Source organism: Sylvia atricapilla, chromosome 7, assembly GCF_009819655.1.
Source record: "Sylvia atricapilla isolate bSylAtr1 chromosome 7, bSylAtr1.pri, whole genome shotgun sequence".
In the NCBI taxonomy this organism is placed as follows: Eukaryota; Metazoa; Chordata; class Aves; order Passeriformes; family Sylviidae; genus Sylvia; species Sylvia atricapilla.
This window is the reverse complement of record NC_089146.1, coordinates 20281018-20396192: the sequence shown is the minus strand read 5'-3', so window position 1 is coordinate 20396192 and position 115175 is coordinate 20281018. Positions and strand designations below refer to the sequence as shown.

Here is a 115175-nt window from a genome sequence, read left to right as displayed (position 1 = left end):
TTTGGGAGTTTGCTGTAGGACACTTTGTACAATTGTTTACCCCTCTGGTTGTGCTACAGGATCAAGCTCTGAAGGTTGCCAACACAGTTAAACCACAGGAGACAATTGCAAAAAAAGCTAAACAGATCACACTTTCAAAAAAGATAGGCAAAAATGAATTTGTATCTAAAAAAGGAAACAGAAAGAACCATAAATTTTCATTAAATGCCAAAATATACTAGGAGGCCAAAATAAGTTAGAGCAACAACCGCCAAAAAAGAATCTTTATTAGTACCTTTAGTATTTATGAGTAGAAATTCTGCAAGAGAATCCTGAAGATCCACAGAAAGTTAAGGCTGGGTGGGAAGAACAATCACAATAAAACCAGAACAGACAAAGTAAAGAGGGAGATTTTTTTTTGTTTACTAGGCAGTATCTTGGGAAATTTTCCATGGCAAAACACTTTCCACAAAGAGGACTAGACAGAGAATATGCCTTAAATTGAGTTATCAATAGAGTGACTGGAAAATATAAGCCATAATGATTTGGGATGATGAGATGTATTAATCTTGGAATCATAAATTAATTTGTGGCTGGGGAAGTTTTTGCTTAATGTCAGTGGTACTTGTGGTATTGGAAATGGCACATGTGACATGAATATGGCTGCCTGAGAGAACTCCAAGAAAGATCCAGGAAACTATGTACAAACATGCCTGACGGTCCCCATTGGGCAAGGTATATAAACTGTAATAAATAATAGGATGAGATGGCATTGAACCTTGTTAGCAGAGCTTTGTGGAGAAGCCTACACTGTTGCAATTTCGGCTTTGCCAGTGTTACTGCTTGAGAACTAGATTTCTAAATGCCAATGAAACCATTGGCATCTTTCACAAGCCTTAAACATATAAGAGCAAACAAGGCATTAAAAAACTCAAAGAAGAGTCATTACTATAGGCTCTTTGTGTACTCCAAGAATGTCTGAATCATCTGAAACCATATAAGATTAAAGATATAAGACTAGACACAAAGCAGGCCTAGAAAAATAAGTCATGTGATGCAAATTGACATATAAAGAAGACTACAATTCCTTTTATCTCTAAATGAAGGAATAAAACAGGAAAAAATGAGCACTTTTTGTAAGGAATGATTGTTAAAAACACATGACACTTTAATGTCAGATTCTTTAGTCCTTTGTAGAAAGGTCAGTAGCCTTTTACTTTTTAATAGTATTTTGGGGGCAAATGTATTAAAAATAACTAATGTTTTCAACAGCAAACTAACTTAGATGTGAAATACATAACAGTCCCCCAGGAAGAGATTATGGGCCATTAAAAAAAATATTTTGTTGAGAAATACGCTTTGGTGATGCACGTGAACAATGAGTGGGAACTGTCCAGCTATACTGTGCCCCCTGCAAGGATGATCAGGAGTACAAGGGAGTGCAACCTCCTAATATGACAGCTGTAGCAGTCATATTGCTAGCTTAGCTGATGAGCTTAATAAATACCAAGCACCTGGTCTCCTGCAAGGGTGTATAGAGCTTTACAGAAATCGCTCAAAAGAATTATGGTTTGAGGAAAATGTTTTTTATATCTTAAAACTTCTAATCTGGCCTTTGTAAGAACCTAAAGTATTTTATGAAGTTAGTGGACAAAAGCTAAATAACTGACCTGGAAGTTATCAGTATAGCTTTTCCTCTCCTGTGAGTTGAAGGTACTATAATATGTTTTGGAGAAACAGAATCTTTAAGTATATCATTGATAAGTCTTGTGTAGGCAGTGTGGTAACCTTTTGTTGATGGTTCTCATTGTGGATCTTGGGACTTCAGTCTTAGGTGATAACATTTTCTGCCTCCTGTCCTGTAGCCCTGGTTCGTGCCTGACATGTTTTGATTTCTGAAATTCCTTTCCCAGGGAACTTTCTGTAAACAAAAAACATGTTTTGTAATGGCAAGAATGTTTACATATTTTCCCCTAGGAGTGGCTTCTCTTGATGTCCCTCTATTTTGACCAATGTGATTGAAGAGGTTTGTCTTCTTGTCACCAATCGAATTGGTCTGTGTAAAAAGTATAAAAAGGGAAATGCTTCCCAGAAATAAAGGAGTTACCTTTTCAGCCTTCTGAAGTTGGAGTCTCTGTGTTGTGGTGTACAATTGCAACACTTTCCTGCACTGTTATGTTCAAAGGAAGCTTATGGAAGGAAAACAAAATCTTAAACTGCAACTGGCTATGGCTTACTAGTTGGTTGTGACAAATAATATACTGTTTATTTAATTTAAGTCTCACTTGAAACCAACTGGGAGAAATTGAAGCTTTACATATGATTTTTTTCTTACAGCAAATTTGATATGTAAACTCGTTGTTTGTCTCTCTAACTCATAAACTCATGAGATCTGATGCTGGGAAAATCAAAACTGAAATTCTCCTAGTTCAAAACAGCCACAATAAAACCTAGAGAGCAGGCACTGCTGTTGGAGAGCTATACTAAGAACTCATGACTCTGAATTGGGACCTGCCTTGCTGTGTTACACTCAGTAACTCCTCAGATAAAGTGTGAGTCCAAAAAGAACTGGTTATTTGCTTTCCCGGAAGTTTCTTTCATCTTTCTAGAAGATTGGAAGGTTTTTTCCTTGTGTATTTTTGAATCACAGCAGATCTACTATCGTTTCTTTACTATAAATGAGAAAGTAATTCAGAAAATAAATGGTTTCTTATTATTCCAAGTACTTGAAGATGAGTGCTGTGTCAGCATGTGGGTTAGGAGCTAACCGTGCTTGGTTGTAACTAAGGATCTAGGATTAAAGGGGATACTGCATTTTTATGGCTGGACAACTTTTGGAGGGGAAAAGAGAAGTTGAACAGAGGAATCAAATGTATCTATTTCTTTGATTGTTTACTGGGTATGAGCTGGAATTTGAGGAGGAAGTTACAAAAATCGGGGTTTGCTTGAAGTATTGCTGTAACAGATTTTAGATGAAAGGCTCTTAAGAGAAGTAGGAGAAATAGTGGCAAAAAAGTAAGGCACAAGTGACTGATAACAGCTATCAGCTCAGCTGAAGGCATTCAGGGTTCAGAGAACAACAGGTAAGGCCACAGAGGCATGTTTGGCAGGCCTGTATTTACATTATATTTAGACATGGTTTTGTGAAGTATTCTTAGTTTCTTTGCCTTAGGCATGGTACTGATTTATGCTGAGAGTAATGGCAGTTACCTATTCCTTAGCTTAATTGATTCAGTTCTGTTTCTGAGCTGTGGCAGAAGATGCTAATACTGCATGTGCTGCTATTCTGCTGGGTGTTACTGATTCACTGTAACCTGCATGTGCAATCCTAGAGTTTTTACTATAGTATTTTTCTAGTGCCTTAACAGATCCTATACAAAAGTAAACCAAATTTCTTTGATTGCTGCTTATGTACTTTACTTTCAAAGGATTAAAATAGGTGCTGAAGTATTAATTTCTGTTACTAGTGCTTATTGTTTCAGCTGTGCTTTTTGTTCTTTCATCCTTGAATGTCTTCAGAATAAATCCTAGGCAATGGCATGATTCCCTACCTTTTTAGTGAATATATCTTCTGTGTTTTCTGAAGTGGATGACGAACTGATTACCTGTAGTAACATAAAAATGCAGTCCTTAATATGGTAATCTCCTGGTTTATTTGAAAAACTGATTCGAATCACTCAACATTTTTCTTCTAGTTTAGAACACAATATACTGTTGACTATGAACAGACCCCTTTCCTCATCTTTTGACATGCAAATCCCTTGTATCCGTAATACACAATATGGATTCTTTCCTGAAGTTCTTTGCGTTGCTTTTAACTCCTCTTTGCAGAATGGAGCGGTTCTTGCTCAGATATATCCTCACACAGTTCGTTGCTAAGCCATACCGGGAGGACCTCACCCAGCCAGGGTTAAGGAGCGGAGCTGTTTTGCCGGGCCTTGGGACGCCGCGTTCCGCCGCTGCCGATCGCAGGAGCGGCAGCAGGGGGCGCTCCGGCCCCGCGGCTCGGGGCCAGGAGAGGCCGCCCGCGCTCTGCCGCGCTGGAGGCTGCAGAGAAATGCTCAGGACAGCCCCTGAATCCACCGGGGGCGTGTTGCCGTGCTCGAAAAGATTTATCAAGGAAGTGGAAAATAAAGTTAAAAAAAAATCAAGTGATGGAGTGTCGTATTATAAAAACATGACAAAACTTATGTAGAGTAATTAAGCTGATTGTGTCAGAGATTAGTCAAACTCCTGTCTTTTGCTGAGTTGTTCAGGACCATCTTTGTAAATTGTCATTCCTTACAGTTGGCTGTCCAGTTATGAGTCTTGACCGCTTTCAAATGCATGGTTCTCTCTGTTTCTTTACAGAGTGCTGAGATTAGATACTGCAAATCTGATCAAGGAAGTTCGTGTTCGAATGATCCTATGTAAGTATTTAACTTATTTGTTGTGTAAAATGTTACAAGCAGTAGACTGATTATAGTTTATTTATTATGTACCAAGAGGCGGAATATTTTTGCCATCCTTTTGGAAACAATGAAATCCCCATAAGTTTTCACTTGTTTGTTATTTTAAAATATAATTTATAGAAACAATATTAATGATGAAATCTTGGGCAAAGAGCAGTCAGTGGTGAAACTCCTAAATGCTCTATGGTATTGTATGAATATAGCAGAAGAGCTAACCAGTTCCATACACCTGTAGGATGTAATGGATTAGTTTGTTATGCTTCATGTGTGGTTTTGTTACTTGTAGGTGTGACACACCTGTTTGTATGTATCCTGTGTTTGGTTCTGTAGTAATGCAGGTTTGGAATCCATCAGTAAGTGAAAGACTGACTTCTTTTGAGAAGGAGTAGAAGAGCAGGGAGTTTTTGTTCTCCCAAAAGGACTGGTCAGGGGAAGGAAGAGGGAGAAAACTAGAAAGGACTGTGGGAAGGGATAATTTTTAAATGGTTGAGCAAAAAAAGTAGGAGGCAAACAGACTTATCAAATATTATTTTGCTAATGACTTCCCTGCCATTTAGAATATCTTTTGACTGCATTTGCAACCTCTTCTATTTTTCTTTCAAAAGCATTTTCTGATTTGCTAATCCTAATGTTTTATCTTAGTTAGGTGATTAAGTGCTTCCCAATCACTATTCACTTCGTAATCATATCTGATTGCTAATTTTAATCCTAAATGAAAACATTACATAGTGAAATGCAGCCAAAAAGTATCTGGCAAGAGTTGTTGATTTTATTTTAGAGGTTGAAGAACTACATGCAAATATTGTTTCCATTGAAGTTCAGTAAAACAGTAGATCTCCTTTTAAGTACCTACTTGATATAAACCAAGAGATTTGGTAAACATACAGAGAGCAATGTTTGGTCCAACGTACTCCTACTGTTATGTAGGGGCTCCATATAACATACAGAGATTTTTCCATTAGCAGGAGGATGTGGATGTACCTTACAAGTCTCTCTTCTTTGTCAAAGCATGTATGACAGATGGTTACAGTGACACCTTAGTTCTGTCTCCTGCTTTAAAATAGACTTGCTGTCAATTAATTCAGACTAGGAGTGAATTTAATTTGGTTATCTATTTTTAATTAGTTACTTAATACATGTTATTAGGTTTTCCAATTTGTTTGTTTGTTAACATTTGGCTGAATAAATCATGACCCATAACTGAGCTTCTATTCATTAATATGGTGGGATGAATTAGATCAAATAAAGAAGTTGTATTCAACACTCTATTTAATTAACATAATGGAACAGTAGTAAAAGCATATAGCAGTATTTTCCAAAACACTGACAAGAGTTAGGAATGAAAAGTATTGTATTTTCAGAAAGGTGTTTCTGATTTCAGCATATTCTTCTCTTATGATGTTGCACATGCAGTTCACTGTCCGTGCATGAGTTCCCTACTGCTAAAATGCAAGCAATGATATTTTCCATTTTATGGAACTACTGTAAAGAAAAGTCCATTAATATTTTATCTCAGATATTAATGTGGTACATGCTATAGAAAATGCTTCAAGTAAACAACAACCAAATACCTCGCCTTCCTCCCCCCCCCCTCAATCTACTACCTTTATTTGAAATTGGGGGGAAAAAAAACCCACCAAAAATAAGCATTTTCAGTAAGAAGTTAAAGGATAATATCCCTTTGAGCAATGAGCTGATTTTTTTCCACTTTTGATCAATTTGGAGAATGACTTATGTGGGAAGAAATCTGAGAGAAGTTAGAAGTTGCTAATGTGGAGCCTGCATGAAGTTGCTAAAAAGGAAAGCTATGTAGGAAGAGCCTATAATTTTCATTCCTATCTTTGGACTTGGATTAATGCCCAGAATAGTGACAAATAGAAATAGAGCGTCACTGGGGAAAGACAGAATAATCTCCATTGGCAATAACAACTAACTAAAGGAATGGATAACTACGATTACAACAATGAAGTATTTACTAATAAAAACAATCTTTTTCTATTTTTGGTAAAGATAACTGACAAGGGAGACTTTTGTAGCATTTTCAATGGGACAAAGTAATGGAAAGGTTGATAACTGCTTGTATGCGCATCTGTGTGAATATCTGCATGTTATGTATACACATACCTATGGTCAACAGACAAATTCAGCTGGAGGTATTACAAAATATCCTCCACCTCTCAAGGCCAAAATTATACTTCTTCTAGGAGAGTTACTGAAGAGGCACTGTTTTGAAGAGCTTGGCATAGCAGGTGCATATACACCTGAGAATACCATTTTCATAGAAGTAGGAGGGAATATAACGTGGTAGTAGTATTTATTTTATTTGTCCTCTCTGAATTTTAATCATCTTTGTTAAAAAAAAAGATACAGACAGACATACTCTAGTTTAAGTGTTAAGTACTTTCTCTCATATCTTAGTCCCATTTTGCTATTAATGGTATCCATTCAGAACCCTGACTTTACCCTGTGCTCCTCAAGAAACTCTACCTCACCTGCTGCCCTATTTCTGCTTTCCTTCAGAAGACCTAGGCCTACAGAAAACCACCATGTGCTGTCATAGTTGATAATGTCCTTTGAAAGACTTTTCTGGCTGTCTTTGAAGCCTGAAGGAACAACATCCTATGGTTCTCATATCCCTAATTCAAAACTCAAGTAATTCTGTTTCTTTGTTTTGCAGGTAAAGTGTTTATGACTGTAAGATGCAGTGGCTCTGACTTTGTTTAGGAAAGGTTTAAGAACGTGAGGCTCTTGTCATAAGAGCAACAAAAACAGGGACAAATAGAGCAAAATTGTAGTATTTTGTAACAAATAACTCTATGTATGATTTTTAAAGCTTTGTTGGGCTTGGTTTTGGTTTTGGTTTTTTTGTTGTTGTTGTGTGGGGTTTTTTTTGCTGTTGTTTTTGTGGTTTTTTTTTGGTTTTTTTTTTTGGGTTTTTTTTTTTTTTTTTACGTGGTTGCATATATGGAAATGGAAAGCAGACCATATCAGCTACGTTTGTGTATGGAACACAATGTTACTTTACCACTGCATGAATAAAAGTTCCCCTTGTGTAAGGAGGTAATAGTTGTGTTAAGTTTGTGAGTTTGGCGCTCCTTGAGGTGCTTTTGAAGCATAGCTGACCTAAAAAGAATGTAGAATCGCAAGAAATCCACTGCCAATTCTGGCCAAAAAGTATCCAGAAACAAGACATGGGATTTGAACAGTGGACATATTTTCCTTATCAAATGGATAATTTACTTACAAGAGATGTCAGCTTTTAATCATGTGCCACTGTAGAATTCTCTAACCTTATGAATTTCCTTATTTACAAACATTGTTACTGTCTTAGGAAAGGAATAAATTATGTATGAGAGAGGGTCTGTTCAGGTTGGGTCTATATTGAAAGACCAGCTGACCACTGAATTCCCTCCAAGTTCAGTATAACAAAAGGAAGTCCTCCAAAACATAATCCTTTATTATAGAAAAGTATGTTAATGCAAACATGTATGTAAAGTTAGGTATGTTGTTTTTTGAAGTTCTTGCATATCCTTCACATTCTTTGCTAGTATGTATAAAATCTGATTATGATTATTGAAACAATTACATTTTCTTTAAAGAATGTCACAGTCTTATCTCTTCTATTTCGAGGATTCCTTACAGTGCATATGGAGTAAAATGAAGGAATATATAGTAAATAATTCAAGTAAAAATAGTAAACATAAAAATTTTAAATAAGCATCTATATTTGCAGGAGTAATTATCACTATGCACTCAAATATTTTTTACAATTTAATATATCTGCCTTGCTTCTACATATAAGGAGGCAGAATTATTTAAGGCAAACCCATATATATATTTATATATGTGTACTTATATATATTTTTATAATAGAACCAAGGGTTATTAGGTACTAGCTAGTAGAGAAGTCTACTGTTGGGCTGAAAGACTGCAGTCACTCAAACTAGTGACATTGCTGGGGAGGTGAAGACAAGCTGTGCATATTAACTGGTATGAAATACCCAGTTGAAACCTGTTGTTGACACCCGTTCTTTAACAACAACAAGAGTCTGTTTGCAAGCAGAAATAGGAACATGTGATGATATGGCTGAGCAAAATACAGTTCTTCACATTATGTGCAGTTGCTAAGGATATAAACCTATCAGTGATATCTCATTTTAGGAGTTCAAAGAATGAATAATAGCTCTGTGACTAACTATTAATGATATGGATTGAAAAAGAAGAACTGTTGGGTAACAGAAGGTAGAATCATTTTACTATATGCAGCGATGAACATTACCTTGCACAAACAGTACAGCCTTGAAGTAGGGTGGGTGGAGGTGCAGCTGGGTGGGAGGCAGAAAAGGATTGAGAGAATATGATTTATGGGTGAGAAATTTTTACATTAGAAATTTAACACTAGAGATGCTGCAGACTGAGCTGTGAATTTCCAGATGCTCCCTGCTTTCAGTTTTGGATTAATGACAGTTATTTCCACAGCAACCGTTAGTGACATTGCAGAAAGGACTGCAGCTAGAGTTTTTCCATTGTTAGGCATTGTTGTGAATTATAGGAATGTTATTGCTTTTTAAGATGATCCCCTATCAATCTCTTTCCTCTTTTCCTCAACACATGTTTTTTACTAACATAATATATGCAAATAAGCATTACAATTGGATAATCAAAAATAAGCTAAAACAACTTTGCCCAGGGTTTCTAAATGTTGATTTTGCAGCATAGCAGTAGAGATATAGCACAATACTCAACTGTTCTAAAAAATATTTTAAGATTCCTGATGCTGCCTTATAAGTACAACTGATTATAAAATCGGAAACATCTGCAGGATTGAGATGGTGACAGTAGGTTACTGTTGTAGTTAGAATCATAGAATCCTTAAGGCTGGAAAAGACACCCAAGATTATTCAGTCCAACCTTTCACCAATCACCACCATGTCAACAGCTCACTAGATTTGGTCCAGAAGTGCACCAATGCGGTCTCAGTCATTATAGGTGGGATAAGCATAGGTCTGATAAAGCCAAGAAATATACGTTATGAAGGAATTGAATATATCAATTCCTCTTACAGCCAAGAGATGGAATTGCATGAGAAGTCATAGTAGGATCTTTATACCTAAAATAAGTGTTTTGTTATTATTCTGTGAATAATTATTGTTGAACCATAATGTGATAGTAACAGCTTGTCTTACTACTTTCTCTTCAGTCTTTGTATTATTTGCAAAATGAATATTTAGTAGTCCTGATCTACCATGCCACTTCAGAAAAGAACACTTGTAGATGTGTTAATAATTTTTTTCTTGCAGTATTCTCCACCAGCAAAAAATTAGATCCGAGGAGTTCTCTCCCATGCTGGTAACTGCTATGTCCCTCCTTTCCCATAGTGCATCTCTGTATAGAAGAGAGTGCACCCTGTTGAAGAGAGTAGCAGTGAGCTATTGCATTACCACACCAGCACGCGAGAGTGCAGTGTAGGGGCTGCACAGCCAAGGATGTCGCAGCCAAGAGCACAAACAGAACTGATATAGTAAGTCTAATCTTGGGTGCAGGAGCCTCAAAAGTTTCTTTACAAATAAAAAGAAAGACTTACAACTATCTCAGTAGATATTATAAATTAGCAATATTTTTTTTGGTGTTATTTTTTATCTGTCTTGAATTTGCATTTTGTGTATGTGTGTATAATTTATTGAAAAAAAACAGTTAATGTTTTCTTCTCATATTGTAGGCTACTTCAGTCACAATTTCCATATTTATTTGGCAGCTGTGTGTTTTAATAAATTTCACTGCATTACACTTTTAGTTGATGTTTAATAATATGAGCAAATACTTATTTTGCTGAAGATTAACATAGACTACAAAGCAAATATCTAGTATGTTTTAAAAGCATTTCCTTGTGGGCTTCCTTTTAAATAGCTGTTTCTGAAAATTTTTATTTTCTTTAAACTAACAGCAGCTTTTTTATGTGCAGCATTTTGAGGTGTTGACATTTAGTTTAGTCCTGCAGCACACAGGTTGCAGTACCTACACAGGCATAAATACTCTGAGTGAGCACAGAATGACACCCAGCCAGTGTAAAATGCCTGCTACAGTACTTGTCAAATCACTTATAAATAGCAACGGTTCAATTTATACAGTATGAATTCAGTTATTGAGTAGCCTTGGCTCCAGAAATATAGCTCACCTTCTACCCTGCTAATTGCATACATTGGATTTAACAAAATAAAGTTCTCTATGGCTTGAGCTAGATGGAGATGGACCTTTTGAACAGTACATCCTTGACAGCAGAACTCTGCTTAGTACTGTAAAAGTTGACCTGGTCCTTCTGTGCGCTGCCTGAAAGCACTTAAGGTATGGGGTATTCAAAAACCCCACATTTTCACAGGATATTTCTTGGGTTGTTACTTAATTTCTCCCTTTACATCACCAATCTGAATGGGTCAGGAAGTGGGTTTTTTTCTTTCTTTTATTTTTTTTAATTGCACTTACCTTTAGTTCTATTTGGTCTAAAAGTCAATAAATGGAGTTAAAACTCCAGTGACACAGACCTTGATAGTATTGGAGCACCTAAACTTACATGCAGAAAATCCTGATGCCAGAAATATGACATCACTAACTTCAACAATTTCTCTGGATAATGCCCTTAAAAATACATATGTAATTGTATGTGTCCTAAATTAATTAAAAAGTGGGATTATGACTCTTTGGTCTCATAGCAAGGGTCCATAGCCTATAGAGTCAGAATTTGGGCATGTTCCTTACATGCTTAATTAGCAGTTCAAAACAGAAAAGGTGGTTCATGACAGAATTTTATTTGCTTTCAGAAGGAGTCTTAATATTCTTGTTGCAATACTAGTATCAGAAAGAAAATTCAGCATAACCTCCTTATGTAATACATGGTCAGTAATTGTAAAACCAATTGTAGTGTCTTAGATTTATATTTCAGATGTTTGCTTTGAAGCACTTATACTCTGCTTGCAGATTTCTATGTGTTTGTGGAGACCTAGTTCTGTCAAAAGGGAAATGGTGATAAAATATGCATAGTATTGTTAATAGAACAAAGATAACCCGGTACAAAAACCTCTTTGGAAATTTGTGCCCCAGATTGAGGACACCCTAACTTAAACCTTTCTTTAGAGAGTTCTTATTTTAAATCTGTGTGCTCTAAGTAAGATAAGATTTTATAGTAGATGAAATTTTTTGTATAAAACTTGATTTTTATTGTTATATATATTAAAAATGCTTCTATTCCTTTTGTTAGGCTTTTTCTGCTCAGTTATAAGCATGTATAAAGTGTCAGTTTTCTGCTATAGTAGATAGAAATTTTCTGCACTTATAGTCTACTGCCAGTGGTGCAGCTACTGGCAGTAGATAATGTTTTAAGCATTTGCATCAGTGAGCACATTTTACAGGCACTTTGAGCTATCCTACCATGCATTTGAAGGAAACATTGTGTCTCTTGACCACAAATTGAATTTACTTGCAGGTCTCCATTTTATAAAATATAAAAAGATTTCTGCCAAGTATAGTTTCATGTTTTAAAGTCTCTCTTCCTAAGATAAACTGAAAGGCATTTTTAATGAGGAAAACCCTTGCTTTTCTATAAAAAAGGGAGGTTCAGTGTGGGATATGGATTGACCCATGGAATTATTTTTAAGTTTTTAAAACTACATAAAATTCAAACACAGAAGTTGGTAGGAATTAAAAATTATTTTACAAGATAAATTTGTCTGTTCCCCTCTTAGCCCATTTTTGAAATGATATTATTCAAATCGTCTCTCTTCTACTGTCCCATTAGGTGCTGTGTCATGCATTGTAAAGTTCTGGCAGATCCAGTGCTGAGTGCCATTTTTCACCTTCTCCCATTAAAACTGACATGAAACAAATATATTGAGAAAGGAGTTTAATGATGTGGGAAAGTTAGTTTTGTTTTAGTTTTGGAGGCTATCATTACTTGTTTCTTTTTTCACATGGTCTCTTTTAGCTGTGTGGAAGTATCACTTACCAGGTCTAAGAAACTGCAAAAATGGGAGTGGTAGCCTAGAGGAGAGGGAGTGGGCACACTGGAATTTTTCCAGTTTCTGGAGTATATTAAAATAGGCATATTAAAGGCATAGTATGTTAAAAAAGGCTGTTTTGTGTAGGATGTTGCAGAATGTTTTGGGTTTAAACATTGTAAGACAAACCTCCATGCAAAATGCTATAAGTTTTTTGCCCATGATGATTTAATCTCTGGAAAAAAAGCCCAATGTATTGTCACAAATTAGTGAGATTTCAGTGAACAATGAATAAACAAATAGCTTTCCATGTTCTCATGTGCCCCACAATGCCTGGTCTAATGGTGCGAGAAGTATGTGGGTCCACTGCTTTTTCTGCTTCTTAGAGCACTAGTGGTCTTTTTAAACTCTGCCAATTCTGTATCTAGGTCTGTCCTCTCTCTTTGCGTCCTGTAGGGGTTTTGAAGTTCCATTCCTAGCAAGATTTATTTGTGTAATCCTATTAAGATTTTTGTGTTTTTACAGGTCAGTAATGTCAAGCTTAACTTGCTTAAAGTTAATGGATCTGGAATGCAGCACAAAGATTTTAATACATCCATATTTTATAGGTAGAGAAACTTTTAGGCCAGACTCTTATACTCCTGAAGCTATTGAAGTCACTGGTTTGCTGTAAAAAAGGTGCATTTCCTTTTGCAAGTTCCAAATTTAAAATTCTTTAGCTTATAGAATTAAAATTGCTTTTCATTTAAGTTAAAAAACAAGCATGATCTAATTTTTTTTATTAATCAAGATCTGTTCATGAGTGTTTTTGCAGTACCTTCTGAAATCTTTGCAAAACCTTTTGTGCTCCTTGATAAATAACATCTGTATGTGAAATTCTTATGCATCACGACTTGTGGTACTTTTTTGTCAAACTGAATTTTGCAATGTATATTTTAAATTTTAACACGAGGGTTTGACTTTTACACTCTAAAAATGAAACTACTTGTAAAGTGGACTCAATCTGTAGTAGAGAGTGGTTGTTAACCTGCTTGAGTTCCTGGCTCTAATGTAAAGAGAATAGGGAGAAAACAAAGGGATTGTGTCAGCAATCTGTCAGCTAACCCAGTTATCAGAGATGGAAATGTCAGCAGCTTATCTGCCAGGAGAGATGAATCACTTGTGTCCCTGTCTGGGGCAAATCAGGATGGAGTGAGCTGATTTGCCTGACCATGTGCCCAGAGGTGCTGTCCTGGAAGGGAAACCAGCTGTTGGCTAATAGCTGCCAGGTTAACCTGTAGTCTTTTTTCAGATTACCACAAGCAAATTGTCTAAGAGAGGGACAGGATGGTAGAATGATAAAATCCAAACATAAGTTACACTAAGGCAAGGTGTATATGATTTCAAGAAATATCTTTTAATATGTAAAGCTGTTCTTCTGGTGAAAAAAATACTGGAGTCAGGCAATTTGAACTCCAAAGCATGTAATCTCATGTGCATGATAATACCATTGAATTCAAAGAGATGTTTCTATCTATGGTTTTTTTTTAAAATGTCTAATTCTTGCTATTTTATGTTTCTTGAAGGGATTCTGATTGTTATTTTTTTCTTCTAGGGTTCTAGTAGTAATTCTGATAATTCCTCCTTGGAGAACAAAATAAGTTGTGTAAATCACAGAGTGATTTTACAGGGCTATAGCACATATGCAGATATTCTGAGATTGGGCATTAGACTTCGCATCTATTACAAGATTATGACATTGAAGGGAATAGTATGCAAGCCATATTATCTCACTGCAATTTAAGAATGTAAAAGGACTATCTTCTACATGTAATAGGTAGATGATAATTACATTACTTCATTATTCAGTTGGATTGTTTTTATGTGAAGCACAGTATTCATTTATCATTATTTAAGGTCTAATTTTTTTTTTTCATTTTTTCTTTGAGTTTTTCAACTTCTCTTTTCTTCCTGAGTGAGTGTGCCAGAATGTGATGCAGGACCATGCCCCAGGCTATGATAAATAGGTCTGTGTTACTGTTGGCCAAAACCAGCCACACAGAGAGCATGGAAATGCTCTGTTTTATCAAAACCATCTCATTTCCATTTACCTTTGTATATCTGTATCTTATATATTACTAATTTTTGCTTTCTGTGTCTCAGAATGTCATATAAGCCTATTAGAAGGCATTTGATGTCAACACATTTACTTGGATCAGATAAACCTGTATTCAGAAAAAAATTATGTTTGGTGAGACTTAGTTCTCCTTAAGCTGTTTCAGTTAGCCAATCAGTTATTTTAGCATCTCCAATTCTAAACTGCAGTCCTTATTTTCTATTCTATGATTTTGTCTAGTATCAGTGTCAAAGTAAAAGCATGTATTTATATGTCTGGCATCTTTCATGCTTGAAAATAGTTTTTATTAATAAGAGTGAAAGGTCTGAGTAGGTGCTAATTGAAACAATAAAGAAATCACAACAGTATGAAGACAAATTAAGATAAATATAAGGAGTAGAAAGTACATAAATATATAGTAAGGAAATAATATTTCTGTGCTAATGGTAACCTATTCTTCTACATTCCTTTAATTCACTAAGATCAGATATTTATGTAATCAGATAATGCATTTGTATTTTTGAATAATATTTGCATTTTAAATATATGTTCACAATAAATGGCAGTACATACTTTTAAAATTTTAAAAGCCAGTTAGTGTCTTGTGGCTACTCTATTTCCCATCTTTCATCTTTATCAGTTATTCCTTTTATGAATACTATAGTCTGTGGAAGCAGAAATCTTGTGTTTATAGTATTGAGCGCTTGTCTGTAGAATGCCACATTTTGTCATGAAAATAATTTATATGCCTTGCATAGGACAACTAGACTTTCCATAGGGAAAGTCTAGAACACTTCCTTATGTAGATGTTACATATATTTGTGGAACACCTACATTTGGGCTCTGAACACAGATGGAAGTAAAGAAAATAAGTAACAGTCTCAGCCAAAAGTCTGAAGTCCTGCAGAGGAGCTGGTACCAGCTGATACAGTCCTGCTTATTTCAGCATCTTTAACTAGAAAGCCATCCTTTGGAGCAGTGACAGGGATGGAGATAGATTTACTCAGTATAGGTTTTTTAGTATAACATATATAAAGTTCTTGCACCTTTGTCTTCCAGAACATTTTTCAGGACATGAAGAAGTATAAATTACTTGGGTTCGTTAGCTTCCTTTTAAAATGGATGCTATTATGCCCTTCGGTTCTTTTGGCAGTTTTTCATGTGCTTTCATGTGTTTGGTTTACAAGCTCTTTGAAACAGAAATTATTTTCATCTGTATCACCTTTCTGCTTGTAATAATCATCTTGTTCAATAACTAACAGCAAATCCATCCTAGTTAAATAGTAGAAGATGCAAATACAATGAAAAAGAAATTGTTATCAGAGGAAAAGAGTAATGAGTTTGTCTCTGTAAAACCTGATGTTTGAAAGTCACCTTTTATGTGGAGTGTTTGTCTGTTGCAAGATGGGTGTCTGGATTTTTAATGAATTCCATAGAGTAATACACAGGTTGCTTAGTTCATCGACTCTCAGCTTATCTCTTACTTGTAGAATGTCTTGTGAAATTACACTTTCTGTACATGGTTTATAATTTGAAAGGAATTGCCCAACCTAATCCTCCTGAATTGTTTACCCCTACTGTTCTTGTATATTTTTGTGTATGTTTTAGTATCTGTCTGTGGTTTGTTTTATTCTAAAAAATGAATACTAATTATCTGCTGTTATTTTGAGTTCTGATGTGGCTTTGTATTAAATATTAGTTAATGTGTAACTGGGTTTTTTTTGCCAGAAATTCAAGGAAAATAAAGAGTTTGTTCTTTCACACTTGTTTAAATTTTAATTGCCTTTTCAAGTAACAAACAAGCTTCAAGCTAAGACTTGCAGATGTTGAAAACTAGGTCATCTTGTTTATGCACAAACTCTGCTTGCTGTACTGCAGAGTTATGGTCTATAAAAACACATTAGAAGGATTTTACTAGGATTAGGCAAGTCAATAAAAATTTAAGAGTATCCTTATTGCAAGTTGCCATGAAATAATAATTTTTTATTAGTTATTGACCTACTGTAATTCTGGTTTTTGCTTAATTGGATTTACTTTATTCATCCAGAATATGATAGTTAATTTTTAAGGAGTTTTTTGGGTTTGGTGTTTTTGTTTTGGTTTTTTTTTTCACTTAAAACGTAAGCCATGGACTTAGTAACACTAAGTATTTAACCAGAATTGATCCCATGATTTCCATAATTTGAAATCATTTGTAGGGTACCTTTACACAGGTCACCATAAAGAGAACAGGGTCGTGCAAGACCACATAATCATATGTGGCCAATACACATCCACCTTTTTAGCCATGAAATTAATTTAGAATGTAGTGATTTAAAGATCCTTCTGCCACTTCATGTTACTCAGACCATATGCTATCAGCCATTCAGTTTGCTAAAGTGGTGCATAAACAGGCCAACAGTTTTTCTCTTTGCTGCAAAATCTTGTATTTGACCATTATTCAGAAGCTGAGGATAAGTGGCAAATTGGTAACATCACAACTACACATGAAAAAGATCTTTAATGTCACAGCAGCAGTTTGTACACAGTTTATAACGATTTTTAGATTTAAGCTGTCACTTATTGAGGGAGAGTAAAAAATTTCAGGATCACATATGGTAAACTAGAATAAACACAAAGGCATGGTGAGATTTTTGAAAATTTTGTTCTTCCTTACCTATTCTGCCTGGTCACAGCCAGCATCATTAGTGAATTGCCTCTAGTGAGTTAAAGTGCAGCCTGGTTTCCTAAAGAAGACCTACATGCAGTTAGGTTTTGTTTTCTTTCTGGGAATCTCTTACCATTTCATGGCAGTAATATTCAAGGTATTAAGAAAAATTATTGCATTTCAGAGCTTTTTATGTCATCTTGGTAAATAGCTGAAGATTAGAGCTTCATTTACCCCTACTAATATCCAGTCTTATTCAGAATAAATAACAAAAAGCTATATGAGAACTGAGAGAAAATTGTTAATATTTTATTATTCTTTACTCTTCTGTATTATTTATCTCAGATTCTGTAAATGAGCAGAGTGATCATGCTACTATCCATATTCATACAAATTCAAGACCCTCAGTGTTTGTATCCAAGGCTTACCTTCCTTTTGTAATTTTTGTATTTCATATTTGTCATCTTTTTATTACTCAGAAATACAGTAAGAATAGTTACCCTGGAATCTTACTGCAGTGCTTGGTAGGTTGAGTATATTGTCCACATAACAGGCTCTCTCTGTTTGCCTGCTTCCTCCTGGTCTGCTTGATATCTTCCTGTCTGCTTCTGCTTTACAGACATGAATGTATGTAAATAGATGATCTTATACTATTTGTGTTTAATTTTATTCCTTCACTTTTTGGTAGTGTGTGGGTGTACTCAAAAACAGTAGAAATTTAAACTCAGTGGGGTGATAGAAGAGGAATGGAGAAAGCTGACTGTTATTTAGAGCATTGCTCAGTTAGAAAATATTACTATTTGAGATAAAATTTGCAAAAAATAACAAGGCTAGGTTGATAGAGTCCTATTTTTTACAAGATGACCGTGTTTTTAACAAAACCTTTTCTTTATGACAAATAGCTATCTCCTTTAAAGCTAAATAACTGAAAAGGATCCTCTTTTCATCTGAAATTTGTTGTGTTTCAATGTGAATAACACTGTAGTTAGTAAATAATTACCAGTTTTGATGTCACTGCTTTCCCTTTTCTTTGTGCACTGGATTCTTGGACTTCACTACATGGTCTGCTATGAATCCTGAATCTTTCTCTCCTTTCTTTCCCCTACTTCATTGTGAGGGAAGAAATATCATTTCCTAGTTACTTTATTCATCACTCCTTTGCAGATCAAGACATAATATAAATAACATTATTTAAGAGCACATTTAATAGCAACCATATAACTGTCCAAGGATTAAAGCAGAATTTAACCCTTGCTAGCATTTTGATAACTAACCCATGATTGGTATTGTTCATTTATGTGCACATCTCAGTTGCATCACGTCAGTAGTTATACAATGCAGTCTGTACCAATGACATAAAGTGATTGTATAGGATCTCTTAATCTCATCTATTTCGGAATTATTAAAACAACTATACAGATATTGTTGATGATACTGGCTCCTATGTCTTGTCAGATGCTAGATTGGAATTGCAGGTGCAGGTGATATGTTTTCTTGAAACAATTAGTACAGCTTGAAAATTAGCATTTGATCACAGAAGCACCTTTTATGGATCTAAAGGAGAACAACAAACTTTGAAATTGAGTGCCATTGGGAATAATTAGTCTTGGATCATATGAGAAAGGAAAAAGGTGATATCTATGGAGAGCAGCACAGAGAGAGGATATAAACAGGGAATAGAGGTGCCAAGATTATAATTTACTTGGGGAGAGTAATAGGTAAGTGGTAGCCTGTGGAACAAGAACATGTTTCAGTCAGCATCAGTGGAAAAACCAGAAATAACTTAGCTTGATCTTCAAATTCTGTTTCTGGAATTTGAATTTGCTAGGGAAGGGAAATAAACCAAACCACACAATTTAGTGAATGATTTACTTAAATTTGCCCAATTTACAATCCAAGCAAATATAATTTGTGTGAGCAGCACTGAAGCAACACTATTATTTTACTGCAATTTAAAGGCATTTTCTTCAGAGAAGACTTACAGTTGTTAAAGGTCCTCTGAAACTACTTTTTGTGTATTGTATATTAATGTATTGCAAAGAAAATACAAGACTGTTGAATAAGCTGGGATTTTTTGTTTGCTGAGAGGTTTTGTTTCAGATTTTTTTCCTTTTTACTCTTCTGGGAGGGAGATCTTGATGGTATTTGTCTTCTTATAACAGTTGACTTGCTTTAGAGACTGTTTAGATAAGTAGGTTCTGTGCCACTGATCACAACCCTTTGAGACCTGCCATTCAGCCAGTTTTTAATCCACCTCACCATCCACTCGTCCAGCCTGCACTTTCTGAGCTTGCCTCGGGGCAGGGTGGGGGAACAGTGTCAAGAGCCTTGCTGAAGTCCGTGTAGGCAACATCCACTCCTCTCTCCTTGTCTTTCCAGTCAGTTGTCATTGTATTATGCAATCAAGTTAGTGAAGCATGATTTTTTTTTTGTTTGTTGTCACCTTTGTGTAACACTGCTGAATTTCTGTGAAATTTCCTGAACTACATTTTGTGTATGTATATATAATACACGCCCTTAATGAGAAAGGGCAAAGGTATAGATACCTGTAGAAATTAATTTCATTTGATATTGTCATTGTGGAAACCTTTATATAATATAATTGTATTCAAATATCACACCAGTTAGGAGATTGAAACTGGTAGAGAATTATAGTAAGAATTTTAATTCAAAATCATATGTAGAACTTGAATTTGTAAGCATTACTTAATTTTAAACTGAACTGAACAAAAAAACTGACAGTAATGCCCCTGAAAGATTAGTAGATCAAAATCCATCTTAATTTTGTGGGAGGCTTCCATTTTTGATGATACATTTCACTGAGAGTAATCAATACCCCATAATGTAACTGAGACAACACCCATAAAGGAGCAGAAACAATTCAGGTGGATTTTATAAATAAATATAATATATAGATACAAATGGAGATTTTTCTTAGCTAATTCTGTGTCATATTTGAATTTGTATATCTGCTTTAGTACTTCATAGAAGTGGAAGAAGGCATTCTCATTTTGACCTGGTAGGTATAATAATATTTTTGCATGGGGGAGGCAAAATTTTGACTCACCAGGCTACCAAGCTAATATTTTATGAAAATATTTAATGTCAACCTTAAACCAAGAATATTACTGTATTTACTACCAATTACCCCCCCCCCCTCCACATCCCCTTCTTCACATCAGCTACACTGGAGGTAAAAGGTGACCCAAAAAGAGGTCTTCTGTTGATTTTGTTCTCCATGTGGAATAGCTTTGAACCTAGGCAGATTCATTCAAGGACTCAACATAGCAATATATCTGCAATACTTTCATGTCTATCTACTGCTAAGATTATCTTTGTCTGGGTAAACAACCAAAATCTCTGTACACTTTTTTCTTAGTCTGAAAATACATCCCAGGTGTACATTAGAAAAAACAATTTTTCTCTTGAAAAGCATTTTGGAGGGACATAATAAGCTATTGAGATGTACTGTTGAGACATATTGCTATTTTTTTTCTCATTTTCTTAAGTGGATATGGGTATTTGACTTTAGCTAGCCCATAAAGATTCCAGGTTTCCTTTCCAAGAATTAAGCTAAATCCTCAATCCTGCTGAAGAAAAACGTGAGTCTTTACCACAATACTTTCACAGGTGACATGCATCATGGCTCTAACAATGATGGCTTAAAATGCTATTTGCCCCTCCTTTGAGTCCATTTAATTTTTTTTATTAAGACACCCTAAATACTTTTTGCTAAGACATAACCAGAGTTTTGATTTCCGGCTGTTAAAAAAGCAAATGTTTTAGACACGTGATGTCTCCATACTAGTGTATTACTTATATCAAGTAAGACTATTCCTATGAAACCGTCTTAGAGTCTTATAGCTTTGCAAATATTCATTATTATCAGAGTTAAGGAAAAGTGCCTTGATGGATTACACTGAAATAAATTTTCTGTATATAAAATAGAATCAATGTTTTACTGTTAATTTTATAAAGAGTTTCCACAATTTATTACTAGAGAGAGATTTTATTAGAGTAAGAACAAATAAAGGACATGAAGTGTGATAGAAATTTGGGAGTTTCTACCTGGCACCAACGTTTCATGACACTGTTGAAGTTAATCACCAATTAAACTAATGTAATTTGATTATATTGTTGTGTATTAATGTAACAATACTCCACACAGAATAGAAAGAGGTGTTTGCATTTCAAAGCCGTATTTAAGTGTATTTAAAAATTTCTTTTCTTCGATGATCATCATTTGTTGGCAAGATTTATGTATCTATGGGGAAACACTTTTGATGTTTGTACCATTGCAGATGCCATTTGACTGGCACTTTACCTTTAGATTGGCACTTGCTGTATGCCATGTATAATTTAACTGGCAGCCAAAGCAGTAATGAAGTTGTTACTCAGCACCCCATGACTGATCTTTCTTCCTGTGTTTGAAAAAGAGTATTTTTTTTAATCACACTAATTTATTATGCAGTTAACTCATAATTTATGCCTATATTGTTATTTGTTTCAAAATGACCAAGTTTCCAGCCTATAGTGTCTGTCCAACTAGAATTACTACTTTGATATCTTGGGTAATATTCACCTGTGGTTACTTCTTTAGGAATTACGACACTCATTGTGTATGTCTTATTTACCAGGTGGTATGTTGTATTTGTGTCTCACATTTTTCATTCAGAAACTTTTAGGTAGTTTATATACAAATACAAGATGCTAATTTGTCTGTAATATATTGTATGGTTGATAATAAAAAAAAGTGTATTGTGATATATACCCACAAGATGGCAGATTAACTTTAGCACATGTGACCTTTAGCATTTGTTGAATATTGGGTGTGGACATGGAGATTTTATGTTTATTGATGCCAGAAAGTCTCTGTCTGCCTTTCAAAAATTGGTGTATATTGGAAGGAGAGTGACTATAGGCAGATGCATAAGCGCCTCACTTTTGGGCAGTTGTCAGGATCAGTCAAAATTGCATCAATTAGTACCTGAGAGCACTGAAGCACTCCTAACTTCTCCTGACTTTAACAAAACTATGCCTTTTATGCTAACCACTTGAAAGATAAAATGTTTGCTGTTTACAAATGGTGTAGTAATTGATGGAAGGACATCTGATGTAATCTATGACACCTATGACAAAGTGTCTCAGTGGAGGAGGGAAAAGCTGAGGATATCATCCACCTAGGCATTACTGAAGCCTTTGACACTGTTTCCCACGGCATTCTCCTGGAGAAACTGATTGCTCCTGATTCAGATGGGCATACTCTTCTCTAGGTAAAAAAACTGGCTGGGTGACTTGGTCCAGAGAGTGGTGGGGAATGGAGTTAAATCCAGTTGTCTGTGGTGTTTCCCAGGGGTCAGTACTGGGGCCAATACTGTTTTTGATGATCTGGATAAAGGACTGCATCCTCAGTCAGCTTGCAGATGACTCCAAGTTGGATGGGAGTGTTGATCTACTTGAGAGCAGGAAGGATCTGCAGAGGAATCTGAGAAGGCTGGATTGATGGGCCAAGGTCAATTGCAATAATTTCAGCAAGGCAAAGAGCCAGGTATTGCATTTGGGGCAGAACAACCCCAGGTAATGCCACAGGCTTGGGACAGAGTGACTGAAAAGAAATCTTTTCAGTCAGAAAAGGCAGAAAAGGACCTGGGGTATATTGATTGACAGCAGATGAACATGAGCCAGCTGTGCCTAGGTGGCTGAGAAGGCCAATGGCATCCTGGCCTCTATCAGTGGTAGTGTGGCCAGCAGGAGCAGGGCACTAACTGACACACTACAAGGTGAGGCCACACCTTGAATCCTGTGTTCAGTTTTGGGCCTCTCTCTCTCCCAGAAAGACATTGAAATGCTGGAGCATGTGCAGAGAAGGGCCAGCCCACATGAGTAGATCCATAGGAGATCCAGGTGTCTAGTAGCTCTTGCCCATATAGGAAAATAAAGGTCCAGCCCAATTCAACAGTGCAGCCTTAGAAAACTTATATACCATTTCTGATGGTAAATCTGAACCACGAAACGGAGAATTCTACTAGCTTTTTAGTCCTCACCCTCCAATTCACCCATTTCAGGGAACTTGATGAACACTGAAAATCCTTAACAGTCTGCATTTCTTTCCTGGGGAAACCCAGTGTGCTGGGAAGATAAGAGCAAGGAGATACTCCCACTGTGTCTTGCCTCAGGCAAGCTCAGCCTGAGGTATGGGCATACAGCCACATCTGAGAGCTGTGAGGTGCTGCCTAATGTATGTGTAACCTGAGGTATAGGTTAGATACCTGGGATAAGGAGGAAATAACTCTGCTCCCATTCCATTTAGGCTGTCTCCTTTCTTTGCTGGGATGCATTTCACCTGCTTGTTTCATTATTTATGTTTACTGCTTCCCTTCACAGATTGATGTTGTGCTAGTAATTTAGCCAGTTTCTCTGTGATTTTTGGTTGGCTGATGTTTGGAGTCAGTACCCAAACCGGCAAAGTGCTGCAAGCTGGACGTTGTTAAGAGAAGGCAAGCAGTATATAATAGTCTGCGTGTGTTTTCACTGGAATAAAAGGAATGTGTTAACAGTTGCGGCATATTTTAAATTCTGTTTCTCTAATGTCGGCATTTTCAGCTTGTGGTCATAAAGCACCCTTTTTTTATGATTTTATGAGTAGAATTTCATTTTAAAGAGTGTAAAGCATGTTAATTCATGTAGATTTTCAAGCCACTTTGTTTTATTGATTCATTTTCATTAGCCATTATTAATAAATCTGGAACTTTCTTCAGATTTATGTTTTAAAAGTGTTGTAATTTTCTTTGGTTTCTGTTTGAATCAGGCTATTCGGAAATCTGCTGTATGCATTCAGCAGCAGCAAAACAAAGCTTTGCATTCTGGCTCATTGCCTCCATTGCAGGGGCAGACAGGTGGTGATGTCTTGTCACCATGACTACATACAGCCCTTAGGGAGGGCTCTTGTAAGATGATAGTAATTCCTGAATGGGGGAAGGGCATGAAGATATTTTCCAAGCTGTGGGTTCTTTTGTATGGGTTACACATGATTATATGCCTACTCTGTCTACCCTATTATGTGCGTGTGTGCTCCCTTAAATGCAGGAATGGGAAAGAATCGATCACTGCAGACAGTGTGATAGAGGCTGCTTGCATTTGCCATTTAAAATCTTTACATGAATTGGAAAGGCAAGAGGACAATCGCAGTTGGACAGCCTGAGCTTTTGCATTATATTGACCAAAGGTCTTCCCTGAGTCAGGCACCTCAGAAGGAAAGGTACACCTCTATGCTGAGGTTAAAACATATTAATACAGCAGTGGTTTAGGGCACTGGTCTGAATAAGAAGGGAGTACTCTGTGGCTATGACCACTTCTAGCAGCAGAAAGTAGACACACGTGGTGGGAAATGGTAATGAGAGTAAATGGTAAAAGACCTTCATGTCAGTCTTCCCTCAGTGTGTCTCAGCAATTTAGGTAAGAAATACGAAGTTGGGCTTTGCTTAAGACACACAGACTTTTGCTTGTGAAAGAGGTCTTATAGCATTTTCAGTGATGAAATATGGTTTGACCTTTTCAATGTCATAGCAGAAAAATGTGATTACATCTTCTTTGGCTTCAGATTAAAGTGGGTCATAAAAGTGCCACCTAGTGAATAGCCAGTATTTTCCTTCCACATGCTTTGTGTGGCCTGACCTGGAGTGGCCTCATTTAAACTTCTGCAATCTGCCAAGACCACAGCTGGAGTTGGAGTTGCTGCAGGATACTTGTCCTTTCAATTCCACTCCTCCTTTGCAGCTTGCAGCAGCATAAGTAAACACCTCTGCTACAGGAGGAAGTGAAGTGCTTGAGTAAAGAGTGGGAAACTTGAAAGATCCATAAGAGAGTTATAACCTCAGAAAAGGTGAAAGACTGTCAGACTTGACGGGTACAGGAAAATGTAAATGAAAGATGGGAATTTTTGTGGTTTACATGAGTGAAGTTTTATATTAAGGGCTATACAACTGTCACTCTGTATGTCTAGTCATAATACCTGGTGAAGATGGGTTGTGGAAAAGAGTTTGTTATCTGTGATATTAATATTATTCAGTGCTGGAGTTTTCAGCCTAAAGTTCAGCCAGGAATGTTGTATGCAGCCAACAGGAAGATGTCCCTCTTTCAAATTAATGTAGGCTGACATAAAGGAGGAGAGTTTAGAGCTCTGGGAGAGTAAAGATGGAAAGAAATCCTTGCTTTTTAATGAGGAATTGATTAGAGTGATTTGGCTAAATGGAAGAAAGGACTCCAGCTACTGCATTCTTGAAGAGTCTAAGTACCCATGTTAAATAAGAGTTACTATCTGGATCTCTGTTTCCCAAGGGAGGCAGCTCTGTGTATGTTTTCAGTGCTGTGGAGCAGTGTGGGAGCAGTGGTGAGCTGCAGGGAACAATTGGTCTCCTTTGTACTCCATCTTCAGATGGAGCATTTCCTTCACTCTGCTGTTTGTTCCTAATGATTCAGGAACAGAAAAAAGCAGTGACCTAGAAAACATAGGAATATCATTTTACTGTAGAATATTTACAATCTCTAGCTTCAGCTAGACAAATTCTGCAGAATGTGGATTGGAAACAGCCAAGCTAGTAAACAGTTTTGTCAGTTACATATTTTAATCTGAAGCAAAATAAAGAGTTTGTATATTCTTGTATGTATTAACAGTCTGAAGAATAGAAATAGAATTGTTAGAACAAGAATTACAGGCTCACAAAATCACTTTGATTTTGCCATCAAATTGCTCTGCCTGTTTCATTAACAGCATAAATCAACCAAATTTAAAAAAACAAAATTACATGCTATGGACAGGTATTCTGGGCTTAACTAAACAGTGGGGGCCTTTGTATCTTAGTTACCTACTAAGTTTTATGACTCATTTTTCATGACAATCAGTAAGACATACCAGGTCTCAATCTCAGAATCGTGGTGAACTCATCAAAGTATGAAAATAGGCCAATCATGCTGGATCTGGGAACTGAGAGTTCCCCTATAGGAGTGCCCAGTCGAGGCCAAGTACCTGTCACAGCTATTTGCACTCAGTATATATTTCCATGTATATGGGCAGCAAGCAGGATGTAGCTTTATGTCCCCATGTGGAACTCCTGAAATTCTGCTGTGTGTGAGGAACCCAGAAGGCATGGTAGAGGATGCAGGTAATTTAAATTCTACTGCTGGATGCACTGGGTAATTTATTCTCATTCTTTGGTAAAAAAAGAAAAAAAATATTATGCTAAGTGGAGCAGTTATAGATTTTATGGTTAAAATATATAATTGAAAATACACATGTAAATTAAATTATAGGTTAAAATGCTGCATTATGAAGTGAAGGTAAGAGTAAAATAAAAACTATTGCTTGTCCTAATTTCTGAGCAAACTCTGCAACACATGAATTAAGAATGTGCCTGGTGCAGATGGGAGATGTTAGTAACATCCTTTCTACACAGCACACATTCATGGAAGTAGCATATGCTCTGCCACTTTTGTCTCATCACTTTCAGAGTTTGAGAAGAATATGCTGTTCCCTTGACTTGCAGTAGCAAAATCCCATCCAAAGAATAAATGATACCTATGATATGTGTCCTACATGTTAGGACCTGACTTTATCAATTAAAACTACTATCCCTTTGGCCTTCTGTATATTTATTGTGTTTATGTATTTTCTTTAGGGTTTCTTAAATGAGAGAGAGAGAATTTATACAACTTTCACATTGCATGCTTTCACATGCTTCTTAGATCTTTCTCTGCATATTTGCATGAAGAGGTAAGATGAGGCCTTTGATACTCTGCAGAGATAAAATCTGTTATTTTTTTCTGGGGCAGTCAATTTCCTTCCTTAGATTGGAGCTGGGATCTCTGAAGTGTATACCAGGACTGAGCTTCCAACAGTCATAAAATTATACCCATCACTGTCATCCCCCTGTAAAAGCAACAAGAGGAAAAATTGAAGAAGTGTAAATTTTTGTGGCTGTTCATTTCAATCAGGTCCAGATCTCTGGGAAAGAGATTCATAACACAACTTACGGTATTTGTGTGACATAATTAAAAACCCTGTGCATGTTATCTTTGAATATAGCTGCTTTTATATGATATGTTGTTAAACTGCTTCTTTTGGTTTGCTGGATGTGATATCGCTACATTAGGCTGAGGGGAAAAAATTGCATGACCTGCTTCGATTTAGGATGACCAATTTCACTCATTAACACTGTATTTTGCTTGTATTTCGCTGTAAGCATGTAGCTAGGGCTATGCCATCTAAAAGCAAACCAAACACTTCTATATCAGGAAAATGGTGAGGCAGAGTGTTTGTGATCCATGTACAGACTATTATGGTTTTAGAATAAAGAGAAAATATCCCTGTGATACTGAAATTCCTGTTATAGAAAAAAACCGTAATGCTGTGTAAGCACTGGTGTGTGTTTCCTATAAAAACAATGAATACTTTTAGGGGTGATAGTGTTTTTCCTGTTACCCCTTAATGTAGGTTATGAGAAAAAAAAAAAAAACAGTGGCTTTTATTATACAGGAAATGTACTTGAAATGTGGAATGCTTGGGAACCAATGCCTGCTTTACTGCTATAAATTGTTCATGATATGTCTTTTCATATATGCATCAAACATCGCACTTGCTGCAGAGATGCATGTGATTTGTCTTCTCTCCTGAGAAATGGTAATTGGCTTCAATTTACTTAGGCTACTGCAGTACAATTTATTCTCTTAGCTTAGCCAAGCCTCATGTTGCAGTATGTTTTCTTCTATGAGGGTGAGGTATTTAATTTGTAAAGTGGTGCAGAGCATGTGTTACATTACAAAGATGAAGCACATCTCTGCTCTTTGGTGTTTAGTGGAAACAGATCACAGCACTTCACCGTCCCCCTTTACCTTATCACGTCTTATTATTAAATTGTATATTAATTAATCATGATATTTTAGAAAACATCCATTGTAACAAGTCAGTAATTGGAACACATGACTAATGAACTCTGCTTTCTATTTTCTGTCTACTTATAATTATTTCTGTGGTTTTGAGCTTTACTCTCATAGTGTTATTTGTCTTTTCCAAGGCTTTTTTTTTTTCCTAGATAGCCAAGTATTCTTCAAAATGGCAAAAATTAGAAAATAATACAAACTTACTTTAAGTGTAAGTTTTGTTGTTAGTCCACTAACCTTTCCTGCTCAGATTTCTTTATGGTTTTTTTTTTTTTCCCCGTTTTATCTATTTAGATGCAGAACTGAAGAGATTAATATAAAAATCATAACAAATGGCACTTCAACAGAGTTAAGCTCTGATATGTAAAAATCTTCAAACAATTGTGACATTTAAAGTAGCAATAATAATAATGTATCATGTCAGTCATATACTAGTGATGAACCCTCTGGGCAAGGACTTTCCTGATTTTTTAATTCATGATTATTCTTCCAAAGGATTTAAATTTTTTTCTTCAATAAAGTACAGGACAAATTTTATAATGGACTAAGAAGTGCTGAGTACTCCTCATTCCCTTTAATGCGTTAATGAATTTCACAGTAAATACATTTGACTCCTCAAGATCCTAACTTCCTGTAATGGCAGTCCTGCTTGTATTTATTGTGGCTGGTCTGCTTCTTGGAGGAAATGGTTGGGGTTTTTTTCCACCACACATTGGTCTTTCCTCTTTTGTTAAAATTACTTCAGTGCTGAATTAGCTCCAGTTAATTCTGCAAGCTCGTTACTCTTTTATGACTGTGCACATGGTAGTACTGCTGCATTAGCTCATGTGAGGCACTGGGACTTCTGAGAACACTTGCTTGGGAACAGAATTAAGCTGTGCTGCCCTATGAATTAATTTGTAATGTACTGAACAGGAATATGTCTCCTTTCTGGGTATCCATGTGGAAATTTTTTCATCTGAAAACTCATTAAGGAAAAGTACCAAGTAATGAACTTATACTAGGAGAGTGACTTAGCTCTACTGTCAGCAATACTAATGCTCTCTTTTTGGCAATATGTGGTAGATAAGAAGTTTAATACAGAGTGGAAGGCATTTTGTCTATGGCTGGACATGTTGAAAATTCACCTGTACATGAATCAGTATAGTCACACAGTGAGGATTTTAGGAGCTAATAAAATAAGGAATCCTCATTTGCTGACTGGAAAAAAGGAGGACAAACAGTAGGGAAGGACAATATGATAGCAATATAAAACTATGCTTGACTAGAATAGTCGTCACTACTGTCTTGCTTAGTAGCATGTGGAGAGTTCTTTCAAGTGATATTTCCATTCAAATGCATTGGAAGGATAGAAGTGGAGTAATGTGAGGTTTAAATTATACAAATTCAACTGATTTATGTATGAAAAGGAATAGGTAGGAGGGAAGAAGTTGTTTACAGAAGCAGCAAAGGGTAATATACATGCCCACAAAATGAGACTATTTACAGGCTAGATTGAACCAAGACCCTCAGCCATTTCTGCTAGTCCATGCCAAAAGCGTTGTCGGTGTTTCTGCATGTACAGTGCTTGGTAGTGAAGATGAATGCGATAAACTTACTTTTACAGAGTACTGTAAGAGACTCTAGGTTCCTGACAATGAATAATGAACCTTCATTCCTCATCAGAATGCCATTCCTCACTTGTTATCCTGTTCACAGAGCAGAAGTCCTGCAGATTTTAGGTGCTGGTTTGAACAGGTAATATGAAAAGATAAGAGTAAAATGAAATTGTTGGATTCAAGTCAGGAACCAAAAAAATAGAAGAGCTCCAAAAGTCTCTGGAAGTAAATTGAATCATTTATAAGGTTAGATGAGTTAGTCAGAGGAGCAGTGGAATAAATAATGTATGTAACTTTGACTTCAAGGATGTACATATTGACATTAACACAAGTTAGAGGATTCTCTCATTTTGGCCTGCAGGCCAGGTGCTTGTAAGTATGTCCAGACAGCTAGGGAAGGCCATGTCCAGGATGTATGGGTATGAGCAGGCTAAACAATTCTGCATGTCCTTAGTAAGGCGTTTTTCTGGTGTAGGGAAAGCCATTCATATAAGCCCACAGCTTGATAGGCCTACCATGTGATGAGTGAGCAACTAGCTCACACACTGGGTGCAAAGCGTTATAATGAATGGGATGACATAAGGTTGGTAATTTGTCGCTAGTGGGGTTCCACAGGGCTCCATCTTAGGCCCTGTTCTCTTCAGTATCTTCATGAAGGACTTGGATACAGGAGTGGAAGGGATATTAAGCAAGTTCACAGATAATACAAAACTGGGAAGATCTCTTGACTCCCTTGAAGGCAGGAAGGCTCTACAGAGAGACCTCAACAAATCAGAGGGCCAGGCAATCACCAAAAAAACAAAAAAGTGTTCAGCAAGGGAAAGTGTCAGGTTCTGCACCTGAGATTGGGCAACTCTGGATGTAAGGACAGGCTGGGGAATGAGGTGCTGGAGAGCGAGGGCCCTGGGGGTTCTGCTCACTGGTGAGTTGAATGTGAGTCAGCAGTGCCCTGGCAGCCAGGAGGGTCAGCCCTGTCCCGGGGGCATCAGGCACAGCACGGCCAGACCGGCAAGGGAGGGATTGTCCCGCCCTGCTCTGGGGCAGCCTCACCCTGAATATTACGTGTAGTTTTGGTCACTGCAATATAAGAAAGATCTGAAGCTATTGGAAAGTGTCAAAGGGGGGAAATGAAGATGGTGAAGGGCCTTGAGGAGAAGCCATATGAGAGGTGGCTGAGGGCACTTGGTTGAGTCTGGAGGAGACTGAGGGGAGACCTCATTGCAGTTAGAACTAACTGTGAGGGGAAGAGGAGGGACAGCACTGATCTCTTCTGTGTGGTGACCAGTGACAGGACCCAAGGGAACAGCCTGAAGTTGTGTCAGGGGAGGTTTAAGTTGAATATTAGAAAAAGGCTCTTCACTAAGAGGGTGGCTGTGCACTGGAATAGGCTCACCAGGGAAATGGTCACAGCAGCAAACCTGATAGAGTTCAAGAAGATTTGGACAAGGCTCTTGGGCAGGAGTTGGACTCAATGATCCTTGTGGGTTCCTTTCAACTCAGTATCTTCTGTGAACCAGTGAAGTATGGCTTACTTATTGGGTGCTGGTCCAACTCAGACAGCTGCAGCAACTGCTGATGCTTAGTATATTAGAGATTTTGATAGACTTTGACAGTCTTACAATGTTCCATCAGTTATTTCATGGCTATATGAGCAATTTAATATTTAGCCAAAATATGGTTAATATGGCATAATAGCCACAGAATAAGTAACACCGAAAACATACCAGTGAGAAAACTCTGGGAATATTTTACTTACTGTAAATTTTGAAATAAAACAATATACTTTAAATTCAATAATATGATAATGGGCTGTTTCAATGTCCTATATTTTTCTGCCCTTGAACAGCTTAATGACATCCATATTGAGTCCAACTGTGTTACCATTTAACAGCCAGATATTTTGGTTATGAGCACTACTTTTCACAGCTGAGCATCAGTGTTATCACTTAACTTGTGAGATCAGATGAGATTGTATTTATTAATTTTGAGAATTACTGGAATAAAAAGAATCACTATGGAACCAAAACCAACTTTTATCCGTTTGCAATGAGCCCCTTGGATAAATGTTAAACGAGACCAAACAAAAAAACTACATTGGAAAGTCTGTTTGCATTTTTAAGACTCATAAAACATGGGCAGCTTTGGTAGCAGTACTGAGCAGTGCCTCTATGGCTGAGAAGGGCTTTTGAGGGTTGAGAGGATATTTTGGGGGTAGAATTGTGTAGGTGTCCTGCTTTATTCCCAGATAATATGCTCATAACAAAGAAGTAGAAATAAACGGAGTTTAATCAAAGTGCTCAGATTTTTCTTTTTAGACTTATTTTACATAGATGTTAAAATGTGAAGAATAAGGTGTTTAGCTTTAGGGAAAAAGAAAGCAATTCTTTTTTGCACCAAAGTCAGTTTTTATCTTGCTTTAACCAACAAAAGGTCAGAGACAAAGCAAAATAAATGGAATTTTTTTTAAAAAAAGAAATCTTTATTTTTTGGCTCATATGTAATATTGTTTGCGTTGTTTATGATAATAACAATTTCCTGCATGCATTTCACCAACACATTACAAGTCAAAAGCATTTGTAAAAGAAAGATTCTACATTTAATGTTAGCTTGTGTATGAAACACAAAATGTCCTGATGTCCTCAATTATACAAATGTGCCATTATTTTCTTGGGAAATATTTTATTTGTACAAGGCTAGTGCACTGTGATTCCAAAAAGAATAAGAGTAGACTATGTAAACAGACACTGCAAGATAGCAAGGATTTAATCAACTATGAGACTACCTTGGAACTTCTGATGCAGATAGTGCTAGAAATTCGCACATTCCCCTAATGCTTTCCTTGCTATGTCCTGTAACTATTTGGAAACAAGCTGGGTTCCAGATTTACACAACTTACTTCACATTGGAATATATGCAAATATATTAAAACAAGATAGTCTACAAATACGCACTTTTTTTTTTTTTTTTCTCATAGTGTGATGATGCCGGTTTGGAATTACTGTGGTTAGAAAATAAGTCAAGTGAATGAGGAAAGAAATATAAGAAACAGTGATCTAAACTTGAAGACACTTTTCTTATATACGGATCTGTTGCCAAATGGTATTTCTTTACATTATTTATATATGCCAACCACATTGTCAACAGGTTTAACAGTTTGCAATATGGCCTGTACAGTCTGATTCTACACCATATAGCAGCCACTTCAAATTTAAAATACAAAACTAAAAAAGCTCATAAATAGCTGCAAACTATTGCTTAATGATTTGAAAGAATGAGGTTTGGTTGGACAACTTGATTCACTTCATCACTGACACATGGCTTCCTATAGTGGAGACTGTGGGCAGTGGAAGGAGCAAGGTACAGCAGCAGAAGCATTGACATGCATCAGTGATACTCTCCTAACTATCTATGACACAGAATACAACATGTCCTGTTGAGCTCTTGCAAATTAACCATACTGTGGTACATATCTGATGCAATTCAATGTGGCAAAGCCATTTAATTCTATGCCCAAATATGCACAACAGTATACTGTTAATATTTACATGGAAAAGGGTACTTTATGGATTCACTGGATGTTGGAGATAATAAGAGAAGACAGTAATCAAAGAATAGCCCAAGAAAAAAAAAAATAAAAGAGCTGTTCAAAACAAAAGAACTCCCAGATATATTTTGGTGAAGCTATTTTTCCAGTGCAGAAACTGCACAATATTTTTTGAGCTGTAAATATTTTAACATAAACAAGAACTTGTTCATGTTTAATCATTCACATAAAAATAAGTCATTGCAGATTCCTGTAAATTAGAGGAGACTCTCCAGGCACATTAATCTGGATGCACATAATCTGGATGCAGCCATACAAGTAGTTAGAATACTTCAAATTTAAGAGCAACCGTGAAACATGGAAGTTCTTAAAATCTTCAGCTTTGTGCAACGTCATATTTTTATTTATGCATGATTGATAATTGCAGCATGTCTATTCAAATCACTCCTATCTATACATTATAGAGAATCTGAGAGTAGAACTCCTGGTCCTCATACCTCTTTCCCCAACATAAAACCTATTACAAAAATAGTCACATATAATAGTAAACAACCTGTGAATTAAAAAATGATAAGTACACTAATACAGTTTTTGTAAAAATATGACAAATGTGGCAGTTGCATTACAAACAGTGAAGAGAATTACTGTTCTACATGTTGTGGAAATAATGTATCCTTTTTGCACTCATTTCATGCTCCATCTTCTCTATGGAGCCACCTTTTCCCTCATTCTTAGTGGTGTCAGCTGTAGTGAAAACAGTAACCTCTTGTCAAGTTTTTTACCCTAATTAAGAGTCACAGTCTGATGATGGAGGTTCACTGTTTTGTTATAGGCACTGACCTTAAGTATATATATAATGTATATATATGCACACACGCGCGCGCACACACACACACATATATATGTGTAAAAACTGTCAGTTTGGCATCAATCTCCTGCAGGAGTCCAGTGATGATTCATTCTCAAAGACTGTAAACAAGTTGTCCCATTAACAAAATTCTTGGATCATTATTTTTTATTTTCCCTGATGTCTTTACCTTTGTAGTTCTTTTCTGCTTTATCTTTTTCATATTTTTCTTTGTCTGGCTTTGTTACACTGTCATAAGAGGGTGGGGAAGTTGTAGAAGAACTCTCATCCGTTTTTTCTGGAGTGGAGTTCCCTTTTAGTTTATCAATAATTATCTCTTTTATAATGTGTCCATCTCCTTCTTTGTTTTTATTTCTATTATATATACTAGACACCTGTTTAACTTTTAGCCTTAAAAGGTGACGTCTGTAAGCACGCTGAATGATGACAGCAGACACCTCCTCCTGCTTTCGTTTCAGTGTGGTTGTAATTGGTTCATAGGAGACTTTAGAGGGATTGGCTGCCATAAAACGATCTTCCATCTGTATTCTGAGGGCGTCCATCTCCCCACTTTCCCCCAATACACGCTTTGTGAAAGCAAACAAGATGTCAAGGCAGTGAATTCTGTCACCGCTCACCATGGGCAGATCCATTGCAATAAGCTGGACTTTGTTTGGTTTTGCTATGAGAAGAGGTGGATCTAATGAGGCTGCAAAATCTGATAATTTACTATATTCTATGAATTGTGTTGCATCGGGATCAAACTTCTCCCAGACTTCATAGAACATCTCAAAGTCATCCTCGCTCAAAGGTTCAGCGCTTTCTTCAGTAGCAACACTGAAGTTCTCCAAAATCACAGCAATGTACATGTTCACCACCACCAGAAAGGATATGATAATGTAACTGACAAAGAAGAAAATCCCAACAGAAGGGTTGCCACAGTCACCTTTCACAGAGCTCCCCGGATGATCTTTATGGGGGTCACAGTCTGGCTCCCCACTGTTGAGAATTGGGGCGAGCAAACCGTCCCAGCCAGCAGACGTGGTGATCTGAAACAGGCAGATCATGCTGTTGCCAAAGGTTTCAAAGTTGAACATGTCATCGATCCCAACTTCCCTCTTGACATAGGCAAAGTTGGACATGCCAAATATGGCATAGATGAACATGACCAGGAAGAGCAGCAGCCCAATGTTGAACAAAGCAGGAAGAGACATCATCAAAGCAAAAAGCAGAGTGCGGATTCCCTTGGCGCCTTTAATGAGGCGCAGGATTCGACCAATTCTGGCAAGCCGGATGACTCTGAATAGTGTGGGAGATACGAAGTACTTCTCAATCATCTCAGCTAAGAACATACCTAGAAAAAAAAGTGAATAATTAAAATAAGATTTTAAATTGATTACCTTTAGAAATATTTATTTATGGTTGTCTCCAAAATAATTAGTGTAGGGATTCACTAGCAACATTTATAGCAAAATTTATACAAGTTGTTACATGCTATTGAAATCTGTTAATAAGGTGAAAGCATCTTTCCTTATGTTGAAGTGCTATCCTAGAGAAGGTAAATAAGTAAAATAGAGACTGCCTGCGGCAAGCAGGTAGTTCCTGTCTGAGCTCAGTAGTTCTTAAAATGGTTGGGAAGGGCATGTTTATGTTTTAGATACAGTTAATTCTTGAAACTGAGCCTATAACCACTCTCTTTTATGAATATTGTCTTAATTTCTCCAAGTTAGAGATTTCGTTAACAGATCTACATTTTATCAGCACAGTCTTTCTCAGATGGGTCACTCATTTGCACCTTGGAGAGTCATTGGCTTTTAACTGAAAACCTTAGTTAGCAAAAGTAAAAAAAATCTGACCCATTTCACATAATTTTCAGTTTTAATATTGAAAGGAAATCTGTGGTTAGTTTGCATATACCACTAAACATTCCTCTTTATATTTGTATGCATTAATCTAATGTGCCAAGCAGTTCCATTACATATTTTTATGTGGAAAATGACAGTGAATCTAATGGGAGAGATAACAATCTTATATGCAACATTGCATATATTGTATGCTAGATAGTATGAATGTCTGAATCAACATGTAAGTCATCTAGGAAAAAGGAAATTCTACAATCAGTATCAATATACTTGAAACGAATCTGTCCTATTTCTTCCATTAGTTTTTCATGAAAGGGAATTGTTCTTACCTACTATGGAGAGAATCACAACCACAAAATCAAAAATATTCCAGCCTATAGTGAAGTAGTAATGGCGCAGTGAAATCAATTTCAGGACAAATTCTCCAGTGAAAAGGACAATGAACACCAGGTTAATCCGGGATAAAATTGTTTCCATTTCTTTGCTCTGATCATCTGTTTCTACCATCATTGTGACCATGTTAAGGCAGATGAGTATCATGATGCTGATGTCAAATACTTGTTTGGTTACAAAATCAAAGATCATGCCTTGGAATTTGTTCTGCAAACACAAAGATGGAATACATTTTATGCAATGAAAATAATTGTCTTTTAAATATCAAAGGAGAAAACAACTCCCTTCAAGATTTAGGAGTGCAGAGCAAGACTCATTCACAATACAGGCATTAATGTAAGCCTAATTCATGCTGGTTTATATCTTATCCTGTTAGAGTGAATCAAGAAGTTTACCAGTGATGGTGGAAGTGATGGAAGAGACAAGAGAAACAGTGCAATAATAAGAGCAATAACAATGACAATATTATTTGGGTAAAATATGTGGTGTAAATTGATAGCAAGAGTACCAGTTGAATGGAAACTAATTTTCTTATCTTTATTCCCAGATGGTTTTAGAATGCCTCTTTCTTCCTTAAACTAATTGTGCTTGGTGAGATCATTGGGCTGCTGAAGCATGTCTCAAACACACCATGACTGTAATATCCTAGTTTTTCTTTAGTACTTAGCTCAATGTTTTTTTGCCATATGTCTCTCCTTAGAAAGTCTATTTTTAATCACTTGGTGCATAAGGTGCAACAAGTATTTCATTTTTTCAAACAGTGTAGGAGTTCAGTAAATAACAGGAGTAGTGTCTTATCTTAGAGACAAATTTATCCTAGTCTATGCTTTACTCCCTAGGACATTCTTTTATTCTCTAAGATTTGTCTCTCATCTGTCCTTCCCCTTAGGTTACCAGTGCCCCTTTGTGTCTTCAGCAGCAAGGGCCAGTGCATCCTCATTTCCTACAAATTCTTTGTGAGGAGAAAAAACAGAAAATTAAGTTTATCCCTGGTAACAAGAACCAATAAATGATCCAATCAATGGTAGTTTTCCAGGACTTAAGCAGGGAATTTTGAAATTTATCATATTAACATTATTAAATCATTTTGTTCATACTTCGTTGTGGATGTTTTTAAACAGAACGTGAATGATCTAATCTGATGGAATCAGAACCAGACAATGTCTATCTTCACAAAAAAAAAAAAAAAAAAAAAAAAAAAGGAAAAATATTTTATTTCCAGACCCTTATATTGTGGACAAGATCATATTCACAAATGCGTATTTAATACTAGGGGTGTAAAAATCAAATCACTCATACCACTGGCCTTGGTATAGGTTTCTGTGGCTTTTTGGATCCCAGTTTTTTCATTGCATTGTAATATTTCTTCTGTTCTTCTGTCATAAATATATCCTGACCTCCAAAGTAAAGAAATAATATAAAAACCAATTAGTATCATGTCCACACATAAAACATTTAACTACAGTATGTCTCTCTATAATATAATATTAAAATTATATTTAATTTATATAAAGACAGAAGGGGCTTTTTCAGGTGTTTATAGTGTGGATGCTCGTATACATTCCTAACGCAAAGAAAAAACACATTACTGGTGCCTTATCAGCTTGACAGTTGAGTTTTTAAAATGTCTTCATGCTCACTTTTGCTGAAATGGCTAAAAGCACTCTTGCTGTACAGATGCTGTTCAATAACTTGCTGATTAGGATATGTTTAGTGAATAGGAGCATGACTACTGCCTTACACATCCTATCATCTGTATGGAGTTTTAGGACTACAGCTAGACAGGTCTAAAGGAGGCATAACTTTGAGGCACAAGTTGTGTTAGGAGAGTGCATTAGTGTCTAATCCGTAGTTTTTAGCAGCAAAAAAACCCCCCACTTTTCATGTAAAATTAAGAAAAATAATTCATGTCATGCCATAGCAAATTAAAACATCACTGGAACCTTGACGAACTCCAATGAGCCTTTTTTTGCAGATGCAAATGCTGCCAGTCAGATGTGCAACTGACTGACTGACTTCCAGAATCAGGAAATTGTGCTTATTGATGAATCTGCACTAAGTCAGATGGAAGCACAATGTCAATGTCACTATCTGCTAAATTGGCTACCACAGCCTGAAGCATCACAAAATTGATAGTAATTCCAGACATGTTTATGACTCTTAGGAATCTAAAGAATATTTGCACAAGGAAAGATTTCTGTAGTTCACAGTTTTCTTTTACCAGAGATTCTGTCTGGTATTGCTGGTTTTTAATTGGCGATTGGAAAAAATCAAATAATATGAAGCAGCTTTTTCACAGCACACAAAAATTTAGAATTACCCTGGTGTTTAAAAACTAAAAACTGTGAGGCTTCAAAATATTTTAAATGTTATTATTTCTATTTTTATATTTTAAAGTTCTTTAAAACTAAGTACAGTACAATTATTTTAAACATACTTGTATGTCAAAATTGTACAGAAAGAAACCACTGCTCCCTGGTGGGTTTTTTTGCTTTACTACTGATAAGAAATTATAGATTGTATTTGTGTCAGATGAATTAATCTCAATTCCCATAAAAGTGTTAGGGAAAAAAGCCCTTAGGTACCCATTTTTACTTTTATCTATAAGCCTATTCATTTGAGGTCTATTTGACTTACTCTTAACTTACTGTTAAATCAGTTTGCAGATCTTTTATTCACTCTATGAACACAATGTCATATTGTGTCTTCATTAAGTGTCAAGATTTTCTAAGAATAATTGTAATTAATGTACCTTAATTTATCTTAATACTTTAGAGTCAATTGAAGAAGAAATTATTTCATGCCAGATAATATTGCATCTAATCAAATCAATAATTCACATTCACTTTTTATTTTAAGTGAATGTGAATTATTTTATTTTATTATAATTAATAAAATAATTATATTTTATTTTTAAGTCTTCATTTTAAGTGTTTACTGAATTTGCAGATTATTGTGAACCAACTTTTCACTTGCCATAATGCTAAAAATGAAAAGTTCAGAATCACATCCACAGATTTTATCATAGATTATTATTTTAAAAGATACACTTTATTTAAGGTCTTGAAATTACTTTTGATTTTCATTAACCTTACAGAAATAACTTAGTAATTCATTATACCTAGTAGTTAATACCAACATGGAAATATTTTAAATACTTATCTTCTTTTTTTGTTGGTTGAAGTTGTCTATAATAACACCAATGAAAAGGTTCAAGGTAAAAAATGATCCAAATATAATAAAGATGACAAAATAGAGATACATATACAAGTTGTCCTCATACTTAGGTTGGTCTTTTACCTACAAAATATAAAAAAAAATTATTCCCTGTGAGAATACTAGATGTAAACAATAATACGTATAATTTAGAATTAGGAATATGCCATCTCATGTAGAAAAGCTAAAAGCTATGAACAGCACTAATTTATTAAAAATATCCAACTTTTCCATTCCAATCAATATTTGGAAAACTGGAAGCTGACAGAATTATTGCTCATATGGATTTTTTAAGTAAAGATTCACAAATAGATATATTTGTGTATGTACATAAATAAACAGTTTCTCATATAGAAGAAAGAAGCAATGTGGGATGTAGAACAGTCATTAATACTTAAAATTTAATAGCAGAAATCTAAATATTTTATATTGTATTTAGTATATTATCATACAACAGAATCAATAAATTTTACTGTTGCCTAAATCTCCCTGGAACTCTTTTAGTCTTGCAGGAGTGTTCTTACACCCAGCTACGAACAGATGCTTTCAATAAATTTCTAGTGAATATATGTTTTGTAAAAGCCATTAAATTGAGGAAGTTTTGAACGAAGATTTTGTTATTGTCCCTATTTTTCTGGATGCCACATCTCAGCATCTGCAACTCTACAGCACAACAAGCTTAAGTGTAGGAATGCTAAAGCCAGTGAAACAGGACATTTTACTCTGGGGGACAATATCATTAACATGACTATTCATGTAAGTTAAACAGAGTAATAGTTCTGTAGCCAAAATAAAATTCTAATCCCCAGAAAGCTTAACTGGTGATCTTCAACCTTAAAATCTTACTGCACTTAAGTATCAAGATAACATAGGTGCTCAACCTAAGGAAACAACAAAATGCACAGTTAAAAATTATAAAACCTGATTAATGTATTCCATATTTAATAACTGCATCATATTATCTTAAATTAATTCATATTTATGATTATCAAAAGAATTCGTCACAAAATATCTTCCTTCTTCTATTACATTAATGTTGTCCTTAAAAAAAATCCAGTTGATTTAGCCTTTTTTTTTTTTCCTAAATGGAAGTGGGATTAATTCTTTCTAGTAAAAATTCTGAGATTCAAAAATATATGTATTGATGCCGATTATAATTCTTTGTTGTGTGTGTGGCTGTTTAAATTCTATACTCTCTATCAGAAAATAATCAATGGATGAGCTTTGAGTGTTGTAAGATTTACACTTACATCTCGTGAATCAACAGCAGCATACATAATATCCATCCATCCTTTGAAAGTAGCCTAGAAATAAAACAAAGTTGTTTATCTTCCCCATAACAACGCATAATACATACAATAACTAGGTTATTAATTTATTTATCTGGACATCCACTTCTAATAAAACCAGGCTCTAAATTTTTAAATCACACTTGACAACAGAGGCATCATAAATATTTTTCATAATAATAGGAGGGGGTTTTCTTTTTATTTATTCAAATAATATTAAAAACCAGGCTCTGAAGATCTCAATATCTCAGCAGTATTTTTGGAGCTACAGATGTTTATTTTGCAGATGAAGAATGATACTTTTAGACAGACATTAATTCTGGAGATATTGAGGTAGGATCTACTAGAATTGTTCATGGCCACAGCCATTTTGTTAAGTTTACAATATGAATTGATGGAAACAGTAATATAACTTCTGGACAGAAACCAAAATTCATCTGAATGTTGCTTTCTGTGTCTAAAATGACCTGATATTTTTTAGAAATGTTTTAATCCCACATAACTAAAAGGAATACACTGTTTAAAGTAAAAATATATGTTGGTTCCTGAGAGATTTATTTTACAGAACATCAAAAAGTGAACTGTGAAAGAGATGTAATTGACATCTGTAAAAATTTGGCTGAGTTCCTACAGAGACTTTTTTCAAGTAAAGAGTAAAAAAGATCTGCCATCACTGCTCTAAGAAGGTGATTTTAATGGATGCAGGATGTCCATTTTCTAAGGAACACCAAAGTTGGTGTGACATGCTAGTTGAAAGTGTGAGTGTGCAACCACTGGCCAGGGTTTCCAAGCTTATGCACAATAAAGAAAAAAGAGCTAAAAAGCCTGTTAAGTGAACAAAGTACATCACTCCTGAGGAAGTTCTGGAGAGGAGCCATCTCAAGGAGTATCTTTGCTTGCCAGAAGTAGTGTTGGTAGTTTGGTACAGCTGTCAGTTTCCACAACAGAAAACTTGCACTCTGGAAGTGTTCATATCCCGCTGAATCTTGCAGTGTAATGCCAATTACTAAGAAGGTGTGCTTCAAGCCAAGCTTCACAGATCTTTCTGGCTCAATTGGCAATTGCCAGCCATTTGGTGCACATTGTGTAGCAATATTAGGAAAGGATCAGAGTTAGGTAAGGGCAATAAATCGAGAAGAGAGGATGGAAAATGTTAATGAAGGCAATCAAATGAAGATGTGACACAAAACATCCTCAAATATCCCGTAATCTCTGTGGGGAAAGTAAAGATCAGAAGAAATATTTGACAAGGAAAATTATAAACAAATCACAACCAATAATAATAATAATAATAATAATAATAATAATAATAATAGAGAGAGAGAGAGAAGAAGAACGAAAGGTTCACAGTAGGGAAGTAGTTATTGAAGACCTAGACTGTCTGGATGTGTGACACAGATGACATTCATTCACAGCTTCAAGAGAAGCAGTTTTCCTTACACATCTTCAGAGGCAATGGTAGCAATGAGATCTGAAGCCAAAGAATTAGTCATTGTTCAGTACAACTACTCCACATGTAAGGGTCACATTGCATTTACAGGCAAAACATTTTAACCTAGGTAGTTAATTCTGGAATTAAGGTCAGCTAGAGATACTGACTTGCTCTGAGATAGAAGGGACAAGCACATAATTCTTAGATAACTATCAGAGCTGTAAAAATATTTTCATTCAGTGAAGCTGTATGTTGAGTTAGAGACAAGTGATTCTACAGAGTTCAATCATCTAAATCTAATTACGTGCTTTTTTGGTTGTGTTTTGGATCCGATCCCAGCTATCAGAAACTCCATTCTAAGCAAGGAACCTGTAAAGAGCTAAGGTGTTTACTTCTTTGACGCATCTAAAATATGCTTCCAACCTAGAATAAAGGCAGTTTTGAACACAGTGCATAAGATAAGGAATTGAAGGAGAAATGCAATTTACAGATTTTGTATAAGTAGCAGTAATTCATGGAATGAATATGCTATACAATAACATCCAACACTTCACAAGGATAATGCTATAAGTAACATAATACTTATTTACTATACTATAATGACTCTTTAATAAGCATTAAAGAATATGATAGTTCTATACTGTGTGCCACTAAAGAGATGCTTTTATTTTCTATACTTACTATTTACATTATTGTTATCATCATCCTGAGACTGTATTCCATAGTCTTGGAAAGGAAAATTACTATCATTAACAAAAAAATTACAACAAACAATGTAATAGAGTTGTGTGAGCTCTGTGTTATTGCTATGAAGAAATTGCTGCTCTACTTAACATTCTTAACTTGCCTGTTTTTCCTGGATATCTTCAAAAAGAGCAAAAAGAAAATATATACATTTACTTACTACTTGAAGCAGAGCAAGATATCCAGCTCCTACATTATCGAAGTTTACTTTCACATTCTTCCATCGAGCACTTTGATTGCTTTTTATGAGTTCCGCACACTGAGTATAGTTGTTGACATCACTGATATCGAACATCTCACCAGTTGTGGTGTTGACACAGTGATAGAATTTTCCAGCAAAAAGATTTACTCCCATGATGCTGAAGATTAGCCAGAATATAAGACATACCAGCAATACATTCATGATAGATGGGATTGCTCCTACAAGGGCATTTACAACCACCTAGTGTACAAATTAGACAAAATAGCAACTTAGCTTATGAAAAGAAAATGAAAAATACTTTAAAATACTTTTAAAATGTCAAAAGAGTATTATTATGGAATGGACAGTTAAAATATTACAATAAAAATTATGGAGGAAATTTAAATTAAGGTTTAATAAAATGCCAATGAGATTGCAAAAACCAAGAAATGAAATGAAATGGAAACAAAGACAATGCAAAAGTATGAAAAAAAAATCAAAAAGCAAAAGAAAACCTGTTAGTAGCAAGATGGATTCTTAGAATTTGTGTGCTCTAGAGAAAAAGAGAGAAATAAATGTTAAATTCCAGCAATATAAATTAAAATCTATAAATAGAAAATAAACCAGAAAAAGCTCAAAGAATGATGATGTGGAAGACTGAATAAAAATGTCTGCATGTAAAACTATCATTACTAATGATTTTATTCTTAAAAATGTTATGTATATATTGGTATCATGGTATTTTAGTATCCACATAGAATGCAATATAATTAAGGACATCTTATTTAATCTTTATTAACAGCATCTGCTCTAAGTCTTGGTTTGTACGTTGCCTGGGTGACTATAGTTGCTCTTACACTTATCCTTCTTTTTCTTTTTAATTGGTTACATTTAATTCCCTTGAGCTACTGTGGGTGGATGAGGGGCAGTAAAAGACCAGATGAAATCCTTGGACAAAAAATTTCTTTTAGTTATTGTGATTCAACTAAAAGAAAGCTTCAGATATTCAAACAATAATTTTCTAGCAAATCAGCAGAGACTGCAGTAGTCTTTTGTGTATGGTTTTGAAAATGGTACTAGTTTTCATTTCGCTGAGTTGACCAAAAGTAGTCTAGCATCAATATAAGTTTTGCTTATTTATTAGATAGGAACTTAACGTGTTGTTTAGATTGAAAATCATGTAAAACACAGTGGTGATGGTGATGTGCACAGGACACACTTCCCTACAATGGCAGACATGGCCACCTCTAGGATATCGGTCGCCTTGCCCAGACAGGAACCACATTATTTAGCTGGCAAATGAAGACCTATGACTGAACTATAAATATATATTGCAGCATTGGGGTATTTTGAGGTGAAAGATTAAAAGGAGATTTCTCAATAACATTTTCTTGTTAATATTTTATGTGTTAATTTTTTCAGTATGTAGCATGGTCTGCTACTGTTCATAATAGGGTTTTTCTAGGAGGGTTTTTTTTGGTTGGTTGGTTTTTTGTCAGATTGGCAGAATATGAAAATGAAAATCTCCTCGACAGGACGATTTTAGCTCTCTTTACATTCATTTGAAGTAAAAAGTCTCTAGCTGAAAAAATTATTTCCCATCTCTCCCCTTCTATGCTTCCAAACCTATCCTTATTTCAGGTATCTGTTCAAAAAAACTTTCCTTGATACTACAGCATTTACTGTGGGATTTCTTTTTCCCCAAGCAGGTAAATAGGAAGACACAGTGAAGCTCTAGTTTCTGGTGTGTCACTGTTGTCAGTTTTTTCACCTTTTGTAGGTTTGTTTTGTTTTCCGGCTAATCATGTTCTATCCTGAACCACTAAAAAACTGACACAGAATTGAAGTTAGCTACAGAAACTAAGTAAAAAAAAACTTCTCAGATGAACTGCAGGAAAAAACCTCCAGCACTCTACTGTAAAATCTGTCATGTCCTTTTCTTTTTCTAGGTCCACAAATCAATGGAAATTTTAACAGTCAGGGGGCTGGGAAAACACAACTATGCAGCAGTGACCAGGCAAATTTAATGAGCTCAAAGTCTAACATGAAAATGTAAGGTCTTGCTCCATAGGTCTTGCTTGTAAGGACATGTTGAAAAGCCTTTTTCCACACATTTTTGCATGCCTTCCCATTTTGGAGTTCTTTGAAGAAAGAGTGAGTGTAACCATTAATACATTAATTTTTGTATGCATACATTTGTTCACACTCATTCATTTTATCTCACCCTCATTCCTTCAAATCGTGACAAGGCTCTTAAAGGTCTTAAAGCTCTTAATGTCCGTAGCGATTTAATGGCACCAAGTTCAGAATAGCCCAGAGCATTGGCTATTAAACTAACCAATGAAACCTATCAAATACAGAAAAAAAAAATTAAAAATAGTTTTACACTGTTTATTTAAAAAGAATACATATTCAAGCAACAAATCAACAGGGCCAAGTTGTAGAATGCCACCATTTTCATACTTGCTGGAAAGGCAAGAGGTCTCATAAAAGCGAGGTTGAAAATGGAATATATGCTATTAAATGTCTATCTATTATGGTTGGATAAAGTTTAACAGTCATATGGAAGCATACCCTTGGTGAAGGATAAACTTTTCAGTAATATTTAAAGACAAAATAGCTGTATTTTCTGTAATTGCATTAAGGTTCAACTTTCCAAACAATTTAAAATTCTGAATACATTAAATTAGCTTATTAACTTCTCTCAGTATTGTGAATATCTATAAATACTAATGATATACTAAATATTGTAGTAGCTAATTACAAATATTTTTCATAAATATTACTTCGAAGTTAAACTGTACATAGCAAGAATAACCAGGATATCTCTGAAATATATATTTAAAGAGGTGGAACTTTCTCACTTTCCTGGCAAGTCTCTGGGTTTTTTTTTTTATCTTCTAAGTATAGGAAAATATTATGGGATAGATATTCACAGCTGCTCACCTTATAGGAGTAAGAGCTTTATTATCTACAACAGTATTAAGCTTCTGATCCATGTTATTGGGACTTTGTTATAAGACAATCCACTTAAGTAAGGAGCAAATAATTTGCTTCTCAAATGGAACTGAGATTTAGACAGTGTTAATATGAAAGGAATAAATTTTCTTCAAGCAGTTTTGGAGACAGGAGCAGGGAAAAATCATACCTTACTCATATTTTATTCATTTCTACCACCAAAAGCATAGATGACATGTAAATGAATATAGGCATATTTTGCTCCTTAAGGAAATCCCTCATATGTTAATTTCTGTACCTCAGTTTAAAGAATTCTTCAAAGACTATACAGAAATAGCCATTCACTGTTAATGGTGGCAAGATTTTCCCATTATATGAAAAGTTGGTTTCCTATGTTACTTATATCCATAAATTAGATGACTCACAAACGCAAGAGATAAAGGATCGTGTCTAAGAAGGATAGTCCAAGAGAAGATACAAATCAATTATTCATTGCTACAGTGCTATGTGTATTATCTAACAGAAAATAGTGTTTTAGTGAATTCATATTGCTGGACATTTCAACTGGGTTTCATGTCAGAATGTAATTCTTTTTAGCAAAGGAAAGGATTATTTTATTGCTCTAATGGCTAAATGAAACTTGCTGTGATTTATAAGCATATTAAGAAGAAAATCTTACTGATTTTCTTAGTCTGTGACTGAAGTCTTTTCACTTACAAGAGATAACATTATTTTTAAGCCATTATATTAACTATTGACATTAGTTAATATTAATAATTATCATAAATGCAATTTATTTTCCTGTAACAGCACAGTGAGAGAGATCTTTTTTGTCCTTAGCCATGCATAATATGTTCCAGAGATAACAAGACATGGAATTTTCTGTATTTTAATAGAACATTCATTTATTCACTCAAATCAACAGGATACCCAGGCAGAACAATAAACCTTAGTGCAAAGACAACACCGTTTATGAATTAAAAATAAACAATGAAACATTTTTTCAAAAAAAAATCTCTCTTTCGCTGGGAGAGTGAGGTGTTCTATGAAATTGAACTCATATTAATGGCTCCTTCATTTTATACTTTTCTCTGCAAATATGCATTGTGCCTTACCTATCTTTCACAAATAAGATCCCTTCTAAGCTGTTAGGTAGCAGCAGTTCCTGGAAGCCTTCAGTGTCACTGTGTGTATTGGCAGTTCTTAGCAAGAAGAACTATAATATTCTTCAAACTTGTTTATGCTGTCTATTTTAGATTATTGGCAGCTTTCTTAGCAAGGTGATAGTGCTCTTACACCATAAAAGTAAAGTTTTTTCTCAAAGAAGTACTTTATTGGAAACAACATTTTCCTCTGGACAGTTCATATGGGCTGCAAAGTTTTGCTTGGAATTCTATTGTATATAGAGCTGTTCTGTACTTCTCTGGTGATCTCAGTCTTGTTAACTTGGTCTTCTCTTATCTGCTCCACCTGTTTTTTTTGCTAGTATGTGAGAAAGTAAATGTCTCTGTACACTGATAAACAGATAATGCATGCAAATGCAGTAATTTAAGGAAACGAAAATGAACTCAAAATGGTAGAAAGATACGTCTCCTAAAACTGGAGGACAGTTTGTCCTCATTTGTGTTTGTCTTCTAATATAGACTATCTGTTGCAAAAAAAAAAAAAAAAAAAAAAACAAAAAACAACCCCCAAACAAACAAACAAGAAAAAAAAAAACCCAACCAAAACCATTTAGAAGCTTAGTAATGACAGCCCTGCTCAAGATCTTTGGTCTGGCCATACAGTAGGTTGGCATGATAGAGTCTTAAACTGAGGTAGGCAGATGTACCAAGAGTCATCTAGTCATCTGTCACAGTTGTGACAGATCTAAAAATTATCATTTTTAGTGTAATTATAAAAATCTAATTTAGTCAGAGCAACTATGGCTCCTTATCACAGTAAGAGATTCATGTATGTGTGATATTAAAGGTCAAAGCCCTAAAGGATTATCTGTGTTTACTCTTGAATAATTTTAAAGAAAGGAATTAAACAATCTGATTAACTTTAGTCACTTCTAATGAAGAAGGAGACACTGGTGTTCTCACTGGCAGAATGCCACTGAATCACAGCTGTTTAAACTGTCAGTTAAAGCAGTGCAGAATCTGCTTTTCTGTAGGAAGATAACATGAACTCACATGTTTCTTTCAAGTGCTGGTGGTGCTAGAGAAATTGCTGAGTTAGCCTTAAACATTTTTAAGGCATTTTTTACCTCTTGCTAGAACATTGAAAATAATTCTTCAAAAGTAGAAAGTTCCAATCTCTTTTATTCATGTTGCTATTTATAAAATTACAAACTATGGTAAAAAGTTAGCAATATAAGCTGCTTTACTTATAATGATGTATTCTTAAGTTTGTGAGCCTGCTCAGTTAACAGAATCTCTGAGGCTAAGCTAGGAAATCATAGAACAGCTTAGAATAATCTGGTTAGATTTTAGGATACAAAAAGAATAATTAAAACATGAGTTGTAGTTTATCTACAAAAAAAAAAAAAAAATCCATTTTTAACACAATCCTGTAAGAGCGCATCTCTCTACTCCATTAACATGTTCTTAGAAAAACTATTCACCCTGCTTCATTCTAGTGTAGATTTTCAGGACAGAGCTAGAGACTTAACTGTATAACAAAGCTAACTTGAGAAGGTTAGAAAAAAGAGAAGATTGTCCATTTTGAATTATGGGCCAATCTAGCTAGGAGGTTTTTTCCTATGGGATTTACAAATACGATATATCTCTATATACATACAGAATAAGTATTAATGAGACCAGATTTTGTGTAAATATCTCAATAAATATGGTAGCATGGGCAGAAAGTACTATAAATGCACAATTGTCCTGAGATGCCGTCTCTCAGTTCCACACTGAGGACATGTATTGCCTATGAACTGGGTCAGATAATGTGTGAGGCAAGAGACCAAAATATTCTGGGAGCAAAACCAGCTTTGATCCCTTCCGACAACATAAGCAAGGCCTTTGCACAGAAGTGTATCACAGCTGGGAAGGCAGCCAAGAAGCCTTGTATTCTCCTCTGTCATAAACCCTGCCTAGTCATAGCTGATTTAGCTATTGCAGATTGTCAGTCCATTAAAACCAATTATTTTTTTGATCAAATAGCCACTGTCTTTCTGTTTTTACTAGAAATTATTACAGGATAGTTTTCAGTGAGAGAGTTCTGAGAACTTAGAAGAAATCTGGAGCAAGTGAATTGTTTCATTTGTTAGCTGCAGTAGTCAAAGAAGAAATTTGAACAATGTACTGTCTTATTTTCTGAGGGATAAGGTTGCATGGTCAGAGTCCATTAATGATAGGATGCTTAAAAAGTTTAGTTTTTCCTCATAAAATCTCAATTTTGATACATCTGTTGTATGAAAATATTTACCATGAAGAATGGACAAACTGATAGGCAGCCAAACTTTTCCTTTTGACATATGAATGGGTTTTAAACAATGCCTCATCACTGCAGGCATTACTAATGCTGTATAACTATAAAATGAGAATTATTTTTGCACATTTATAATATTAATCTAGTACTTACAGCAGAGACAACACAGAAACTTTACTGTAGGGAATTTTACAGTGTTAATTTGTACTTACATCAACAATCAGGAAGTCCAGCCAGCACCAGGCATTAGTAAAATATATTTGAAAACCATAGGCCACCCATTTCAAAAGCATTTCCAAAATGAAAATATAAGTAAAAACTTTGTCAGCATATTCCAGCATGGTCTTGATTGTTTTGCGTTGTTCGATATATATATCTTCAAAAGCCTATGAAAATATATTCAGGTATTAGAACTGTTCCACAAAATGTGCATGATAGAATGAAGGAATAAAAATAAAAACTAATTAGAGCAGAGCTAATATTTCCCCTTGTTTTTATTCATTCTCTTATTTTATATGTTTTCTATCTTTAACCATACTACTAATTGAAACAACAAGAGACCTGTCTGGAGTTGAAAAATAAAATTAAAAATTCTGTTTTACTAATGGATGAAGAAAGAAACTCACAGGATGATTTTTTTATCCTCTGTGGTATTAGGAAACTTTCACATAGACACAAAACCCCCCTTTTCTTAAAAATCTGTTCCAGATATGTATATTGCTTTCTAGAAAGCAGTTAGATCAAACTTACATCTAAAAAAAATCAAATTAAAAAGTATTTGCTAGAATGTACAACTATGCACATTGATATTGTAGCAAATGTTCAGCTTGAGTAAAGCTGGAAAGGTGAGTAATGCAAATCTTTTTGGATAGTAGTTGTTATGTTCAATTTGCTGCTGCACTCTTCCATATCTCCTGTCTTCAGAACAGGAAGAGAATGAAGTAATTACTTCATTTTTTTGTATGGTCTTTCACGAGCAAAATACAAAAAGTAGATCAGCCTAGGAGGAATTAAAGATTTAAACCCATAAATTTAGCTATATATTCACAATTAACAATAGTCCTTTATACACAAATCTCCTGACTAGCATGCTGAAAATTGGCAAGCAATTTAAACTTTGAGTAGCTACCCTGTCTAAAAGAAAATAGCACCATTTTATAGCAGCAAGACAAAAGCATAACTAAAAATGTGCATAGGAAATATACCAAACTTTTTCAAACTTAGGTCAATTTTCATTCCACCCTGGAATGATGAAATGCAGGGAGTTTTATAGAGCTCCAAGCAAAGCAAGTCTTTCTGAAGCAAATTTAATTTTTGCTGTTGCTTCTCAAAGATATTGAAATATTTCAGCATCTGCAATTTTGTTCTACTTACCAGTGCTCCACTGCTGAGGAGAATCATGAATACAATGAAAGTCTCAAACCAGTTGTGTTCAACTATGCTGTAGCAGGTTTTTCTAAGATTCCACCAAGTTTTTCCTTTGCCATCTTCTATACTTACTTGACAACATGGAAATTTCTGCACACAGCCTGCATTAGATTAAGAAATGTTAGTATCTAAAAGCCAAATACTTCAGTCAATATTTACTGTGGTGTATTATGAGCCATTGTTATTAATTTTATAAATTTATTAAAAGTAATGACTGGAATGCTGAATAGGCTATCACATCACACAAGATTAAGAATATCTGAATTAAGAAAATTAATCTGGAGGGAAACTAGACAATGGTATACTTAATTATGAAAGAAGTCAATCCATAAAACCAGTATTTTAGACTTTTGGCATGTAACTGTTCTATTTGTTGATGGAGTCACACAAAAATTTATTTCATCCAAATTTCAAGGGCCCTTTCAAATAGCTGAAAGGCATTTTACTGATAAAAAAGTTAAGGAAGTTTCTTAGTTACAAGTTCTATGCAGATGGTATCACATCAGTATGATATGAAGTTACTTAAAGCCTAGGGAAATCTTGTTTTTTCATCTAATTTCCAGCATTCTGGCCTGAAAATATTTTCTTTTCATTTTTGAGGACATGAAGGTAAACCATATTTGAAACCCAAAGAACCTAAATACACATAGTAACAATGTGATTTTAGTAACACATCTCTTAAGTCAACAGGTATTCTACAACCTTCAGTAAAACAGGCTTCTGGTTCAAGAGCTTCTTCACTTTCAATTTCTGCTTGCTCGCCCTCTCCAGGAGGAGCAATATCAACAGTGCTGCCTTCTGATGAGCTTGATGCATTTAGTTTCTGTAAGCAAAGTTCCACAGAACAATTTTTTCTCATTAGATACATATTCTGTAAAAAATGGCACTGAATCAACTCATGCCAGTCTAACTTAAAAAAATAGCAAATTTATAAATGTGCATCATTAAAAATAAAACCACAGTAGTGACATGTAAATTTTATAGTTCTGTTTCCCAGTTTATCTTCTCACAGAGAACAATTAAATATAATTTGGCTACTAACCTGATCCTTGTATATGACTGGTGAAGTATTCTGAGCATTAGTAATACTGGACAGCTTACATGCACCACACTCTCAAGTTATTTCATTTTCTTTACTGTTATGCTGGGTTACATTGAAAGTGTGTCTATGTTTTCCTAGCAAAATGAACACAAATCTGCACATATATCTTCTTGTCCACCACGAATGGTATTTTTTAAAAAATACACACTATCTGGATTAAAACGCTGTAAATATATTGGCATTTAATGACAGATTTCTGCACAATTTAACTTTTGCAGAAAGCCCACATTACCAGAGCTGAAACATCTTCTTTGCATTCCAGCCTCCTGTGCTTATTGAGACCTCCTGATGTACTTTCCATGCCAATTTTTTTCAATCATTCTACTGCTTTTTTTACAGTGGAATACTATAGTCCTTACTACAGTAAAAGCACTTCTAGATCTGAAAACTGCAAAAACTGGAGAGTGATAGAAAATAACTCAAATTAAGAAAATTTTTACCAAGTACATTAAAAATCTGATCAGGTCATAGAGTTTATCAATCACACAAGGCTGCCCATACATAATTCTGCCATTTTAAGAAAATATACTTAGAAAGGAATATCCTGCTAAAGATGCAAACCACAAATGCAGTAATCAGACACAGTGTTTGTAACTTGTTTTCTGTTGACAGTACTATTGTACTTTTGTATTTTTTTCATCCAAAATGCTTTCTCTTTACTGTGAAATAATGCTTGTAATCAGAAAGCAACATTAGAGTGGCAGTGAAATTCTTCTGATTTATCACACATAGCATAGAAATTTCACAAGGGATGAAGAATGCACCTCTCACTTAAATACTTTAAATTGTACAGGTACTGATGTAACAAAAGGGCATTCCAGCACTGAGTAGATTTGTACTTTTAGCTAAGAACTGATCATGTCCTTTGACCTTTGGAGGAAGGTCATGTTTAGAAAGAAGACCTTTCTATACAATTTTGTTGAGAGAGTGCTTAATATCAACTACTTTTCACATTTAGTTTCCAATATAGTGACATTTTAAGAATATAAAAATCCCCTACTATTGAGATTTTGAAACAAGTAATAAACAGTAACTTGTTTCTTGAAAAGAGGCACTTCCATGTATTCTCTTCTTCATAGGAGACACTGCTGAAAATAAAACTAGTTATTTAACTCTTCAGTTGAAACTCAGTCTCTTCAGGAAAATGTATTGGCAGCTAAGGGCTTTTTCTGCCAGAAATTAAGTAAGTGGCACATACATCTTAATACAGCTTTGTAAGGAATTATTTCCTCATATTTAACTTTTACATTATATGAATGAAATTTCAAACAAAAATCATGTTGAATGATGGATAATTTCAGGGATAATTTTCAAGAAGCTGCCTTTTGTACACACAATATGAGTCAATATAGGGTCTCTCAGACCTCAGGTCCCATGGTTGTTACTGCATTGTGTCCAAAAATATCGTGTTTCACTTCTCATATTTCGTCTATGATTTCCAAAATTTATATATGTAAAATAGTTACATATATAGAGCCATGTTGCCTCTAAATGGAATACTCTTATTACTGGTCTTGTAAATCTGTGAGTCTGAGATAAAATACTATGCATCTCATTGTAAGGGTGTTTTAAATTTCACTTTCTCTATTACGTTTACAACCAAAATACCCAGTAACGTACACTATATTAAACATTATTAGCACACCTCCTTTTTACCCACACATAAGGCTGTCTCTTTTTAAAATAATACTTCTGAATTAACTCTCCTATTATGTATCATTGAAATACCAAGAAATAAGAAACCTTCCATTGAAATAATAGGCAGTTTCTTCATTAAATAAACCCCAGATATTGTAAAAATTATTTTCTGTCACATTCAACTTAGGAAAAGTAAAACTAGTTAAATAAATTTCTGACTTAATAATAGCAAGATAAAGGTTCATAGTAAGCATGTCTTATAAAACTATTAGTGCAAATTAAAAGGCAGTCAAATTTTTAACTGCATCTTCCCATGTAAACTCTGCTGCATAGTTCTGTCAGCATATTTGCTAAAAGCCAAGTGACAAAAGTGCAATTTATAACCAGTACAAACAAAAACGACTGTAAATCGTTTCAGTAATTTTCACATAAAGCATTCTTTTCATTATTCTTCATATAATCTCAAACAACTGCATTATAAGAGAAAAACCTCATTACTTAATAAAACTCCTCTTCTTTGCTTCAAGACCCTAAATTAGGAAAGAACCAATACATTTTAATTAAGGTGATGTTAATGATATTCTTTCTAGCAATACTAATAGAAAGCTCGAGATACACAATGGATTAGCACAATCTTCTTATCAGCTCATAAATGTGATTATCAACCTCTAGAAGACACCATGCCCTGTAAATATTTATTTGCATCTTCAATGATATCACATTTTCCTCTATGAATATTTGAAAGCAATTGCTTATGATGCAGCATTCTCAAGGCCCGAATCAGCAGAACAACATGCTTGACTAGAGCAGAAGCCTGAGCAATACTGTGGAAATCACACACAAAAATAAAAGAAACAATCAGACTACCTCAGTGGGATTACATTTTTCTGAAAACAGTATTATAAATATTATTGTGTAGGATAGAAAAGAAAAAATGCTTCATCACCCACCCAAATACTTGGTTAATGTATGTATGATCAGCCTCCATAATGTTCTTTCAGAGCAGTGCATTTCTTATCAACAGCTTCAATCATTAATACAAGCTTTGACCAACAGCGTGTTAATGTGCCCATTTACAAGAAAATGCATTCACTTAAGACCCAGTCTTGCTCTCATTTGATTCTATTATAGATTTCAATAAGAGCAAGAGCAGGCTACTGAAATTTTAAGCTTTACAAACGGCTTCATGATTCAAGTGACAATAAAATAAAAGGATTCAGCCATTACAAATTGCCTTTAGTAATTCAGCCATGTGGTTTTATCCTTTCAGTCTTGAAAGCTGCACTGTAATTGAGCGAAAAAATATAATATAATGGAGATTGATGATTCCAAAGTGATTCTAAACTGACTTTAAACTTCAGATCTTATGATATTTGATTTTTATATTGTGTTAAGCATGCAATTTTAAAATATCCTTAGAGTTTTATTTGGTGTTTCAAGCATATCTTGGTTTAAAATTTATTCATTAAAATCTGAGAATTTTCAGAATACCCACCAATATTAATTTTTTTGGCATCTCTGGGCACTTTAGACCACAATATAGTAAATGTAGATCATGCCCCAGTATAATCAAGAGTATAAAATCAACTATTGGTGATCCTTTTGAAATCGGTGAAACTCTGCTTAATGAAACAGCTTTCCGTCCTGCTACAGGACTGAAATCTATGATTTTGATGCTTAGTTTTAACTAGAATAATTTAACCTCTTTAGATTCATGTAACTTTGGTTCCTGTGCAATAATTGCTGTTGCTATTCCTGAAGGCTCTGCCAATTACTCATAAATGCACGGCAAGTTTGCCTATAATGAAAGATATCCCTAGGATATATGTGCGATTTCATAAAAATGATGCTGACTACTCTGTAGTCTTTCTAATTTACACAACTAAGTCCCCCAACTTATTTACACTATCATGAAACACATTCCAAACCGCACTGTTTATATAGGGGTTTAAGAAAAGAGGAGTTGTAAAATGTTTAGCTTTTGAGGGTTCTTTAAGGAGAGTTATAAATATAATTTAGCAATTATGAAACTGTTTGTTTTGCTTACAGTTTATAAAACTCAAGATATGCACTGTCCAAATGAATATAGAGTGTAGTTTAAAGATCTGTAAAGAAGATCTGCATTACAGTGCATTGTAGATTTCAAAGTATAACTGTAGTTTTTACACCAGTAGCTACTGCAATAATTCAAATGTTATTCATTAAGGAGTTGAACTCATGGCAGTAATTATTTCAAAATAATTTAAGACATTTCATTAAATATTTACATTTATAAGGGCTGAATCAAAAAGGGTTGTTTTTATTTTTTAAAAACTATGCATGCTCCCTTTTTGTTTGGCTTCCTTAGCATAAAACATTCCAGTACTTTTATGATCCATACTTCAAAACCTGAAGAGCATGCAGTTATTGCTAAATACTGTAGTTAAATATTCAGAAAAACTATTAGCAGAGTTAAAAAAAAGTATATTGGGTTTGCCAATCCCACCTGACCATGCTGTGATGTGAGTCCCATGACTCAGCAGAGAGCAGCTGTGCATGTTTCTACTCTTGCAATGGACAGGGGAGGTACATAGCTGAATAGCATGCAGGCCAGTCAAAATCCATTAAAAAGTGATTATATATATATACATATATATGTATAACTTGCTTAGGTAACCTGTGTGAAAGTGGTGACACGTTGCTCTACCTGGTTAAAAAGCACCAGAGCTGCATTCTTGATTGCTCCAGCTTGGTTTTACCCCTGTGAGAAGTAAGAATGGTAGGTAGTGAAGTTCAAGACAGAGGATCACTAGTTTTTCTCTTTTTGGAATCTCTAATTCAAACATGGCTTTAACACAATTAAAACATAATTATTAAATATTTTATTATTAGCTGGAAAAAGGGAAATACATACCACCTGAAACATTCAACAAACTTTTCTACAGAACTTGTTAGTTTATTTTAGAGAAATTAGAAATATAGAAGCTAGAACTAGTAATCTGCACACAAATATTGTGATTCATAAATAAAAATGGAATGAATAAAATTAACAAAACATGGTTAGCAGATCTGGAAACTATTCCTGCATTTATATAGTCCTTAATGCTTATTTATTAAAATTTAAGGGGTTTGTTTGTTTGCTTCATGTCCTAGTCTTTGTTTAACTGAGTATGTGATTATATCTTTTATTTGAAAAATATGTACATACAGGAAGCAAAATACTTTGAAGATGTATGCCTTCCCATTCCTCCTTTATCCTCCAATAATGGTAGAACTCCTAGATCTTGATGAAAATAAACATCTTTAATTTCTCTTCAACTTAAATGTGGTGAATTATCACATTGTTAAGTTTCTAGTTTAGATTCAGTATGCTGTACACTTCTGAATCTATAATCTTTGCATCATTGTTTCAAAAGAGGATTGTATCAGTGTCTGGACTGTGGAGCATCAGTGTATCCAGAGATATGGTTTAAATCATTAACCACAGCTAGTCCATAACTTAAATAATTTGTCACTTCTGAAGAGCCTGTCCCCAAAACTGGTCAGTTTTAGAAAAAAAATTTAGAATGTTGGATAAAAAAATCATCCAGTAGATTGATGAAATCCAATGATGAAATCTTACCCAAAACAGACTGCTGAGTCTGTTTTGGGTAAGAAATTTATTGGAGCCCAATGAAAATACTTATCTTTTGGGAATGCATTAACTCTGTGCTTGTCTTTTTCACTTCATCTTCAGACACAAGGCCCGGATGAAGCCAATCAGAAAACTGAATCTGTTCATTGTTTTTAAAATTCAGTAGATTCAATTATTAAAGATATTTTTAATTTTATCAAAATCGTCTGTTGTGATCATCAAGAGTCAATTGAATAGCTTTATTTCTCCATTCTGAATTTGTATTAACTCTACATACACTGTAGATAGAAAGATTTATGGAATTTTGAATTGTTGAGGCCTGTAAGTGTATGTATTTCTTTAGTTGTAAAATAAGTTTTCCATAAATAAGAATTATATTTTAAATTATTTTCCCATGCTGAAATATATTTATAAAGTTGTCAATCAGCTCTAACGAACAGTTGTTAAGTGGTGTACAATATACAAAAGATGTCTTATGTTTGGTATGATTAGCATAGTTACTCATTTCCCAACAGAAACAGCATCCACATGCTAATGTTAAAACCCACCAAATTATCCCCTCCAGCTATTTCTAACATTTTTATCTTCAAAACTAATGATCTTGAGTATCTTTTCTTCTGAGCAGAAATCTGTTTCTTTTCTGGTGATTATCTCATTGGGTATTGCACTTCTATTTTCTGATTATTAAAAAAATCCTCCTTCAAAGTATCAATGAAATGTTCACTTTTTGCAGGTACTTTTTTTCAGCCAATTATTACTCTAAGGCAGTGAGCAACTTTATAATCTAATAAGTGTTATCATTCTCTTTCATCCAAAAAGAGATTTCCTCAAATTTCTAGTGATATGTTTTAGAAAGATCTTGTTTAGTTTTGGAATTTGCAGCCAGGTTCCAGAATAGGTTCTGGCAGATTTTGCAAGTTATTAACTAGCAAATTAATTAGAAATTGTTTCCATGAAAGCATGGAAGGAAAAAGAAGAAAAAGGGTAAAAAAAAAAAAAAAAAAAAAAAAAGCCTTCCAAAAGAAGGCTAGAGTTATTTTCTACTATAGTATAACTGATAAAAAACACAGGAAATATTACAATTAGCTCCTCAGTCACTCACAGTTACAATGTCTATAGTAATTACCCGGTCCTGGTGTATTCCTTAGGGAAACACAGGCTATGCCCCACTTCTAGCATGACAGACTTCCAACAATCATTCTGCTCTTAACATCAGTGACAGTCAGTAAGACGCCAGAAAAAAAAGATTAGTTTTACAGTTCCTGTGCAGATCTAGCTTCCCATAGCTCTGTGGTTAAATAAAATGTTATTATAGGGGATACCTCCTCAGGATATTTAAGGGCTAAGCACTGCCACAGTTATGGCAGGGAAAGTTCTGACCCATCTCTTACCCCTCCTTTTGCAGACCCGGCCTTCTAGCAGGAAATGTTTTCTCAGTGGGACCCCTTGAGAGGCAAAACAAAGCAAGTGATGGTGTACTGTTCTAGAGAAGTAACTTAAACACGGCACCCAATGTACTCTTTATCTTCCTTAAAAGACAATCAGAAGGCAGCAAAAGATTTAACAGTACTGTTGACTTGGAAGGAGAAGACTAGATTGGGAAACTTCACCAATTCCTGTCACACACCAGAACTTCTGTTCCTATATTCCAAAAGCCAGTGGATTTTTATACACACAATAATATAACCCCACTTTATTCTTTCCGTAAAAATCATTCAGAAGGAATGGAATAAGGAATCCAGAGATGAAAGTGAAATTAATATAGAATTCACAATTTTCAGGATACTGTCTGGCTAGATACGGTTCACAATATATGCACACTTGCAGTGTATAAGTACATGTCAGACAGTTAAACAATAAACAGTTTTGTGGGAGCAGAACTTGATGGAAGTATTATTACTCCAGTTTCCCAATGGTATTCCCAATGGTACTACAGTCTACAAAAATATTGAAGCAGCATGAAAGTCCTATACCTATCTTAAACCCATTCAAAATTTCTCCACAATTTCTTAGTTTAAGTACTATCCATCATTTACTGCTGGATTTCCCACAGCCATCTGAAATGTTCACTGTCAAATTGCTTGTTAGTTCGTTTCTCTTCCTGAAGACATACAGATACCAGTCCATTAAAAAAGGACAAAATCCCTTTTATATATTACCATCCAGAAACTCCATGATGGCCTTGGAAGATAAAGGCATGATGCCTGAACCAGGCAAAGCTGGGGTTGAACAGAACAATTGACTTGTGAAAGTCACTTTGAAATTGGTATTCAGAACTTGTCAGCACATCAAGGGCTTTTACTTCATTTTCATATACATGCATCACATATTCACCTGGAAAACAGAGGAGTTCCTGCCTTTGCATTGCATTTCGTTTTTTCCTCAGCTGTTCTGATAGAATATATGGCAGTACATTGTAAACTGAGCCATTCAATCTACTTCACAGGAGAAATAAACCAATAATACCTATGGCACAACCAGTGACCTGTGCTCTCTGAGGCAGAGAAAGAGGCAAAGACTGCCAGGGGATCACTAGCAGAGTGTGGATGGGAACTTCCCAAGTTCCTTTAGTGCAAAGGCTAACATGTCATGTAACCATAAATTCAGGATCTGCACAGCCCCCCCAACTTCCTAATGCATATTACAAGCCTTCCAAAAAGTAACATATTCAAGAAATTTTTAGGGTTGTAACTTGATGGACTTAATAGGAAGGCACTCATAATTGTATGTATCAAAGTTAGCCATAAAGACAGCAGAAAATATATAGTGTAATGTCATTTTAAAAACCATCAGAATATATGAAAGGACATGGAAGACTTCACTAAAGGTTCATTGGAAATGAAAACCAACTTTTATTCGATCAGTGTATATGAAAAATACTTAACTCTCAGACCCAGAATCACTCTGAATGTTTTGGGGTTTTTAAATATTAGTTGATCTCCTAATTTGCACTGCTTTACACTTCCTGTATCTCTTATATTCTAAATTTACCATGGATAAGCACTACTGCTGTACTACCTTATACATCTGCATTTAAACTGTTTGTCTCATAACTGAGCAACTCAGACAATAGAATATCTCACTCTTCATCTTACAATTGTTACACAGAACAACATTTTTGGCAACTGCAAATAAACACACACTTGATGTTCTCTAGCAAAAACCCCATACCGTGATTACCTGGATCATGGCTATGCATTAATGCAATGTGGTGTAGTTTGATACTGCTGAGGGATACATCATTATTGCAAATATGCAAGATATACAGCTATGATAAAGTCATGAATGCAGAGCTTCTTTATAGGAGAGCTTTCTTCATGGTCAAAAAATCCTTTTGAATTATTGAGTTCTTAAATTACATCACAGCTTCTAATCTAATTGAAGACAAATTTATCCATAGTTCCTGATCCCTTAAACCTCACAGTTCCTAAATTTCTAATGGTACTGAATAAAATTAGATTCTGCTAATGCATTTATTAGCTTGTCATTGATCACTACCCCAATATACAGAGTTTTCCTTAAGTACCATTAGCAGCTGATGATAATCACTTCTGGTATTTGAGCCACTTAGATTTTGAAACACATGGCATTGGTTTTTTAGAAAAATTTCTGTCACTTTGCATAATAATAACAGCATAAAGCCTTCAAGTAAGCTGTTTCCACATGCATCTATAGCACAAGGTCATTCTGTTCTCCAGGATAACTTGAGCTGCTTCTTTCCCATGATATTCATTGGTACCTAGGTAACTTTATTTCAGCCAGCCATGGTCTCTGAACCCAAAGTCTGTACAAATATTACTCACAAAACTCATTAGATAATCTAGAATACATTACTGATTTGTGTTGTCTCAGGATTAATTTTTAGAACTACCCTAAATATTCAAAGATTTTTTTTTTCTCCACTTAGGTTTGCTTTGGTATGCAAAGCTTCTTAATTGTTCCTTAGCCCTCTACCCTTATTCCATAATATCTTATTACATGTAGGTACTACAGAAAGAATTCTTTATCAAGTAATCACTAGTCTTAAAATGTCATAAAGCTGTGAAAGAAATAATCATATTTAAAATCAAATATATTCCAAATTTTAATAAAATACTAAAAATGTAAACTCTAAGGTTACTCTACTATACCATGATTTTTTTCTTGAATGGTAATACATAAAATTCTGAAATTTAAAATATATTTACATGGGATATCACAGTTTTGAAATAATTCTAAATATGTCATTAAAACATGTAAATGTATGACTACAATTTAATAGGATATGAAAAATCCTACCTGTTTGCTTTCTTCCATATCAGATTCACTGCTAAATTCTTCTGTATTTAAATTTTCAAAATCTGATTCTCCAAGTGCAATGGGCACTGTCACTGTGAGGCCCGGGTTGTTTATGAATGACATGTAATCATTTTCATCAATTACATATTTTTCCACACTGCTGCCTGTGCCTACGCCACTGGTGGTTCCATTCCCGTCCTTCAGATAATTCAGATCTTTGCTTATTTCAACAGCAGTATGATTGGAAATGCAGCTGTCTTTCTTGTTGTTTAGCTCTTCAAGTGCTTTGATTTCCTCTAAAGATTTCTGCTTTCTAACGAAGGCTTTTCGGATGAACTCCTGTATCTTTTTTTTAACATAATCTATGCCTTTCTGAATCCTTGCCACAGCAATCTGTAGATTGTTCATTTCATTATCATCATCTGTAGCAGCAAGGTTGTCTGAACTAAATGAGCTCAGCAGCAAGGCCAGAAATAGGTTCAATACCTAAAAGATGAGAGAATACAGCTATATAGTAAATACAATCATATCAGAAGTGTTAAATTTGGCAGTGCTAGATTAACAGTTGTACTTGATGATCTCAAAGGCCTTTTCCAATGTAAATGAGTCTATGATTCTAAAAAAATCAGTAGAGCAGGTTGTGGATCATAAATAACTTTTTGCAGCTCTGCACATTTTTGCTGGTAAAATGTCAAGATTGCAAGGTCAGGTAAATGACTAAGATACAAACATTTTGAATTCTATTTTATAAAAATTTAAATAATGTTAAAAATATCACTAAAGGAAGAGAATTTTGACAGGAAATTTTGACAGGAAATTTTAGCAGTAAAAGAAATTTTAAAATGAAGTGATAGTGTAAATGGTACATCCCTTTTATAACACTTATTTCCAGGAAGTTCTCATCAGTTCAATATTTTCCAACTTAAATTTTGCATTTTAACTTGTCAGCTTGAACTTAAACTGCTCTATAAAGGTTTCTTGTACAATCTTGAGTTAGAAGAATTTAACACCTTTTTAAGCTGGATGGCAAATCACTCTGTGTTTCATTTTTGTTTTTTTATGCATAAACAATCCACAAAGTTCAGTACTAAAAATAAAACAGCACCTCTAAATTAGCTGCAGCACTCCCATGATAGGATGATGGATTTGAAATTTTAGTTTCTTCTAAATGGTTGTACCCATAGTAAGAGTACTTCAGTGTAAAGAAATATATGGAAAAGAGGAAAAGCGAATCTTTGTATGTTTTTACCCAAGAATTACCACATTCACATTAATTTTATAATTCTAAGAAGAAGGATGACAAACGTTTTTATTGCCTAGCTCTAAATCCTGCACATCTGCATCAGAATTAATGTTAAAAAAATGTTCATCACGTACCACTAGGTTTCCAATCACCATGACCAGCATGAAAACAATAAGGCACATGGTTTGGCCAGCAACCTCCATGCAGTCCCACATGGTTTCTATCCATTCTCCACACAGCACTCGGAATACAATCAGGAAAGAGTGGAAAAAGTCATGCATGTGCCAGCGAGGAAGTTCACAGTCACTGGAGATTTTGCAGACACATTCCTTGTAGCTTTTCCCAAACAGCTGCATCCCAACCACAGCAAAAATGAACACAATGATGGCCAGCACCAGGGTCAGATTCCCCAGAGCCCCCACGGAGTTGCCAATAATCTTAATCAGCATATTTAGGGTTGGCCAAGATTTTGCCAATTTGAAAACTCGAAGCTGCAAAATAAAAATGCAGATGAACCATTAGTGTTAGTTAGAAAATATAAGCTCAGTCCAATTGTTTAGCAGAGTATATAAATTTCTGTAGATTATTTTTTCTTCAGCAGTACCACATTATTATTTTAATGTAAAGCAGGGAACATGGAGTATTTGTCAAAAATGCATTGTTTATAATTTCATTTCAGAGATGCGCATATGAAAAAAAGTCATAATTTGTATTAGCATGAAATTTTATTCTACTATTTTTAAATGTCCACTTAAGCAATTCTTAAAGACATTTTAGAAGTTTTTATACTTTTTTTCGTCACCTTCACTACACCCTTTTTGCTGGCTTGGTTCCACATTTCCCTCAGCACCACATTAACACTTCCATGCTTAGATAGAGGCCAATTTTTAAAGAAAAAACTTGATGCAGACATTGCAATGTCCAAATTGTAAATACTAACTTAAAAACAATATTCATTACCCAAACTATTATGTTATGTGAAGTTTGGTACCATTGCAATTAGTGCTAAATAAGTCACTTCTTCCTGCTCTGTGTATTAGGAGATAAGGTTTCAAATAATGTGGGAAATATTGGTAATAAAAACTTTTAAATCCCTAATTTTGTGCCTCTAGTAAATATATTTATAAACTAGTTTCTGTGCAATAGTAATTGCTATTTTAAAATTTCTAGTAGAAGCTCAATAATATTTCAATTTAAATGTTATCTTAAAGTCAGCTTGTTATGGCTGTTATATGTAGTGGAGTGACTAAAAGTTTATTTTTGGTGCTCATTAAAATGAATGTGAAGAGAGGATCTGCTTAAGTTCTTTACAAGTAACACAAAGTAACGTTCACAATACAAAGACTTAAAATGCAATGATTCTTTGTGCTGGTGACAATATGTATGTTTTCACAGATACTGAGCTTTTATTATTCTTAATGAAATCAGTGTAAAGATTCACAAAAATCCTAAAAGGCAGTAGTTAGTGTTATGTTGGCAAATTATATGAGTTGGATCAATAGGATAATTTAATACTAAATTATATCAAATACCTTAAATTTGTACTTACCATAAATGGCTTGCAAATTAGGCACATACGAAAAATAATGTCAGTCATTGAAGTATGTAATATATATTTACAAAATATTATAATTTTTGTAAAAAATGATAATGATTATTACAGGCACCAGCACTTTTATTTTTTGAGTGAGATAATTGCATGCAAAGATTTAATTATCAAGGTATTTACCAATCTGAATGACCGAAGAACAGATAATCCTTCAACATTTGCAAGACCAAGCTCCATTAAACTAAGGCTAACAATAATACCATCAAAAATATTCCAGCCTTCTTGGAAGTAATAGTAAGGATCCATGGCAATAATCTTTAGTACCATTTCTGCTGTAAATATTCCAGTGAATACCTAAAACAAAATGTAATGAATTGTAATGAGAAATTTATATATCTGAAGAATTTTTTTTAATCCAATGAGTTCTCTTACCTGTTACTATAAAAACAACTGATTGCTATCTCTAAATGTCATCTAAGTATTTGTAAACACTGGAAACAAGTAAATAAATCAAGATATGTAGTAGGACAAAGGTTGGATAAACATATAAAAAGCTATTAAACCAGTTCAGCTCCATGGTATGTGCTGGACTATTCATCCAGCAGATGATGATGTGACCTGGTGTTTTAAGTCCTCTTTGATGAGGATGATTCCAGTAAGAGGACTTGACAGCAAGTATTTTCCTAGCTTGTCTAAAAAGATGATAGTTTCTGATGTCAGACTGTCTAACCACAGACTCTCTAAAGTCTGTCTTGTAGACAGAGGAGGTTGGAGTTTCTTGTACTGTACTTTTTGTAAGAATATAGAGGTTTCACACATAGTTACCATGCTGTGGGACAGTTATTTCCTTTTAGGAAAGTGAACATCAGCATTATAATGCTATTTAAAATATCTCCAAGTGCCAAATGTGAAATTATCAATGCATTGTAGTAAGTCTAGAAATTAACTCAACACTTTCTTGCACTGCATAGTGATCTGTGGTTTGTGCAGCACAACAAAAAGTTTGGGATCATGCTTTTTTTCTAAAAGTATTTTCATTGTAGTGTAATTGAAAAAAATTCTAAAAGAAATTCTGACTTTGAATATTTTATCAATTTTTCACAAAGGAAAAATATTATCTGTGATGTTATATCAGTACCATGGTAAAAATAGCATAATCTACCTTAACATTTGAAAGAAAAAAACCAAGGTAAATGTCAAGAAATCTAACATTCCAGTGAAGACTGCACTTCCACACATATTCAGTTATTTCATTATAGAAGTAAAAAAATATATTAATGAAAAATAAAGGCTCCAGTAAAAAAATCACTTTAGCTGTGAAAATCATGTATATAATTTCTAAACTGATTAAAAAAAGACATTCTGGAATAGATTTAAACAAATACAATACATTTATAAGTTTCTTCTTTTAGAAAAGGGTATTTTTACATCAAGTAGCGCATGACAAACTACTTACCAGGTTCCCCACAGAAAGAACACTGCTAAACTGTTCTGTCATTGGGTAATGTTCCATGGCCATGAACAAGGTGTTTAAAACAATGCAAATAGTTATAGCAAGATCAACAAATGGATCCATCACAACTAAGTTGACGACATGCTTTACTTTTAACCATGGACTCCAGCAATCCCAGATCAAGAAAGTATTTGCAAATCTGTACCAGCATGGTGGGCATTTCTGTCTGGATTCTTCAAGCTCTGAAATAAAATAGAAAAAAAATGAATATTACAAATAACATCTTCTGGAAGTTTTTGTTTAAAAAATGGAAGATCATATCAATCAAATAAACTGCTCTCACTAACATGAGATTTCCCTCACCCATGTTTATCCACCTTAAAATAAGGCATTTCATTTATTTAAAATTCTCTACCACCAGTGGACTGTGAAGTCCACTCACTAAAGGGTAAATCATCTGAGACAACTGTCTAAATGGAGAAATATGTTCATCTTTCCCAGGACAGGAGAGAGAATCTAGACATTTAGTTTAGGTTACTTGACTTGCTTACAGCAGATATCATAATTTCAGATATTAAAAGTCAACATGACTTGCTCATCACTGACCTAATATATATAAATGGGACAAGCTTCATAAGGGATTCACATTTTTATGGAATGCAACATGAGAACAGATTTTGATTTGAGATACTAAAAGGGTTATATTTGCCACTACACTGAACAACTACAATATCAAATAAATGATTTGGAGTGCATACCTATATTTTCTGTTTTGAATTTATATTTTTAATGTCTTTCATGCCTGTTTTCTTGTTTTTAAATTATAATTTAATTTGCTTTGAAATGTCTTGTACAGTTGCAGTGTCTATTGACTGAGCAACAGAACAACATATATCAGTATTAGCAAAACCACTGTTTAGCAACTGCTCTCAATTAGAATCTTTGAAAACTAATTTTTTCTTCCATTTCATTGTCAATGTTGTCAAAGTTACAGAAGAATAGTAACTTCTTCTAAGTTAATAATAACAAGAATTAGTAGCTAATGCAATGAGAGTTTGAGGACAGAGTAGAAGGAAGACTGTTGATTGCTCAAGTGAGAAATGCTTAGACTACAAAATATGTAAGAAATGTCCACAGCAGTTTTAATTAAATTTCTGCATCGTGGCATGAACCCAAGTCTGAAACTTCTCATTTTTAAGCATCCCTTACAGCACAGAGAGATCTCCATAATCATTACATCTATGGATGATTTTGCTGCAATAAGTGTTTCAGAGATTTGCTAATTACTGCAAAAATATACACTTCGAGGATAGTGGATTGATTTCTGCTTCTAATATTGTGCTATATGTGTGGAATTACTGGAAGTTAAAAGCTTTCAAACCACTGAAACAAACAAGTTCTCCAAGAAGAAAAGGATATCATAAGTAGCTAAAGGTTTCTATAGTATTTATGAACCATAACAAAGACAGTACTGCTGAAGGAATATATGGATTGGGTGCTATAATCACATTTCTGAACATGCAGCTCAGAATGCTGAAAGGCAGAATAGGACAAGCTTTGTACAAAAGTGAGCACTCATCCTGGATGCTGAGTTGACACAGACTCCGTTGCTGCACGTAGCAATTTCTGAAATGGCGGAAACTACATATGGGGAAGGAGGTGAACTATCAGGAAAATTTTGTTCACAATAACACATTTTTTTTGGTCAGGAGACTGGAATGACTATTTAACTGGAGGAAGAATGCAGCATTTTCTAAGAAGATATCCTTTACAGAGGTTTACAGAGAGGAGAGCCAAGATTTAAGAGGTACCAACACGGCACACTTGCACTAAAGTAGGAAGACATAAAGACAGATGTTTGTGAGAACAATTTTCTTTAATTGAAGAAAATAGGTGATGAAGAAGATGATTTAGAAGAAAAAAGGTGAAGCTTTTTATTTCTAACTACAATAAGTTTGTGATCTGTTTGTTAATTTGAGAGCAAAGGGCTTCAGAACTCACTTTAAAATATATTCCAAAACTGGCTTAATAACACGGTAAATTTTCTTCGTAATTTCTTGACTTTTTAGAATGTGTGTTGAATCTGCAAAGTTGGTCTGACTGTAACATCTGCCACACTTTGCCACTATCCAGTAGGTAGATCTTTCAAGCTTATAAAAATACTTTAATGGCATATGTATGGAGAGTGAGCATACTCATTTTCCAATAAATAAGAAAAAGAAATCCCCAAAGTATGCTTTTTCACATAGAAAATACAATATTTTTTTATTTTTGATAAGTACAAAAATTTAAGAAATGCTTAAGAAACTTTGTGGGCGTTGGCATGGGTTGATACATTTGGGTTTTTTCCTTTATATTTCTCATTCCAATTTCCTGTTGTCTATATTTGGATTTAAAGCCTAAGGGAAATGACTGTTCTAGCACATTACTGCCTTTATTGTGGCAATTTCCGGGTTATCTTAATTGATTTTTCCTGCTAGTGTCTAATGGAAAAAAAAAAATCCCTATATTTTCTGTTTGAGGCTTTGGCAATCCCTTAGCTATCATTATTTTCTCTCTGTTAGTCCACTCAGTAGAGCAATATTTTGGAAAGTGTCATGAAACATGATTCAGCATTCAGATTGTGTAAATGACCTTAGAAATGCTCAAAAGCCTTTTGTATCTGATATTTAGAGACTCCACATGTCCAGTTTTACATTTACAAAGGAAATTATGTAAATAATCTCTCTGTACATGTAGTTAGCAGAACTTCAATGAACTGCCTGTCACACAAAATACACAAATACCTTCCATTGTATTTGTAAGTATGCTGGCTATGCTCATTGCTCTTTGTCTTGCAGCAGACTCTTCCAACATTTCCATAGAAATTTGGTATGAACTCAGTCTTCTTTTCCTTATTTCTGTTTCTGTAGTGGTGCCCTATAAATGAAATACCGAGAAATTAGACCATCCTTTTCAACCGCAAATTAACAGTATTTATTGCATAAATATTGTAGTGATAATCAAACCAGCTTTGTGCAATGTACTATGCTTTTCACTGAATGTTTCTGTTCTTGTCAGGATTTCTTTCTTCTTTATTGAGGAATTCAGTGGGAATTTTGTACAGTACTACAAATAATCAACTGGAGGACTCAATACCAACACAGTGTGGGACCAAAGGTGGTTCACATTTAAATGACTGGCTGAACAAAATTTTTGTTTGGTACCTCCTTGATAGTGATGGTAATAATAATAATAATAATAATGATAATAACAATAGTAAAGTACTATGTATGGAAAGGACTTGCTTATTTGAAAGAACATCTTAGCTTACAGAAGTCTTAAACTGAGACTAAAAAGTTATGTAAATTCAAAGATACATAGGAATTGTACATACTTTTTTCATGAAATGTACGAGAAAAAAGTCTTTGAGAAAAATTCAGTGGTATTTCTAATGACTATCATGAGAATAGTAACCACCTTCTGTTTAATTTTATGAGAGTTTTCCTGCACATATTTCCAAGCTATAGCCTTATTTATATATTGAATATCTATTTTGCTGAAGTGAAACTATATAAAAATTGTCAAATTCAATTCATCTTTTTTTTTCCATATGTGTAGATTTCTTGCTGAAAGCAAGAAGAATATAATACTTTATTAAGGCTTAGATATAGGAGGTTGAGGACATTTTTATCTTTACGTTCTCTTATTTAGAAACTATTACAAATTGTTTCTTTAACAAATTATAAGGAATGCAGAGATGAGGAATAAGAAAATTCTGTGCCTGAACTGAACTGTTATAAATACTGGCTTACTTACAATTACCTCTGGTATAAGCTGACCAGTAGGTGAAGTTAGAGTTGAAGGTCCTCCAACCAAGGAAACCACTCCATTGCAATCCACAGTGCTGTGCATCTTCCCATTTACTGGAAGGGCTGGTATCATTCTAGATGACACACTGGCCTGACTAATGTTACTGTTGCGCCTTTCTCCATGCCGATTTGGAACAAAGAGAGAATCTCTTCTGCTCTCATTGTCTTCAAGAGTGCTGTGTTCATCATCAGCAAAGTCATTTTCAGATCCTATATCCTTTGCATGACCTCTGAAACTGAAAATGCTGGTTTTGCTGTTGCGCCTTGGTGAGAACAGAGAACCACGAATGCTTAACAAAGACTGTAAAAGATTTTAAACAAACCAAACAAAACAGCATTAGAACTAAGATCTTGGCTTTTCAAAGAATAGTTACAGTGCTGGAGGAAGGATAGTCACTTTTTTCTTCCATAGTATAAGCGTGTCCATTAGGGGAATATGTTCACCAGGGGAAAAATTCTTTTAAGGTAATGTAGCAGGACTGAGGAAAAGTTGTGCAGAAGACATAAGCAAGATTGAACAGTTCTGAGTGAAGAAGATGTATTGAACTGGCATGGACTCTGCTAGATACAGTTTTCAATATCACTATCAAGATTTTGAAAGCACTTGTCTTTTATTCCTTCAGTTGCAGTGCAGAGCTAAGAGTCTTTCACTTCTCTTCTTCATCCCCCTGGATTCCTAGGGATAGCAACTAATAATGCTCACCCTCACTCTTCTGTTTTATTTGGTAGATGTAGAAGATCTTAAGTTTGCCATAGTAATCCTTCTAAACTGATGTAAGGAACTTGACTGACCTCTTCCCAATAGGCTCAATAGTGTGGGAACAATAACTAGAAGATAGAGGGGGCAACTTGGAGAGGCTTTGGAGGAACAGCAACAGCACTCTTAGGCACAGCTGTCCAGGGGCCAGAGTAGATTGCACACACCTGCTAGAAGGTATCACTTGGTTATCAGGCAGCTCAAAGCACGTATTCACCAGGGACACCATTACCTAAAGATATTCTCTTACAAGTGAGAAAAATAAATCAGTGGTTTTTGGTAATTCATCTTTTAATTACAGTAGAAGCTGGTTAATGAAGTGTTCTTCTCCCTTGCTAAATATTTTATTAACAGCATTCATGAATAAATAAAATGAGTACTAATTGTGAAGAAAAGTCACCTGGCATTCAGCCTTCTTCGGTTATGCATTTGTACAAATCTTCACATCTTGATTCATTAAAAACCTGGTTTGAGACTATTGTCACATTTTCAATATTTCTGTAGGTGGAAATTCCTCATATGTAACAGCAACGGGTTTGATCCCAGGATAATTAAAGTGAAAATGAAAACTGTCCTATATTATATAAATATGTTAATACTTTAAAAATCAAGCACTGTATATATACATATATCAACCATATGTATCTCTGTATATGCATAGTCAGATATATAAATTCACACACATTATGTGTGTGCTGAACTGGTAGAACTGCCTATTATGAGGCCTGGCAGATGTTTACCATTACAAGATGTATTTTTTCTGCTCTTACAGCTATACCAAATTTAATAGTTTGGGCTGAAATTTTCTATGCTGGCTGTCAGCCTCAGGCTGAGTTACTTGAAAAATATCAACCAAATGATTTTGCTAACCCATTTATGTAAACTTGGCTGGAGAAAAAGTGCTGTATTGCTTATATTTAAAGATAATTTTATCCAAAAAACCCCCCTATCTTCTATGGAATATGACAGTGAATACTGACAAAGAAGTAAACTAATTACTGCACCCTTTTTACATTTCCTTGTAAAAATATCTGGCCAGCCTACAGTCCTTCAAAAAAAGACATGCTCACCAGGGTTTCATCTGACTACCAGTGATACCCTTGTTCTTTTAGAGAATGTTCCCATGGCTGCTATGTTTTATTTGCAGGCCAATCTTTCCAATATGTGTTACCACGGTTTGAGCACAGCTAATTGGATCAGCCCCCTCAGGGATTTGGGAGAAGTAATGTCTGTTCTGCAAGTCCCCGCTGCATTGAGACAAAAGATATAAGCCAAAATGGCTGCGATTTTAACACACATAGGGGCAGAAATATATGTGTCTACCTGCTATTGGAAAGTAAGTACTGAAAGGAAGGTTTGACTTTTCTGGCAAACTGCATCATTAATCTGCATATGGAATATGGTATCAAAGGACAAAACCTCTTACAAGCCCAGCTGAGCAGATTATCTCCCCTTACTATTCTGTTTCATGCTCTGAACCCTGTCTCACCAGGGAGATTCTCCATGGCTAACAGAACAAATGAGCTCTTCCTTTACCAATTCTACTGTCTGCAATTTTTTCACTCTTGTGGCACCTAAGTTTTAGTTGTAATCTGTCAACTTTTGCCCCAAAGCTTTGTTACAACTGCAAAAAAAAAAAAAATTGTCAAGAGCATCTTTAATTAATAAGTTATTCCCAACCTTGGTGGTGTTCATAGGTAAAACTCATCTATTGGCTCAGACCACACATTATCATTTTGAAGAGATGCTTTTTGAGTGATTTTTCTAAAAATGTCATAACTGTGTGTAGCCTTGAAATAAGCAAAGGTAGCACAGAATCATTTTGGCTGAAAAAGACCTCTAAGATCATCAAGCCCAGCCTTTGACTGATCACCACCTTGTCAACTAAACCATGGCACTAAATGCTACATCCAGTAATTTCTTGCACACTTCAAAGGATGGTGATTCCACCACCTCCCAGGGTAGTCCATTCCATTTTTTTACAAACCTTTCCATGAAGGAATGCCTCCTGATGTCCAAACTGAAAATCCCCTGGCACATCGGGAGGCTGTTTCCTCTTATCCTCTCAGTGGTTACCTGGGAGAAGAGGTTGACCTCCACCAGGCCACAATCTTCTTTCAGGGAGTTGTAGAGTGATAAGGTGCCCCTTGAACCTCTTCTTTTCCAGGTTAAACACCCTCAGCTTCCTCAGCTTCTCCTCATATAACTTACTCTCTAGACCTTCACCAGCCCTTCTCTGGACCTGCTCCAGCACCTCCATATGTGTCTTGTACTGAGGGACCCAGGACTGGACACAGGACTGGATACTGAGGGACCCAGGACTGGATTCAAGGTGCAGCCTCATCAGTGCCAAGTACAGAGGGCATATCCTTAAGTGACAGAGACCCTTTGATTTATGGGAGTAGAGCTTAGAACTTTGGATTAAATTATTTCCAGAGGTCCTTCATAAACTACTTTTTTCTATTATTGCAATGATTTTCCATCATGTATAATGGATTTCTAATGAAAAAGAACAGTATGACTAAATTGTTACACATACAGGCCCAAAAGATTCCTTATTGTCCTTATTGTACAGCACTAGTGCTACTTTTCTTATTATCTTCACATTAAAGAAACTAATTAAGGAAAATAATAGAAATTAATGGTAATGTGGGATTTCCTGTGCAGCGTATTTTGATGTTGCAGTACACTATACCACTTACTTGTATAGTTTTGAAATGGATCCAGAACAGAGAACATACGGTTCATTAATGCATATATATGACTACTAATCTTTCTTTCTCCAGTCTACTAGACACATCCTCAGAAACACATTTTCAGAAATGTGTTAAGCTTATAAGTATTCTTGGTACCTTGTTTTTTATCTCTTTGCTAATAGAATGGGTCAAACCATTTCAAACTTTTACTGTGAATAGTACTACCAAGGATCTTTCCTTCACTTACCGTTTACATAACTTCCAGTAGGTAAACCTGCTGTAATATCAGTGAAAATAAAAGTAGAGTGGACACATGACTTAGTAAAATAGAGTGCTGTACCTGGTGAGGAGAAGTGAGCCTTTTTTCATATGTCAGTTGACTTCCTTCTGTGGAGAAGCGGAAACCTTTCCTTCTGATACTGTCTTCTGACTCAGACTTGGGGAACTTATCAATATCTCCTTTGTCCTCTGCTTCAGACATTTCTTTCTGTCTTCTTTTCTTCCTTCTGTTTCGTCTTTCTTTAGCACTCTTTGAGCTCAACTTTGATGCTTCTGAAGAGCTTTCCAAGAGTTCTCCTAATCCTCCTACACCACTGAAATCTCTTGATGCAACTGATGCTGCTGCTACAGCTGCTGTTGTCTGTCAGGTTACAAAGCAAGGTATTCTTAGTAGGCCAAAAAAGAGAATAATTTTGTAGTCTTTTATCGACTGGTTTTTATTATCACTGTGATAATAATGTTCTTCATAGACTTATACCCCAAAAAATTGTATTAAAGATAAACTACTGAGTTGTACACCTCCTCACTGTTGAGCTGCGTGAGCTATTCGGAGGACCGAATTCAGCAGAAAAATAGCTACACTATTTGTTAAAGAATTGCTGCACAAGACACTTGTCTGAAATAAAAGTAATCAGAAAAGTGTTAATATGGTGCTTTTTCATGTATTTCAGACCTGTTATTCAATTTTCTCTTGAGAAAAGCCCCACATCATGGTCTAATTCAGCTAGTCTCTTCTCAGCTCTTACGGAGAAAACTAAAGCCTAACATTTATCATCTGATTTAATGTACCAAAATCCACCTTGTACCCTGAAAGCAGTTGAATCCAGCCTTTCCTCACTGTCTTCACAGCAAGAACACTCCCTTTACTTTTCTTTTGCCTTTGCTGGTACAAGGCACAACCTCTAGACACATCTTCAAGCCCTTCCTCTCTCTTCACATTTTCCCTTCCACATGTCTCAATGTATCTGCTCTCTAGGTCTTTGTTATAGATATGCAAAGGTATATTTATTGCTTGTTGATGCTATAGTCTGAGAGAAGAAAAAAGTTTTGAGTTCTTCTCTGATGGAAAGAGGTGAGCTGACTTACTGGAGCAGAGTCATCCCAAAACTCAGGACCACTATCTTTAACTACAGTGGTTAGCCTACATGTTTTGGTTCATTAGAGAAATGTTCTTTTACTTATCAAAAAAAGAAGAATTGACAGTATGTCCAGTGCTGTTCCTCGAAAGAACTGGGGGATATTGCAATGAAATTCTGCAGTGGAAATGTCTTTGGGGAGATGATAAGCTGCTCTTAGCTTACAAAAAAGGGTGGTGTGATAAATGGCAAGAGACTAGGGTTATATAACAAAGATGACTAGTAATTATCCAGCAAAACATATTATATTCACTGCCAAGTATTTCAGGAATGATGACATATCTCTTTACAGCAGGAAAGGATAGTTTGAAAGCTCATAGTATGAATTAATGTCTTTCTTTGCTACAATATACAATCCAGGCTATAGGAGTTGACTTGATACAGACTTTTTCTGCTAAATGGAGTATTAAAAGGATTCTGAAGTGTTTATAAAATAAAAAAGCAATACCCAAAATTTTGTCATACTGGTTCAGAATATGGTCCTTCAAAGACTCGAACAGAAACAAAGGCAGCAGATGCTGAGTCATCACCCATCTACTTCATAATACTAACAGTAAAGGTCAAACAAGTAGAGCAATCCAAAGACCACTGTGATGCCTTAACTTTGTGGATAAATAGGTTCAGTGTCAAGGGAGGGAAGAGATAAACTAATTTCTGCGTTATCAACTAATTCAACACTTCAGTGATCCACCTTGTACCCCCTACTTTCTGCTAATGTTTTCACAAACAAAAGAGATCCTGACTATAATAATGCTTTACTTACAATGAATGTTGCTCATTTTAAAAGTATATGACTTTCCAAGGTCTTTATTAAACATTACTTATAGTCTCTGTTTCTTATTCTATTCTTCTTTCTTAGTCTGCATCAGTTTCATTTTTCCCCACTCTCAGATACACAAACATCTAGATGAACCCGCTGATATCTTTTGGTATAATGTGCTTTAGTGCCTTTAAGGCATAAAAATACCAGATTTAAGAAAAACCCAGCAATATACACTTTGCTGACATTCAACCTTTCTGCATTTGAATTTTGCAGGATTCTACTCTTTCTTTAGTAATTTGGAAGGGATAAAGTGTAATGACTAAAATAAAGATATGCTAATTAGATTTCACAAGTCATACATAAAAGGTTTCTTTTCAAGCAAAAGACAGAGTTTGTCTTTTAGTTAGCACTCTATGGAGTCATTCTAACTTAGTGAAAGTACCTGTAAAGTACTACCAAAAATAGAGTTTCATAGGAGTTTCAAATTTGCTAGCATTTTATAAACACTGTCCTGTTAAAAATGACTAAATGCCATTTGAAAAGCAGTGGAAAATCAGTCCAGAAATTAGACAGATGGCTGATTCACAGACCTGAACTGAATATATTTTACTTTCATATAATAAAATCTTTCACAAAATTATCTTTAATAGATGTCTTTTTTTCTCATAAAACTTTAAATAATTTTCTTCTGTTTTCAAAGAAAACAAATTACTTTAAAAGAATTCCAAAGTAATATCTTTGTTATGAATATTGCTAATCTGGTTTTGAATACTGGTTGTCTGTTCTAAGAATGCATAAAATTCTGATTTACTACAGTGTCAGTTAGGGATATTTTTAATTATTTTGCTGGATAGAAACCTAGAAGAACACTGATTACAATTCAGTGAATATTTGTGGAAAGTTATTAAATGTATCAAGCTTTGAAATTCTAACCCAGATGTAAACCAGAAGTAACATCACTAGACTTTGTGCAATTTATAAGATCTGTAACATAAAAGTACCATTCTTTATGACTCTTTAAAGTCAGGTTTCTAGAATACTCTTATTACAAACATTTTACTTTTACAGGTGAATGAAGTAACATTCTTTTCTGTACCATTAGCTTGCTTTTTTTTTGCTATTTGGTTAGTTCCTAGTTTTCATTGGCTATTTCCACTTTTATAACTTGCATAATAAGCAAGACCTTTTATTTTCTGTAATTCATTGCATAATTTTTTTGTGTTCCTAATCATAAAAGATTTTTTCTTTGCCTGAAGAACAAGGCTGTTCAGAAAGTAAAATTTCCATCATTACCTGGGCTTCTTCTTGTTGCTTCTTCAGTTGTTCCAGCATTTGCTGAAATTCTGCCTCTTTCTGCTCTGCTTCTTCCATTGTTGCTTGATTCTGTTCTTCGTAGGCCATGGCGACCACAGCCAGGATCAGGTTTATCAGATAGAAAGAGCCCAGAAAAATCACCAGAACAAAAAATATCATGTACGTCTTCCCAGCAGCACGCAGAGTCTGGAGAGTAGAAAGCATGTCTATATATTATTCCACAACTTCTCTTTTTCAGCTCATGCAAAAATAAGCCTATTTATGTAATTTTGGATGTCACCAACAGTTTACTATTCATGTCTTAATAATTTCTTACCAGTTGATAGAGGTTTTCCCAGAAGTCCTGAGTCATTAGCCGAAACAGTGACAAAAAAGCCCAGCTGAAGGTGTCAAAACTTGTGTAGCCATAGTTGGGGTTTCTGCCAGCTTTCACACATATATATCCTTCTGGGCATTGCCTATGTGTAAATCAAGGAGGCACTTAGTTGTAACTTTTACTCCCTTCTATAAAATATGTATTATCTTTTGGAAGAATATGCATTATTTTTCAACAAAAATTCCATAAATTACAATTAAATTAATTTAGGAAAAAAAATTCCCAAGAATTGAACTAATTGCATAGTAAATGAAAGATAACCTTTTCATCCACCCTCTGGTTGAAATGACCTAAATATTAAAATTCTCCTCAATTACATTTTGCAAACAGAATCTTTATTCCAAATGAATTATTTCCTGTCAGAAATTGCTAAAATGTTGCGAAGGTTACAGAAAAATTAAACAATATTATTAGCTAAATCCAATTGTAATATTAGGGATTTTCTACATAATGCTGATACATATATTTTTAGTAAACCTCTTCAGTACTGCCAGTGAGGAATCCAAGTTCAGCTAACAATTCTAGGTTCATAATTTGGTACATGTAAATGATAAAATCTGCCAGAAGTGAAAGAGTTAGGCTTGAAAAAAACAGAATCAGTCTTGGACTATGAAGTCACTGTTGTGCTTTCTTAATATTTCCCATGTTCTCTTTCTCACTTTTAACTTTTGTTTCCTCGTATTTCTTTAATCACTAAATCACCAAAAGACACTTAAAAAAAATCAGATCTTATCAATAAAACCAACTTCATTTTCCAGTCAAGAAGGAAAAAGGCTGTTAATTCGTATTTTGTTTAGCTAGGGTGTAAAACATTTTGACTCCTGTAAGAAATTCTCACTTAGCTGCAAAACTCTGTAAGTTCTGTAACCCTGCTAAATATGGAGTTGCAACTACATCTCATGTTAATTCTTTTTCTACAGAGCGTAACAGAGAATTTTTGAAAGGGTCTTACCCTGCATCAGAGCTATTACCACAAAGTAGGGCATCTCTTTGTCCTTCCAAAATGTAAAAATGAGCTGTGTAGAAAGCATTAGAAATATATATGAATGGATCAAATAAACCTGAAAGTGCTACAAAGCAAAATGAAAATAAATTATATTAAATCATAGTGGTTAGCTACTGATCACTCTGTAGCTTGTTTAGGAACCTTTCTGGTTCTTGTATTTTTTATTGTATGTATTTGATCTCTGTAAATCAGTGACAGTAAGTAGCTTTACACAAGGCAGAAATATAAGCCCCTCAATGTTCTTTGTTTGGTCACAAATAATTACATATTTTAGTCACAAATATATTAAAATAGTTACATCAGACATTCTTACTTTCATCCTCAATGTAATCCTTCCAGTTAAACGTGCTCACTGTCATGTTAACAAATGTACCATTTTCATTCATTGTGCTGTTAAAGTAGGAAATAATGTTTATTTCAAAAGTAGAATTGTCTGGAGGCCACTGCAGGCATTTATTCCTCAGGTTGCCCATGAACAGCTGCAGCCCTATCAGTGCAAATACACTCAGACAAAACACAGTCAGGATCATCACATCTGAGAGCTTCTTCACAGACTGAATTAGGGCTCCCACTATAGTCTTCAGGCCTGCAAAGAGAAAAGATCCATAGGATCATCAAAGAGTATCTTTGCCCTTCCCATATTATTAAGAGGCCATGCAGACACTTAAAAAGAAATTATTTTATTATTTCTCAAAAGGTAAAGCTTCATGAGCAGCCCCAGAGCTTGTGAAGATGAATGAAAGAAAAAGATTCCTTTTTATGAATACACGATGTACATATATTCCAATAAATCCAATATATAATATTGTCAAGCAGGAAATTTTATCAATCATGCTTTCTTAGTACAGATTTAATTGCATTTCTTAATTTTTCTCTGCATTAAATATTCTGCCAATAATTCAGTTTCCAGCTAATTCTAAACATGACTCCACAACAGTGCAAAGCAGCATGAGATAGAATTGCTAGTAATTTTGAACGAAAAAAATCTTTTGCATTTGATAAATTTTCCTGTGCATCATTTATTTCTTCTTTGGTATCTCCTTTTGCTGTTACTTGCTTATTTTTAAGACTACTTTCAATTTGAAGTGATTAAAAAAAGGAAAAGTTTCAAAACCAAGAAAGCCATAGCACTAAGCTTTTGTAACGTAGAGGCAATTTGTCACAATAAAATGCATAAAAACAAAGCAAAATAACCCATAGGCCTCATATTTTATGTTTCATGCAAGACTCTGTTAAACTCAAAGGCTGATTTTGCAAAATAAAAGAAGCTAATGCTGAAAAGACAAAGAATCATAAACTAGGTTAATGATCCATGCCTTTTGTATTTTTTTTTTTTTTTTTTTTTTTGGCAACATGAGCAACAAACAGCAAGACTTATGCTCAAAGGAAGTGAATTCAATGGAACAAAAGTCAGCCTCGGTGTTTAACCTTGCTCTCACCTGGAATGACTGATATTGTTTTCAAAGCTCGGAGAACTCTGAATGTTCTCAACGCTGAGACATTGCCCAGGTCCACAAACTCTGTCACATATCTGTAATAGGGGAGTTCACACACAAACACAATGACAGCACACAAATAACAGTTGGAGATACGAGGGGCCTAACACCTTACACCAACTACTTCTTACCTGGAATTACAGAAATAGTTTTCAAAGCTCTCAATACTCTGAAAGTTCGAAGAGCTGAAACATTGCCTAGGTTTACAAATTCTGTTACATACCTGTAGGATTAAATCACAGTTATTCAGAATTGAGGCAGAGCTTATACTAATTATGTGGGTCTTCAAAACCTCTGTGGCAAGACTAGCAATCATACTTCCAAATTTACCTGTCTCTTCAATACATTTTGCTTTAATAATTGTTTTCATCAATTTTGCTTAAATGTCATCGAAGTGAAACTCACTGATTTTTATTTGAACATCTAGTTAAACTAATTAGCTTGTAGTGGGACGGTAACATGAAGTCAAAGGGATGGCTTCATTTCTGGTGAGCAGAAAAATGTAGGACATGAAATTAGTGTCCCTCAGCAGTAATTACACCAGTGGCTGACACTCCATTTCGGCTTCTGCCGTATTTTACTTTGAATACTAAAATACAGTGTCTAAACTTCAAAGATTGCAAAAATTAAATATGATTAAATAAATACATTTATTATAATAATATTTACTACTAATTTCATGCCCCAAAAGCTTTAAAAGTTCTTGAACCACTTACGCCATTAAAATGACACTGAAGTCAAGCCAGTTCCATGGGTCTCGCAGAAAAGTAAAACCTTCTAAGCAGAAGCCCCTTGCAAGAATTTTGATAAGTGATTCAAAGGTATAAATTCCAGTGAAAGTGTACCTGAAAACCATCAGAGCAGGAATAATGGATTTTTGCATATTTACAGACAGTGCCAATCTTTAGCAGAAATGACTTCAAAGAGCAGACAAACTATTTAAAAGTGAAAGGAGTGAATTATTAACTTTACTTGCCCTAAATATTGTAGTTGCTGTTCAGTCATTGTGGAAATTTGAACCTGATATATATGCTACTCATTTTCTAAAAGGTTGGTTTAATCTCAGTTCTTGTGCTTACAAGTAATTTCTGACTCTAGTATTTATGGATATATTTCAGACTTTTATATGTACATTTTTTGGCACTCAGAGGGTTGCCTCTTTGCTTGCATTCATAAATCAGGTAGATGTCTAAGTGTTACAAAACCTCAAGAATTTTTTTTTAATGTTTAAATTAGAGAGTTTTGTAAAAATCAGTTCTGAATAATAACTATAGTAATGCCTCTATTACATGTTTATTTCATAAATAATCATCAAATATAAGAAAGCATGCCCAGACTGTTATTCTGAAAGATGGGGAGCATGATTACCAGCTTACCTTGTGTGGAAACAGCTATTCATTTAACAACATAGAATAGTCAGTTATAACCAGCAGAAAATGCAGGCACTTCCTGAGACCCACATGGATCTCTTTGGACCTCCAGAACAAAGGAATTCTATCTACAGACCCTACTGCTCTCCTTTCAGACTCTCAGCATCTCTAACCAGCCATAGTCACTGTTAACTGGGAATGGGTTAATGGAAGTTGTTTCTAAACAGGTTCAGTGTAAGGTTCATTGATGCAGAGAACTAAATAAATAAAAACCAGTAATGGCTCTCTGAGAAAAGGAGGGAATGAAAGAAGCAACAAATGATTAGAAGCAGGTTTTTCATGAGTAGTATAATTTCAAATAAAAACAAAGGGCTTTGAGGAACGTGACGTGGTGGAAGGCATCCCTGCATGCCAGGGGGTTGGAACTGGATGATCTCTTAAGATCCCTTCCAACCCAAACCATTCTATGATTCTACAGTATTTCAGAGGAAAACATTTGTTAAAGAATAAACATACATTTTTAACTATGAACAAGAAGGAGAAATACTCCTTATTTAGTCAGCTCTTTGTTACTCTTTCATAGGTAAGGCCCTTTCCTCAGCAGTTTGACTTTCTTGTGGTTTGTGGGCTGTGTGTCCTTGTTCTGGCAGACGCTTATGAGGTCAAATCAGCAAGGCATGATAAAAGTCCCACTGTGATGACATCATGGATAAACAAGCAAGGTATAGTAACAATTTTACATGCACCTCTGTAGCTCTTTGTTTGATTTGCAGCTTAGAATATCCAAGGACAAGAGCTCCTGTTTGTACCACACAACAGAAGCTCAGATATTCCTCAGGCATAATTTTAACAAGCATGGTGTTAATCTTAAATAATTTAAGTTTTTCTGGGGAAAACAGGAAAGACATTGATGATCTTATGGAATCTGATTCTTCCTGACTCTGGACAAGCCCATTCTGGCATTCGCATTTTCATAAATACTTCTTGCTTGGACTCACACAAAAACAAAGACATAAAAATAAAGAAGTAAAAATGTTTAACTTACTCTACATTCTTTGTCCAATCTGGAGGGTTACTCATGGTCATAAACACGCAGTTGGTCAAAATAGTGCACATGATAAGCATGCTGAATAATGTAGGTTATAGTTAAGGCACATAAGTCAAAAAAATAGGACAGCTTTATAATAGTGAAATAACTAAAAAATATTAAGTGTTTACAAATGTGTACAAATAACGTGACACTAATTAAAGCCTAAAAATAAAACTTTGCACATAATTTTATGTTTTTTAAATGGTGTGCCATCTGGCATATTATGGTGCACTTTTGTAAAAAAAATGCAATACTTTTGTAACCATAGCAGGTTTAGGTTTTAAATTAAGTTTAAACATATATTTAGCTCTGTAAATCTTGAAATGACTCCCCAAATGGAATTACTCATTTAATACAGGTAGATCATTCTGAAAGATATTTAGGATGGTTGTTTAGGCTCAAGTTTTTCTTTGAACGTGATTGAAATATATTTGAAAATACTCTCCTTTATCCCAAATCTTTCATAGGACACCTACCCCAATGTTGAAAACACAATGCCAAAAAAGCTGCTCTTTACTCATGCTCTTTTGTCCTTGCTAAGTGAGTCTAGTTCATGAATAGTACTACTGGTCTTGGTAAAAGTGTGACCTTAGAGATGTTCAAGTGCAATGGTTTGTTACTAATGTGGCCTTAGCTGCAGGGCTTAGTATGGGATCAGGTCTCCTTTTAGATATAAAGCCTGATATTTAAACTCTGACAGATTTAGGTGGTTCAGTAGAGAATTCTCTCGGCAGGGATGATGATATACTGCAATTCACATGTGATATTGCTCCTTTTTTTAAGCTTGAGCAACATATATTTATTTAGCATAGTTCACTCCCATGGACACAATTTGTATATCCACATGACAAGTATTAGTTCAGTCATTAAGTATTTTTAAATAGCAACATTTAAATCAATATTAAGAAAAAAGGATATGAATGTACCAAAATCTTGATAGCAATTTTTCTGATGGGATTAAAAGGAGTTAAAATATACAAGGCAGATGTGGCACTGAACCGGAAAATTGCTTTTCCCTTATTCAATACTATGAAAGTCTGAAAAAAAAAAAACCAACCAAAATTAAAATTCAGTGTTGACTACATATATCTTCATCTTCACCTCCTACTAAAAGTTTCCATTCTCCATCTGAGAGTACAAGTTTCATTCTACTGTCTACCTTTGGTAGGAAAATAACTGATTTCTATTAATACAGTGGAGTAAGCCTCCCACAGCCTATTCTCCAATTTGCAAAATTTGCCAGCATGTGGAATTAATTATGATGTAATTAAAATGGGTGGGGATTACAAAAACAATGGCAGTTTATCAATAAAAGCAAAATGGAGGACTTTGCCACTAAAATATTTCCATTTACTCTCTTATGAAGTCTTTGATTAAAGTGAGAGCTTCAAATTTATCAAATACATTCCACCTTGTGAGCAAACACAAACAAAACCAAAATAGCAAAAGGATAATTCTAAATGCCAGTTTGGAACAAATACTTGACAGAATTATATACACACATATATACAGTAACAAGGAAAAATTGTCATTACAAAACCAACCACAATTTAAAAACTATTTTGCTTTCATTTTCTATTTTAAATTCTACCAATATCAGTTATATGCATCTTCTAAAACATATATCTTTGAAAAAATTGAAATTATTAATATATTGCCAGCTAACATAGTTCTGAGCAATGTGAGACAAATATACACCAGAATCTGGCATCCTATCACAACAAACATTTTTTTAAAATAATTGCTGGTTTTCTTGTTAACAATGTGCTCTTACTTTCCCTATATGTAAGCAGAAAATTTAGCTAGTGATTATCTTTTAAAATTTGGTCTGATAAACCTATGGTTTGTGTTCAGTTTATTTTGTTTCTGTGGGCAGTCATTGCCTAAGTGCATTTGTCTGTGAATGAGGTTTACTTGCATTTTTTGGTGCTGCTTGAAATTTCTTCAGGACATAACTCTTCTTCATTCCTTTTGCTCTTTGTCGATGGTAATGGCTCTTCTTTGTGTTGAGATAACAGTGTCTTTGTTATGCTCTCAGCAGAGCTATATAGTATCACTGTTCTCCATGTTGATTTCCATTCTCTGTAAAAACTTGGCTGTGATCAGAAAAATTCGGCCCTCTCTGTGGCCTTTACTGCCTTTTTGGACAGTCATCAGTTGGCAAGGAAAGCCAGTCTCTCCACGGTGGGAAAGAAAATAGGTAAAAGAGTGTTGCTGGTGCCTGTTCAAAGAATAACATCAAGCTAACACTGAGGGTGGCAGAGAATGGACACACACTCCTTGGCATTTCTCCCTGCCCTACGGTCCTTCACCCAGCTGGAAATGCTAAAAAGATGTTGCCTGTCCCAAGGTCACTGCTGCAGCTGAGCCTGAAGACAGACTATATTCACATATTATTTCCTCTGCACTGACAAGTCAATGATTAAGGGTAGTTTCTACTACACACCAACGGAGGATGACTAACTCTAGTCCATGACTTAAGATGTCCATTTGTTTTCTCTTGAGCATAATTATACTGCTAGGTAATATAAACGCAGATGTCACTTGTGACTAAAGATCCTACTGTTTACTAATTTCTCTCATATACTATGAAATGCATCATTAGTGTGTGCTTTTACACTTTTGTTCCAAAAAATCTACTTTTTCTGATCAATGGAGGCTAGAAATGATACTTCAGAACTTCTCAGGCTTTTTGAAACCTCATTTGTTCAGACAATCTTATCCTTGAACTTTTTTTATGCAGCTCTATTCCTGAAGTTTTGTAGCTAGTCCAGAAAAGGGCTAAGTACTGGCAATTATATTGTAAGTAAAAATTTGCATGGAACTGTTGTTATAACCCAAACCATATAAATTTAAATAACCCTTGGAAATGCTACTTCTCTGAGCCTTAATTTCTTTACATTTCTTTAATAATACACATACTTGTATTATCTACAGCATTGTTTATTTGACTTTGGCAACTGTTAGGTTGTGCAATTACTTGCAGATTCTGCTTTATTTTCTGTTCCCATTACTGAGGCCATAATTTTTAAACCTGTTTTACAAACAAAAGGCAAAAAAAAATTTAGCCACAAAAGTGAGAGTATTATTTGCATGATTTTTTCTAATTAACATAGTTTCTTTGGAGTTTAAAGTATTTTAAGCCTTTAATTTTTTTATAGTGTCTCAACATCAAGTTTCTTATCTTGATGGCAGTTTGGAATGCTTCAAGCTGTCAATAGAGCAACTGTGTCCAGTTCTTTCTCTGTTTCAGAGAGATGGGAAATGATTGTCCCAAGTACTTCTCCATAAAACACCTTCTGCGTTTTTTTAATTTAGAGGTGTTTTCCACCTCTCCATCTTCCTTCTCTCTCCTTACACTTTGAGGTCTATCAGAAACTGAGAGAACATCTTGATGCTGCTAAAGGAGCAAACAGAAATAAACAAGGATATAGAGGAAAACTGGCTCTTACTGTCACCTGTACTTTCACTAATCAGTGCAGGACCTAAGATAATTTTACCTGTTCCCAGGTTGGAAAATTTCAGACCCTGGAGGATTTTCAAACAATCTACAACTAATCCCAGCAATGGAAATATACTTATTTTTTGCTTGTCTTTCTCTTAACTCAAATAACACCAGTCTGCTTCCAATTGTATGCATCATTGCTACAAGACATAAACCCATACGACACTACTGAGGATCCTGACTTTTTAAAAGTCAGCCTTTTTACTTGAATGGATCTGTTTGAACTACCTTTTCTATCTCCAAGTCCCTGACTCAGGGATCATGTGAAAAGGAGGACTGTGTATGACTGTGCAAATTGGAAGAGAAAATACACCTCTTACAGGAGTCTGCATTCCTCATGGCGCACAACTTTGCTAAAAGTGATCCCTTTCTGTTACAGCCCCACACATGTAACTTAGATACATTGCTTTTATTTCTAGTCTTTCTGTATGAAAACTCTTCAGAACACCAAAAATGTCTTTTTTTGATTCCTTCCTCAAAAATAAGCTTTTCCATGGTCTGCCAGACATCTAATTGACAGCTCTGCAGTAGACATCTATCATAACAAACCCAAGCAATTCAAGCAATAGTTTACTATGCAGTAGTTTCATATAAGCCAACATTTAGTCTCTATATGCTACATACATAGAGATACATGTATTTCATATGTATGTTTGCATATGTTATATAGCTGTACAGAAACGAAGAATATGGTTGCAGTCCCATATTTCAGTAGCTTGACTGGATGCTACCTTCTTATCTACAACTTTTTCCATTGCAAAACCATGCTTGTAACATCTCTTTTGTCGTATCCAGTCTTACTATTATATTGAAATCAAGAAAATTCATTCTGTGCTCAAATTCAGGCAAGATCAAGAAAGAAACATCTTCCTTACAGCGAAGTATATAGTAAGTAACTCAACAGAATCGAAGCAGTCAAAATATGGAAGAGCATATATCAGTTCTGGTAAATAAACAGATGATTCTGGATATTTAGCAGACTGATAGTTCTAACTATCACATTTTGTGATTAAACTTTTCTGGTGTATAAAGTTATATTCTGTTTTGTTCAAAACATAATTCACTCACTTTTTTATTGATATAATATGGGTCCAGGTCTTCCAAAGGTTCAGATACCATTCCTGGAGGTATGTCACCATAAATAAATGGCAGTGTCTTTCCTGCCTCCAAGTCACTGTTTGGTTTTGGACCATTTTCATCATCATCATCTGTATGTTCTTGCTTGGGCTTTTTAGCTTTTTCTTCTGCAGAACGCTTTTCAATAGCTGCGAGAGAATCTCTAGTAAAATAGCGGAAGCTTTCAGGTCCAGGTGGTACCAGCAGTGCCTGTGCCATGTTTTCATCCTGCAAATTTAATTACTTCTAGCTTCTTGCATAAGAATGACCTATAAAAGAAAATTAAATAATTTAGGCAAGTTAGATTGTACGAATAGGAAAAACCAAAACATTTGGTCAGAAACTCTTTCCAGGCTTAAATAGAAATAGAAGCAGCATATTTCAAGGCTGAATGGCAGCTAAAAGCAACTGTTTAGAATTTATTAAGGTATTTTAGAAATTATTTTTCAGCTTTTTCCTGCTGATCCAGAAAAAGACACTGTTTCTGCCCACACATACTGCTTTTTCCTTGGATACTCCCAGCTAGAGCAAATTGCTGATACAGGTGTTTTAACAGTACAGCTTTTTTTTTTTTTTTTTTTTTTTTTTTTAACAGCAAGTATAAATGCATATTCTCTGAGGTACTGTTGAAAATTTTAAACCTACATTCTACTACTTAATAGATTTTATCTTTCCATATTTTTTCAAGCATCAGTAATACAAATTTCCAAACATCAATTTTTTTCATTAAACTAAAAGATTTTGCATGACTGGTGCTGTTTAAGTGACAGCAAACGAATTATGGGAGGAACAAGCATGATTCTTTCTTACTGACACTTAACTGTGGTGACGGCTAATATTAGATCCAGAACAGCTTAGGTCATGTTTACTGACTGTTATCTGTGAATCAAAACCACAGGCCTTATAAGTAAAAGGAAACAGCATGTACAATAAGGCAAAAGATGAGAAAAGATGCTGCTTCTGATTCTTTGCAAGGCAAGTGTCATAGTATTATTTCAGACTGAAACTAGTCCAAAACCTAAGACTCTGGTTCCCTGTGAATGTCTTTAGTCCCAGTGGTGGGTGATGCTGCTTTTTCCTGCTCTCTGCATTAAAATCTCTACTGTACAGAAGGTCTCTTTATGAGGTCCTGCAGTGCATCAGCTGAAAGCACTGTTATTTTTCTCTCTTCCAAGTCCTTCTGCAGCAGGATCAGTTATTTAAAGTGATGTACTGTACAGCACAGTTGAGAGGTTTGAATAGCTGGAGGGGGAGAGAATGGCAAAATGAAGGCAGATAAGCTTAAAGAGTGCTGCCACCAAGGAAGAAATTAAAGCCTTACTTGGTGTCTACTCTGCAAGAGTTTATGGCATACTGTTGTAAAACTTTTAATTATGAGAACCAATTTTAAAAGCGAGTTTCAATGCTTAACTAATGAGCTTTAATTACATTTTCTGTTACATGAAGCTGTGTAACCTTTGCTACATTACTTCATGAATGTGCAACATCTGATCCTGGAGATGCCACATCTAAATTTGAGGCATAATATTCTGCTCATTTGAACTCATTCAATAGTTTTTCTCCTAAAGCTTCTTGCCTGTCTAAAGCAGTTTGTAGAAATCGGCACACACACAGACACACAGAGTAGTAGCACTTGTGTGTAGTAATGATCTTATGAAATAAGATATGTGAAGTCAGAAGGAGACGTTAAAAAGTGCTTGAAAAACCTAGAGCAAGAAACTGGAGGAAAGAAATGAAACAGCATACTCTTAAATCCAAATTACTAATCCAATGACATGGTAAGGACTCATGTTCCTATGCCACCTCAAGTCTTTATCTCTGGAGTGGGTTCACAGCACAGCATCAGTGTGTATGATCAGCACTGAGGTCACTGAAATATTTTAGTCAGTATATTATAGCACCAAGCAGAAAAGTAATACAAGACCAGAACCAAGATACCTGACCATAAATTCAGAATCAAAATACATTGTACTGTAGACATGAAGAAGAAAATTTCTCTGAAGGAATGTCCTGGAGAACTATGAGTTAATGTAGTGTGCAGAATGACAGAGACCTTGGAGTGGCTGGAGATACAGATGCAGTATAAAAGGAAAAATAAATTATAAACCCAGCCAGAGTCTCCAGCAGGCAACCTTATCACAGGCTACTATGTTCAAATTTCTGCTAATTTTTCTTTGTACAAGATGGATGCCTTTGCTAATCCCTTTTATTAATTAATGTAACTCCCAATTACAAGGATCCTAAACTCAAACTTGTCCCTTCTTTTTAGAATTAAAAGCACACTCATTTTCTGGAAACAGTCCTTTGATTACTACTTTTGCTCATGCAGGATTAATGAACTAAGAAGATGTCTGAGGTTTCTCTTTGGTCGTTCTGAATAATTCATTTCTTTATTCCTCATTTTATAGGTCTGCGATTCAGCTTGTCACCCTAGGTGCCTTTTCTAGGAAACTAGTCTCAAAAGATGCATCCAAATCAAGTCATCAGTGTGTCTGTCTCATTTTCATAGTTCAGTGCATTTGTTTAGTCTGTTTTTCATCCATTAACAGTAACAGCTATGAATGCTGTAACAAAATGCATTGTCCTCACTTAAAAGATACGTATTTGTATTGTTAGAAATCCAAAAAGGAGCCAATGACAGACTGGGGAAAGTATTGGTAGACTTATGGATTCACTGTATTTCTCAGGAGAAAAAAACATGCCCTGAAAAAAGTTTTCCTGATGAGTTGGAAACATTACTTGAGACCTGCCTCCACTACTGTCTAGTGCAATTATATCTTTTCCTTGATACTGCTATTACACAAGAAGGTTTTTCCTACACTAAATATGCCCCAAGCATTTTCATTTAGATTACAAAGCTTAACAGAACAACACAGAAATATGTATCTGATTACTGTTGCTATACATACATTAATTTATAGAAAAATGAAACAGAAGTTGTGCTGTTGCCTGTACTGGGCCCTGATCAAGCTCGTAGCAATCCTTGCATCATGAACTGCTCAGCATCCTTCTCCTTCTTTAACTGGTTTTAAAATCGCTTGTTATCTGGTAACTAAACTGCCAGGATACGAATGGTATTAGGCAGAGTTCAGACATTTTGTGTATCTAATACTTCAGAATAACTGTCATTGAAAACAATTTTTAAAGAAAGAGTCTTAAAACTACATGTGGTCCAAGCCCCTCAGTACCTTCTACTGCTCAGCAAAGAGAGTTTTAAGTATTTGAAATACAAATCTGGTCTATGTATCATATATATAATGTTCTATAATTTAATACATTTCATTAGAAAAATGAAGTTCCTATTTATTAAAGACATGCTTTCGCCATTTAGTTGTAATTGAGCATTGAATTCTAAAAGTCCTTCTCCAGTTTTCCTTTAGTCTCTACCTTTAAATAATAAGATTGAGCAATAAACAGTATCTATATGTTTTTAATTTTATACATATTTCAGCTAGTTATATTATGTCCACAGACAACTTGTTGAATTTTATTTTAATGTAATAATCTTCTCATCATTTACAGAAGATGAGTCAGAAAGTAAGTAAAATATCTTTGCTAACAATGTCAAATTAATTTTTCTGTGTCTCTGAAAAGGCCAGAAGAAGTAGCCTGAAGGTATCTATTTTTATGATATCTTAAATAGGGCAAATGGTAAAAGTGAAAGTACCAGTGTAAGTACCAGATAGATACCATGATTGTCTATTGAAATCTTCAGGTTATCTAACAGGTTATCTGCATTTTGCATGAAACTGCACAGACCCCCTTCAAAGTTTTCAAGGTGGAGAAACAGCAAACCTTGCTGTGTTTTTTTTCCCTGTAGAGTACTGCCTGCTAAAACCTTGAAAAAGCTGACTACTGAGATTTTCATTCATTTCAACTGAAACAGTTGATTAGAGTTGGAGTAAGTGCAAGGATAGCAAATGGAGTCTGTAAAATGACCAGCTATCCTAATTTTCATATGCCAATCTTTTATTTGAGAAGCTGTAATTTGGAACTAGTATCTTCCCCTGTGCCAAGCCCTGCAACAAGCTCTCAGATGCTAAAGCCTGGATTAAAAACTTTCCTCTTAATCACTAGTGTTAATGAGACCAGCTGTCTCAATGGAAGTAAAGCTATTTGTCCAAATCAAAAGGGTGGGCCTTCCACAGTAGAACAGACAGAAATTAGTGGCACCACCTCAGCATCAGCTAGGAATTACTTTTTGCAATTTAGAAATAAAACATGTAGCTCTTGTGTGCTGATACCAGAAAAACAACAAAACTCAAGCTCCTACTGTCCTGAGGAGGAAAGAGATATAAGAGAGAGTATGTTGGGACAGTCTGAAAAATGAGTCATCTTAGCTCCATCTCTTGGTGTTTGGGAAGTTGCTTTGCAAAATTCAGGTATTGCTTTTCTGGAAATGAAGATAAATTACATTTAAGTTACTGTGTTGTGATCAAATTCCAAATCAGGAAATACTGCCTTCAATTTCTTCTAGGAAAAAAAAACCAAAAACAAAAGGATAGGTAAATACTAGTTTCTTGTGAAGAAAAACTAAATCTTTGTATTGACACTTATCATTTTTGTGCACAGAGACTAATTTCATGAAGAAAAATGTGCTCTGAAATATTTTTTAAGTTACAGATCATTATCTTTTCATAATTGACATTTACCATTGTTTACCATTTATCCTGCCATATTTACTCTATTTTTTACTGCTTTAAAACATTCTAGTAAAAAAACCAGAATTACAAAAAGATCAGAAGAGACTCAAAATGTCACTGCTGTAGTTCACAGTGGTAAATGCAATGCAATGCATATTTCCTTGAGATATCTAAAGAGACATTCAGTTAAAATTATCCGTGGGTCCTAAGGCAAGGAATACATGAAAGTTGGTTTCATAAAAATAGGTATTTCAAGGAAAGGAGTGATTTCCTCAAAGGTGAAAACAGCCTCCAGAATTTAGCAACTGGTCAGAACCTGCCTCTTTAATCTGTAATCTAGTAATTTAAATTTTGGCACTTTGTTTTTAGAGGTCCTCCCTGACCAAGAAGTAAGAAGATTTATTTTCCTTTTTTTCCATTAAGTTCAACATTTACTATTAATCCATTGTGTCATTTTTTGAGATTATAATTTATCTGTAGCAATTAATGTATTTGTATTTTGTGGTTTTGTCTGTATTTGTACAGTCAGCCTCAGTAGCCCATAGGCATTAGTGTTACATAACTATTAAAAATAAAAATAATGAAATCACCACCAGGTGTTTAATAATAAAATTAATAAATCCCAAAAGAAAAAAAATACTTGTTATGAGAATATGAAATCAGCTAATAAGGATATGTCACAGAAATAATATTCCTTAATAAAAACTTGCTTTAAAATTATTTAGAATGGGGTGATTTAAAATAAGTGGCTGAATGTGAACTGGTTGTTCACATTGGCTGAAACCTGGCTGAAGAATAGTAAATGTAGTAAAAGCTTCAGGTGCTTCGGGGGTATTACATGCAATTTTATTTCATGTTTTCAATAATCACTTGAAATTAGGTGTGAAAGTACATTAACTAAACCTCAAGAACCCCAACCTCAGCAAAAGAAAACACTGTAAGACTTTGGAAATCGGTGTAGAATATATTTCATGAGGTTCAGTCTGATTGGTAAAGGACTAGGCAGATGGGAAAACACCCAAAACAGATTAGATTACAGACTGGAAGAAATTTCAGACCTGTTTGAAACATCCAGAAGCTGCTTCTTGGGAAAATATTTTGGACACTACTCCCTCTCACCAGATATTGTGATGGATAGCCTTTCCTTCACTTATTTGTCTGTTTGTGCCCATTATCATTCACCTCTTTCCTTCCTTCAACTTCTCTCCAACATTTGTTTTTGAATTAATTTGTTCCTATTTCTTATCTTAGTTCTTAGGAATCAAAAATTGATAGAATATGTAAAGGGATAACCTGAATTCCTCAGACACCTACCTGCAAGCTGCAGAATCCCCAAATAAATTACCTGACCCGTTAATCTTATAGATAAAATTGACCAAAACCTCTAGGAATTCTTTAAATACAACCCTGCCTTGTATTTTCTCTAACACCATGAGTTGCCTCTGAGAATGTGTGAAAAGAGATCAAGTGCCAATATTTGAAGCAGTGGAGAAACCTGAAGAAGGACAAATGAAAATCTTATGCAATTTAAGAGGAAGCGTCTCTTTCTTAGTCTATCAGCCTAATTGGAATATTGTACTCTAATCAACATTTTACAAATACCTTCCAACATTAGAGATCCTTACGTTGTAAAGAAAAATAGCTACAATATACATAACACAAATTTCTACAGCTCATAAAGGTGTTAATTTCATTTTTCCATTGGTATTTTAGTGAAGATATGTAGCAGAATATCAACTAGCCATCCTTTGCAGTGAAACAAGATTTCTGAGAATAAAAAACAGTCTTACCTTTATTTTTCTATGAAATGCCAAATCTCAGAATTTAACCTCTGCATCTTTTGCTATTGTGAAAAGAAAAAGGCTGCATTTCTAGCAGAAAATGAATTGGTAAGGAAGGTCTCTCCTTGGGACCTGAAGCTTCTTCAAGACTGCAGTTCCTTCAGGACTCTATCATTCTTTGTTCCTGTGTCCAAATCTTCTCAAAAATCAATTGCAGTAGGCAAGGGTAAGTCTACATAGTCACACAGACATATTTTTCCAGCCTAAGAGCACCAAGAAGTAAGAAAAACAGGATTGAAAATTAGTTATTTCACTAAACCTAATACAGAACAAAAGTACATTTAAGAATATTTTTAAGTGTGCATTTCAAAGACTCCAGCTCATCTTTTACTTGCATGCTTTCACTAAAAGAGAAAGATAGGTCTTGTTGGAATTACTGCATCACTAGCATGGTCTTTGATAGACATGGGGTAAGACATGGTAGACAGTAGTTCCCAAACTAACAGGAGTGTTCTCACCTGTCATTTGGGGAACTGAACATTACTCCCAATGTATTTACTGTCCTTAAGCAGGCATGGAAGTTAATTAGCTCCGTATTTGCACAAACATATGGATACTTCTTCAAGTTATCTATCATGGAGATTGTTGGTACAAATGCTTTTCCTCGTGCAACAGAATTTTTCTTCTCTGGCACGTAATATAATATCAGAAAAACTCAGTATCTTCAGGTTCTTCAGTATAAAGTACTTGCATCATTACAAGAGCTGGCCAAAGGTTGGCCATGTCTTCCTCAGTCCTTAATAATCTGGGTATTCAGTTCATTGAGTTTAAATAGTCTACTTACATCTTACACATAGTCTTCAGTCACTGAGATTCAGATGAGCTGTCTTTGAGACATTATTCTCTTTTGGATATTTCATCTAGATATATTTCTGGGTTGTTTTCTTGTTGTTGTTGTGGCTTTTTTGGGTTTTTTTACTATTTTATGTTGTTACTTTGCTTTTACTCCTAGAGAAGAGAAGACATCCCTCTCTTTTAGGTCTCTGCTCTTGCCAAAGCAGCTCTTAATAATACTTTTCTCCAAGTACAGTGAGAATGAACAGCCACTGTAGAAACTCTGCAGATAAAATAAAGAAAATCTGAGTAGACACAGATCAGGTCAGCGAGAACACAAAAGGTGGGAAAACAAAAAGTGAAAGCTTTATTTTAGACCACTGCTTTTCTTACTCTTAAAGACAGAGGATCTCCAAGTATTTCAAGTACAGAGAATATGTTTCAAAAACTAACCTAGAATTTGCCTAGTACTATTTCCTATCAATCTAGAATTGCATTTTCCGAAATCTGCAATAAGTAGTAGCATAATTAGAGCTTTCATTGTTTAATAATGTAACATACACTCATCCCAATGATGGCTTAGAACAGATTTTTTCAATGCCTTGGTCATTTTGAATGAAGCACTGATTCAGCACATTTTGCTGTGGTGAGTCACTACTGGAGAGGCTCCACTGAAGACATCTGAAAGCTGTGTCTCCAGTACTGACCTCAGGGAATCATGACTCTGCCACCATTGATACTTATCCACCAATGCATATTTTACACTGAATGCAGCTTTCCCTGGGGGAAAAGACGGGACTTCCTCATCCCTTTGATTATTAGATGCATCTGGATTCTGCCTCTCAAGCAGCACTGTGGCTGAAATTTGATCTCATGGTCAGATATAGCAACATGTTTAAGTGCTTTTGCTCACAAGTTGCAAAATAATATGAAGGGGATTCTAGAGTTTCCTAATAAAAGAACAATCAGTTACACTAAACATTCATATGACATTCATTTTCAAAAGATGAAATATTGCTTCTCTCTGGTTGTAAAATATCTGCTAGTTTGCAAAATGTTGAGGAATTAATTTTTAATTTGAGAATTACTAATAACACTAGAAGGGCAGATAATTTCAACAAATCTGTATTTTGAATTAAAGCACAAGGCAGAGGATCCTTTTTCACATGTAACCCAAACCTTGTCTCTATCTCTGTGCATCATGGTAGTAGTATAAATAGTTGTTACAGCAAAACTTGAAGGAAGCAGGTTGGAAGAATTGTATGTTCTTTGTCCTGAATTTACAGTAGATCTAGGCCACACCAGTGTAATTTCATTTCAGGATTTCAACCAATATCTCATCTTATATGGTTTTTAACATTTTTTTTCTGTATAATTTTCAATACACTAAAAAACAACAAGAAGAAGGAACCAAACAAACAAATAAACAAAGACCTACCCCGAATCAAACAAAAAAATCCCCCCCAGCTAATTAAAAACCACAAAACCCAAACCTCTAGGGTTTTTTCTTTGATCTAATATCTTTGGTTCTCACTCCAATACCTGAAATTTTCATAGATGGGTACAATTTTACTGTAGCTGAAAGTGATGATAGAAAATCATTCTGGCTGATAATTTGTAGACTTTTATTTAGAGTAGCTAAATACTAGCTAAATACTTTTTATTTAGAGTAGCTTATTTTATTTCATCTCCCAAGAATGACTCATAGGTAAAATGTCAGGCCTAGTCAGAGGTGATTCCTGATGGACAGATTACACAGATTCTTTCACATAGGGCTCTTTCCCTGAGTCTTCTGCATATATGGCATGAGCATTTAATCTAAAACCAGTTTATGTTTCAAATTCTGAGACATAATATTGCTTTAAAGAATGTTTCAAACTGTATACTCATGCTCTTTAGCTTTGTTTCAGTGTAACAATAAACTGGAAAAGAAAGAAATGGGGTTATTCAAAATGAGATTTTCTTGTGAAGACCATTATTGGACAATATGCCAGTAGAGATGCCACCTAAGTGGAAATCTCATGTTAGAGAAAAATGCAATGAACAGAAATTGTGGGCAGTATATGGATATTTGGTGTTAAGCAATTATGAAAGTTAAATTCTAGATTAAAAAGATTCTAGTTCTAGATTAACAAGATTAAGAAGAAGCAGAGTTATCCACAAAATGAAATGTCCAAATTCAACTAATTCCTAATACTTTGTGTATTCAAAATTTAAATGTGCTGACAAGTGAAACACTGGTACATACAACAGTATCCAAAGGAAAGGTGTTAAAGTAGTTACAATTAGACATCAGTGAGCAATATCTAAACACATCACAATATTGATTTTTCTGTATAAAATAAATAGAAAGCTCTGTTTGTAAAGTAGTAGTTTTCTACATTTTTATAGGGAAACTTAAAAAAATGCACTTGCAACAGAAAACATTGTTTATGAATTTAAGAAAAAAGAAACAAACTAAACTTTGAAAATTAATTAAGTCATTAAGAACTATGAAGCTGAAACACTTACTTTCCTAGTCTTACTATGCCACAGAAACTAGTCAATACAAAATATGAAAGAATAGACTTCATATAACACAAGATTAATGGACTATATTTGGAATTTGACAGTTGTCTAGGAAACCAGAGGAGAAAAATTGGAACTTCTGTTTGAGAGGCTTACACAGAGTCCTTGGCTGAATGTGATCGTTACTACACAAGGAAGAAAATGCACATAAAGTCAACATGAAAATAGAATGCTTTACACCCAAGGTTTAAAACAGCATATGAAAAATGTGCACTGATTTCTCCAAAGCATTTATTCAGGTGTCATGGAACTGTCTAATAAAACATAATCAAACTTTAATTCTGGAATGTTTTCCAAATGGAGTATGGAAGTATGACTTAGATCTAGTCTCTACCTGCATGTAATAAATCTAAACATGCAAAGGCTGTAAGTTAAAACTTCTACCACCTCTTTAAAAGTTATCTCTTATAATATTGAAATTTTAGTATATTAACAAAATAAGGTACTAATTAAAGGCCTATAGCTTTAAATGATATAGGCTATGGAATGAGAGCTAGTGCTCTAGCAGCTACTGGAATTTTAGTATTCTACCTACTATAATACTAACTAAAGCAAATTGATCTATAGGAAATACATGGCAAGTAACTTAAACTGGTGTTAGCAAAATCCTTTCAGGAAGACTACTTTAATGCTCAGTTACAGCTTCACTCAGTAGGTAAGAAATTCCTTTGTAATACAGGCTGAATTTAATTTATATTGATTTTGGTCAGAACTTCTGTCTCAGGTCAGATTTCTTCATGCAAGCATTTTGGCTTTAAATATTAGTGACAGGCTTTTCTTTAGACATTTCATTTAAATGACAGTAAACATTAGGATTGCCCTCCTTCAGTTCAATCTGACCTTGGACTCTTGGGCCCTTTTGAAATTGCCTACTTATTTCTGTCATCAAGTTTACACCACTCAGACATAAAAATAACTTTAATGATTCCCTTACTAACTGCAAGGCCTAGTACTTTTGCTTTCATCTTTCATAAAGAAGTTTTGAAGATTATTGGGCTATTAAGTAAAAATAAACTTAAAGAAAATTTTTTTAAAATACTCAAAGCTGTTTGTGATGGGGGAATTAATTTTGCTCCTTGATAAGTTACAAGAGAGTAAGTTAGGTGTATACCTTCACTCATCATTTAGAAATGTCCTCTATGTAACGTAAATGTTATCAGACAATTTAGATTTAGAGCATTATTTTACTATAAAGAGTGCATTTCAATGGAAAACACACTCAAATATCAGCTGAAAATTTTCTGTCTATCCCTGAGTGTCACTATGGAGTTAGGTTAACTTTGCTAAAAGGTATAGTGATTCTTCATTCTTGTGGCTTAATATCCTAATTTTGTAGTCTACCAGTTTTATCCTTATGATTTAACCACTGCATAAGAACATATATATTCAAAAGTGAATTTTCTTTATAGTAGTAACTGTGGAGAAATTTCTGTGCTTGAGGAAATCAAGTTGGTATCATATTAATTGCATCTGAGGAAAAAAAAAAACAAAACCCTGCATTTTCAGGTGGGACACAGACAAATTCACATTCAGGTTTCCACATATATTTCAAATATTAATAAAAAAGGGATAAACATATTCTTGTATTAGAGTCTTCATACAGTTACACGGTTTTCCTCTGTGACTGGCTTTTGAGAAGGCAATGAAGATTGTTTGTTAAGAAAGCACATTCATTTAACATCTGAAAACTGAACCAAGAAATTTAGCTTCCTATGAGTATATTTTTAACCTACACAAATTTGGAATTCCTCAGTGTGTCCAAAAATTAAAAGATAGTACAATAATTACTAAGAAAGGACAGAGTTTTCAGGACATCCAAACCTAGGCAGGCAAGAAATTGGGACATGTGGGCCTGAAATCAGGCTACATGGACTCAGAAAATTTCTGCTTCTATTCCAGGACTACCAGGCAGTGAAAGGACATAATTTATGACAAATGGTGACAGACTTTTCCTCAATTAATACAGTAGCCAGGCCACATAGTGCTATGTTGCCCTACATAAAAGGAACTATTTTTCCTGTGAACATTTCATTTCCTCATTTACTTCTTCATCTGCATTTCTGTAGTGATTTTGAATACAAACATGTAGCATCCTAGAATCCTATGTAATCATTCATAATATTATTTTATGGTTAAGCATATAAAGGAAGTTTCTTGCTTCACATTGTTCTTAAAAATAAATTATGCTAAAAGACCATGAACACTGATCCTCTCTCATACTGAAAAGGAGGGCCTTAAAATTAAATAAGGAACATCAAATATAAGTATAAATAATCTATAAATGGAAATTGCCTGCAGTGTATACTTATCCCAAGATCTTCCAGTTGTGTAGTTATAACAGGTATGTATGGTAAGGGGGATCACAGAACCAGTAGTGCTGATGCTCATCCCAGCCATTTTCCTTAATGGAATCTGTGATATCATCTCAGATTTACCAGTGTGCCTCATTACTTTCATTCAGGAAATCTTGTAAAGAAATATGAGGGTGTGCCTGATGCATCTCATGGATAAGGAGTCATATGTACGTGCTCTTCAGGTGATCTAAACACACAGAGTAAGTTCAGCACCTGTGAAACAACAGCTTTGCTGAGCAGGTACAGCCTGTATGCAATTGATATACCTGGCATGTGCCACACCCATGCATATGGACTATAAACTCAGTATATGCATATTCAAAATGTAGATATTTTGATAAAGGTATATGCATCCAGAAGGTTGACCCAAAGAAGTAGAAGGAAAAAACAATTCCAGTTTGGAAAAGAGACCTGTGCTCATGGTAGCTCCATGATTACACTTACCTAAGTAAAACTACTCAGTTCAAAAAAGATCAATAGCAATAAAAGTTATTAACTAGACAAATAACTAATCTGATCATAAATAACCTTTTCCTTAAACTTTTACATGTGAAAAAGCCTCATAAGCTCTTTAATTAAATATTAACTTTTTTTAGTTGCATTTCTCCATGTAGAACATATTCTGTCTTAATTGATAGAGTAAGTGAACAGCAGTTTTTCATAAGATGTTACCAAGACTGGGGACCACATTAAAGTTTAGCAACTTTTTAGTTTGAAATCACCATTTTGGGGTATATTATCTGGTACATTTGGTTTGGATCTTAGGCAGGGTTTTTTGCTGTTGTTAGGTGGTTTGTTGTGTTTGTTTGTTTGTTTGTACTGTGAAGAAATAATTTGTGGTTGTGTAATGAAAAAATTACAAACTGGATACTTTCGTGACCCCAAATTCAACTTGCTTACTTTTGTTTAGGATTACAGTGGTAGCACACACACATTATGGTTACTCAAGAGCATATGCTGTACGTACTCTATATTTATATTTTCAAGTATCACAGTCTCTGCCTGAGCTGCTCTTGTCCCTATATTCTCTGCTTTACCTCATCATACGGCAAGGAAAGTCAAGCAATAACTATCCTAGTAAAATACTGGAGATTCCAGCTGCTCAAAAAGAAAATTTTGATGAAAGCAGAAGAATAGGTTGCATGATGCCAGCTCCAGTATCAAGGTCTTATGGGAGTCTTACTGGTCAATATCAAACTTAGACATGCTATTGCAAGGTGCTTCACAGCTTTTAATAAGGAATAGATGTAATGAATAATATCAGGTTTCAGTTAAGATGATGCCCTTTTCCTACAGGTATTTTTGTGGTGGTTGGAAGTTGATTTGATGGACTGATTGACACACAGATCAGAGCGTGTACTTGTGTCCTGTAAGAAGCCTGAACTAGTGGGCATCAATTTTACTATAATGCTTTAAACCATTCATCTATTCAAGTGAGGATTAAAAAAAGGAATATGTCTTGCAAATGGCAAGACTATATACTACTGATTAACAGTTGTAAGGTAAAAAAACAAAACAGAAGAGTTATACTGAGTGGAAAATCAGCTAACTAGCATTTTGTAAAATTTCTAACTTCTAAATAGAATTTTGTGATAAAGAACAGATTAAACGTAACTTTCTGAAACTTATTTTCAATTGTCAGAATTCAGAAAATATACAAATAAAGTAGCAAATACCAGATACTTGCATTTATTCTTCTGAGGTTTAACTGAAGCAGAATTCAACCAATTCTTTTCCTTTGTCACCTTATGGCAAGAAGAGGGGCCAAGATTTCTACTTCAGAGAACAAGGTCACAACTTGCTTGCCTCATAAATAGATCTCTTTTAATATCTGCTATTCACTGATTCATCAAAAGTTGTGGGACCCCAGTAATGTCATTAGTACATAGCATACACACAACAAATTATATTGGGCTGAAATGGGAGCATCAGAAGGAAATGGATATCATCAGTCAGAAAGTTCCATCTTACATCTCACTATCCTTTTTTTTTCTTCAAAAATCATTTCTCTTTTGAGGGTAAATAAATTTCTCTCCATGCCTAATCTTCATAAGGTAAAAGTTAAGTCATCTAATGTCATCTGTGAGGAAAAAGAGGTGAAAGCACAAAAGGTGTCACCAGCATATTGATTAAACACACTCTACTTTTTATGCCTCTCTTCTTTCCCCAATACTTCCCACTCCAGGTTACCTGATAATAAAGAGAAATTACTAAACTACCACTCTGACAATCTTAGAGGGTGCAGGGGAATTGTTTCATGTTCTTCATTGAAAACGTGAAATTGTCTTTTTTTGCTGTACAGAATTTTGCAATACTGAGCTTAATTGGCACAGCTCAGAAAATCAGTATGGGGACCTAATGTCTGCTCACTGAGGAAAAAATTGTAAACTGACAACACAAGCACAATTTCTGTAAATATCATGGCCTAATAAATAACATATCAGTTTAACAGGTGCTATGAAGCTTCACATTACTGCAGCAGCTCACATTCCTATCTTTAACAACCTTCCATCCCAAAATGGAGATGGGTGAGAGAGCAAATACTAAATATTAAACTATTGGAGTTAAAAAGTCCCTTCTGAATCTGCTTTCTTGACAAGTCAGTTATGAAAGCATAAACATGATATGTTACTGAAACAAGCATCATTACTACTGATTCTTTATCTTGGAGTTAAACAAGGATACCCTAGGCACCATAAAGAACACAAATTAAAAACTTCTTTATTTCACATCATTACTTCAGGTACAGGCCTTGCTTGCTATTCTGAATACCACCTGAGAGCCAATCCTGCTTTTTTCTCTATGTATGAATTGAGGTGGTAATTTGTAAACTATGGGCTCCTTATGCTGCTGTATGGGCTTTTTTTGGTTTAGTTTTTTTTCCCCCTACTGTTTTCTTTTGGAATATTTTCCAAATCAATAGTAACATAACACATGTATCTGTAATGTCTATGTGTGTCTGTAGAACCACTAGTGAAAAAAAGAATTCATGTATCAAAGTGATCGTCAGTAGATATTTTCCTTTTACCTTTAATAACCGACAGCTTTAATTATTATGATAACAATGAATGAGACAATAGATGAATGGACAATGAAATGAAGAAATATAATCATTCTTGTGTTGATATCTTCAAACAGTCCTATTAAGAAGCATATATTAAGCTTGATGGTAATGTTACAGACAAAATATGAACTATACATTTGGTGTGGACCTCTGGTTAATTAACAGTGAATCCATTCTCTTCTACACACAACCAGGCAAAAAAACAGCACAAAAAGAAAATATTTCCTTATATATATTTTTTACAAATTTTAGCTAATAAGAGAATTTCTTCAAATACCACATATACATATAAAAACAGCAGTAAACAACAATGTAGATTTTATCCCTGAATCATCAGAATCTGAGATGCTCAGAATCTTATGAGACCTTCTCTTCCTGAGTCTGAATATCACCAGATTTTTCTTCCTAGGAAACAAGGTCACTTCTATAAAATGCTTGGAATTAATGTTGTATATCTTGATTATAAAATGATCTGATTTTGTGAGGAAGACTACTGAGTTACGACATCACATTAAGAGTAAGAGACCAGATCTCAGATTTAACAGGGTTAAAAAGGAAAGGAAAAAAATATCACACCATCATCACAATCAGTCAGTACAAAATGGCTTTGAATTCCCTGTTCCATCTTTGATTCTACCTTAACAGGAAGCAAGAGGGGGAAATCCAATTCCAAAATATGGGAAAGATCACGTTGCCATGATTGATTATGGGTAAAATGAAATGTTTTGCCAGCTTACCTGATTGAAAGAGAATGAAAATATCACTGCAAAGCCCAGCATCCAAAAATAATGTAATATATGTCTCCTCCTGAAACAGTCCAGATTTTCATCCACAAAGCCTTACTAATTGATCGTAATTTCTGTATTCTCGGCGGAAAACACAGAGACCTTTCCAGAATCCTCTCTGCTTCTGCCTCCGCTTCCTGTTCTCAGTCACTCTATGGTACCCAACATATATGAGAAAACAGCTTATTCTGCGGAGGGGGGCCGGGGAGGGGGATGCAGGGGCGCAGTGACGAGCCCGCAGCACCTGACGTGGCAGCTCCACCTACTGGTGGCGATCCCGAGCGCGGAGCGGGCGCAGCCCCGCCAGCCCCGCTCCGCTCCGACCCGCGGCGCCTGCAGCAGCCCCGGGCTGCCGCCTCCTGCGGGCAACGAGCACAGCACACCGACACAGCCACACCGCGTATCGAACAGCCCTTCAGAATACCTGCTTCTTAAAATAATTGCGTTTAAAAACAGCTGTCCGTATACATTGAACAGAGCGTTTAGCTTTAAATGCGCTGTTTCCTTTAAAATGCACGAGACGGGAATGTGTAAATAACAGAGCACAGACACTGACTGCCTCCCTAACTGGCGTATGCAGAACTTGCTAATTATCTTGATACTTTCTTATTCATTAAATACTACCATGTATTTTTGGCACTGTGTTCATGCCTTTCAAGTGTGTAAAATGTAGTATGCTTATGTAAAAAGCAAAGCTCAAAGTCTTTCCCTTAGACAGGCTTCCTGGGCACGAGCGGATTTGTATCTGCTCACCTAGGATTCCTCTGGCCATCCTGGGAAGAATTACTAGAGCAGTGGCTCCAGCACCACCTGCTCCATGGGCAGCAGTACTGAGTGAATAATGTCCTTCGGGCAGCATACTGTTTTGCCCTGCATGGCAGTTTGAGGAGCGTTGTGTCTGTGGAAAGTGATGTGTAGAAATGCTGAGCAGTGTCAGCAAGTCTGTGCAATATAATGACTCACAGCCTTGGGGTAGAGGCCACTACGGATCCCACCTAATTGAAAATCAAGCTACCAGCTTTGTTCAGTCATGTGGGATTTAATAAACAAACATGATTCCACAAAACAAGAATAAATTAGTATAAGAAGCAATTCATATCTTGCTTTCTTGTAGCTCCTTTAAGTGCCTCTTCTGCAGACCTTGGAAACAGCCCCACACTCTGCCCCTGGTCACAGTTTGCTCTGGAAGAAAAGACCCCAGGGCAGCCAGCACGTATCCACCCTGATGGCCCCCACCAAGTCACAACTGCACAAAGCAGTAGAAGTGGTCATAACTGCTTACAACTCATGTCCCATATCCCTCATATCAATAGACATCCCCTTTTCAGTTAGCATTTATCCTAAAACATTTGTGTCAATTTGTGAGTAGTCCTTTTGATTTTAGTTATACTTGCTGTGTGCTTGACATATGTAAACACTAAATTCCTGAATCTGGCGGCAGGAAACAGAAATACATTTTATGGGGATGTATGTAATCTGTATGTACAGAGTAATATCTGTATACTAAGTGAAAGAGATGTCTCCTCACTCTCAAAATGTTTAGGTTTTGTAAACCTGGGGCATACAGGGACACTCCTGTTCATGCAAGTCCCCCTGTTTGCTTCAAAGAGACTTTTTGACTGTGAACACATATCACAGTCCTATTTAAAAAAGTAGAAAAAATATTTTTATTTTAAAATTATTTATTATAAATAATAATATTTTATTTTAAAATTATTTATTACAAACTTCCAGAAGTTAAGAAGGAATATATTTTTAATTCAAAAGCCTTCATTGTCTCTACAGCATAGATTTTGCTTCCATGGGATTATGCTGATTTAGCAAACCCATGAATGATGGGAAGCTGGCATCTGCATTTTAAATTGCTTAGGAAGGTTTTTTCCAAACATACCATGTTTTGGAAATCAAACCAGTCCTTGAATAAGACTTCCATTTGCTTGCATTTCTTTTATTTATAATTTTTAATCTTAAAAAAAATTCTTACGGGTCTTTGGAAGTTTTCTTTAGAAAGTCTTTATGTCATTGTCCAAAGGTAATCATCATCTAGTAACATCAGACTTAAAGAGGAGGAATACCTAGTACCTGTTGAATTGGTTTCTCCTGGAAAAATAAAGAAATATGAATCTAATTAACAAACTATTTCAACTTTGTTAAAAAATAAGAAGCATAGTCCTTAATACTATCTGTGTAATTCCAACAGAAATGGGTATATGAAAAACAGTTTTGAACCTGAGCTGGTTCAGAGATTTGATTCTTTGTTAAGTTTTATAAGTGTAGTTTTAGAATAGGTAATTTTTGTGAACAAATGTTCCACAAGATGGTTAGATTAACATCAAATTACTAGAGAACCCCCAGCCCTACTTTTTTGTGCTAGTGTTGTTATATTTATTGTGATCTTCTGTGGTATGTCAGTTTGCACAATGACTATATTTAATGTATTTGTCTATACCAAGACAGTCTTCTCATCAGTGTGGGCGTGCTATTAGAGAAATATTATGTCACTGATACAAACAGTTCAATTATCAATCTTCACACTAAAAGAAGAATCCAGAAAAATCTAAGTTTTGTTTGTAGAACTGCTCATGCCACACAAAGTCATGGTAACTGTTCATTTACAGAATCACAGAATGGTTGTGTTGGACGGGGCCTCTGGAAATCATGTAACCCAAACTCTCTGCTAAAGCAGGCTCACCTACAGCAAGTTGCAGGATCACAGGTTTTGAATATCTCCAGGCAAGGAGATTCCACAGCCTCTCTAGGCAGTCTGCTTTAGTACTCTGTCACACTCAAAGAAGTTCCTCCTCATGTTCAGATGGAACTTCCTGTATTTCAGTTTGTGTCCACTGTCTCTTGTTCTGTCACTGCGCCCCATTGGAAGGAGTCTGATCTCATCTTCTTGATATTTTTCCTTAAGATATTGTATGCATTGATAAGATCCCCTCTCCAGGCTAACCAGATCATACATCATGTATGGCCTATATTCTTTATTAATCATGTGTAGACTTTGAATAATGTTCTTATAAACTTAAAAACCTATCAGTGGAACAACAGGGCACAAACAAATAGCTATATACATTTATAATATAAATGCATCAAGCCATCTATATAGAATAAATCCCCCCAAAATCCTGAATCTTCAAATATGAAAATTTCATTGTAAAAACGCTCTGTATAAAATGTATATAAGTGATACATAGTATATATACAAAATCTATCTCGTCTCTTTCCCCTGCCTCACTAGATCCCACTGCCAGATCTGAAAATCAGAAGTGGCCATTCAAAAGACAACAACAAATAGGCTGCTTTGACAAAATTAATTTATAAGAATTCCAGCCTGACACTTGTTTCAATTTAAATTATGATTACAGCTTCTAATGAATCATCACTGAAAGTTCAACTCAGAAATTACATTTAAAAATGTAACTTGAAAAGCCCTGACATTTCTAAATAATCTGTCTGGGAATCTTGCCCCAGGTGCAGTTTTGCTCCCAGTAAGGACTGAATAAATGGAAAGCTATCCAGTCACTTTTAACTAAATGGCTGAAATACAAATGTTGATATATCTTAGTTCCAAAGAGAAAAATAATTTTGAAGTGTTAAATACGAATGAATACAGCCCCTGCATGGGGTTTCATAAAGGCAAGGCCTGTACACAGCTCATAGTAAGTTTTCAGCAATTAAGTAATCAACTTGTTTTAACCTCAAATATTTTATTTGATTAATACAATTATTTTTTGACAACAATTCTCCTTAGTAATTCTCAGGCACTTTCATGAACTAACATACTTAAAGGCACCAAAATATAAAACATTATAGCTATTCCTTCAACTGCTTAGCAACGTTACCTTTAGAAAGAGATTGAAATTGAAGCATTTAGCTAAGTGTAATGCACATGATGTTAATTCAAGTTCAACACTGGCTAATAAAAATATATAAATCTCTTTAGTTTCTCTCTTTTTTCTCTCCCTTTTTATCCCTAATGGGCCAAATTTTTTAAAAAAACCCTGCTTTTAATAAATTTTGCACCAGCTACTAATGCATATTTACAAGCCATAGACCTGACATAGTAGCTTTTCAACTAATAATCTGTACTTTTACTTGAGAATCTTTTTTAACAGGCTGTAGAGGATACTATCTGAAAAATTAGCTGCTTTAAATTATTCCTAACATCATAATGAAGATATATGATCAGCAATCTGTACTTTAATGCTTATAGATTTTAATAATAGCAAAATTATTTTAACATTATGTTATTAAATAATATTTAAACCCCTCCAACTCTTGTAGAAGAACCAATAAGAAGGTAATACGCAAATGGACTCGGTTGTGATAATTCCATTCATTCAGTAAAAATGTACTAAAAATATGTCACAAAGCATAAAACACCCCAACTACCTTCCATATGGGCCTAAGTGCTTCCAAAATATTGATCTCAGGTTACAAGTTTCCTGTCATTCAGATGAACTACAATCACAGTCATGAGCTTAATTATCAGGAGCTGAACAAAATGTACACAACAATCACAGCTTAGAGATATCTTAAAATGTTCACTTTATAAATGCGCGTGCTCTGTTCATATATCTACATTTTGAAGAAATAAAAGCATTGTATGAAACTGATCTAAGTTCTGAAACTGATCTAAGTTCAAGGTAATTACCAGCAGACAATAATAACTGATCATTACAAAAATGTTTCTTATGCCAGTGATCTTGGAGGTAGAGGTGGGCCCTACTGCATCCCTACTGGTCTTCAGGAGCTTCACAGCCGAAGTCACTTGGCATTGTTCACTACTTAGTGAGGGATTTGCTGAAAAGTCCCATAGGTGAACTGGAAAGGTCTACCTTTCCCACCATATATGTTCTAGATGTTTCTATCCTCTAGTATGTATAGGCACCACATCAGCTGCCACTGCAGACGTAGTTTACAAATTTCTGAGTGCTAGAAGCAATATTTCTTCTAATCTTGCTAATCTTGCTTGATAAGGTTTTTTTACATAATGTTTATTTCATCACAACACAGAAGATTTATAGAAGGCAACTAATTTATTAGGAAATATGTTTTTTGCATGACATATGCCTCAAGAACTAACAGAGATACAGGCAAACAGGGTAAGAGGATTCTGTAAAATATTTATGTGAGTAATAAAAGTTAGAACAGTGGACAGGCACTGACTCAGATAAAAAGGGTTCAATATCTAAGGCTTGTAATTTTCTTGTGTAACTTCCAGAACTTAATGTATGTATGCGTCTCAGTTCCTCTCCTATGAAATGGAAATAATTCCTGACATCAGACATAGGATAGATTAATTTTGTGAGACAACAAAGCTGTAGAGATCAAGAGTGAAGAAATATTTTGCTATTCCTTGCAATGTCCAAAGAGGCCAGCCAGCCCTAGGAAGCTATTATTTCAAGCACCATATGTTCACAGGACATGGACCATATTCAAAAGGATCTAACATATATACAACAAGACCAATAAACAAAAATGAAATGAAAGCAATCGATTTCAGAGTGAACAAATACAATTTAAGGTAGGCAGATTTTAAGAGGTGGAGAAATGAATTAAATGATACCTCAGCAACAAGTGCACTAGTGTGCTCTCAGAGCTAGTAACAAAATCTAATAATGTTCTCCCAGGACACCTATAAACAGAGAGATTGCATTCATATGTTTTCATTCCATTTATTGCTACTGAGTCATGTGGTTTAATTGGTCAGATGAAGGGTAATCATCACTTGGAGAGAGGGGAGGTTTTGTTAAGCAAACCTCAAGTTATGATTTATTTATTTGCTAGTCTTTAAAAGCTGGAATGCCTAGAATAATTGCTCTGTTTAATAACATGTGCTTGCCAAGTTGATTTTGCTTTAGAAAGTTTCTCTGCATCTCATTGTACATGTAGCAGTTATCTGCACTAAACATAGTACCTTTATAACTAGACTATGAAAATATATTGCACTGTGGGAGATGACAAAACATTTCAAACATTTGACTAGCATGTTAAAGAAAAATAATTGTACCTTGCTTTTGTCCAAGAATGATAAGGACACAGAACATGCAAACTGTTTGCTGCACTAAATTGTAAAGTACAGGCATACAGTGTTACAATGTTATGGAGAGCAAAGAAGGAAGTGGTATGTTCTTTCAAAAACCACTGTACTAATTCTTTGTCAAATCTGTATCCACCATTGGTCATTAAAAAGGACTTCAGTGTTAGCCTCAGTCAGCAAAGAAATTACTGGCTTTAAAGTTTGAAAATATTATAAATGTGGTATAAAGTAGTCCCTTCTTCAAAAGTAGTTACCAAGACCATAGAGTTTTTATTATGTAAAAAATGTTCAGAAATCTTTTAAATTCCAAAGCTTTTTCAGGCAAAAGTATAATCTGGAAGCCTGAACTAATACACCTCAGATGCAAAGATCTGAAAGCACTGTAACTAATTCAAAGATTGCTAGATTGCTAATGATTAGTAGTCACCAAAGCATTTTCTCTTTGGGAAGAGAATATACTTAATATTCAGAATAACATTGAAGTTCAGTTTCACTTCAATGAGTAATTTGCAAAGGTGACTCTCAGACGTTAAACGCAAGAATCATAGCGTTATGATTTCATAAGAACTAAACAAAGGCTAATAAGTTTTTGAGATTAATTTATGTCTTTTAAAAAGATGGCACATCAATAAACCACTGCCCGTCTTTTGCCTTAGCAAGTTACAAGAGCTTAGGAATTTGAGATTTGTGGATTAAAAAAAAGATCAAAAGGAAAAGAAAGGGTTCTATGTATGTGAAATAGCAATTTTTTGAGGCATGTAAACGACAGGCGTACATAAGTATCTCTTGGCCAGAACAGCTCCAAGCATTGCTCCTTAAGCTTACCATCCCATGCACTGTGGAAACTGGAGTTTGACCTTTTGCTCCATCTCTTCTGGGCAAATGTTTTTGCATGATTTAATAGAATGGTTATTTTTTATGCAGATGACTGTTAGCCATGCTCTAAGAGGCAAAGAGAAATTTCTGGTAGAAATGAGCTCTATCAGCATGGTTGAATAAGCAAAAAGATTCTTCTAGCTATCCTAGTTTTAGGACACTTGAAAAAAAATCAGAAAATTAGATTTGTTCAATGCATATTTGTTTTCATTCCTATGGAGTTCCTATAATTACTATTAAAAGTATTAATAAAACCATGTTTGTAGGTACTGTTGGATAGCTTTGGGAGATTTAGAATCAGCTCTGATAGATTTGCTAGGCTCTCTCTGGATCTCTTCTGAAATTTTCATAGAGAAACTACTTTCTCATAGACATGTAACTATTTGAAAGTTTGTGCCACTTTGTGAAAAATCCAGGTTTTTTTGGAAAATAAAAACTTAGAAAACTCCTGAGGATGTCAGCAGTTAGGTCTATTGTCTTTTATTTACTGTGGCACTTTATTGTGGCAAATGTGAGATCATATCTCATTTTAATTGTACTTTTCATGGAAAATACAGAAAATCAATTCTCACTTTGCCAATGAGCTTTACCACTAAGATGTAATTGCCATATACCTACAGATTATAGAAGTGAGAAGTGAGTATAAGGATTAAGATTACAGAATAAAGCTTCTCTGGGTTTGTGTATATTTTTTATAATGCAGCTGAAATTCGTGTTTATTACCAGTACACCTTTAACTAAATTGCTACTCTACTGCAAAGAATTACATATTAGTATTATTATAAGTAATAAAGATTCATATAATTTCCAGATTTCTTGTAACAGTTTTATCTCACTTCCCTATTACAGATTTTATTAATTCAAATTATATATATTTTTTAGATAGCATAGAAGTTCTTGGTTAGTTTATAAAGTTGAATTAATATTCAAAACTTTAACATTACCTATTCCAATGAAATGATAATTTTGAAAAAAATGCATTCAAAAAGTAACTTTAGAATTAGGCTTTCAAATAGCAGCTTCAGCATTTTTGGTCTCAAGTAGGCCTATATGCATTCATGATGTATTTCCATATTTATACAAAATTGTCCAAGTATATTCCAAAGTATCGGTCGCTGCGTGCCCTGCTGGGGCGTGCGGGCCCCGAGGGGCAGAGTGGAGCGGGGCCGCGCTCCAGCACCGCGGACAGCGCCGGCCGAGCTAACACTTGGCACTGCGCAGGGAAACCCCTCACACGTGCGAGCAGCTCTGTATAAAGTAGTGTTTTAAGGAAAAATTCCCTTAAAGTCCAACTAGACCGCATTTTTTGGTGACAACAGGATTTCTAAGATGGTCAGTTCGTGCTCACACTATAGGTGTTTTGAACTATTGTTATCACTGTTCGCACTATTTTAGTAATTTGGAGCCCTTACAGGGTCCAAGATCCCATTGTAGGGCTTGAGAAAGCATGAAAATGGATTATTTTCCTGGGACACTCCAAAGCTTTGGGATAAACGTGGTGAATGGTTTAAGCTGACACAAATATCTGTCATTACTCAAACCGACTGTCTCTTCAGCTACTCTCTTGTGTCAACAACACTGATTTTTGTAATGAGTTAGATCATGGATCCTAATTATAAAGTCCATGGTTTTCATCTAGATCCATTCCTAGTTTACACTTTTTCCTCCCCCAGGCCCCATGTTTTGGTATGATTAAATTTTCCTCCACAGCTGAGAATTGCTGAGCCAACCCCACATGCAGGTGGCTGCTAGCTGTGTGATGTGACAGAGCAGGTGTATGTGATAGAAATAGAAGATAAAAGTAGAAACAGTCAGCTACACAGCATTCCAGTATAAGGTATCCTTTAGTAACACTAAATCCAACACTGCTATTATAGGAATTGTGACTAGAGACAACTGGGGTGAGGCAGTCAATTTGTACATTAGTCTTTTACAACTGATAGTATACAGAATACCAAAGATCAGTTCTTAGATGCTATAAAATGCAATGGAGCCTTGGATTAAAGTAAGTAAAACACATCGCCCTAAAATCTCTTTATTGAACAATAATGTAATAGTCCTGGCTACATCCAAGCATCCATTCCTTCTGTCTTACTTAACAACTTTTTTTTTCAGTCTGGCTCTCAATATATATATACATAAATGTCATTTGTGTTTTGCAGAATCACTAATCAAAGAAAAAAAATCAAGCACTCTTATTTTCTACTGCTCTGTAGTGGGGAGTTCTTCATAAAGAATGGTTTCTTCATTTCTAAACATGCATTAGTATGTAGTAAAATAAAGATATCAAGCAGAACCTTGAGTTCTCTGCAGTTACGTGTATACTAATCTATTCAAATACTGCATGGTTAAAAAAGAAAAGAATCATGTTGCATACTTTAAATATTAAGCCAGTGTTCAAGATCTGGTAAGCACTGCTTACTGTTGCCGTATTTAAAGCTGTATACTCGAGGGTAACGCGGTGCACAAGCTGTGCGGGCTCCAGCGCGCTCCGTCCTGCCAGGAGGTGGAGCCAGCACGGAATCCGCTGCCGCTTCGTTTCCTCCCTCTCCGCTCTCCCCCCTCCTTTTTTTTCTCCCACAACCAATTTTCTGATCGATGCTGGGATTCAAGGAGTGAATCTCAGAACAGGAAGCAGGCGAAGAGACTACAGAATACTGCAGAGGTTCCTTTGTTGCTTTTATGGGGAGGCTCTTTATTGCTTTCCTTTTTCATTTCAGTGAAATCAAGAGTTTACAAGCTTCTTTGCCCAGGAACCTGTACCTGCAGTAGGAGCCTCTCATCATCTATCTACAAGTGTATGGATATTTCTTATGCTATGATTTTTAATTCTCTTTTAATCAGGTAAGGCAACGTTATCTTTATCTAGAAAGCTATAAACCAACAAATTTTAGATGGTTTTTACCAAGATTCTTCTCTTCTGGTGCCACACCTAGTTTTCAATTAATATTAATAGAGCAAGAGGAGAGGAAATAATAGCCATCTTTGCCACTGCATGGATTTTTCATAGCATTTAATTGGGTCTTTGCATGATAATGAAAAATGATGTAGCTTTTTGCAGCTTTCTGGTCCTATATTTTTAAGCTTGCTTGTTTGTACTAAGAATTACTTTTGAGTTTGTGTTTTTCATCTCAATTGTGGTAAATTGTTGCTGTTATTTTAAGGTGGCCATCCACAAGTGTTTTCTTTTTCTACTGGAGGCTATATTGGTGCTGTATTCTGAATATAAATTGGAGTGTGTTTTAAAGCACACAATTGCATCCCTGGGATTGCACAATTTTGATGCAGAGATGTACTGTTGCTTCTTTATAGCCTTTTCAGTGTGAGGCTCTCTTTACCTCCTAAATTCGTCATTTTTTTTCTGTGAGGCATAGGAGATTTATAGGATTCTCCCCTCCCTCATCTCCCAAAACAGCCTCTCCCTGATGGAAGACAGAATGGAGGACTTGTCTGTGACTAAACATGGTTTTGCACTGCTGCATATACCATAGGAAACACATATGTTTTGTGAATTGTTTTATATATATGTAAGAATGATTTTTTTATTTTGAAACTTCATTCCAGATTGCATGAGAGAGAAAAAATATTCCTTTCATTATTTTTTTAGAAGCATGATACCCACTGGGAGAGACAGCAGAATGACTCAGGAGGTGGGAAGCTCATGCAGCACCCCCTGACTCTTCTTTCAAAGCTTCTGGTCTTTTTTCTTATCTTCTCTTAATTATACCAATAATGGTTTTAGTTGGGAAAAGCAGTACAGAAATGCATTGGCTCACAAAGTCATAGAACAGAGAAGGGGCTCAGTAACCAGTTTGTGAAAAAACAATGTGCAATCAGGTTTTTTCCCTGTTGCTTTCTATTATAAGGTGGGTAGCACTTCATCAAAATTTTCACACACCTGTATAAAGGCAAACTTTTTTTCTTTTTGTGGTGATTAGTGAAGCAACAGAAAATTGCCTGTGGGGATTTGAATGCTTGATGCTGTGTTGGCTTTTGATGACTCCATAGATACAGATGAAACATTACGAAGGTTCACACACATTCTCGTCATCTCTGCAGGTTCCCTGCTTAGCTGCATTTTTCTGATCAATGTTTTCAGAATGCATATCTGGGTATGGCTGAGCCATTGCAATGTCTGAAGGTCTCTTCGCTAGATGGTAAAGGTTCCTTCATTATTGAACAGATCTGGAGAAATGATGAATGATTGTATCCAAATGATCGGCAATTTCCTCTGGTGACAAATGCATTAAATAAATGATGCTCTCATATGTCTATAGGCCCCACTTCAACAACAAACAGACATGTCAATGGGATGACTCACATTCTCAATATTAGGCAAGTGGATAAATATCTGGCTCTGTCTTCTTGATTTTTACACTGCATCAATTTTCGGAGAAAAAGAATATTTGTAATCACAGAAATTTTGCAGTGTTCATAAAATGCAGTTAGTAGGTCAAATGGGCATGTAGCTTCAAAGGCAATCTTTAGATAAATTCTTCTCTTAAAAAAAAAATAAAATCAATTGAGTTATCATAGCCCTTAAAGAAAAATACTAAAGCAGAATTTGTAGAGATTTTGAATATATTTATTATGAACATTAGGCCTTGGGAAATAGGGGCATGTAAATGGCTGTATCATATCAAAGCATGACACAGTTACCTTTCACTAGGAATAAAGTTGGGTATTTTTGGAGTTCAAGCAAAACTTGACCCTAAGAGAAAGCTGGCTCTCCCTATGTTGTGTGAAACTTAAGTATAGGGGATGTTAAAGCCTTCTTGTTATTTTTGAATATTGAATTACTCTATTTGTACTCATACAAGCGTCAGATCTCAACAGCAGAGGCCAGTGTACCCACCCTGCAGCATGAGCAAGAGCTCAGCATCAGTTATGCTGCCAGTGCTGCTTCCTTGATTTCATCCCAGAACTTGACAAATAGATTTGTGTGATCGCTATCTGCAGCCCTGCTCTACCCCCAAATAGCCCTAAAAACTTTCCTACCAAAGGAGTGGAAAGGACACTGAAATCTAATATAGTCTATCTGCTTGACTCATACCTGATAGCAAGAAATGCAACCGTAATCCCGTTATGCACTCAGCTCTTGTGTATTTGCTATGCTGCTTCCAATGTTTTAAGGCCATAGATGTGCTCCTACCAGCTTCTCCAAACCACAGTGTGGATCCTTCGCAGCTGCAGACCCTGGTTCTGCACTCCCCCTGAGTGGAAGGTGGCTCTTGCCCATCAGAGCCATCCTGTTCCTTTCCCTTTGCCCTCAGTACCAGCTTGACAAGCAGGTGTCAGGAATCCCAGGGCCTCCTTCTAGAGACTTCCTGAAGTCATTCGAATAAACCCATTTCTTCTATCTTCTCTCATCTTGCAGACACCCATCAGTCTTAAAAATGCTGGGTGAGAAGACATTTCTACCAATGGTCACTTGTATCTCCTGTTCCTCTGTATTCTCTGTTCCTCTGTCTTTGAAAGACAAATAATGTACTTAATTTCCCAGAGATGGTAATGAGAAGGGACAAATAGTGTTGTGAATTACGAAATGCCTTAAGGATTAAAAAAAAAAAAACCAAAAAAGCAGAG

At 35.1% G+C, this 115175-nt stretch overlaps 1 protein-coding gene across 1 annotated transcript; it reads right to left on the bottom strand.

Moving 5' to 3' along the window:
- Positions 1–31894: 31894 nt before the first annotated feature.
- Positions 31895–102921, bottom strand: LOC136363546 (sodium channel protein type 2 subunit alpha-like). The gene is made up of 29 exons (XM_066322876.1): positions 102620–102921; positions 93907–94179; positions 93072–93325; positions 86591–86907; positions 82936–83054; positions 81973–82062; positions 80274–80402; positions 79689–79780; positions 78375–78647; positions 78008–78071; positions 76996–77137; positions 76659–76865; positions 73528–73827; positions 69688–70035; positions 68670–68802; positions 65887–66125; positions 64611–64784; positions 63016–63372; positions 61639–62124; positions 51710–51830; positions 50954–51108; positions 49792–49965; positions 45426–45548; positions 43181–43462; positions 40806–40859; positions 39502–39639; positions 37639–37743; positions 36276–36546; positions 31895–35438 (listed from the first exon to the last, which is right to left on the bottom strand). Exons 4-29 carry the CDS (start codon positions 86855–86857, stop codon positions 34246–34248), a joined length of 6036 nt encoding a protein of 2011 aa, XP_066178973.1. The 5' UTR covers positions 86858–86907; positions 93072–93325; positions 93907–94179; positions 102620–102921; the 3' UTR covers positions 31895–34245.
- Positions 102922–115175: the final 12254 nt, after the last annotated feature.

Excerpts from the sequence above, each read along its gene's own strand:
- LOC136363546 (XM_066322876.1), bottom strand. The coding sequence starts at position 86,857 with ATGGCACAGGCACTGCTGGTACCACCTGGACCTGAAAGCTTCCGCTAT. Across the intron at positions 77,138-78,007 it reads GGTAATAGCTCTGATGCAGG|GCAATGCCCAGAAGGATATA; the intron begins GTAAGACCCTTT and ends ATTTACACATAG. Across the intron at positions 51,109-51,709 it reads AGAAGCCTGTTTTACTGAAG|GCTGTGTGCAGAAATTTCCA; the intron begins GTTGTAGAATAC and ends AATCTAATGCAG.